This window comes from Bufo bufo, chromosome 9 (genome assembly GCF_905171765.1).
Source record: "Bufo bufo chromosome 9, aBufBuf1.1, whole genome shotgun sequence".
Lineage (NCBI taxonomy): Eukaryota > Metazoa > Chordata > Amphibia > Anura > Bufonidae > Bufo > Bufo bufo.
The window spans coordinates 54,177,015-54,308,275 of record NC_053397.1 but is presented as its reverse complement, the minus strand read 5'-3'; the positions used below and the strand labels follow the sequence as shown (position 1 = coordinate 54,308,275).

Here is a 131,261-nt window from a genome sequence, read left to right as displayed (position 1 = left end):
CTTCTACCTCACAGTTTTTTTTTGCCTTCCTCTGGATCAACTTGCAGGATAACAGGCCGAACTGGATGGACAGATGTCTTTTTTCGGCCTTATGTACTATGTTACATCTGCTTAAGAAACGCTTCTGTGAGCGGTTTATCTGATCTGGGCAAACTGACAAGCGAGTCTGTGAGGACTTGTAGGTTCCCGTGCCCTGAAGTGACACTGACCTGCATGGCGTCCAAGCTGCTTCCAGAGGGAGATAATGCTGACTGCATGTGTGGAGCCTTATTCTGGAGGTCTGCCTCTAGTAATGGCGGCGGTCTGGTGTCCTCTGGCATCGGAGGGAAGGAAGGAATGGAGGGCTCTTGCAAAATGGGGGAGTCCAGTCCTGCCAGTGGAGACGGTGAGTGCGGGAGACATGCTTCTAATAGAGACGGGGGACTCTACCTTACCGCGGGAGTCGCAGCCATCTTTACACTTCACTCTCTCAAAGAAGGACTCCAGACTTGTGCTGCTAGCCCGTGGGTTAGGCTGTTTGTTTTTGCCCATGCTGATCGGGGACTGTATCTGCTGTATGCACGCTGAGTGGAGGTATCGTTTAGGCTGAATACATAAAGGTTCTGCTGTTTAGAAGTCGCAGTGGTGCCGGAGCTCAGCTCTCATGCGGCCATCATCCTCGGCAGCCAAGCCACGCCCTCTTATAATGAATTTTTTTTTAGAGTAGCGACTTTCGGATGTAACATCCAAAGTCGCTTCTCTCATCTGTAGTTCTCATGATAGCCAGGTCAAGCTCTAAATGATTGCACTGGGAAATGGATAATATACCTTGTAAAGAAGACTGCACACATAGACATGCCTCACCTTGGATGTTGTATATCCACCTATTAAAGAAATGTTTGCTGATAGATGGAATGAACATAAAATCATAAAAAACTGAAGTCTTAGTAAGGACATTGCAATGATCGATTGTCTTGCAGAGCTGCAACTTTTGTTATAGTCCATCTTTGTGCTGACAGTCCTGCGGCTGTGGGAGCTGGAATCCCCCATCATTCTTTGGTGGCTCAAGGTTTGCACAGATATTTCATTTGGTGATTTGGATTCTATGTAGTATACACCAGGCTGATGTAGGAACGATGGCCTACTCCAATATAGAAGCAAAGGAGTTTTCTGGTTCTATATGGAGTATGTACCTGTCACCCTGATAGCAGCATGCAGTAGTGACGGGCATGTGTATTTAAGCAGTGTGTCTCTTATATATCATTATGTTGTAGTCTGGCCAAACTTATACTTTATTTGTTCCAATCCACTGTGAGACAGGCGTCTTTGGGGGGAATTTATCATTCCCCAAACATGCCAGTTTTTTTGGTGTTAAAAAGTTTCAAACCTTGTGTTTACGATTATTTAAACGTAATAATAGGAAAATGAGCGGGCACTCGTACACTTGGCAACCAAATTGACATATGCAGAAAATATTTATTAAATCCCCATAAAATACAAGTTATAAAATTTATAAGAACAATGTAGCAATAATATACAACATTACAATCACATATATAATGGTAGATATAATCGATACTAGTATTCGATAAATTGAATGGTAGAAAATTCAATGTTAAAATATTCGATACCACTCAATAGTGTCGAAAAATTCAATAATCTATATCACACCAAAAACTTCAAGTATATGCTGTTGTTTGGGAAAGAGGGGGTATTATCTTCTAGAGCTCTATCCCAATTTGAGAAACTGAATGTCACTGAAAATGTTGTAGGTGTATTCACTGGGAGCGCAATATGTTCATAAAGTGTCCACAGGAATCCTGATAATGTGAAAAGTCTCTTATAGCTGATCCTTTTAAGGTCGATATAAGCTTTGAATTGAAGAAAACTTTAAATCGATATTTGGCTTACCGTCTAGCGTCTGCTGTCTCCCTATTGCTTCAATGGAGCTTTAAATGTTTGCCGGCTTATTCAGTCGCTCCATACAGCAAGCTGGTTTGAATTTCGCGGGAGTTCCAAAGATCGCGGGAGTTGCCACTCTGTTCCGCAATTTCCTTCGGTGCAGCTTTCAACGATAAGAATAGTTGATCCTTTACTGTAGAAATTTTCTTCTGTATGGCCATGCAGTATTATCGGAGGCTTTTCAATGCAGGTACATCACTTGTTTCACCATACGCGTTTCGGGTAGATTCACTCTCCCTTCCTCAGGACCACTGAGGAAGGGAGAGTAAATCTACCCGAAACGCGTATGGTGAAACAAGTGATTTACCTGGATTGAAAAGCCTCCGATAATACTGCATGGCCATACAGAAGAAAATTTCTACAGTAAAGGATCAACTATTCTTATCGTTGAAAGCTGCACCAAAGGAAATTGCGGAACAGAGTGGCAACTCCCGCGATCTTTGGAACTCCCGCGAAAAAAAAGTAGTATAGACAAACCGCTCATTCCCCTTACAATTCTGGATTGGGTGCTCTAGTCTCAAATTGATTCACTCAAATCAACAAAGGCGTAATAAAAAGTATATATTATGTAGTATGAGACTGGCACTCCCTCGCATGGAAATAGAGCAATAGTAATAGTGTTGTTACACAATATTTAATTGGCAAAATAGATTAAAATACAACATCACAATACAATATTAAAATAACAATCGCTGCAGCAGAGACAATATCAGTCCCTAAAAATACCTAAAATCTAAAACTTCAATAAAAACTCAAAAAAGTCCAAAAAGAAGGGGACCATAAGTCCTGAATATGCAATATAACATGCAAAATCCAAGGCACCTTTTCAAATATTCGGAATTGTCCGATATAAATATTCAATAAAGTATCCAATCGGACACCAAGTTTTTACTCACAGGTGAATGTCGATTATCCTGCAGTCCCAATATTCAATCCTTTTGATTTTTACTCACGGTATTTATTCAAGTGGTTCTCAGTGTTTAGCGTCCCACCTGGTTCGTTCGTCTCTGGTCTCTCTCGATCGTTATCCACAAATCTCAGATCCGGTTATACGATCAGGGTGTAATATCGCGAGAGGTGAACTTATACTTGTACTGACCAGTTTGAATGGCTGAAATTCCGGGTCTTTATCTTTGGAGCGCTCCAATTTCTTTGTGTATCTCCGGATATTAGTAGACGAACTTCCAGTGGGGGTCACTTGTTGGGGATGTCTTTGAAAAGCACCAAACGTGTTTCGGGGATCTCCTTTCCCCTTCCTCAGTGGTGACATCCCAACTTACTGTGATTCCTTTTATATACCTTTTAAGATGCATGTAAGATCAGATCTGGAGTAAGGGATCTGCTCTAGAAAACCAAAATCTGGTCTGGAACCAAAAAACGCATATGCTGTTTCCATGCGTTTTTTGGGGGGGACGATGCGTTTTTTTGCAGTATATTGTGCCCCATGGTCTAATTAGTCTAGTCTATAAAGGAAATAGTCCAGAAAGGTTGCTAAATGGTCAATTCATAAAAAAATATATCAATATGCGGATATCCTGTAACGACAATCAATTCTAAGTGCTATACTGTGGATATTAATTTCCTAAATAACATTACATAAGTGTAAAACATACAAGTGAAATAAATATAATATTACATATAGTATACTAATAAGGTGGGGCAGGGGAGGGAGAGGCGTGTCCTTTACTGGCACATTATTGCGGGCACTTATTACTGGCACATTATTGGTGGGCACTATAGGGGCATCTACTGAGGACACAAAGAAGGGGTATTTTATATGGGGGGCTCTGTACAGTATCATTTTATACTGGGACACATTATGGTGGGTACTATGGGGAAGGGGGAAGGAGTACTATGGGGTCATCTACAGGGGGGCACTAAGAAGGGGTATTTTATACTTGCAAATTATGGGGGACACTGAGGGCATCTACTGGGGCACTATATATGGGTCATTTTATACTGGTACATTATGGGGGGCACTAGGAGGAAGGGGGAAGAGGAGCACTATGGGGCATTTACTGGGGGCTCTATATAGGGGTATTTTATACTGGCACATTATGGGGGCACTATGGGGACATTAGCTCAACTGGGGGCATTACAAGGGGGATTTTTTGCACTGTCACATTATAAGGAGAATTATTTTTACTGGGGGGGGAGATTATGGTGGGCTTTATTGCTCCCTAGTAGCAGCACAGCCTCTCCCTGCTCTGCTATCCCTCTGCCCCTTCTCCAAATCCATATTATGAAATCTTTCTCATTAGGATAAAACACATCAGCTCCGCCGAGCCCCCAGCCAAAGTGTTGGTGGTGTCCAAGATCCCCAAGGGCCAAGCAATTGTAAGTTTTCATGTGAAATGTTTTTTATACACATATAGCATACACTGTTCCCCACAATATACAGTATACCTCTACATTGTGTAGTCTGTTCTATAAGCACCATTGTTTTGTGGTTGCGGACAGAAAATAATCTGGAACTGTCCGGTAAGCAATCTGACTGCTAGCACCCCCAGCCCCCCCCCCCCCCCCCCCCCCGTCAGCGATCTGGGGGGTTCTGCTGAGCTAACGGATGCCCCCCTATGGCAGTAGCACCCCCATAGCCCCCATATATGGCTAAAAAATTATTGCCCTAGCAACGCCACTGTCTTGTGGAATGTGCCGTAAAGTATTTTGGTGGAGAATTTCCTAAGGATTTGTATGATTCTGAGATGGCCATTGTTATCCATCTTGTGACTTTATGTCCCTTATGTGCTCCGCTGAACTGGACGAATAAGTAGTCTGTCTTTCTGAACGTTTTTGTGAAACAGCCCTACGCACAACTAACCTGTGGAACTTCTCTTCCCCTTCAGTTTTTGGGTTTGAACAAAATGATGGGACAATAATTTCTTCTTGTCTGTGGAAATTTGATACAACTTTGGGAAGAAAATAATTATCCAATCTGAAAACAATTCTGTCTGAAAACACGATGCAGAAGGGTTCCACTATTTTTAGTACTGTTTATTAAATTAAAACTTCACTTTTATTTCCTATTTTTAATATATCTGATATTTTTACACATTTACATGTTTACACGTATTTTAACAATACTACTAAACTATAGACGTTAAAACTCTCAGTGATGCGGTCTTACTCAATTTTTTTCTACCTATATACTCAGTGATTCACTGTTATAGCTGGCTTGTATCAATGGACTGATCAGCAGAGGGGAAGGTTGATGGAGAGAGGGGGGAAGGGAAAGGGAGAGGGGGGGGAATGTGAAGGGTAGTGAAGATTGGTGAGGTACTTTATGAATAGGTTAGAGGTGGTGTTGCTATATAGTGGCTTTATTAGGCGCTCCTATAAACTGGAGCGTTAATCTATTGTGTGATAGATTAGCTTCACTTCTGTTTGTAGCCTCTGCTGCTCTTATTTAGCCTTCTCCTGCTCAGCTGCTACTCATCATTCTCCTCTTCCCTCTCAACTGATATATCTCTTGTCCTACTATTGCTATTGCCTGCTAAATAGCTCTGTAGATGTGCCCATATGTTTGAGCATGCTGCCGCTATTTCACTGCCTAAAACCTGAACACTCCTACACTCTGCATACCGACATGTTTCGCTGTGTAACCAGCGTCTTCAGGGGATAATGCATGTGCACTATACACATGAAGTCACTTCTTTTCTGCTGGCCATCATAGTGTCGATAATGGCATCTGATAGACCCCTGTGACAATAGATCTCGTTTCCTAGGAAGAATCCATGGGCTCTGAACTGACAAGGAACCAAAAAAGAAAGCCTCACTATAATGCCGTATGGTAGGGCAAACGGAAAAACAACCGTATAAACCTAAAAAGTGTTGTTGAACAAACAACCATAGAATGCCCAATATATTCAAAAATATATACTTTATTTAATCATTAATAGATCATAATTACATAGATATAAAAGATAGCACAAAAAGTTTGAAAAAGTCAGCAAAAAACAGGATGCCGTAGTCCCCCGGCCGGTGTCTCTGTGACCCGCCAAAAAGGTGGAACACATGTCAAGTGTATGTATAATATGCAATGGGGTGATTTACAGAGAAGTGGTATATGGTACTAACCACTAAAATAATACCTGTAATCATCACTCCATTGCATGACCACTAGGCGAGTGTATAGGTGTTGGGCCCTTAATGATACACAAATGGCAGCAAAAAGTGAAATAGTATCTATCTGAAGTACTCAAATAAATAAGTCCTCATACACCAAACCGTCTAATAAAGGTTATAAGCAAAACTCGCCCATAGGCACCTGGTGGAAAATCATAACATACCAAGAGACATGATGGAGGGCAGAGACAACAGGCACAGGACAGGCTGGAAACCCCGACGCGCGTTTCGCCTCAGCTTCGTCAGGAGGTTAATGAAGTGTGGCCGTGGTCCCCTCTTTATACCCCCCATGTAGCGTCAAGGCATAGACTTATTACATGTAGCAGCTGATACGCACTATCGAGCGCTTGTGTCTGATGATGTGCGCCGAGTGCATCATGGAGACGCCGCATTCATCAGGAGGAGGGGTGGAACGCAAACCATGTGTTCCAGCCCGCCTCCCAAGGAAACGTAGCGGCATCCCCACGTGACCCGGCACACAGCGCATCACAGCACAGCGCTGCATCAGCCTATCGAGCGTGAGTAGTATCCGGCTATGACAACATTAGAACCTGATTATGCATATCGGACAACATAATTCACATAGAAATAGCCCTAAACGAAGTCTACATAGGGTTGTTGGCAATATAGGGCACCAATAGAAGGCTGAATACATCTGACTACATACTAATATCAAGGGGGGAGGGAGATGAGAACATAACATCATGATTTTTGAATTGAATGTGTTTACACACCTTTGAATACAGAATTCCAAAGAAATAAATAATCATAAATACAGCATTAAATATATCTTAATCCATCCACAATATGCGAAGTCCAGTACTCCAATCCCAATATACACTATGGATGGATTCCATATAATCCACAAATCACAATATACAATATCAATGAATACCATGCATGATTATGTGAACATAAATAACAAAAGATTAATAATACATAAACAATACAAAAGCCTAACCACATACTGGTATACTCAAGGTGTACACTGTAGATGAGTACTATTGCAAAAGATAATAATACATGTGGACGTCTATTAACAATCTGGTCCCAATGCTTATTATAAATAAGTGCCGTACCTAATTATGGAAACATCCATGCTTATAAATGCATATATAGAGAATAGATACCCCACAGAATTCCAAAACCATAAATATTATGAAAGGTATGTGGTGTATACCCTATATCACATCTATCACCCAATGAAAAGTGTATCAGGTATGGGCAATCATTTATAGTAATGCCACACTGGGATTGCCATAATCCATAGTAAATGGTGATAAATATACCCGAGTTTGCAGGGACAGCATAACATATTACTGACCCAGCATAGTCAAGTATATTGCCACCCATCTAAAGTGCTAAGTGCTTAGAAAGTGATAGAAAACAATTACCATATATTATTCACCACCATCATATACAGTGATATAAATATATTGTTTGGCCAAAATGACTAAAACAGTCGGGCCTGCATTTTATATCATAACCTCAACGACGCGTGCTGTACCACGTCACTAAGCCAACAATACATAAGTGACAATAAGTGTATTAAGTGCAAGTCCTATATATCAATCTATTCCAATGTATACATGATGATCCATCTTCATATTTGATTTCCATCGCCATATTCACGGCGTGCAAGAAGATCATCCCTCTCCTCGCAGTTCTCCAGTCATCATGACGTATGGCCACACGAAAACTAGGTAAATAAAAAGCAGTTTAAATCACTGAAGAATTCAGTAAGTACGCTAACCTAAATAAAGGATTTGAAACTCAATGCCTCATTCAATCCATGAGGAGTCACAGTATTGAGCAGAACCATCCACTTTGTTTCCTTTTGGAGGAGACAACGTTTAATGTTGCCCCCCCCCCCCCCCTAATTCCCTTGTGGCCTAATTTATATTGGGATGACCACAAGGGCACTCAAGACGAGAGTTTTGGAGCATATTCATGACATTAAGGCGGCTGCCGAGATCACTGAGTGTGACAAACTCCGGAAATTAAAACCAGTGGCAAAACATTTTAGGGAGGTCCAGAACTGCAATCCTAGAGGCATTTCATTCAAAGGGATAGATCGTGTACGTTTGGGAATTAGGGGGGGGGGGGCAACATTAAACGTTGTCTCCTCCAAAAGGAAACAAAGTGGATGGTTCTGCTCAATACTGTGACTCCTCATGGATTGAATGAGGCATTGAGTTTCAAATCCTTTATTTAGGTTAGCGTACTTACTGAATTCTTCAGTGATTTAAACTGCTTTTTATTTACCTAGTTTCGTGTGGCCATACGTCATGATGACTGGAGAACTGCGAGGAGAGGATGATCTCTTGCACGCCGTGAATATGGCGATGGAAATCAAATATGAAGATGGATCATCATGTATACATTGGAATAGATTGATATATAGGACTTGCACTTAATACACTTATTGTCACTTATGTATTGTTGGCTTAGTGACGTGGTACAGCACGCGTTGTTGAGGTTATGATATAAAATACAGGCCCGACTGTCATTTTGGCCAAACATTATATTTATATCACTGTATATGATGGTGGTGAATAATATATGGTAATTGTTTTCTATCACTTTCTAAGCACTTAGCACTTAGTTGGGTGGCAATATACTTGACTATGCTGGGTCAGCAATACGTTATGCTGTCCCTGCAAACTCGGGTATATTATCACCATTTACTATGGATTATGGCAATCCCAGTGTGGCATTACTATAAATGATTGCCCAAACCTGATACACTTTTCATTGGGTGATAGATGTGATATAGGGTATACACCACATACCTTTCATATTATTTATGGTTTTGGAATTCTGTGGGGTATCTATTCTCTATATTGCATTTATAAGCATGGATGTTTCCATAATCAGGTACGGCACTTATTTATAATAAGCATTGGACCAGATTGTTAATAGACGTCCACATGTATTATTATTATCTTTTGCAATAGTACTCATCTACAGTGGTACACCTTGAGTATACCAGTATGTGGTTTAGGCTTTTGTATTGTTTATTTATTATTAATCTTTGTTATTTATGTTCACATAATCATGCATGGCATTCATTGATATTGTATATTGTGATTTGTGATTATATGGAATCCATCCATAGTGTATATTGGGATTGGAGTACTGGACTTCGCATATTGTGGATGGATTAAGATATATTTAATGCTGTATTTATGATTATTTATTTATTTGGAATTCTGTATTCATAGGTGTGTAAACACATTCAATTCCTCAAAAATCATGATGTTATGTTCTCATCTCCCTCCCCCCTTGATATTAGTATGTAGTCAGATGTATTCAGCCTTCTATTGGTGCCCTATATTGCCAACAACCCTATGTAGACTTCGTTTAGGGCTATTTCTATGTGAATTATGTTGTCCATATGCATAATCAGGTTCTAATGTTGTCATAGCCGGATACTACTCACGCTCGATAGGCTGATGCATGATGCGCTGTGCGCCGGGTCACGTGGGACGCCGCTACGTTTCCTTGGGAGGCGGGCTGGAACGCATGGTTTGCGTTCCACCCCTCCTCCTGATGAATTCGGCGTCTCCATGATGCACTCGCGCACATCATCAGACACAAGCGCTCGATAGTGCGTATCAGCTGCTACATGTAATGATCTATGCCTTGACGCTAACATGGGGGTTAAAGAGGGGACCACGGCCACACTTCATTAACCTCCTGACGAAGCTGAGCCGAAACGCGCGTCGGGGTTTCCAGCCTGTCCTGTGCCTGTTGCTCTGCCCTCCATCATGTCTCTTGTATGTTATGATTTTCCACCAGGTGCCTATGGGCGAGTTTTGCTTATAGCCTTTATTAGACGGTTTGGTGTATGGGGACTTATTTATTTGAGTACTTCAGATAGATACTAATTTCACTTTTTGCTGCCATTTGTGTATCATTAAGGGCCCAACACCTATACACTCGCCTAGTGGCCATGCAATGGAGTGATGATTACAGGTATTATTTTAGTGGTTAGTACCATATACCACTTCTCTGTAAATCACCCCATTGCATATTATACATACACTGACATGTTTTCCACTTTTGCGGGTCACAGAGACACCGGCCGGGGGACTACGGCATTCCTGTTTTTTGCTGACTTTTTCAAACTTTTTGTGCTATCTTTTATATCTAGTAATTATGATCTATTAATGATTAAATAAAGTATATATTTTTGAATATATTGGGCATTCTATGGTTGTTTGTTCAACAACACTTTTAGGTTTATACGGTTCTTTTTCCGTTTGCCCTACCATACGGCATTATAGTTAGGCTTCTTTTTGGTTTCCTTGTCAGTTCAGAGCCCATGGATTCTTCCTGGAAACGAGATTCTATTGTCACAGGGGGTCTATCAGATGCCATTATCGACACCATGATGGCCAGCAGAAAAGAAGTGACTTCTAAAAATTACTCTAAGTTTGGAGAAGTTTCTGCATTGTTTGTTTCAAGCAAACATTTCTTCCCAGAAGTTTTCGGTCCAAGCAGTTTTAGGTTTCCTGTAGTGAAGGTTTGAGAAGGGATTACATCCTAATACATTGAGGGTACACATATCAGCGTTAAGTGCTGTATTTGAAGAAAAAAAAGCTGATCACCCATGGTTTAAGACCATTCCTAAGACCTACAGTTTCCCTTGGGACCTCAATTTAGTGCTACAGGTCTGACAAATGCTCCCCTTCAAACCCCTGTCAGAAGCCTCTCTGAGGTGTTTGTCACTAAAGACCTTATTTTGGTGGCAATTACCTCAGCACGTAGAGTAAGTGAAATTCAAGCTCTAAAAATAGTGGAACCCTTCTGCATCGTGTTTTTCAGACAGAATTGTTTTCAGATTGGATAATTATTTTCTCCCAAAGTTATATCAAATTCCACAGACAAGAAGAATTATTGTCCCATCATTTGTTCAAACCCAAAAACTGAAGGGGAAGAGAAGTTTCCACAGTTAGTTGTGCGTAGGGCTGTTTTACTTGTATCTAGAAAACCACAAAAACGTTCAGAAAGACAGACTACTTATTCGTCCAGTTCAGTGGAGCACATAAGGGACATAAAGTCACAAGAATTGGATAACAATGACCATCTCAGAATCATACAAATCCTTAGGAAATTCTCCACCAAAATACTTTACGGCACATTTCACAAGACAGTGGCGTTGCTAGGGCAATAATTTTTTAGCCATATATGGATGCTACTGCCGTAGGGGGGGCATCCGTTAGCTCAGCAGAACCCCCCAGATCACTGACGGGGGGGCTGGGGGTGCTAGCAGTCAGATTGCTTACCGGACAGTTCCAGATTATTTTCTGTCCGCAACCACAAAACAATGGTGCTTATAGAACAGACTACACAGTGTAGAGGTATACTGTATATTGTGGGCACAGTGTATGCTATATGTGTATAACATAAGCATATTTTACATGAAAACGTACAATTTCTTGCCCTTGGGGATCTCGGACACCACTTCAACACTTTGGCTGGGGGCTCGCGGAGCTGATGTGTTTTATCCTAATGAGAGAGATTTTCATAATAAGGATTTGGAGAAGGGGCAGAGGGATAGCAGAGCAGGGAGAGTGGTGCTGCTACTAGGGGGTCATACCATGGGGGGAGTAATAAAGCCCACCATAATGGCCCCCCCCCCCCCCCCCGCCAGTAGAAATAATTCTCTTTATAATGTGACAGTGGCAAAAAATCCCCCTTGTAATGCCCCAGTTGAGCTAATGTCCCATAGTGGCCCCATAATGTGCCAGTATAAAATACCCCTATATAGTGCACCCAGTAAATGCCCCTTAGTGCTCCTCTTCCCTTCCATCCTAGTGCCCCCCATAATGTAACAGTATAAAATTGCCCCATATATAGTGCCCCAGTAGATGCCCTCAGTGGTCCCCATATGTTGCAAGTATAAAAATTCCCCTTCTTAAGTTGGGGGCCCCCCCTGTAGATGACCCATAGGTACTCCCCCCCCCTTCCCATAGTACCCACCATAATGTGTCCTGTAATAAAATGATACTGTACAGAGCCCCCATATAATATACCCCTTCTTTTGGTGCCCTCAGTAGATGCCCCTATAGTGCCCACCAATAATGTGCCAGTAATAAGTGTGCTGCAATATGTGCCATTAAGGGACACGCCTCTCCCTCCCCTGCCCCGCCGCAGCACAGCCATCTGTATCGCTGTCCTGAGGACGGCGATACAGATAACTATGGAGATGAGCGCTTCCATTGTGGAAGCGCACATCTCCCTGTGCCCTGCTGCCGCCGCCATCAGAGTCACTGGTGTCACCCCATCACTGGTGGCACATGGTGCGTCCCGCACCCGCCGCACCTCCCTCGCAACGCCAATGCCACAAGATCTGTTTCAGCATCCTGGGCTGAGAGGGCGAGCGCTTCATTAGAACAAATATGCAGGGCAGCAACGTGGTCAAGCCCTCATACATTTATTAAACATTATAGAGTGGATACTAGGGCTAGTCAGGAGCTCACCTTTGGTAGAAAAGTGCTTGAGGCCATAGTCCCTCCCTAAACAGGAAAAAACAAATTATTTACCTGTAATTCCCTTTTCATGAATCCTCCGTGACGGCATGGATTCCTCCCCCCCCCCCCCCACAAAAAAAATAAAAACATAAAAAAATAAAATTATATATATATATATATATATATATATATATATATACAGCATAAATAAAGGATACCCCGTCACCTCCAATAAAGTGACATATGCTCTATTCACCAATTAGCCGCAACGTTTCAGTTCACTCCATGGAACCTTTTTTAAGTAGTGAAAAAAGTTCCATGGAGTGAACCGAAACGTTGCGCCTAATTAGTGAATAAAGCACATGTCACTTTATTGGAGATGCCGCGGTATCCTTTATTTTTGCTGTATATACGGGCGGTAGGACCGCCGCCTTAACCGCTGGCACTCCAACTTTACCTTGGTTTGGTGGTGCTGCCCAGGAGCTTTAATTTTAAATATATACAGTACAGACCAAAAGTTTGGACACACCTTCTCATTCAAAGAGTTTTCTTTATTTTCATGACTATGAAGGCATCAAAACTATGAATTAACACATGTGGAATTATATACATAACAAACAAGTGTGAAACAACTGAAAATATGTAATATTCTAGGTTCTTCAAAGTAGCCACCTTTTGCTTTGATTACTGCTTTGCACACTCTTGGCATTCTCTTGATGAGCTTCAAGAAGTAGGTCCCCTGAAATGGTCTTCAACAGTCTTGAAGGAGTTTCCCAGAGATGCTTAGCACTTTTGTCCCTTGGGGGGGGGCCTTCAGCTCCTGCAGTCCAGCTCACCCCAAACCTATCTTGATTGGGTTCAGGTCCGGTGACTGTGGAGGCCAGGTCATCTGGCGCAGCACCCCATCACTCTCCTTCATGGTCAAATAGCCTTTACTTTCAAAGTTTTCCCAATTTTTCGGCTGACGGACGTGACGCTTCATTTCTTAAAGTAATGATGGCCACTCGTTTTTCTTAACTTAGCTGCTTTTTTCTGCCATAATCAAAATTCTAACAGTCTATTCAGTAGTGACTATCAGCTGTGTATCCACCTGACGTCTCCTCAAACGCCACTGATGGTCCCAACCCCATTTATAAGGCAAGAAATCTTACTTATTAAACCTACAGGGCACACCTGTGAAGTGAAAACCATTTCAAGGGACTACCTCTTGAAGCTCATCAAGAGAATGCCAAGAGTGTGCAAAGCAGTAATCAAAGCAAAAGGTGGCTACTTTGAAGAACCTAGAATATGACATATTTTCAGTTTCACACTTGTTTGTTATGTATTAATTCCACATGTGTTAATTCATAGTTTTGATGCCTTCATAGTCATGAAAATAAAGAAAACTCTTTGAATGAGAAGGTGTGTCCAAACTTTTGGTCTGTACTGTATGTATATATATATATATATATATATATACACACACACTCACACACACACACACTCTGTATATAGATATACACATATAGGTCTGTAGATGGGTGAAGGGGTGTGTTGGTGTGAATGCAAAAAAATATATAATCCTTTATATATGAGAAAAAGACTCTTTAGGCTGTCGGTCCAGAAAGATACTGAGGAAGAGCCGGAGGAGGGTCAAATTTATACTTCCTGTCCCCACCTGGTTGGAGGCAGGTCATCTCTCATGGTATGCCGTCATGGAAGATTCATGAAAAGGGAATTACCAGTAAGTAATTTGGTTTTCAGCTCCTAGCTGGCATAGATTTCAGTTTAGGTGCATGGACTGCCGGAGCACACACCTCGTCATAAATAAGGCGCATCCTTCAGGCAGTACGGGGAATAACATAGACCGGCAGAAAACTCCCACTTGTGTTCTTGAGCTGTGGTTTCACGTCTCATCTGCTGCTGATTGACAGTTTTCTCCTTATTACTGTACATTCTAAATTCGGGAGGTACTATCTCTGCTTACCGAGAGCCACTTAATCGGCGTGAGGAGGCTTATAGGCCATACATGCTCCTCTGGAATTCTGGGAAGAAGGGATGTATGCTAAATGACAGGGCTGTACTGTACAGAGCAATGTACACAATAAAGGGGGCATTTAATAAAGCACCATGGCTCCTGATTGGCTGGGGTACTGAGAGTACTAAAGATAGGTCATCAGTTTGGAAGAACCAGGAGACTTATTGAACACTTACTGAACATATGGTAAGTTAGCTAGACATGAGTGCAGGCAGTACGTGCATCATTAACAACATATTCATCGACACTGTCGACGTTGAGCAATCAAAAACGCGTGCAAGCGCTGTAATGGCCCTGCTGAGAATACCAGAGATAACAGAGCGTGTGATCTCTGACGGTTTTTCAATGGTAATCATAGGCAGGTAGCACGGGCAAAGATTCAAGGCAGGATTCTCCATGTTACATGGATTCCTTTGCCTTTATACCTTTTTTGTTGTACGGTAGTATGTCAGTATGTAAGGTATATAGATTTATATGCGAGTACAGTCGTGGCCAAAAGTTTGAGAATTACATAAATATTGAAATTGGAAAAGTTGCTGCTTAAAGTTTTTATAATAGCAATTTGCATATACTCCAGAATGTTATGAAGAGTGATCAGATGAATTGCATAGTCCTTCTTTGCCATGAAAAATTAACTTAATCCCCAAAAAAAGCGTTCCACTGCATTTCATTGCTGTCATTAAAGGACCTGCTGAGATCATTTCAGTAATCAGTCTTGTTAACTCAGGTGAGAAATGTTGACGAGCACAAGGCTGGAGATCATTATGTCAGGCTGATTGGGTTTAAAATGGCAGACTTGACAGTTTAAAAGGAAGGTGATGCTTGAAATCATTGTTTTCCATTGTTAACCATGGTGACCTGCAAAGAAACGCGTGCAGACATCATTGCGTTGCATAAAAATGGCTCACAGGCAAGGATATAGTGGCTACTAAGAATTGCACCTCAATCAACAATTATAGGATCATCAAGAACTTCAAGGAAAGAGGTTAATTCTTGTTAAGAAGCTTCAGGGCGTCAAGAAAGTCCAGCAAGCGCCAGGATGCATCTCCCTAAAAGTGGATTCAGCTGCGGGATCGAGTGCCACCAGTGCAGACTCTTGCTCAGGAATGGCAGCAGGCAGGTGTGAGCGCATCTGCACGCACAGTGAGGCAAGACTTTTGGAAGATGGTCTGGTGTCAGAAGGGCAGCAAAGAAGCCACTTCTCTCCAAAAAAAACATCAGGGTCAGATTGATCTTCTGCAGAAAGTATGGTGAATGGACTGCTGAGGACTGGGGCAAAGTCATATTCTCTGATGAAGCCTCTTTCCGATTGTTTGGGGCATCTGGAAAAAGGCTTGTCCGGAGAAGAAAAGGTGAGCGCTACCATCAGTCCTGTGTCATGCCAACAGTAAAGCATCCTGAGACCATTCATGTGTGGGGTTGCTTCTCATCCAAGGGAGTGGGCTCACTCACAATTTTGCCCAAAAACACAGCCATGAATAAAGAATGGTACCAAAACACCCTCCAACAGCAACTTCTTCCAACAATCCAACAACAGTTTGGTGAAGAACAATGCATTTTCCAGCACGATGGAGCACCGTGCCATAAGGCAAAAGTGATAACTAAGTGGCTCGGGGACCAAAACGTTGACATTTTGGGTCCATGGCCTGGAAACTCCCCAGATCTTAATCCCATTGAGAACTTGTGGTCAATCCTCAAAAAGGGCGGGTGGACAAACAAAAACCCACTAATTCTGACAAACTCCAAGAAGTGATATTGAAAGAATGGGTTGCTATCAGTCAGGAATTGCCCAGAAGTTGATTGAGAGCATGCCAGTCGAATTGCAGCGGGTCCTGAAGAAAGAAGGGCCAACCACTGCAAATACTGACTCTTTGCATAAATGTCATGTAATTGTCGATAAAAGCCTTTGAAACGTATGAAGTGTGTGTAATTATATTTCACTACATCACAGAAACAACTGAAACAAAGACCTAAAAGCAGTTTAGCAGCAAACTTTGTGAAAACTAATATTTGTGTCATTCTCAAAACTTTTGGCCACGACTGTACATTATAGTAAACAGAAAATGAAAAACGTAAAAGTATTATTTAAGAAAGCATAAAAAACAGACAAATGTTCTTAAAAGGCATCTGTCAGCAGATTTGTACCTATGACACTGGCTGACCTGTTACATGTGCACTTGGCAGCTGAAGACATCTGTGTTGGTTCCATGTTCATATGTGCCCGCATTGCTGAGAAACATGATGTTTTAAAATATGTAAATGAGCCTCTAGGATCCATTACACCTGGAGGCTCTGCTCTCTCTGCAACTGTAATGCCCTATCCACTTTAATTGACAGGGCCGGGCAGTGTAAATGTCATCACACATGGCCCTGTCAAGTGGTTAAGATGTGTTGGACAAAGTTGTCCATTGTTTCAGTGACAACCAGCAATTGTGTGAGTGCAGATCAAGGTTTAATTCAGAATCAGTTGAAAATTAATTGTAATTCTTAAGGCTGATTCACATGGCTGTGCTCGGTCCGGGAAACACGGTCTGTTTGTCGGCCGCATCTCCCGGACTGACTGCAACTCCCCTGATCTAAACTGAACGGACTGCACATATGTGTTTTATGATACAGTCAATTCAGATCAGGGTAGCCGCAGTCAGCCCGGGAGATGCAGCCGACACACAGACCATGTTTCCTGGAGCGAGCACAGTTGTGTTAATGAGCCCTTCTACAAAGCTACTCAACCTATATATTGATTACCGTCATTTTTTTAAATAGGACCTGCCGGTTATCCTAACGTGTGTTTCAAAATAATTTTGAAACATATTGCTTATAGCCCTACGTTATGTCGTTCCAATTATTCTACATCGAAATTTATGAAAAAATTGACCAGTAGTTTTCATTTCCCTTGTCAAAAGGATGTGTACAGTCTGACACTGACAGCTGATTGGATGATATCAGTGTGCAGGGACACATCCCAATTGCTAACACATCGGTTACAAATTTATTGATACATTTCTAGTAGGAATAACAGTGGATCGGGACAATGCAGAACTGTGAGTAAATATGCTGCATAATTTATATTTTTAGAAATTTATAATAGGAATAACAGCATAATGGGACCATACAGAGCTATAAAGATGCTGCAGAATTGCTATTTCTACTATAAATTTATAAAAATATAACAGCGGAATGGGATAATGCAGAGCTATAAGATGCTACAGAATTGTTAAATTATGGAGAATATATTACAGTATTTACAATTTTTTTTTTTTAAAAACTGTCCGGAAAGCTGACAGGTTCTCTTTAAATAGTCTACACCAGGTTGACCTGCGAAGGAGGAGAATGCGTGCGGACGCACGCAGGTGACGGGCGCACCCCCCCTCCGGCGCTCGAGCTCCTAGCCCGATGTGAGCCTGCTCAGACCCGGCGTTAGGTCTCCGCTATGACGCCGCTTCAACCATTGCTCTGACGCCGCTCCGGCCAACTGCCTTAAGGCCGCTCTGGCTGATCTAATTGCCGCAGTACGGTCGTCCTGACCACGGTGTGGGAGCTGCTACTGATCTTACCTTGGTCACAAGTTCCTTGGATGCCGCCGGTCTACTTCCCCGCTGCTTGGGCTGCTACCTGTTGCTGCCTCGCCGCCAGCTGGTTCCTTCCGAGGATTAAGGCACAGATACTGAGTATCCAGGAGAAGGAGGGTGGATTATCCGTACCAGACGTGGAACTCTATTTTAGGGCAGGGATTATAAAAAACATGATAACATGGAGTAACACGCAAAGTTACAAAAAATTAATAGCAGGGATAAATAAAAAAAACTGGAGAAATGCAATTCACGGGGTTCCGAAGGTGCACTCGGTCCCCCATCACCCGCAGACCTGTTCTTAGCTTTGGGAATGAGGATCTGTGTTTGACCTCATTCCCAGGGCGGCTTTACTAGCTGGGTGTGCCTCCCTGCTCCTAATCTGCCTTGAGCGCCGAGCTGATGACTCGGTGCTCGACTGGTTGGTCTGTCGGTCATGTGACGCTGGCCACAGTCACATGACCCTCACTCCCCCACTATAAATACAGGCAGCCTGCTGGCTACAGGTTACCTGTTAATTTTCTAGGTTCCTGGCTATTTGTTGGACTGCTGAATACTTACCTGATCCTGTTCCTTGACCATCCTTTTTGCCTGATCCTCCTGTACTGCTCTCCGTCTGGTATTGTGGACCTCGGCTCCCTACCTGACTACTTTTAGGACTCCTCTTGTACTTCTCTGCTCTCCTGGTATTTGACCCCGGCTTCTCCTGACCATTCTTTGCTTAATCCTTTGTACTTTGTAGCTTTCCTGGTATTGACTCGGGTCAGTTCACGTCCTGGTTGTTTGTCTGTCTGTCATCCCTGCACTTATTCAAGTTAGGGATTGCCGTCCAGTTGTCCCCTGTCATTAGGACTCGCGAGCAAGTAGGCAGGGCCAGGGGTAAGGGTGAGCGCCAGTGGTCACTTCCCTCCCCCCTGTGTGTGTGTGTACGAGACCGTTACAGATTAACAGGCCCAATAACCACTGTATTATGGATCCTCTGGTGACCCTGACTGACTATGTCCTCTAATCTGACGCAGATGGTGCAGGAGTTAGGGGAAAAACTCAGCTCTTTTTGAGTTAGGGCAAGCTCTTCCACTCCTCAGGCCCTCCAGTCCGCATTTTGAGCCCCAGATTAAGATCCCAGAAACCTTTTCTGGAGACCGGAAGAAGTTTCTCTCTTTTAGGAGAGTTGCAAACTTTACTTCCTGTTTGCGCCCCGTGTCCTCTGGGCCGAGAGTCAACGCGTGGGCATTATCATTTCCTCCCCGATTACAGGGTGGATCCCCAGGACTGGGCGTTCTCTTACCTGCTGGCGCCAGTTTGTTTATATTCTGTGGAGGGTTCTTTCAGGCCCTAGGGTACCCTCTATGATGAACCAGACAGGGCTCATAGTAGCCGAGACGGCTCTAAAGGCACTGGTTCATGGGCAATTTACCATCGAGGATTATGCACCCAATTCAAAGGTGGTGTGTCCCTCAGGATGGAACATCCAGCCCTGAAGAGTCAGTTCAGGTCAGGTCTGGTCTGATAAATTAAAGGATCTTCTGGTCAGTTATCAACTTCCAGAGACCTTAGAGGAGATGATGACCCTTGTTGTCCGACTTGACCGACGGGTTAGAGGAGAGGCGACAGGAACAACAGTTCTCTTCCCAGATGGTGGTCCAGCCAGAGGCCTATCCCAGAGACAATGCTGAGGTCTCCACCGAGGAAACCCATGCAGGTTGGCATGACCCGAGGGAATCTTCGCCGCAGACGTGGAGAATTGCTTTTTACTGTGGAATTCTGACCATTGGATCAACCAGGTGTCCTAAGAAGGTCCTCTCTGTCAAGTCCTCCTAAGGCAAGGCAACCTAAAGACCAGGTACACCTGAATTTTCTAAATGTAGCTTTCGGTACCCATACGATTCTCTGGGAGTAGATAAATGGCCGGGTAATGGCCTTTATTGATTCTGGCTCAGCGCTAGCTTTATTGACTCTGAGTATGCTGTAAGAGTGGGTATTCCATTGTTTGCCTTACCACTCCTATCCATTCATGGCTATTGATGCTACTCCTCTTATTGGTGGTACGGTGAGCTTTATGTACCTCAGAGATTTCTCTAACCGGTGGGTTTGTGCCACTCAGAGAGATGTTCGCTTCTAGTCCTGGAGAACCTACCTGCTGAGGTGGTACTAGGGTTGCCTTGGCTCCGACTACATAACCCCACTATAGATTGGTCCAATGGGGAGTTGGTGAGATGGGGGCCTAAGTGTGACTCGTGCCTGTCCGTGGTACAGGCTGGGGTCTCAGTAAAGTCTGATACTTTACCCTCTGTTGTTAGAGAATATTCTGATGTATTCTCATCACCAACCCCGGAGGTTCTACCCCCCCCCATAGACCTTATGATTGTACCATAGAGCTAGTAGAGGGGGCCAAGTTTCCTAAAGGACGAATTTATAATCTTTCTATGCCCGAACGCAAGGCCATGGAAGATTATATTAAGGAGAGCCTTGGTAAAGGGCATATTAGACCTTCTGTCTCTCCTATGGGGGCGGGGTTTTTCTTCGTTAAGAAAAAAGATGGTGGTCTTAGGCCATGTATCGATTACTGAAGATTAAATAAAATCACTGTCCAGAATAGATACTCCCTCCCATTGATTCCGGATTTATTTAACCAGGTCCTGGGGGCAACCTGGTTTTCCAAGATTGACCTGAAAGGGGCATACAATCTAATCCGAATCAAGGAGGGAGACGAATGGAAGACGGCGTTCAATACTCCGGTAGGACACTTAGAATATCAGGTGATGCCTTTTGGACTCAGCAATGCCCCAGCTGTGTTCCAAAACTTCATGAATGACATTCTTATGGAGTTCTTAGGTAAATTTGTTATTGTCTATCTTGACGACATTTTGATATTCTCTCCTGACTTCGAATCCCATGTGTCTCATGTTAGACAAGTATTAGAGGGGTTGAGTGAGAATCAGCTATCCGCTAAACAAGAGAAATGTGTCTTTGGTGTGCAGGAGATTCTGTTTCTAGGGCATGTTCTGACTCCTCACGCCTTCAAGATGGATCCTGGTAAGGTAGTAGCAATTAAGGAATGGGTAAGACCTTCATCCTTAAAGGCCTTACAACGGTTCTTAGGTTTCGCCAATTACTATCGTAAATTTATTATGAATTTTTCCGTGATTGCTAAACCGTTGACCGACCTTACTAAGAAAGGGGCGGATTTGGAGAATTGGTCTACTGAGGCCATTTCTTCATTTGAAAAATTAAAAAAGGCATTCAGTAGCGCTCCCATTCTGATCCAGCCTTATCAGGAGAAACCTTTTATTGTGGAGGTGGATGCGTCCGAGGACGGCGCAGGAGCAGTCCTTTCACAAGGTCCTGCTAGCCTCACTAATCTGAGACCATGTGCCTTCTTCTCCAGGAAATTCTCTCCCACGGAGAGAAACTACGACATAGGGAATAGGGAGCTGCTGGCCATTAAATGGGCATTTGAGGAGTGGAGGCATTTTCTGGAGGGGGCAAGGCATTGTGTAACTGTTGTCACTGACCATAAAAACCTTATGTTTCTCGAGTCTGCTAAGAGGTTGAATCCCCGTCAAGCCAGATGGGCTCTGTTTTTTACTCGTTTTGATTTTTCCATCACGTTCAGGCCGGGAAGTAAAAATGTGAAGGCGGACGCTTCCAGGCTTTTCAACCTACTGAGGTACCACCTGAATCCATCCTACCAGCAAAAATCTTCTTAGCAGCTCTTACCCAGGATATCTCGGCTCGCATTAGGTCGGAACAACATCTGGCACCGGTATCCACCCCAACAGATAAGTTGTTTGTTCCCGTACAATTTCGTCTCCAGCTGTTGGGTGAGTTTCACGATTCTGCCTTTTGTGGACATCCGGGTGTTGAGGGCACTAAGGATCTGGTTTCTAGATCTTATTGGTGGCCCACTCTAACTAGGGATGTCAAGTCCTATGTGTCAGCCTGTGAGGTTTGTGCCAGGTCCAAGACACCTAGGACTCGCCCTGCTGGTAACCTACGACCCCTACCCATTCCCAGTAGACCCTGGTCCCATATCTCGATGGACTTTATAACTGACCTACCGCCGGTGGAGGGTAAGACTGTAGTGTGGGTAGTGGTGGATAGGTTTAGCAAGATGGTCCATTTCATTCCCCTGTCTAAACTCCCGAATGCCAAAACCCTGGCGTCTATTTTTGTGAAAGAAATTGTTCGATTGCATGGTATCCCGGAAAATATTGTTTCTGACAGGGGTGTGCAGTTTGTGTCCAAATTCTGGAGGGCCTTCTGTCAAAAATGTAAAATTTCATTGTCTTTTTCCTCTGCCTACCACCCTGAGAGTAATGGGCAGACTGAACGCCTTAATCAGTCTGTCGAACAATTCTTGAGGTCGTATGCTGCTGATGACCAGCAATTATGGGTGAAATTTCTTCCATTGGCTGAATTTGCTTTGAATAACCGTGTCAATTCTTCCGCTGGGGTCTCCCCTTTCTTTTGTAACCATGGTTTTCATCCCCGTTTTCATTCTGGGTCGTCCGTCTCCTCCTCTAACCCTGAAGCGGATAAACTCTCCTCCGAACTGTGCACAGTTTGGGCCCGGGTTCAATCGAACCTAGAAAAGGCTCAATGTTCTCAGAAACTCAAGGCCGATAGGAGACGTTCAAGGGGGGTAAACTTTCAGGTTGGGGATAAAGTATGGTTGTCCTCCAAGAATCTATCTCTCAAGGTAACTTCTAAAAAATTTGCTCCTCGTTTTATCGGACCATATAAGATCACGGAAGTGATTAACCCGGTATGTTTTAGGTTGGAACTGCCCGAGTCATTCCACATTCATAATGTGTTCCATAAATCTCTGCTTAAAAAATATTTTGAACCGGTAGTACCATCAAAAGCCTCGCCTCCGCCGGTTCTTGTTAATGATGCTGTCGAGTATGTGGTGTCTAAAATAGTGGATGTCCGGAAGCTGCGTAATTCCTTGCAGTACCTGATTCACTGGAAGGGGTATGGACCTGAAGAGAGATCTTGGGTACCTGCCAGGGAGGTTCATGCTCCTAGACTTGTTCGTAAATTTCATTTAGAACACCCTGAAAAGCCATCGCCTGAAGTCTTGGGTCCGGTGGCCCCTCGTAAAAGGGGGGGTACTGTCACGGGGTTCCGAAGGTGCACTCGGTCCCCCATCGCCCGCAGACCTGTTGCTTAGCTTTGGGAATGAGGATCTGTGTTTGACCTCATTCCCAGGGCGGCTTTACTAGCTGGGTGGCTCCCTGCCCCTAAGTCTGCCTTGAGCGCCGAGCTGATGACTCGGTGCTCGACTGGTTGGTCTGTCGGTCATATGACGCTGGCCACGTCACATGACCCTCACTCCCCACTATAAATACAGGCAGCCTGCTGGCTACAGGTTACCTGTTAATTTCTAGGTTCCTGGCTATTTGTTGGACTGCTGAATACTTACCTGATCCTGTTCCTTGACCATCCTTTTGCCTGATCCTCCTGTACTGCGCATCCGTCCTGGTATTGTGACCTCGGCTCCCACCTGACTACTCTCTTAGGACTCCTCTTGTACTTCTCTGCTCTCCTGGTATTTGACCCCGGCTTCTCCTGACCATTCTTTGCTTAATCCTTTGTACTTTGTAGCTTTCCTGGTATTGACTGGTCCGTTCACGTCCTGTTGTTTGTCTGTCTGTCATCCCTGCACTTATTCCAAGTTAGGGATTGCCGTCCAGTTGTCCCCTGTCATTAGGACTCGCGAGGCAAGTAGGCAGGGCCAGGGGTAAGGGTGGAGCGCAGTGGTCACTTCCCTCCCCCCCTGTGTGTGTGTGTACGCGATCGTTACATGCAATATCTTTCAAGTTATGGAAACAGGTATTCTGGCCCAACAGGGAGGTAAATATAGACCTTTGATTCTGTTGGCCAAGAGTTGGGTAATGGTAAAAGAATTATGGTCCCAAACTGGGCTTTATGCAGATACTATATTATGAGATAATACTGGCCTCACAGAATTAAAGCTAATTGATCAGAACATCTGGTGGAAACACGGAATATACAAACTAGGACAGATATGGGAGGGGGGGGGATATAATACCCTATGAAGAGCTAAAAACGAAATACCAACTGAAAAACATAGGGATGAGGTTCTATTACTTACAACTAAAACATGCACTGTATAAGATGATATGGAAGGGCACACAAATAATCACTTTGCCACAGACCTTGGAGAATATTGTTAAGTTAACTTCTGGCAAGAAACTGATCTCAAGAATATACCAATGGCTGTTGCATCAAAAGAATAACAGAGGAGCAGTGGATAACCTGATTCATAAATGGCAGGGCATTTTGGAACCTGTGCGGGAAGGTTTTTGGGACTCAGCTATACAGGCAAAGACCAGGGTTTCAAGGAATTTCTCTTATAGAATAATCCAATTTAATATACTGTATCGTCTTTACTACTCTCCAAAAAAGTTAATGAAGTATTATACAACTAAAGTCTTTGCTTGCCAGAAGTGCAGAGAGATAGGAGTGGACGATATACATATATTATGGACATGCACAAAAATCCAAGATTACTGGGCTAAAATAACTGAAAAAATAGAGGAATATCATCAGTTTATAGTACCCAGACATTTTGAGGAATGCATCTTAGGGGTGATGGATGGTGTGGAAGTGCCCCAACATAGGGAAATTGCAACTAAGCTACTGTTTCAAGCTAGAAAATGTATAGTTGGGCATTAGGGGGGGAGTGAGACCCCTACAGTTAAAGAATGGGAAAATCGCACAAGGATGATGTTAGCTTGTGAGGAGCTCCATCTGACTGGGTTCAAGAAAAAACACAGATTCGCCAGGATTTGGCAGAAATGGCTCAATAAAAATTGAGGGCTGGTGGGGGGGAGGGGCAGTGGAGTGAAGATGAAATTTTTTTTAATTTTTTTTTTCTTCTCCTTTTTAGCAACCGACACACTAAGGGTGGGGGAATAAATTATATGTATTTAATTAATATAATCATGTAAGAATAAGATGAATTGTGAAAAATTATTATGCAAGAATTTGGAAAAATTGTAATAAAGATTTATTTATAAAAAGATAAATAGTCTACACCAAAATGTGCTGGAGAACATTCAATAAATGTTGTAAAAATATCAACAGTCGCCTCTGAGCTTAAATTGCATTTTTATTTTCTCCATATGATTGAGCTTCACAAACCTTTTAGTTCTTCCAAACATTCCCATGTGTGCATTACTGAATATGGATGAACAGTGGCATACAACGTTCAAATAATGCTGCTAAATGGTGAGCAACCAAATATGGCAAGCATTGTACACTACCATAAAATGCCTAACTAAAATATTATACATATTACAAATAACCTTGTACTAATAACAATGCCTTAAAGTGGTTTTCTGGGAATTAATAAAATTACTGAAAATACTTAAATATTACATTATAAATATATCCCCAAATAACTTTTGTTAGTTATAATGGCTTTTTTGTTTGGGGAGCAATGAGGAGAAATAAAATGGCCGCCATCCTATTAATACACACAAAACCTGTCCTAATCACACAGCAGGACAAGTTACTTCCGAACGCTGTGCTAAAGAGCTGCCTCGTCCTCCTCTCTGCTCTGCTTGTCAGGGATTATGATCCTGAATACAGCTGATAAGATCTTCAGCTGAATCTCTGGAGTTACGTCACAACACTGAGGTAAAGAGCTGCCTTATCCTCCTCTCTGCTCGTCAGGGATTATGATCCTGAATACAGCTGATAAGATCTTCACCTAAATCTCTGTAGGAATGGAGTTCCATGAGGAGACATCGAGTGTAGAGAGGAGGGGGGGGGGTGGTGGTAATGAGCAGCAGGACTTGTATGCAGTCTCCATTACCACAGAGCAACATTACCTCAGTCTGTCCTGTCCATCCTCTCTGTACTTCATGTCTCCTCATGAACTCCATTCCTACAGAGATTTAGGTGAAGATCTTATCAGCTGTATTCAGGATCATAATCCCTGACAAGCAGAGAGGAAGATAAGGCAGCTCTTTACCTCAGTGTTGTGACGTAACTTGTCCTGCTGTGTGATTAGGACAGGTTTTGTGTGTACTAATAGGACGGCATCCATGTTATTTCCCCTGATGAATTCTCCCTACACAAAATGAGCCATTATAACTAATTAAAGATATTTTGGAATGTATTTATACTGCAGTAATATTTAACTCCTTCTACCCTGGGCAAGTTTTCGCCCTTCTACCCAGGCCATTTTTTGCTACTCTGACATGTCATTTTATGTGGTAATAGCTTTGGAACACTTTCATTTATCCAAGCCATTCTGAGATTTTGTTTTCTCATGACACCTTGTACTTCCTGATAGTGATAAATTTGAGTCAATATATTTCACCTTTATTTGTTAAAAAATCAAAAATTTACCAAACATTGTAAAAAATTCTCAAAATTTCAATTTCTCTGCTTTCAAAACAGAAAGTGATACCTCATAAAATATTTATTACTTAACATTCCCCATATGTCTACTTTATGTTGTCATTATTTTGTAAATGTCATTTTATTTTTTTAGGACGTTAGAAGGCTTAGAATTTTAGAAGCAATTCTTAAAATTGTTAAGAAATTTCCAAAACCCACTTTTTAAGGTCCAGTTCAGGTCTGAAGTCACCTTTGTGGGGCTTACATAGTGGAAACCCCCATAAATGACCCCATTAGTCAAAACTGATTTTACAAACTTTGTAACCCTTTTAGGTGTTCCACAAGAATTAAAGGAAATGGAGATGACATTTCTAAATTTCACTTTTTTGGCAGATTTTCCATTTTAATCAATTTTTTTCTTTAACACATCGAGGGTTAACAGCCAAAAGAAACTCAATATTTATTACCCTAACTCTGCGGTTTACAGAAACACCCCACATGTGGTGGTAAACTGATGTAAGGGCGCATGGCAGGGCACAGAAGAAAAGAAGCGCCATATGGTTTTTGGAAGGCAGATTTTGCTGGACTGGTTTTTAGATGCCATGTCCCATTTGAAGCCCCCCTGATGCACCCTTACAGTAGAAACTCTCAAAAAGTGACCCCATTTTGGAAACTAGGGGATAAGGTGCCAGTTTTATTGGTACTATTTTGGTGTACATAGGATTTTTAATTGCTCTATATTACATTTTTTGTGAAGCAAGGTAACCAAAAAATGTTTTGGCACCGTTTTTTTTATTTTTATAACATTCATCTGACAGGGTAGATCATGTGATATTTTTATAGAGCAGGTTGTTACGGACGCAATGATATCAAATATGTCTACTTTCTTTGTTCGTTTCAGTTCTGCATAATAAATTTTTTTTGAAAAAAAACATTGTTTTTGTGTCTCCGTTTTCTGAACACCTTATTTTTTTATTTTTCTGCCGATCGTCTTGTGCAGGGGCTCGTTTTTTGCAGGAAGAGTTGATGTTTTTATTGGTACCATTTTTGGGTACATATAATTTTTTTATTATTCATTATTACACTTTATGGGGCAAGGTGACAAAAATTGGTTGTTTTGGCACAGTTTTTATTTATTTATTTTTACAGCATTCACTTGAGGGGTTAAGTCATGTGACATTTTTATAGAGCAGATTGTTATGGACGTGGCAATACCTAATATGTATACTTTTTCTTATTTATAAAAATTTTACACAAAAACAGTATTTTTTAAACCAAAAAAATGATGTTTTAGTGTTTACATAATCTGAGAGCCATAGCTTTTTTACTTTTTGACCGATTGTCTTAGGTAGGGTCTCAATTTTTGTGGAATGAAGTGATGGTTTTATTGGTACCATTTTGTAGGACATACGCCATTTTGATCGCTTGGTGTTGCACTTATTGTGATGTTAGGTGACAAAAAATGGCTCTGTTTTTTTTTTTTTTTTTTATGGTGTTTATTGTACAGGGTGGATCATGTGATATATTTATAGAGCTGGTCGTTACGGTCGCGGTGATACCTAATATGTGTGTTTTTTCCATTTTTTTTCTATTTTTTATTATGAAATCAGGGGAAAGGGCGTTTTTTTTTTTTTTTTTTACTTTAAACGTAATTTTTTTTTATTAAAAACACTTTTTTTTGCTTTTTTTTTAAACTTTATTTCTGTCCCACTCTGGGACTTCAACTTTTGAGGGTCTGATCTCCTCTGCAATGCATTACAGTACATCTGTATTGTAATGCATTGCCTGTTAGTGGATTACACTGAGGCTGGATCTCTTGGGCACCCGTAGAAGGCAGTTCCCGATGCCGTGCAAGGCATTGGGCAGCCTGTGCATGGCATCGGGCTGCCTTTTCACCCATCGGGTCCCCGCCACAGCAGCGCGGGGATCCAATGGGCTCGGTCAGCGCTGACCACGGCATAGAAGGGGTTAATCCGCTGCCATCGGTTTTTACAGTGATGCCGGCGGATACAGCAGGGGCCCGGCTATTAGGGACTGCCGTGCCTCTGCAGTGATCGGGCGCGCACCGCCCCAGTGCCCGCCTGATCACCATGACGTAATAGTACGTCAAAATGCGGCAAGTCACTTGCTGCCATGACGTACTATTATGTCATATGTCGGGAAGGGTTAACGGAGAGCTGTTACCCCAATTTTGGTCTATTTGCAAAAGTAATACATGCATTATACTGCAGAAAAGGAGTCCAAATCACCATTTTTTTTCCTACTGCCCCCATTCCTCAACTGTCAGTACTCGAAGCTGCACTGAAATACATAATCCAGACTGTGCTGTTCTGACATAATGGAGAGGAATCATGTACGCGCAGCAGTCCTGTCAATATATTTCAATGCAGCTCTGAGTGCTAACAGTGGAGGATGGGGGGAGGGGCAGCGAGTTTTTCACCCGCACTGAATCCTGACCCATTCATTTCTATGGGTCTGTGTACATGAGCGTTGTTTTTCACGCATCTCTGCGTTTTGTGAAAATCACAGCATGTTCTATATTCTGCATTTTTCACGCAGCTCAGCTCCCTTAGAAGTCATTGGACATCCATGAAAAACATATTGCATCCGGATGCAAAGCGGTTTTCATCGATGGTTGCTAGGAGATGTTTGTAATTCTTCAGTTTTTTTCATGCGCGTGAAAAACGCATCAAAACTGATAGCATCCGTGTGAAAAAGTACTGAACCACAGACAAAACTGACTGCACTTTTGTGCAAAACTATCAAATGTGTAAAAGGGGTTTTCCAGGTTTTTAACAGATATGCTCATGTAGCTGCTTACCTCATGTACATCTTCCCCTCAGTTTGGACTCTCCTGACCCATTTTCACAATGTACCCAAATCACTCTGGTTTGTTTCCACCCTGTATGTAGCACTTAAGTTCCTGTATCCAACCGAACCCATAATGCACTTCTCGTCACAGCTCCAACACCGCCCCTAACAACGTCCAGCTAGTTTATAGTTCCTCCCACACAGCTAGTTACATAGATAATCCCCCATCACTGCATGGACATGGACTAGGACTTTTTCTCCTGGGTAAAATCCTAGGGTCTGACGTTGGGACATCCAGGATCCAGATTAAGCTATTGTCTTATGGCCAAGTACGTACACACTCATCTGTCTAGACATGGCTAGGATTGGCCATAACTTGCTAATTGAGTGGGCTTGGTAGATTGGATTCTTTAAAAAAAAGGTGTCTAGCAATCATGGGCTGACCGGGAACTTAAAGTGGCCCTATGTTGCTATGTTGTAGGCGGGCCGAAATTGACAGAAGGTGGGGCAACACAGGTAGGCAGAGACAACAGAAGTAGAAAGGACCTGCAACACCGTAGTGCAGAACAAAATATTGCCCCAGCAGACACAAATAGCAATGCAATATGACTGGACCTGATGAAGGGATCATTCCTCGCCCGTAAGGCGTGGTGCAATTGAAGACCATCTTTGAAGCAAACTCTCTGCTGATGAGTATTTCCTGGCAGCGCAGTCACGACACCGGATCATCCTATTGCTGCACCAAATTGACAGAAGGCAGGGCCAGCAATACCTTAGTGCAGCACAAAATACCAGCCCGGTAGAACCAAATACCACAGACCAGACCAAAACACTGCTGCCCCCACTGCAGTCCTGAAAATGGCAATACAGTTGAATTCAGGGGGGCAGCTGCGGCCACCAGCCAAGTGCATAAGTACCTAATGCTCCTCACATTAATTAAAGGGGTTTTCCGAGAGTTTTTGTTTTACTGATGACCTATCCTCTGAATAGGTCACCAGTATCTGATCAGTACACCACTGATCAGCTGTTTGAGAAGATAGTATCACTCGCAGTATCGCTGCGGCCTTCTGCAGCTTTTTTTTGCCCCCAGAGGATAGGTCATCAGTAAAAATAGTCCCAGAAAACCCCTTTAATGCTGAGAGCATCAAATCATTATATACCAGCCAGTGTCCATGAGGGGGGCTTGGGCATCGGCCCACCAGGAAATTTCCCTGTAGGGTTTATGGCCAGTCATGCCCCTCATGGGGCACCAGAGTTACACGTACTTTTACTGCATAGGAGCTGCTGTCCTCCATGTTTGCTTCTGCAGAAAGGGACACGCACCTAGTGGTGAATGCTCATTGTCCTATTCTGTAGAGTAATCTCTAATGGAAAAAGAAAAATCACAGAAAATAATGCACTAGCACAATACATGCAAACATTATATATGGACTAAGCCCTCACTCTGATATGATAAAATCTGAGACTCTCAGACAATATATCAAAACACATCTGTGCCCACCTACCCTCGCCAAGGTGATCTCAGTCAGCCAGGTCCTACTCTAAACCTATCTATGCCATTGGGCATCTACATTCAGGAGAGCAGACATTGCACATAGCCCTTCATCCCTCTCATAGGGTGGCATGTAACCATCCTGTAAGAGGGTTTTATCCCTAAACCCCTTAGTGGGTTGCCCCAGTAGACATGACATCTAATCTGTATTGCCAGTATAGGTGGCCATACACACTGTTGTTACTTTGTGACCCCCAATTACTATTGGTACACAGCCTACTGGATGGTGAAAAAAATAAATCTGCTCTAGTCTAAGGAGGTCCTTCCATTGACTACATTAGTATTTTTCTGCCTTTGCTTGTTGTCAGCAAACTGTAACATCTGAATGGGAATTTATTATGTTTTGTCATTTAAATCTATGGTTTAGGCCTCATGCACGTGACCGTAAGCATTTTGCGGTCCGCAAAAAACACGGATCCGCAAAAAAATAAAAAATACAAATGATGACGTCCATGTGCATTCCATATTTTGTGGAACGGAACAGCTTGGCCATAATAGAACAGTCCTATCCTTGTCCGTAATGCGGACAATAATAGGACATGTTCAAAATGTTTGCTGAATAGACATACCAACATAAGGAAATGGAATGCACACGGAGTAACTTCCGTTTTTTTGTTGTTTTTTTTGCAGACCCATTGAAATGAATGGTTCTGTGTACGGTCTGCAAAAACAAAAAACGGAACGGACACTGAAAGAAAATACGTTTGTGTGCATTAGCCCTTAATGCTTATCTCCCTCAGCTTTTAATTCTTAAAAATCACATACATTTAGAAAGGAATAATGCCCTCCAGGTCCCCACTATATAAGGGGGTTTCAGGCCAATTATGTGTTTCTAGAAGGAATAAGAGACAGGTCTGCCCCCCATGATCACTACTTTATGCTACATCTCCAGGCATGGTTGGTACAGATCTGGAGGTGACTCCAGCAGCTCTTTGACTTGCTTCACCCCTCCACTTCAGAATGAGTGCTCCTTTAATCAGAGGCAGTCAAGGTTGTCCCGTTCTCATCGTCCCCTTTAAGAGGCAGCCTCAGCATCAGTGCACTGAGCTCCAGTCACTCCCTCCTCCTCCTCCTCCTCCTCCTCTTGCTTTCTTCCCCCTGTTTCCATGACTTCTCGCACAGCTCTCCTTGCCACTTGAGGGTGTCCTCTCTCTCTCCCCAGCTGGATGCCTGGGCACAGCATGGCGCTGTTGGTGGACAGCCTGCTGGCTCTGCCAGGCTGTCTGCGGGCTGCAGCTTTCTGGAGCCTGGTCTACTCCTACTGTCTGCTCTGCGCCTGCACTGCGCTCCTCAAACTTTTCTGCAGCATCCTCATCAGGCCAAGGAGCACCTTCAGGAGGATCCCTAGGGAGGTCACCCCAAGCTGCCTCAATGACCCCTTCCTGGGCACACACTGCTATGTCCGGATCAAGGTAAATAAAATAAAAAATCTGCACCCATCCCCCCTCCCCCATTATTGTCCTGCACTCCTGCTTCATTTCACACCTGGAGGAACTTGAAACTTGTCTTCAGGACGCCTCCAGTCCCTTCTCCAGCTGCTGCAGCACTCTGTACTCTGCATCAGTCATGGTGGAGTGGTGTCTGCAGAGCTGTCAATAATGGGACATGTGTAATGTTCCTAGAAAGCCACGTAGCCACATAGTGGATGCTCTGGTCTTCTTATTGTATGTTTACAGTATGTGCATGTATGTTATGTAAACATAGATACTATATTGACACAATGTATCTACACTATGTAAACAATGGGCTGCAGACACAATGCATTGCACGGTCACCAATCGTTGACTGTTGCATGAAATTCCTTAGGCTAATTCCACTCATTGTTGTAATGAATAGTACAAATTGCAGTAATACTATCTAATAACAGTAGCATTGGCTTCAGTAAGGATTGTGCCCATATATCATTCATAAATTCTGAGCTGGGTGACACATTTGCCATTCCCTTGCAGTTCACTGGTGTCAGTACATAGGCAGTCCGGGCTTACTTTGTGTTCTCCAGTCATCCCTGTCTATAACAAAGGCTCCTCAGTCATCCTGTAGGGAATCTCTGCCTCTCGCTGTCCTGCATCATGTGCACATTTCCATACTGTCTATGGCTGTATAATAGGGGATGGTCATCAATTCTCTATAGAACATCATTTATTTGGATTGAGACTTTCTACCATAATGCTAGACGACACCGCAGGCAGGTAGCGATGGCTTAACCCTTTAGTGCTGAGCACAGTCTGCGAAATGCTATAGACTAGGAATATCAGTGTTTCCCTGTCTCCCTCATCCTTTCTAGGATGTGCTTCCCCCCCTTCCCCGAGCACGTAGCCGTTTTGCAGGTCACCTTCTTTCAGCGTGTGTTCAGTGCCACATTAGTAGAATACCAAATTCACGCTGCCAAGTTGAGTGTAAACACGCAGCTAGCCTTTTCATTCAGGCAATTACCGCACCTTAATAGTCATTATCCATTCAATAGGCACGACAAGTGGAATCTAGCATCCATGGAATCATTAAGCACTTGACCGGTATTATTAGGAGGGATGATAAGGCTTTTATATGGTGGCGTTTTGGTAAATTCATCTCATTTTTCAAGGTTACTGACGAGTTATGAAACCAGCCTATTGTTCAGATAGAAATCATTCGGTTAAATAAGCCTGTTTGTTATCTCCGTCCTCAGGAGATCAGGATGAGGATAGTGTCTAATAGTAGTTCTCCTGCCAATAGAGATGGGAAGTCACAGCTGTCGTTCAGATTTGGCCCCAAGTATTGAGCATACGTTGGGCATTAGACCAAATTATTGGAAGTCGTAATATACTCTTTCAAGTGGTGTTCCCTAGGAGAGATCAGTGACCTGTTTCTTTGTGTTTTATAGGATGATGGGTGCTGTGTGGTGTAAAAGAGATCCCAGCGTTATGGCGTGATACACAGTATTCATTAATAATACCCAGTATGGACACTGATGCATGGGCGTTATGAATTAATGTGGGCATGGAAGCCTCTATTTAACAGTTGTGAACAGTGGCTAAGGGCTGATTCACACAACCGTGCTCAGTTTGGGAAACAGCCCGTGTGCTGGCCGAATCTCCCGGACCGACTACGGCTCTCCTGACCCAAACTGACTGCATTATAGTGATTGATGATAGCGTCCCGATCCTATCTGATTGTGGGTCTAATTTACTGCAATCAGATGATCATGTAAGTACAATACAATAGATCAGATAGGAACCGCAGGATATAGTCAGTTCAGGTCAGGGGAGTCATAGTCGGTCCGGGAGATGCGGCCGACACACAGGTCATGTTTCCTGGACCGAGCACATTCATGTGAATCAGTCCTAAGAGGGTTCAAAAGAGGGAAGTGGCATGCATGGGTAGAGGGTAGCTTAGCAAGTGCGTTTGGATCTATCAGTTCATCATGTAAAATTGCCCATTGTAGTGGTCGTAGACCCTCATAACCAGTTATTTGGGATGTAAATCGATGCACCACCTACAAATTTAAGATGAAAAATGAAGTAACTTTGCAATAGGTCCTAATTAATTAAAAATTCTGTTTGGTTTCTACAGCACTTATGCCCACTCAGACATTGCATGGTAGCAGACAGAAAACAAATTCTGTGTAGTGTAATCCTGCATTCTTGCAGTCTCATACTTTCTTCCATATGTCCCATGCTTTGTACTAATGTACTGTACATTTGGTAGCTTAGCCAGAAGTAGAGGACAGGTCGAAGGAAATATTACTGCAGGATCAGACTACGCAGTTTGTTGTCTGTTACCATGGAGATGCATAGTCCGTATAGGAGCTGTAGAAACAAGATGGTAGGAAATTGAGCATATACTGTATTGCAAAATTGCTTAATTTTTCATTGTATATGCATTGGAACAATAAAGTAAAAACGTTCATGAAGGTGGACATAGCCTTAAACGACCAAGAACTTTTTAGCAATTTTATGTATCTGTGTACTTTTTATGACAGGGCTGTATTTTTTTCGCATTTTCTTTATTTTACTTAGTGTTTACTTTTTAGAATTATTTTTTAAACCACAAATATATGGGGTCATTTATCAAACTGGTGTAAAGTAGAAATGGCTAAGTTGCCCATAGCAACTAATCAGATTCCACCTTTCGTTTTCCAAAGGAGCTGATAAATAACCCAAATAAACTTTAAAACATAAGTTATATTAGCGTCCATACTCTGCCATCTGTAGTGCTCTAGCACGAAAGATACAATAGTTGAGTGTTTATTGTGATTACTTTCTGGATTATTAGCATTATTTTATTTAGTTTTTAATTCAAAGTGCACCCAAATGGTCAGAAATTAATATTTTTTGTAAAAAGAAAATAATAATAATACTTCAGACCAGAGGAAAAAGTAATGGTCCTTTTAGACCAGGGGTGCATAACGTTTTCTGGTTGGGGGCCGGCCATGTTGTCAGACTGAAGGAATCCCAAGGGCCGAAAATAAAAGCTAAAGGGGTATTTTTAACTGAAATACTGTATTTATGGCATATTGTACATATAGTATATACTATACATGTCTGGTTACACCTCCAGGATTCCCAGGTAATGGGAGAATACAAGAAAAATGCATTTGAGCAGCCAAAAGATATAGACATATATATCTTGTGGTAATGTGAACAGTGCTGGAAGGTGTGTTGTCCCACTTCAGGTACCTCAGATGGGTAAGACAGATAAAATCCAGAGAATGGCAGTGGTCTCAGTAAAGCATAGTTTGCTGAGACATTTTTGTATACATTTTCTGGGCTGGATTTTACTTGGACTGGTGGCTAGGCTTGGTAGAGGGAGTTCCCAGTCCACACCCTTCCAGTACGGGTTTTCCTTTCTACCTGAGGTGATCGCAGGTGAGGCCTGCTGTAATCAGGCTGGCATAAAGTGCCTTAGAGTAGGTCAGTCTGAGGAGGGAGAGCGAGACTGTTTTGTGAAGCAGAGGCTCTGTGTGTGGTCTCAGTCAGGAGGACTGAGGGGCCACAAGACTTTGAATAGCCTGAGGTTTGGAGGACCTAGCGACACCTAGAGAACGAGGGTTGTACGCCCAGCGTCTGGAGGACTACTGGGCCACACTACCCCAAAAGGTACTGGAGTTGCCACAGCCTGGAGGCTGCAGTATTGATGTTGGCTGAGGAAAGCCGCATATAATGTCCATGTGTGAACTGTGCTCTATGAGTGAGGTAGGGACATATTTTGTTTAGGTAGCGCCTAGACGCAGGACCGGACTGGCCTGCCGGGATACCGGGAAATTTCAGATGCCTGTGCTGCGGCAGGGGAGGGAGAGGTGTGTCCCCTCCTGTTCCTCTGATAGGATAGCGAGGGACACAGGCCGGAAGAGGCCTGCATCGCATCGCATCACTGGAGGTAAGTATAAGTGTTTTCTTTTTTTTTTTATATAGGTACAATACTGGGCTGGCACATGATAAGGGTAGACTACTGGGCTGGCACATGATAAGGGTGGACTACTGGGCTGGCACATGATAAGGGGGGACTACTGGGCTGGCACATGATAAGGGGGACTACTGGGCTGGCACATGATAAGGGGGGACTACTGGGCTGGCACATGATATGGGGGGACTACTGGGCTGGCACATGATAAGGGGGGACTACTGGGCTGGCACATGATAAGGGGGACTACTGGGCTGGCACATGATAAGGGGGGACTACTGGGCTGGCACATGATAAAGGGGGACTACTGGGCTGGCACATGATAAGGGGGGACTACTGGGCTGGCACATGATAAGGGGGGACTACTGGGCTGGCACATGATAAGGGGGGACTACTGGGCTGGCACATGATAAGGGGGGACTACTGGGCTGGCACATGATAAGGGGGACTACTGGGATGGCATATGATAAGGGGGGACTACTGGTCTGGCACATAAGGGGGGACTACTGGGCTGGCACATAATGGGGGCTACTGGCACATAAGGGGGGCTACTGGCACATAAGGGGGGCTACTGGCACATAAGGGGCGGCTACTGGCACATTAGGGGCGGCTACTGGCACATAAGGGGCGGCTACTGGCACATAAGGGGGGCTACTGGCACATAATTATGGGGGCTACTGGCACATAATAAGGGGGGCTACTGGCACATAATAAGGGGGGGCTACTGGCACATGATAGGGGGGCACTCTGGCTACTGGCACATGATATGGGGGGGCTCTGGCTACTGGCACATGATATGGGGGGGCTCTGGCTTCTGGCACATGATTGGGGGCATCTATGGGGGCATATCTTACTGGCAGATTATTGGGGGGCACTATAGGGGCATCTACTGAGGCTAAAAAGGGGTATTTTATATGGGGGCTCTGTATAGGGGCATTTTATACTGGGACACATTATGGTGGGTACTATGGGGAAGGGGGGGAGGAGCACTATGGGGGTCATCTACGGGGGCACTGAGAAGGGGTATTTTATATTGGCACATTATGGGAACATTAGCTCAACTGGGGGCATTACAAAGGGGGTATGTTTTGCACATTATAAGGAGAATTATTACTACTGGGGGGGCACTATGGTGGGCTTTATTACTCCCCCATGGTATGACCCCCTAGTAGCAGCACCAGCCTCTCCGTGCTCTGCTATCCCTCTGCCCCTTCTCCAAATCCTTATTATGAAATTTTTCTCATTAGGATAAAACACAACATCAGCTCCGCCGAGCCCCCGGCCAAGTGTTGAAGTGGTGTCCGAGATCCCCAAGGGTCAAGCCAAATAATTTTAAGTTTTTATGGGGGTTCTACAAAAGAGCTATCGTGGGGCAAAGTTCATATTCGTGTTTACACACGTTTTAAAATGAATGTTTTCTCCTATTATAAACAAGTAAATAATGACGCAATGCTGTGGGGCTGGTATGCAACTTTTTCCAGGGCTGGTTTTTATCCCCAGTCCGGCCCTGCCTAGACGGGCAGGTGTTTATTTGTGTTTTAAGTTTTGGCAGTGTGGGAACCTCACCCCACCCAGTGATGTATAACTGGACTATCCTTTATAAGAAGACTGTCAAAATAAATGCACAGTTTGGACATGAAAATCCGTTGTCTGGTGAGATATCTGTGAGTGTGACCCCCTGAAAAGAGACGATCCCTTACAATCTGTTAACAGATGGTTGGGGGCTGCACAGAATGATGTCAAGGGCCGCATTTTGTGCACCCCTGTTTTAGACAAAACGATCATTAGGCAAATTATCAGGGATGAGCAATTGTACAAACACTTGTTACCAATATTTCAGTGAAGTCTATATGAAAATAGCTCACTTCCTTACAATCACGGTCAGGTGCTCAGATCTAAATTGATTCCCCCTTCAAAAAATATATAACTAAAATAGAAGACTGGCACACTTTACATATGGACCAACCTGGACAAAGTCTGAACTACAATATATTTATTACAGACATAATATGTTAAAATATAAAAATAAAATATCGAATATTAAATATTACACACAATTTATATAAAATATAGTGTCTCAAGATAAATAACTAGCGATTTACTGAGTCGATTAATTATGCATTCTGAGGCATGGCAACATCAAATCGGCTACTTAAATTAAATTGTGAATCTGAAATCGCTGTTCAGTATCTTTTGTTGCAACAATGTATTCACAATGTCTCACTGCAGTGTTGGAAAAAATAGACGATGTGTGTGGCCAATATAGCAATTCATTGGTATCAGACTGAATGTGGATTTTGTCCTTTTGTGAGGATTCTAATAACCGGTCAACAAGATCCTTTTAAACGGTACTGATAACCCACCCAGTGGGCTTACCTTTGTTTGTCCCGACAGTTCGCCAATTTCATAATTTTACCAGACGCGTTTCGGGGATGACTGTCCCCTTCCTCAGTGGTAGGCTACCACTGAGGAAGGGGAGAGTCATCCCTGAAACGCGTCTGGTAAAATTATGATTGAAACATAAACTTCACCCCGAAAAAAGAATGGACTTTACTTGGATGGAAAACAGTGCACTGTTTATCGTATAAACAAACTACTATCGCTTAATATAATCGAAGATTCGATTAAAGTCTTCTGATCGGAACTTACCGGAAGATCCAGTCCTGCTCGTTTACAACGTCAGTTCCGTGAGTACAACCCACGTGGTGAATCAACCTTCAAGCAAACGCGAGATACCGAGGGTTACACAGCCAGGACGCCGGTCTGCAGTTGGCCTTAGAAGGCACCACGGAAATTGGCGAACTGTCGGGACAAACAAAGGTAAGCCCACTAGGTGGGTTATCAGTACAGTTTAAAAGGATCTTGTTGACCGGTTATTAGAATCCTCACAAAAGGACAAAATCCACATTCAATCTGATACCAACGAATTGCTATATTGGCCACACACATCGTCTATTTTTTCCAAGACTGCAGTGAGACATTGTGAATACATTGTTGCAACAAAGGATACTGAACAGCGATTTCAGATTCACAATTTAATTTAAGTAGCCGATTTGATGTTGCCATGCCTCAGAATGCATGATTAATCGACTCAGTAAATCGCTAGTTATTTATCTTGAGCCACTATATTTTATATAAATTGTGTGTAATATTTTATATTCCATATTTTATTTTCATATTTTAACATATTATGTCTGTAATAAATATTTTGTAGTTCAGACTTTGTCCAGGTTGGTCCATATGTAAAGTGTGCCAGTCTTCTATTTTACTTGTTATCAATAGTTGGCCTAAAATTGTGTGTAAACAGGGATGTTCTACTCAGAAACAATGAAACTGTAAGGCGGCAAGTGTAGCGATTGCTTGTCTTCATAAAGAGGAGATGATTGCTGCATGTAAATGCAGCTCTCATCTCCCTTACAGGCAATTATTGCAAACCTTTTGTTCCTTCCCGAAAGTTGTCTGCTAAGTTGGTTCGTGTAAAAGGACCTTAAAAAATCACTGTACTTTCCCACAATTTAATTTAATTTAATATAGAATGGTGTAACTAACACATTTCTATATCACTTTTTTTTAAATTTTATTATGCCTGCATCCACCTAACAAAAAGCTGTAAAGTTACTGTAAAGTTATGGCCACCAGGGGGGGGTCTCACTTCCCCCGAACTTGCAGTTTACTGCCTGCTGTGAGGCAAGTTCCATCCCTGGTAACAGAGACTCAGAGGACGTCTGAGCCTGATAAATCTACTGCTTCTACAGATTCTGGATCCTCCTGTGATTTATCCTTCCTTAACAGCTTTCTGAGCTCCCTAGAAGAAAACAGACATAGAGGGAAGTAAGGGACGTGAGGTAACTGCATACAGTACTAGCAGAAGGGAGACACTTACTGCTTGTGAAAGAAATGCATCTAGCTGTGCTGCTGAAGCAGGGAATAATATTGCTGCAAGAGACTTTAGGGAAGCCAAAGATAACTGTTCCTTTACAGTTATGATTGTACAAAGAAGCACAGGCTTTATGCAAACTTTAAAATGAAAAAAAACTCATTAATGTGTTAAGCTTCTGGGCTCTGATACAAAGTCTCTAACCGGGCCACCCAACTATTACAGTACGTGCACTGTTTCTCTGTTACATGGTGGAGGGACCACTGGTGTGACTGCAATGCTCCACCATATACTGTCGTTATGCCCATCTACAGTTGTTTTTTTTTTTTTTTTTTATAAGGGTTGCACACATCATTATTTTGACCAATAAAGCTAGCCTAAGATGTTAAGATTTTTTATACAATACAATAATAGTCATGAAAACAGTGTTACACAATAGGATCAAATGAAATTGTTCCAGGAACATTTGATTGATCAGTAATCATAACTGTGACATGTATTTGGCAATCCGATGCCTCGTGAGTAATGATTTGGTGTGAGGCACATTGAAGATACTCATTGTGGATTTTCACTGCACCATTAGGCATATGCAGAATCACTTGCATTGTTATAATTAATCATTACATTTGTCGGCAGGTGGTGACAGTGCTGCCTCAAGTTACAATATCAATTTGTTCCTCTCCCAAAAAAACTAAAACAAGTACCTACATATAAATTAAAGACCTGCTGGAATTTGTAAAGCACTTTCTATGAAGAGAACAGGAGCATTTTCAGGGTCCCGTACAGAACGCACAGTGTACTACACTCACCTGGAGTACAAAGGAGCAGCTCATCTTGGAACAGGTAGAGAGCAGTATAGTACATGTAGTGCAAACTGGTAGCAGTACTGAACACCCCAGGATCACCGTTTCATCCAGTCCAGATTTCCTGTGCCTTTTTTTCAGTTTCGTCCCATGTTGCACATAATCGCCATCTTCTTTGAAAGGACTAGTCCCCAGAAAAACATTTTCAAGAAATTTAGGATGGAGAGAATGGTGGTGCTGTAATGTTTTTCAGGACCATAAATACAGTAGTTGTTCTCAGTTGTCGAAAGAAGCAATTTTCATTCTTTCACCTAAACAACAGTAACAGTTTCGATAGAAACAATCAGATATTTTTTACATAATTATTGGTCTTAAATTACATTCTCATGGCCTCCACTATGGATCTTGATCTGCAGATTATTAGTTTGGGCTTGCATGGCATCTGACTAGTCTACCCCAGCAAATGCCCACTGTGTTTCCAACCTAAAGCCTTAGAGTATGTTTCTTAATATGGAATTTAATGTACACTGCTCAAAAAAATAAAGGGAACACTTAAACAACACAATGTAACTCCAACTCAATCACACTTCTGTGAAATCAAACTGTCCACTTAGGAAGCAACACTGAGTGACAATCAATTTCACATGCTGTTGTGCAAATGGGATAGACAACAGGTGGAAATTATAGGCAATTAGCAAGACACCCCCAATAAAGGAGTGGTTCTGCAGGTGGTGACCACAGATCACTTCTCAGTTCCTAAGCTTCCTGGCTGATGTTTTGGTCACTTTTGAATGCTGGCGGTGCTTTCACTCTAGTGGTAGCATGAGACGGAGTCTACAACCCACACAAGTGGCTCAGGTAGTGCAGCTTATCCAGGATGGCACATCAATGCGAGCTGTGGCAAGAAGGTTTGCTGTGTCTGTCAGCGTAGTGTCCAGAGCATGGAGGCGCTACCAGGAGACAGGCCAGTACATCAGGAGACGTAGAGGAGGCCGTAGGAGGGCAACAACCCAGCAGCAGGACCGCTACCTCCGCCTTTGTGCAAGGAGGAACAGGAGGAGCACTGCCAGAGCCCTGCAAAATGACCACCAGCAGGCCACAAATGTGCATGTGTCTGCTCAAACGGTCAGAAACAGACTCCATGAGGGTGATATGAGGGCCCGACATCCACAGGTGGGGGTTGTGCTTACAGTCCAACACCGTGCAGGATGTTTGGCATTTGCCAGAGAACACCAAGATTGGCAAATTCGCCACTGGCGCCCTGTGCTCTTCACAGATGAAAGCAGGTTCACACTGAGCACATGTGACAGACGTGACAGAGTCTTGAGACGCCGTGGAGAACGTTCTGCTGCCTGCAACATCCTCCAGCATGACCGGTTTTGCATTGGGTCAGTAATGGTGTGGGGTGGCATTTCTTTGGAGGGCCGCACAGCCCTCCATGTGCTCGCCAGAGGTAGCCTGACTGCCATTAGGTACCGAGATGAGATCCTCAGACCCCTTGTGAGACCATATGCTGGTGCGGTTGGCCCTGGGTTCCTCCTAATGCAAGACAATGCTAGACCTCATGTGGCTGTAGTGTGTCAGCAGTTCCTGCAAGACGAAGGCATTGATGCTATGGACTGGCCCGCCCGTTCCCCAGACCTGAATCCAATTGAGCACATCTGGGACATCATGTCTCGATCTATCCACCAACGTCACGTTGCACCACAGACTGTCCAGGAGTTGGCAGATGCTTTAGTCCAGGTCTGGGAGGAGGTCCCTCAGGAGACTGTCCGCCACCTCATCAGGAGCATGCACAGGCGTTGTAGGGAGGTCATACAGGCACGTGGAGGCCACACACACTACTGAGCCTCATTTTGACTTGTTTTAAGGACATTACATCAAAGTTGGATCAGCCTGTAATGTGTTTTTCCACTTTAATTTTGAGTGTGACTCCAAATCCAGACCTCCATGGGTTGAAAAATTTGATTTCCATTTTTTAATTTTTGTGTGATTTTGTTGTCAGCACATTTAACTATGTAAAGAACAAAGTATTTCAGAAGAATATTTAATTCATTCAGATCTTGGATGTGTTATTTTTGTGTTCCCTTTATATTTTTGAGCAGTGTATATTATCAATAGTGCAGGCACTCCCCATGCTTCCCCGGTAGAGCTTGTCTGATTGCCGTTACTATGCAGGTCACATGCGCTCTTCTCCCTCACGTACTTCCTACTTCAAAGCACAGCACAGCACTTTAGCCTGGAGGCTTCTAACTCTTCCTACTCTTAGAGAATCACAATTGGGATCTGACCTACATTTTAATATTATAAAATGAATGAATTAATCTATTTATCATTCTCCTATAAATTATATAGGATCATGTCCAAGAGAAGAGATAAATTAATCCATTCCATTTGGGGGCAGGATTATATTAAAAGGAGATAACTAGTAGTTTACTGATGAAAAATATGCAAGCATTAGATATAAAGCACGACTCATTAATATAGTAATAAATTTAATTGTCTTCAGGAAAAGAGATATAATATGAAGACTTTTATAGTGCTTTAAGTAAATGCCCGAAGACAATGGAGGCTCATTGGTTAGCTCTACTGCCCTGCAGCCTTGGGATAATTTAAATCCAACTAGGGTGGATTTTTCGTATGTCCTCCATAAACGTGTAATAATGTAGGTACTTTGATTTCCTTGCACATGCCAAAAACATGCTAAGATATTTGGCTTCCTATGACTGTGTGCCCAAGTAGGCAGGTGAGATATTCAGTCCTGGTAGGAACAGGAACCGATGCATGTGTGAATATATTCTGTATACAGTGCTGTGGTATATGTTGGCACTATATAAATTATATAATAAGGTAAATATAAAAGCTACCCTAGCCTTTTTAAAGGAAATAGTCTCAGAAAAGGGCCGACAGCAAGTAAATCTCTGCATACAGAGGGTGGTTGGAAATGGCAATGGGCAGGAAAAGAAGTGAAGCCTGATCTTTAAACAGGCATTAAAGGAAATGTTTGGTCCAAGCTAGGATGCTTTTTTCACCTGATTGAGTCCTAAAAATTGCCCAAAGAAAGAGGTACAGCAACGAGGGCCATACTAAGAATCTGCACTTAAAGGGGTTCTGCAGTTTGTTTAAACTGATGATCTATCCTCTGGATAGATCATCAGCTTCTGATCGGCGGGGGTCCGACACCCGGGACCCCCGCCGATCAGCTGTTTGAGAAGGCAGCGGCGCTCCAGCAGCGCCGCGCCTTCTCGCTGTTTACCGCTGGCCCAGTGACGCCACGACTAGTATCAATAGCCTGGGCGCGGCTAAGCTCCATTCAAGTGAACGGAGCTTAGCCCCGACCAGGCCAGTTGATACTAGTCGTGATGTCACTTGGCCAGCGGTAAACAGTGAGAAGGCCATGGCGCTGCTATAGCGCCGCTGCCTTCTCAAACAGCTGATCGGCGGGGTTCCCGGGTGTCGGACCCCTGCCGATCATGATGATCTATCCATGATAATTGTAGTAATTGAAAGGCAACATATACCTTTGATAATTTTTTGCATTTTACTCATTTGGGGCTAAAAATCTTTTTTTTTCAATTGGTACTTATTAAAAATATTGAGCCATTCTGTCACAAAGGGTTAAATGTGACACGAGCTGTGTCCATCTCACTTTCAATTTCAAAATTACTGAGAGGTCATAAACACTTATTTAAGCCACATACTTATGAGTAAGATAAGAACTAAGCTATAATGAGTGTTTATAATGTCAGAGAGCAGAGATAAGGAGTCCGTCAGCTCCCTGACTTAAGGAGTATAGCATCTCAGCCCTGTACAGAGAAAAGGATTCCATATTTTTAATAAAGACCAATAAAAAAATGTTTTTAGCTCATAGTCATATTGAGTACAATGCACTAATAAAAAAAATTGCCACCAAAGGTGTACATAGCCTTTAAACTTATTTTCTCCAATGCCTCTCATTCTGTAATCTTGAGATTTATTTGTATCACTTGTGTTGGCTTCTTTATGATGTCTTCTCACCCTGTAGTAGTGATGGACACGCAGATTTCCTTTTCCTTTTATATATGTGTGAATAGACTGTCGTTTTCTAGAACTTACAGGTTGTTCTTTGCAGCGCGATGTCAGTAATGTCAGTAAGGACTCCGATGAGTTTATGATACGTCGACTCTGTAGGATACGTCTGTAGGGAGAAAGCTGTCAATAAGTGGCAGTGGGGGAGTCTGCTCATCATGAATATATTGGACTCCTGGCATCGCATTGCAAGGAAACTACAGCATATTCACATGTAAGTGCGGTGAAATCAGAGGGGGCCGCATATACGGGCTGACAGGTTCCCCTTCATTGCAATCTGCTTGAGGGCTCATGCACATGACCATAGGGTAACCCTGTACATCATTGATATATTTAATGCCTAGGAGTATGATAATGATGACATTCTCAGGATATGTGATCAAAATCTGATCAGTGGGGTTCGACTTCTGGCACCACTGGAAATCAGCTGTTGGAATAGGCTGTGGTGCCCTGATGAGCAATGGGGCCACTTCATAGGAAAATGACATCACCTACATCAGTCACATGGCCTGTGTGCGGCTCAGTCCCTTGCAAGTCAATGGGTCTGGGTTGCAATACCAAGCAGAGCCGCTATACAATGTACGGTGCAGGGCGGATTGGCCATAGACTCTACAGGGAATTTTCCCAGTCGGCCGATGCCTAGAAGGGCCACCCAAGCCCTCCTCATGGCCACCAGCTGGGTACATAATGATCTGATTGTCTCCTATGCATCTGGCCAGCAGCCACAGGTGTCCTCCTGAATTCAGCTGTATCTACAGTGTTGCCCATAATTATTCATACCCCTGGCAAATTTTGACTTAAAGTTACTTTTATTCAACCAGCAAGTAATTTTTTGACGGGAAATGACATAGGTGTCTCCCAAAAGATAATAAGACGATGTACAAGAGGCATTATTGTGGGGGGAAAAAACATTTCTCAACTTTTATTTAAATTTGACCAAAAAATACAAAATGTTCCGCACTGTGGAAAATCTCAGAGGACGTGGTCGGAAGCCAAAAGTGACACCTGTGCTGGCCAGGAGGATAGTTAGAGAGGTTAAAAAGAATCCAAGGATCACCACCAAGGCCATCCTGGTGAATCTGGGCTCTGCTGGTGGCAATGTCTCAAGGCAGACAATCCAACAGACACTGCACACTGCTGGGTTCCACGGATGCAGACCAAGGAGGACGCCACTTCTCCAGATAAGGCACACAAAAGCTCGCTTGGCGTTTGCAAAGGCTCATCTGGACAAAGAAGAAGACTTATGGTCTTCTGTGTTATGGTCAGATGAAACAAAAATGTAATTGTTTGGTCACAATGATGTTTTCTTAATTTGGTGTAAAAAAGGAGAACCCTTCAACCCAAAGAACACCATCCCCACTGTCAAACATGGTGGTGGGAACCTAATGCTTTGGGGGTGTTTTTCGGCCAATGGACCAGGGAACCTAATCACAGTAAACGGCACCAAGAAAAAAGAGCAATACATGAGGATTCTCAACGACAACATCAGGGAGTCTGCAGAGAAACTTGGCCTTGGGCACCAGTGGATATTTCCGCATGACAATGACCCAAAACACACAGCAAAAGTTGTGAAGAAATGGTTAGCAGACAACAACATTAACGTTTTGGAGTGGCCCAGCCAGAGTCCAGACTTGAATCTAATTGAGAATCTGTGGAGGGAGCTAAAGATCAGGGTAATGGCAAGAAGACCCTCCAACCTGAAAGATTTGGAGCTCATTGCTAAAGATGAATGGGCAAAAATACCTGTGGAGATATGCAAAAAGCTGGTCTACAATTATAGGAAGCGTTTGATTGCTGTAATAGCCAATAAAGGCTTTTCTATTGATTATTGAAAAGGGTATGAATAATTTTGGACTGGACACTTTTTGCTCAAATGTAAATAAAAGCTGAGAAATGTTTTTTTTTCCCCACAATAATGCCTTTTGTACATCGTTTTATTATCTTTTGGAAGACACCAATGTCATTTCCCGTCAAAAAATTACTTGCTGGTTGAATGAAAGTAACTTTAAGTCAAAATTTGCCAGGGGTATGAATAATTATGGGCAGCACTGTATGTCCTCAGGACAGCAATACAATTGAATACTGTGCAGCGGGTGGCAGTATTTTGTGCTGCACTGTGGTATTTGGTTCAGCTGGGGCAGTATATTGCTCTGCACTATGGTATTGCTGGCCTTGCCTAATTATGTTGCCCCCCTTCCTGTCAGTTTAGACCTACCTACAACATGGGGCCAATTTAAAGTTTTTTTCCAGGGCCACTTTTAGTTCCCAATCCGCTCCTTTTTTGGTGCTGTGCTTGGTAAGCTGTAGCTCAGCAGTCGTGGCCTCTTTAGACAGCCAGGAGTTGGAACGTCACCGATTTCAATCTTAACCCCTTCCCGACCAGCACCGTAATAGTACGGTGCTAGCCGGGTCTTTAAAGATGGCGGGTGAGGGTGACATAGTAATATATTCCCCATATGGCAAACAGCAAAACAGAAAAAAGCATCCAAATAGCCGATTCAGCGTTTTTGGTTGCTTCATTTTCTACAAAAAATTTAATAAATAGTGATCAAAAAGTGATGCACACCCCAGAATGGTATCAATGAAAAGTTCAGATCGCCCCGCAAAAAATGATCCCCCATACAGCTCCGTACACATAATTACAAATAAGTTATAGGGGTCAAAATATGGCGACAAAAAAATAAAACGCAAGACAAACTATACATATAAGGTATCGCCGGATTCGTACTGACCTGTAGAATAAAAGTAACTGGTCAGTTTTATCATACATCGAACGTCGTAAATAAAAAACCCGTAAAACTGTAGTGGAATTTTTTATTTTTTTTGCAATTTCACCGCGTTTGAAATTTTTTTCCCCCGCTTCCCACTACATCATATGCAATATTAAATGGTGGCGTTGGAAAGTATAACTTTTCCCGCATAAATCAAGCCCTCATATGGCTATGTGAACAGACAATAAAAAAAAGTTATGGCTCTAGGAAGGCAGGGAGCGCAAAACGAAAACCTCCGGGGGTAAAAGGGTTAAACTCTTGAAAAACCCCTTTAGATATGTGTCTCCTGCATGGAGCCTTAAAGGGATTATCCAAGACTAATATAGACCTCCCAAAGTGGCTAATTCCCGGTGGTGATCGTACTTACCTGGTCCCTGCAGCTGGTTTCGGTCTCTGTCAGGCCAGCTCTTCCTGTTCATGCAGCGCTGAAATCAACATCCGTCAAACTGGGGAAGGGTCACATGTCCCCCTGTAGACAAATGTTGATTTTAGCGCTACAGGGAGAAGAAGAGTGATGGAGACTGAACCAAGCATGGGGTGGGAACAAGTATGACCACCACCACGGTTTGACCACTCTAGGAGGTCTTTATTAGTCTTGGATAACCCCATTAATACAGCCATGTGCCTGGAGCTTTAGCCTAGCCCTATACTATAATGTTTGCTGCCCTTCTTTTATGGATGTATAATGCAGCGGACAGATGTAATTCATGTTATCTCTGTCTTCCTGTCTGCAGGATTCCGGATTACGATTTCACTATGTTGCTGCAGGAGAACGAGGAAAACCTCTTATGCTGCTTCTACACGGGTTTCCAGAGTTCTGGTAATTAATTCTTCGTTTTGATACATAAAATATTTCAAATCATTCACTTTAGCTTAAAATAAAATCTTGTTGCACAAATGTGCATAGCATTAAGTGCAAGTGCATAATGCCCCCCAGGACACTATCAATCTTCTGAAAAAGATATTGGGGCTCATTTTCTAAAGACCAGCGTTTCCCACATCAGTAAGGGTGCTTTCACATTAGCGTTATTCTTTTCCGGTATTGAAATCCGGTAAAGGGTCTTAATACCTGAAAAAAAAACGCATAGGTTTTGTCCCAATGCATTCTGAATGGAAAGCAATCCGTTCAGTATGCATCAGGATGTCTTCCGTTCCGTCCCTTGTACGGTATTTGACCGGACAAAATACCGCAGCATGCTGTGGTATTTTTTCTGACCAAAATCCCGGAACACTACTGCACTTGCCGGATCTGGCATTAATTTCCATTGAAATGTATTAATGCTGGATCCGGTACCTAGTGTTCCGGAAATTACCGCATCGCCGTATCCGGTTTTCCAGTCTGCGCAATGCTTTCTAGCTGTAAAAAAATAAATACCGGATCCGTTATTCCGGATGATACCGGAAAGACAGATCTGGTATTTCAATACAAAAGTCTAACGATACGGATAAAAAAAGATATCCGTTTGCATACGGATTTCCGGAACTGCCTGACGGATTCTAATAACGCTACTGTGAAAGTACCCTTAGGGCTCATGCATGCGAACGTATTTTCTTTCAGTGCCCATTCAGTTTTTTTTGCAGACCGTATGCGGAATCATTCACTTCAATGGGTCCGCAAAAAAAAAACGGAAGTCACTCCGTGTGCATTCCGTTTCCGGATGTCTGCATTACGGACAAGGATAGTACTGTTCTTTTAGGGGCCAACTGTTCAGTTCTGCAAGAACGGAATGCACACGGATGTCATAATTTTTGGCAGATCCGTTTTTTGCGGACCGCAAAATACATACGGTCGTGTGCATGAACCCTTAGGGGCCAGCTGTTCCGTTACGCAAAATACGGAATGCATACGAAAGTCATCCATAATTTTGGCGGATCCGTTTTTGGTGGACCGCAAAATACATACAGTTGTGTGCATGAGCCCTTAGTAAAAGGCAGCTGGAGGGAGTTCCAGCCGATTTATTAAGAGACGCGGGTCTTATAATAAATTTGTTGCTTCTTGTGATGTCAGTGTGCCAGAATCTGAAATGTTCCCCATGTAGGAGGTTGATGACTTCAGTTCCAATTTTTGCCGTTTAATGTTTCGGGCCGATGTGCCCCCTTTTCACCAAGCGCCGCCTAATTGTAAAAGTGTGTCAAGAAAAGGGGAAAACACAAAAAGGCACCATTTTTGTGCAAAATGCTATTTTCTGCCAAATTTTCCAACATTTTTAACGCCAAAAACCTGGCATAAAGCTTTTGTAAATTAGCCTCATAGGATACTGGCCATATGGACTAGAGATTACTTAAGAACATTCAGCTAAAGTGCCATTTCAGCAGTTTTACCACGGACTACAGCTGCTGGACAGACGATTACAGTTTGATTGATGTTATCAAATAACGCACGATGCATAGTAAACATTTTCCATCTTTAAAGGGGTTATCCCATGATTAATGAAAAAAATGAATCAGAAAGTACTCTTTCTAACAAAGCAAAAAGCAGCCCTGTACCACACATGAGTCCAGAGATCTCCACAAAAAACTACTTAGCTAATCTACTTTTAAGAGAGGGAATACTTGCTTCACTCTGAAGGCAGCAGGACCTGACGCTCCCAGCGCTGTGACGTCACAATGCTGGGAGAGTCAGGTCCTGTTGCCTCAAGTGCAGAGCAAGTGTTCCCTCGCGTGCAAGTGGATTAGCTGAGTAATTTTTTGTTTGTTTTTCAAAAGAATCTGTTAGCACTGCCGGGGTAGGGGTACTATGGGAGACAATTGTATATACTGGGGTACTATGTGGGGGTCATTATAAATACTGGGGAACTATGGGGGGACCATTATAAATCCTGTGAAACTATAAGGGCCATTATAAGTACTGGGGCACTACGGCGGGGGCATTATAAATACTGGGGCACTATGGGGGCTATTATAAATACTGGGGCACTATGGGGGCTATTATAACTACTGGGGCACTATGGAGGGATCATTATAAATACTGCGGCTCTATATGGGGGCCATTATTAATACTGGGGAACTACAGTACAGACCAAAAGTTTGGACACACTCCCATTCAAAGAGTTTTCTTTATTTTCATGACTATGAAGGCATCAAAACTATGAATTAACACATGTGGAATTATATACATAACAAACAAGTGTGAAACAACTGAAAATATGTCATATTCTAGGTTCTTTAAAGTAGCCACCTTTTGCTTTGATTACTGCTTTGCACACTCTTGGCATTCTCTTGATGAGCTTCAAGAGGTAGTCCCCTGAAATGGTCTTCCAACAGTCTTGAAGGAGTTCCCAGAGATGCTTAGCACTTGTTGGCCCTTTTGCCTTCACTCTGCGGTCCAGCTTACCCCAAACCATCTCGATTGGGTTCAGGTCCGGTGACTGTGGAAGCCAGGTCATCTGGCGCAGAACCCCATCACTCTCTTTCATGTTCAAATAGCCCTTACTTTCAAAGTTTTCCCAATTTTTCGGCTGACTGACTGACCTTCATTTCTTAAAGTAATGATGGCCACTCGTTTTTCTTTACTTAGCTGCTTTTTTCTTGCCATAATACAAATTCTAACAGTCTATTCAGTAGGACTATCAGCTGTGTATCCACCTGACTTCTCCTCAACGCAACTGATGGTCCCAACCCCATTTATAAGGCAAGAAATCCCACTTATTAAACCTGACAGGGCACACCTGTGAAGTGAAAACCATTTCAGGGGACTACCTCTTGAAGCTCATCAAGAGAATGCCAAGAGTGTGCAAAGCAGTAATCAAAGCAAAAGGTGGCTACTTTGAAGAACCTAGAATATGACATATTTTCAGTTGTTTCACACTTGTTTGTTATGTATATAATTCCACATGTGTTAATTCATAGTTTTGATGCCTTCAGTGTGAATCTACAATTTTCATAGTCATGAAAATAAAGAAAACTCTTTGAATGAGAAGGTGTGTTCAAACTTTTGGTCTGTACTGTATATGAGGGCCATTATATATACTGAAGCACCATGTGTGGGGGCCATTATACAGTATATACTGGGGCTCTATGTGGGGGCATTATATATATTGGAGCACCATGGAGGACCATTGAATGTCCAGGGGGCACTCAGGGGGGCATTATGTATACTGTAAGCACTGTAGGGGTTTAGTTAAAATAAAACAGCCATTGAACTACATCCGTTTTTTAACAGCCATTTTTAATGGCTATTAAAAACCGATGCGGATGCAAAATGGATGCAAAACAACCATTAAAAACTGACGGCAAGAAAATGGATGCACACACTCATAGAACTGACAGTGTATCCGTTTTTAACAGTTTTTTTTTCCATGTGAATGTTTTAGACATTTTTTGTTGACTCCTCCAATAATGGGGAATGACTTACCAGAAAATGGGTGCGGCCTACCAAAAGGGGTCATGGGTTAGGATGCAGCTAATTGTGCCAAAAATGCATCAAAATCTTGACACAAAATTATTTTTGTCAAATAAGCGAAATACAGTGCCTTGAAAAAGTATTCAGACCCTTTGAACTTGTCCACATTTTTTTTACGTTACACCCACAAACTTAAAGGGGTTCTGCGCTTTGTTTAAACTGATGATCTATCCTCTGGATAGATCATCAACTTCTGATCAGCGGGGGTCCGACACCCGGGACCCCTGCCGATCAGCTGTTTGAGAAGGCAGCGGCGCTCCGGCAGCTCCGCGGCCTACTCACTGTTTACCGCTGGCCCAGTGATGTCACGACTAGTATCACTGGCCTGGGCGGGGCTAAGCTCTGTTGAATGGAGCTTAGCCCCGCCCAGGCCAGTTGATACTAGTCGTGACATCACTGGGTCAGCGGTAAACAGTGAGTAGGCCGCGGAGCTGCTGGAGCGCCGCTGCCTTCTCAAACAGCTGATCGGCGGGGGTCCCGGGTGTCGGAACCCCGCCGGTCATAAGCTGATGATCTATCCAGAGGATAGATCATCAGTTTAAACAAAGTGCAGAACCCCTTTAAATATATTTTATTGGGATTTTATGTGATAGAATAACACATAGTAGCAAGGATGTGTGAAGTTAAAAGAAAATTATACATGGTTTTCAAAAATTTTATTAAATAAAAATCAGAAAAGTGTGGCGTGCATTTTTATTCCGCCTCCTGTACTCTGATATCCATAAATAAAATCCAATTGTGACCAATTGCCTTCAGAAGTCACCTAATTAGTAAATAGCGTCCACCTGTGTGTAATTTATTCTCAGTATAACTATGGATGTTCTGTGAAGGCCTCAGAGGTTTGTTAGTGAATATTGGTGATCAAACAGCATGATGAAAACCAAGGAACACGCCAGACAGGTCAGGGATAAAGTTGTGGAGAAGTGTAAAGCAGGGTAAGGTTATAAAAAAAATCCCAAGCTCTGAACATCTCAGGGAGCAATGTTCAATCCATCATCCAAAAATCAAAGGAGTATGGCACAACTGCAAACCTACCAAGACATAGCCATCCACCTAAACTGACAGCCCAGGCAGGGAGAGCACAAATTAGAGAAGCAGCCAAGAGGCCCATGGTCACTCTGGAGGAGCTGCAGAGATCCACAGCTCAGGTGGGAAAATCTGTCCACAGGACAACAATAAGTAGTGTACTCCACAAAGCTGGCCTTTATGGAAGAGTGACAAGAAGAAAGCCATTTTTGAAAGCAAGCCATAATACAAAATGCTATGTGTGGCAGAAAACTAACACTGAACATCATCCTGAACACACCATCCTCACAGTAAAGCATGGTGGTGGCTGCATAATGCTGTAGGGATGGTTTTCTTCAGCAGGGACAGGGAAGCTGGTCAGAGTTGATGGGAAGATGGAGCTAAAAACAGGGAAATCCTGGAGGCAAACCTAGTAGAAGCTGCAAATGACTTGAGACTATGGCGGAGGCTCACCTTCCAGCAGGACAACAACCCTAAACATCCAGCCAGAGATACAATGGAATGGTTTAGATCAAAGCCTATTCATGTGTTAGAAAAGGCCAGACCTAAATCCCATTGAGAATCTCTGGCAAGACTTGAAAATTGCTGTTCACAGACGCTCTCCATCAAATTTGACTGCGCTTCAACTATTTTGTAAAGAAGAATGGGCAAAAAAGCCACACTTTCCAGATTTTTATTCATTACAAATTTTGAAAAACCATGTATCATTTCCTTTTCACTTCACACATACTTGCTACTCTGTGTTGCTCTATCGCAAAAAATCCCAATAAAATACATTTAAGGGCTCATGCACACCACCGTATGTATTTTGCGGCCCGCAAAAAATAAGGATGATGTCCCAGTGCAATCCCCTAATGGCCCCTAATAAAACAGTACTATCCTTGTCGTGATGCGGACAATAATAGGACATGTTCTATTTTTTTACAGAACGGAAATACGGAAATGTAATGCACACGGAGTGGCTTCCTTTTTTTTTGCTGACCCGTTGAAATGAATGGTTCCGCATACGGTCCACCAAAAAATGGAACGGACACAGAAAAAAAAATAAGTTTGTGTGCATGAGCCCTAAGTTTGTGGGTGTAACGTGAAGAAATGTGGAAAAGTTCAAGGGGTATGAATACTTTTTCATGGCACTGTATAAACTGGTCTAAACTACACTAGACAGTGCTGCCCAGAAACAATGCAGCTGTATGTAGCTGCAATAGCGACCGCTCGTCCTCATACTGTGCAGCCTTCACATCCACTGAGCGAGTAGCCAACTGTTAGGAAGGAAAGCATTCTTCCTGACAATCTGCTGCTCTTCTGGGCCTGTAAATGAGCCTTAACAATTAGACAAGATTAGCAAATCTGCCCCAATGTGCATTGATTTAATTTTCCAGCAGTATCAGACAATACCCTTCACATCCACTCCATCCATCTACTACTTGCAAAAATAAAGCATGAGTTTGCATTGTGTGATGTCCTTGTATAATGTGTTAAAAATAATTGCGTTCTGCGGGAGACAGAAAGTAAGATTTCAACAATTTATTGCAGAAAATTGGGTTCTAATTGATGTGACATTCTGTGTGAAGCAGTCCAATTCTCTCTGCTACACATCACTGGATGCATAATAGCGAGTAGATTGATCAGCAATCATTAAACTAAATTCTATATGTTTTCTGCAGTTTTAAATTTTTATTTTTTTACACAAAAGAATAATATTTCTTAAGACAGGCAACATCCGGACACATACTGTATATTCATTATGTATTCTAGCATTTTCTGCAGTGCTGTACAGAGGTGTTACCAGTCACTGTCCCCAATCTAATTTCACTTTCTTGGGCGCACACATTTGGAACTATTTTATAGCTAGCCAATTAACCTAAATGTTGAGGTGATGGACACATGGATTCAAAGAACACCATAATGAGAATTACAGGGTTTCTCCAGGAATTGAATAATATCCTTCAACAACCTGTCCTAGAATGTGACTAGAAGGGGTTCCCTCCAATACTACAGCTGGTGGGGGATACTGAGGGGATGAAGCCTTGCTACATTTGAGCAGCGGCACTGCATGGAGCAGATAAAAATATCTGCTCCATGTGGACTGAATCTTCATAGCCCTTAATAAATCCTCATTATTTAAAGAAAAGGACTGTAAGTTCAGCTGTTGAGGTGTGCTGTTAGGCTGCTCAGCCTGACTACGTATCTCATGTATTCTCACTCCATTACTAACTATTCTAGAGCAGCAACCCTGGTCTACAATAGATAGTAATGATATGATCCTCCGCAGGCTTGGACTGGCCCACAGGGGAACAGGTGAATCCCCTGCTGAGCCCCTGAACAAGGTGGGCCCCTAGTCCTCCACCTACTGCACAAGAGGCACAGTATACAGACTGCACTACATATCAATAGGCAGTCTATTATTATAGATGCTTTAGGTCGCTGAGATGACTTATAGGCACAGAAGGAGGCCAGCCAGTTTCCTTTTTCTCCATGACCCGCCTTCTCAAAATCTCTGCAGGGACCCCCATAATCAATCATCTTGTCGCATCTTGCTGCTGTCTGCCACTGTGTGAACAGGTGGCAGTTGCATGTAGCTGTACAGTGGGCCCCCAGAATGAATTTTACTGATGGGCCCTAGGCACCCCAGTCGAACACTGATACTCCGTCATGATCGTACATGAGATATGCTGACAGGCTGCTCAGCCCAAAAATGTGAATAGCAGACAGATGAAAAATATAGTTACGTGCATGAGGCCTAAAATGTAGACAATGTAAATGTAGACCAGACAGTCTAGATTTATCAGAGTGGCTGATGCTGAATGATAAATTTGGCGACTGTCTATTCTATTTTCTATCACCTATTTTAGTTAGTTTACTTAACCCTGGTGTACTTCCTCGCATCTTAAACCACACCATTTTTATGATAAACCAAACCCCTTTGTTGGACGAGTCAGAAAAAGTATCTAATATAGTTAATAAATGTGGAGCAAGCTATGTGCTCTAGAGTTTTGGCCCAGATCGTGCCAGAATTTTGGAGCCTTTTGATTAGTAAATTAGTAAAAGTCCCAGCAATGCAGATAAAAAAGAATGATTTTATTTCTCACATCCTTCCTGCTATTGTTGTCTTAGGGCATTGTAGTGGAAGGTATACTGTATTTAATTTGCAATGTGTACAATCTAGCACCAGTTTTTATTATATTCACTATTATTGATGGCAAATGAGCAAGGCCATAGTCACCTCGGGCTACAAGGCGACTTATATTACTAGGGAAAAATTGCCCTTCAAATAATTAATTACCATTGCTAGGTAATGTTTTGTAAAGGTAATATAAAAGTAATCAAATCTGTGTCCGCAGGAACAGGAGAAAGCCCAGCACACATCTCTTGTTCCTCTTGCGGATTCTGCTCACCACTCCATTCTCAGCAGAAGTTACCTGGGAGAATCCCACCGTAATTGCTGCATGTAAATCCTGTGGATAGATCTACAATGGTAGTGCACTGTGACTGTGTAAGTGTGTATACAGAGATGGCTGTCAGTCACTGATAGTTGTACATGAGAAGGTGTTATCAGTGATTGATAGTATTCTCTGTGTAAGTGTGTATACAGAGATAGCTGTCAGTCACTGATAGCTGTACATGGGGAAGGTGTTATCAGTGATTGATAGTATTCTCTGTGTAAGTGTGTATCTGGAGATAGCTGTCAGTCACTGATAGCTGTACATGGGGAAGGTGTTATCAGTGATTGATAGCATTCCCTGTGTAAGTGTGTATATAGAGATAGCTGTCAGTCACTGATAGCTAGCTGTACATGGGCAGGTGTTATCAGTGATTGATAGCATTCTCTGTGTAAGTGTGTATACAAAGGTAGCTGTCAGTCACTGATAGCTGTACACGGGAAGCTGTTATCTGTGATTGATAGTATTCTCTGTGTAAGTGTGTATACAGAGATAGCTGTCAGTGACTGATAGTTGTACACGGGGAGGAGTTATCAGTGATTGATAGCATTCTCTGTGTAAGTGTGTATACAGAGATAGCTGTCAGTGACTGATAGCTGTACATGGAGGTGTTATCCATGATTGATAGCATTCTCTGTGTGTGTATACATAGATAGCTGTCATTCACTGACAGCTGTACATGGGGTTGTGTTATCAGTGATTGATAATATTCTCTGTGTAAGTGTGTATACAGAGATAGCTGTCAGTGACTGATAGCTGTACATGGGGGAGGTGTTATCAGTGATTGATAACATTCTCTGTGTAAGTGTGTATACATAGATAGCTGTCAGTCACTGATAGCTGTACAGCAGCGGTGGTCACATAGAAATAAATGGGATCGCTGCGTCAATTGCAAGAAATCCAGCCGTGTTGAATTTGACGCGCGACCAGTGTTGCCGTGTAGCCCTTGCCTTATGGTTTTAGATAATGTAGAACTGCACTGATGTGTGTAAAGAAAAAACCTAATGGGTATAAAATTGCTGCATTGTAGCTTCTCTTGTGTCTGATTGTTCTTGTCTCTGTATATGCTTTGTGTTATCATATAAAATTGCTATAGCTCGATACGTGTCATCCTGTCTGTTTTTGTACCGTCCTGGCACGTCCTCCTAGATGGACTTAAAGGGATTCTGTCACCAGGATTATCCCCAGGGATGGGATTCAAGTTTTTAACCACAGGTTCCATACTTACCCCGCGGAAACGCAGCATCATGACACATGTTTACATATACATACACCATATACACTGCTCAAAAAAATAAAGGGAACACAAAAATAACACATCCTAGATCTGAATGAATTAAATATTCTTCTGAAATACTTTGTTCTTTACATAGTTGAATGTGCTGACAACAAAATCACACAAAAATTTAAAAATGGAAATCAAATTTTTTAACCCATGGAGGTCTGGATTTGGAGTCACACTCAAAATTAAAGTGGAAAAACACACTACAGGCTGATCCAACTTTAAATGTAATGTCCTTAAAACAAGTCAAAATGAGGCTCAGTAGTGTGTGTGGCCTCCACGTGCCTGTATGACCTCCCTACAACGCCTGTGCATGCTCCTGATGAGGTGGCGGACGGTCTCCTGAGGGATCTCCTCCCAGACCTGGACTAAAGCATCTGCCAACTCCTGGGCAGTCTGTGGTGCAACGTGACGTTGGTGGATAGAGCGAGACATGATGTCCCAGATGTGCTCAATTGGATTCAGGTCTGGGGAACGGGCGGGCCAGTCCATAGCATCAATGCCTTCGTCTTGCAGGAACTGCTGACACACTCAAGCCACATGAGGTCTAGCATTGTCTTGCATTAGGAGGAACCCAGGGCCAACCGCACCAGCATATGGTCTCACAAGGGGTCTGAGGATCTCATCTCGGTACCTAATGGCAGTCAGGCTGCCTCTGGCAAGCACATGGAGGGCTGTGCGGCCCTCCAAAGAAATACCACCCCACACCATTACTGACCCAATGCCAAACCGGTCATGCTGGAGGATGTTGCAGGCAGCAGAACGTTCTCCACGGCGTCTCGAGACTCTGTCATGTCTGTCACATGTGCTCAGTGTGAACCTGCTTTCATCTGTGAAAAGCACAGGGCGCCAGTGGCGAATTTGCCAATCTTGGTGTTCTCTGGCAAATGCCAAACGTCCTGCACGGTGTCGGGCTGTAAGCACAACCCCCACCTGTGGACGTCGGGCCCTCATATCACCCTCATTGAGTCTGTTTCTGACCGTTTGAGCAGACACATGCACATTTGTGGCCTGCTGGAGGTCATTTTGCAGGGCTCTGGCAGTGCTCCTCCTGTTCCTCCTTGCACAAAGGCGGAGGTAGCGGTCCTGCTGCTGGGTTGTTGCCCTCCTACGGCCTCCTCCACGTCTCCTGATGTACTGGCCTGTCTCCTGGTAGCGCCTCCATGCTCTGGACTCTACGCTGACAGACACAGCAAACCTTCTTGCCACAGCTCGCATTGATGTGCCATCCTGGATAAGCTGCACTACCTGAGCCACTTGTGTGGGTTGTAGACTCCGTCTCATGCTACCACTAGAGTGAAAGCACCGCCAGCATTCAAAAGTGACCAAAACATCAGCCAGGAAGCATAGGAACTGAGAAGTGGTCTGTGGCCACAACCTGCAGAACCACTCCTTTATTGGGGGTGTCTTGCTAATTGCCTATAATTTCCACCTGTTGTCTATCCCATTTGCACAACAGCATGTGAAATTGATTGTCACTCAGTGTTGCTTCCTAAGTGGACAGTTTGATTTCACAGAAGTGTGATTGACTTGGAGTTACATTGTGTTGTTTAAGTGTTCCCTTTATTTTTTTGAGCAGTGTATATATGCAACTCTACTTATGCGTCTCTGCTCAGTGCTCTTTAGGATTTTGTGATGCTGCTAACAATCACAAAGCACAGAAGCATTTTATTGCCTGCAGTGTGAATCCTGCTGGGCTCAACACAAATTTCATACTGGCTCCGTATTGATGCCCCAGTTATAAGATCTGACTTAAAGGAAATGCGCCACCAAAAATGCTATCTGCCAGTTAAAACCAGATAGCGACACATTTTCTCCTTATTTTCTAATCTGTTTTTATTTTCTGATTTCAGATTTTTTAATTCTATTTTCTGAACAATTTTCTCAGTATAAAACTGAGTCTGCTTATATAGCACCTACCATTTGGCTCCAGGAGAAGTATATGGTGGGCTCAGCATGCATGTTGGTACTTGCATCCCTGGATCCGATGAAAGCTGTAATGGCACCGGACGGGGTTAAAAGCAGAGTGTGCTTGGCGTGCATGCTGCACCTGCATTCCCTGGACTTTGTGTGGCTGTCATGGCCCACAAACAGGTAGGAACTAGTGTTAGGGACCACTCCATAGAGGCGACCTTGACGTGGTGAGTGGCTTATTACACTTTGGCCAAAATGTACACCAATGCCTCATCCAGCATAGAGGCAGGGCAGAATGCTGGTTGCAGAGTGCTATTGCATTTGTATTTTGTATTTTCTGAACATGATTATGGGGGCGGCCATTTTGCCTGAGTTGCTGTTAACAGCATTTAGAGATATGCTTTACAGCAGACACATGGGCCACAGACAAAATAGACAGGAGAGAGTTTTCTAGGCATGCTCTGTGACCGGTGCAGAGGTCAGGAGGGAGTACTGTAGATAAGCTGTGATATCACCTATTGTGAATGGTAGATCCAGCATTATCTATTTATAGGTGATTTCTGTCATTCTAATGCTGCATGTGATGATAAGCAGATAACTGCAGTAAAGTTTTCTGTACAGACCAAGAAGTGGCACCAATTATTAGCCTAGTGGTCTGTGGGAAAACTGCAGGATTTTATGTTTTGTTTTTTTGTTTGTTTTTAATGTAGATAGTGACATGGAAAATTAAAAATGACCACCAAAAATACTTAAAACATATGTTTAACATCAAAACATGCTTTAAACGATACATGTGGGTTGTTTTCTGATGACACGTTCCTTTACAGCACACCATTGTCAGATAGTTATTCATTTCTTAGTCTCAAACTACAAACTGCCAGTTTTTCAGATTCTGGCTGTTGGTGCATTGCTACAGCTGTCAATCACAGCCACAGAATTGTGATGGACAGCCACAGCTGACAAGGTGACAGTCTGTAGTCTGTTGCTAAGGCGCAAGTGCAGAACAAATGATTTTAAGTGACATCTCAGGGACACTAATACTGCGTTTGGACAATATCCAAATCTACAAAACAAACATAGTCCTTTTTACAGGGCTTGAGATGGTCAGATACAGACGTGTTTTATCCATACAGCAGACTCTGCAGCAAATCCCCCTCTGATCCTAAAAGCCACTAAATCTACCAAGCACCGGTATCTTGTAGATGTAATTGGCATCCTATTTTATGAATATATTGGCATTCCCAAGACAGGAAATAGTTGCTAGTCAACGAGTATCTGCTGCATAGTCTCCACAGCAATACTGATTCAGACATAGATGGTCTAGTCACATTGCAGCATGCTTTTCAGATATGTTCAGTAGTCTACATTTTCTCTTGTCTCACAAGGAGGTGCGGCTTATCAGGAAAGGGATGTGGCCTGCCCGAAACGGCCATGGCTTATGTGTGCCAAAATTGCAACAAAATTCTGGTGCAAAGTAAACCAACTAATGAGTGGTACAGACTTAGACTAGACAGTGTAAAGATGCAAAACATGGGTGTAATTATCCTGGTCACGGGGGATGCGACCACGATACAGCCCAGATGGCGCCTGCCACACAGCCTGCCTGTTTCCTCGTATGAACAGGAACTCGACACTAGACGTGCAACAGAAGCAGGGTGCTAAAAATGGCCACCGGAGAGCCGTACTGAAGAAGAATATGATATACAGCACGCACAGTCTCTCACTTGCATTCGCTCCTCACTTGCAAAACTCTTGAAGGCTCTGCACTCTCTGCAACTGCCGCCCCCTCTCCACTTTGATTGACAGGGCCAGGTGAGATGACGTTTCCCCTGTCTAGCCCTGTCAATCAAAGTGTAGAGCAGGCATCCTCAAACTGCGGCTCTCCAGCTGTTGCAAAACTACAACTCCCAGCATGCCCGAACAGCCTACAGGTATCAGCCTACAGAAGGGCATTGTGGGAGTTGTAGTTCTACAGCAGCTGGAGGGCCGCAATTGGAGGATGCCTGGTGTAGAAGGTGCGACTGTTACAGAGAGAGCAGAGCCTCTAGGTTGGGGTGCACAACCTGCGGCCCGGGGGCCACATGCGGCCCTTGATACCATTCTGTGTGGCCCCCAACCATCTGGTAACAGACATGTATGTCTATGTTTTGTGACTGCTTATAAATGTATTTTTCATGAATTCTTCCATTAGATGGGAGTCCTGGAACTGTAACTAGATATTTTTTTTTTGATCAAATAATTTTTATTTTGTTTTTACAAGTAAGTGCATTAAACAAATACACCTCCCCTCCAAATCAAATCTCTGAAGATTGCATTTACAGTGTAAAAGAACCTTAGTGGGATCCAAACCGGCGCATTATGGAGGAGATATAGAAGTTTTGGCATTAGTATCATTTTCAAAAGATTAGCTCGACCAATGACTGACAAAGGCAATTTTCTCCAGGCCCGTATCTTCATTCTGAACTCACCTAGCATGGGTATTAAGTTCAAACGTTCATAGTCACTTAGATTCGTAGTAACCCACACTCCTAAATACTTTAGGGATGACACTACTTGCAACCCTCCTGTATCAGGTAAGGGCCTAATACTTTCGCTATCTAAAGGTAATAGGGCGGATTTTGACCAATTGATGACTAATCCTGACATAATCCCAAATCGATTAATGATTTCCATTGCGGCAGGAAGGGAACTTTCCCAATCATCCATGAATAGAAGCAAATCATCAGCGTATAACGCCACATTTTCTGTTCTATGTCCGTATTGAAGACCCTTGACCATAGCTGACATTCTCAATGCCTCTGCCAAGGGCTCCACCGCCACAGCAAAAAGTAACGGTGACAGTGGACACCCCTGTCTCGTACCTCTAAAAAGCATAAATGGGTCAGACAAATCACCGTTAACCCTCACAGCCGCTCTAGGACACGCATATAACAGTTGGACCCAGGAAATAAATTCGGCTCCAAAACCCATTTTCTTAAGCACTAACCATAAATAGCGCCATTCCACACTGTCGAACGCTTTGGCCGCATCAAGAGATGCGACCGCCGCGGTCGAGGTGTGGACATGTGCCGCTTGAATATTCAGAAATAGACGCCTGATATTAACTGCTGTCGACATATTTGGCATAAAGCCTGCTTGGTCCTGACATATTAAAGTAGTTATCACTGAATTCAGACGGTTCGCTAACACCTTTGCTAAAAGTTTAACATCAACTGGAAGTAAAGAAATGGGCCTGTAGGATTCAGCTTCAAGTATATCTTTACCTGGTTTAGGCAAGAGGGCAATGACCGCTTCATTCATGGACTCAGGGAGCCGTCCCTGTTGCTTAGCCTCATTACAGACCTCAAGTAACTGGGGAAGCAAAATGTCAGAGTATCTCTTGTATACCTCAGCTAGCAAGCCATCCCTACCCGGGGCTTTATTGCTGGACATTGTTCTTAATGCAATTTCCAACTCCTGAATGGTGATTGGGCCATCTAACCGCGCCTTATGTTCGTTTGATAAAGTGCCCAACTTTAGGGGTTGCAGAAAAAGATCAATTTCTGTGTCTAAAACACGCAGCCGGGATTTATAAAGTGTGGAGTAAAATGAGTACATGACCTGGAGCAAATTGGCCGGTTTCTTTTGGATAACCCCATGTACATCCCTCAGGGCCGCGATGTACGTAGATTGCATCTGAGCCTTAGACACCAATGCCAAAAGTCTACCTGCCCTCTCCCCTTCCTCATATAAGGTCTGTTTCTGGAAAAAACGTTTATTTTTTGCTTGTTCTAACAATCGGTCATTAAATTTTTGCTGGGCCTCCTTCCATTTGTCCCTAGTCTCCTCCTGCGGTCTTAAAATATATTCTGCCTCCTTCCCCTCCATTTCCGCAATTAACTTCTGCGTGCGCGCCCTAGACTCATTTTTCTTTTTATTAACTTCTGCAATAAGCAGACCCCTCAAAAACGCCTTCATAGTCTCCCATACCACCAATCTAGACGCAGACGGGAGATTAATCTGGAAGAATTCCGCTAGTTTTACACCGATTCCCCCAGCATCCGGCAGGAGAGGCAGCCAATAAGGATTAAACTTCCAACCCCCACCACCACGTTTACGCAATGCACTAAAGTCCAGCACCGCCACCACGGGGAGTGATCTGAAATCCTGCGCGGCAAATATTGTATGTCTCCTATATACTGTCCCATAAGAGCATTTCCAACCATGAGGTCAATCCTGGATAAGGAATTATAAGTGCTTGAACAGCAAGAGAATTGCTTCACAGACGGATTTTTCAGCCTCCAAAAATCTAACATCATAGCCTCCTGCATCAAGACTCCAAAAGGCGACATTCCACTTGCATGTGAAATTTGACCCACCCCCATCCTATCTAAATTGTAATCAAGGACATTATTAAAGTCCCCCATTAATAAAACAGGAGCATCAGGTACATCCGCAATAAACTGCAGTATCTCTCTAAGCACCCCAGGTGAATACGGTGGCGGGATGTATACACCCACCAGAACACAGGTAGTTGCATATATCACACAGTGTAAACACACGTACCTTCCTTCTTTGTCCACCTTTTTAGTGATGCAGGAGAATGCAATTGATCTGTGTATCAGGAGACTCACCCCCCTTGCATAGGACGAGAAAGTAGAATGATAGCAGTGTCCTGCCTACTTAGGAGTAAGCAGATGAATCTGGTCAGAGGTGAGATGAGTCTCCTGCATGCAGCAAACCAACGGCTGATGTTGATTCAAACAATCCATAACCGCTCGTTTTTTTGTGACATCCTTAACCCCGCGCACATTCCAACTGAGCACATTAACCCTTCCTGCCATACTTAGAAATCGGGAAGTACATAAATACAGCTATTAGATTTCTAGCACCTGGTGGACCGATACAGCAGTAGTTCACTATGAATATAGACAGTAGACCAATACCTTCACGTTCATATATAGTGTGTGCATTCAAGTAAAACATAACCCCCCCCTACCCCCCTCCCTGAAAAATACCCCCCCAACAGTGTAAACGTTAGTACTCAACACTGCGGCCACATCTACAACGGGTCCCACTATATCACCTACAGAAGGCCTGTGGGAAGAAAACACCGTACCCGTTATTAAAGGCAGATGAGTGTCAAAAATCTCTTCTCTTGTCTCAGATAGAAGAGAGTAATTCATACCCAATAGAACAGAACGTGGGTATACAATTACTATACAGTGATCACCTTAAACGGGTGTACAGAACCTCCCCTCTCCTTGCTCCTCGGACAAACATACGTGAGAATAGAGTAAGTGATGGTTATACCCCTAACACAATGCTTTCCAATGATATTACAACAGGATCTCCATTCACATAACCACATCCCGCATAACAGCAATCCTGGGCATTCACACCCAGACATAACCAGGCCACATCAATCATACGACCTGATTCAGTAAACACTACGGCACCCCTCAGTACGTGGGTCATTCATGATCTGCCGCCAGCTGCCTCTCATGTCGGTCTATCCACCTTGCCGCCTCTTTAGGATCCTCGAAGAAATGCGTGTTCCCCATTGCAGCTACTCGTAACTTGGCCGGGTACATCATAGAGTATGACACCCCTTGTGCCCTTAGACGCCTTTTCACATCCGCGAATTTAGCCCTCCGTTTCTGAACATCTTGGGAATAATCCGGGAAGAGTGCTACTTTATGCCCATCAACCGACAGATCAGGCTTATCCCGCGCTTTCCTCAGAATAATGTCCCGGTCTCTAAAATGCAGGATTTTGATCAGGACTGTCCTAGGTGGGGCACCTGGTGGCAACGGACGCATGGGGACTCTATGGGCCCTCTCCACAGCAAATAAGGGAGTTAGAACGTCTGCGCCAAAGTTGTCCCTCAGCCAGGATTCAAAAAATTCAGATGGGTTTCCCCCTTCCGCTTTCTCCGGTGCCCCCACCACACGCACATTGTTCCGTCGGGATCTGTTTTCAAGATCATCTTGTTTCGCAGCAATGGTATCCAGTCTCATGGAATAATTCCTCATGCTTGCAGTCAGAGGTGTCACAGCGTCCTCCATTTCACCCATCCGGCCCTCCAGGGCAGTCGTGCGGTCTGCCAACTTTCGCATATCATGCCGCACTATGGAGACATCCTCCTTAATGGCCCCCACCTGCATGGTAAGGGTGTTGAGCGACTTGCCACACCTGGATATAGCCTGCATGACATCCCTCAAAGTAGGTTCCTCTGTATCAGAGTCAGGCGCCGCTGAGGTTAGGGAATCACTCACAGTAGCCAGAGCGCCAAATCGACCAGACTGTGCCATCAGAATATCCTCTGGATCAGGTCCCTCAATATCAGAGTCCTCATCAGACAGCCCACCTTTAGTTGCAGGCTTTCTCGGGGTGCCTTTCACAGGGGTCACGGATGACAGCCGGGCATATTTCTCTAGTTTGGCTGCCGCGCCTTTCTGGAGTTCTGTGACTCGGCCAGAGCGTCCCGGAGTGGCGCCGGCGCCATCTTGGCTCTCCTTCTCCAAACTTTTCTGCTCTTTTCTGCGGGTCATAGCGCTCGGTTTTCACCTCCCCACCAACGCATATGAATCCTCTACAGTTCTACCAACAGGGTATAACCGAAATCAGCCGAATTCAGGAGTTTATCAGGATAAATGGCCGAGGTAGCAGAGGAGCTCTGTGCCGCACGTCCGCTCACATACTCCGCTAGGCCACGCCCCCCGTCGTAACTAGATATTTTAGTTGTTAATACCTCTTTAAATTTTATTTTTGGCCCTTGAAGTTGGTTCAGTCTGACAATGTGGCCCCCAACCAGAAAACGTTGTGCACACCTGCTCTAGGTGTAAAGGTAACGCCCCCGTTGCTCCTAGAGGCTCATTTGCATATAATAAAACAATCATTTTTCTCAGCAATGCGGACACATAGGAACATGGGACCAACACAGATGTCTTCAGCTGCCAAGTGCACATGTAACAGGTCAGCCAGTGTCATAGGGACAAATCTGCTGACAGATGCCCGTTTGTAGAGTTGGTGAGAAGGGTTTGAAAGAGAAACCAAATACTATAATGCTAAATACTCAGTAATATTGCTGTACCGTCCTGGCACGTCCGCCTAGATGGACTTAAAGGGATTCTGTCACCAGGATTATCCCCAGGGATGGGATTCAAGTTTTTAACAACAGGTTCCATACTTCGCCCGCGGACACGCAGCTTCATGACACATGTTTACATATACATACACCATATATATATGCAACACACATAAATACACCATATATACACTATACACACACCACTCAACTTTTAAAAAGCCTAAGGAGTTAAACTATGGAATGGAAGCGCTCATCTCCAGCTGCTGCTGTAATTTTAACAACTGGATCTGGAGAACCTGAGGGAACTGGCTGAATCCCATGCCTGATTATCCCTATAGAGCCACTTACATGTTATTGGAGGTCTCCTACACCTACAGCATGCCAGAAACTGCTGTAGTTTGGTAGAAAAAAAAACCTATTTTATATGTATGCAAATGAACTTTAAAGTCCCCTCATCCTCAAGTCCCCTCCTAGCTCCTCTGACATCATTCCATGTGCTGGCATCAACCTCATGGAAAGAACTGCACATGCGCCGGTTAATTTTTTTTTAAAGCTGGTGCATGAGCATTTCTTTCCAGGAGCCTGATGCCAGCACATGGATGGGAGACTGCAGGAGCGCTCAGGTGACAAGTAAAGCCAGTATACCATTTAATGATAATGTTTGGTGGCAGATACACCAATTAGCCATGACATTGAACCCCCCCCCATTAATCAGGGGCAGACTGGGAACCTAAAGTGACCCTGAATTTTTTTTTTTTAAAGTGGCCCCATGTAGGTGGGTCCAGATTGACAGAACATGGGGAAACACAAGAGGGCAGGGCAAACACATGTAGACAGGAACAACAGAAGTACGCAGGGCCAACAGTACTGTAGTGCAACACAAGTGCAGCACAAAATAGTGCTCCTCCAGCCTCAGTATTCAACTGTATCTCTCTCCTGAGGATACCGATACAGTCCAATACAGAAGGACACTTAGTGTTCACAGCATCAGATTAATATGAACCCAGCCACGAGAAGGGGCGCCGGCAGCCCCCTGGGCATCGGCCCACCGAGGAATTTCCCCGAAGAATCTATTGCCAGTCTGTGCCGGCCCTTAATATTGTGTGGATCCTTATTGTGTGACCAAAACAGCTATGACTAATGAAGGCATGGACTCAACAAGACCTATTAAGTTGTACTGTGGTATCAGCAACAGATCCTTTGTGTCCTGTAAGTTGCAAGGAGGGGCCTCCATGGATCGGACTTACATCCTATACATGCTCAATGGGACTGAGAGTTGGGGAAATTTGGTGGCCAAGCCAATATCGTGAACTCTTTGTCATGTTCCTCACACCATCCCTGAACAATTTTTGCAATGTGGCTGGATACATTATTCTATTGAAAGAATCCACTGTCATTAAGAAATACCATTGTCATGAAGGGGTGTATTTGGTGTGTGCAATTTTTAAGTAGGTGGTACATGTCAAAGTAACATTCACCTGAATGCCAGGACTTAAGATGCCCAAGCAGAACTTTGTCAGTATACTGTATCACATGGCCTCTGCTGGCCTGCATTCTTACCATGGTGCATCCTGGAGCCATCTCTGTCCACATGATGTAGACATGATTCGTTAGACCAGGCCATTTTCTTACATTACTCCATGTTACAGTTCTGATGAATAGGTGCCCACTGTAAGCCCTTTCAGCAGTGATCAGCATGAATATGCAGTGACCTAGTGTTGATACCATAGTGGACCACTGCCAAAGTGTTTAACGTAGTTAAAGTAATCTTTTTTGTTGTACACTGTAAATCCAAAATGGTTGTCTATAGGTAGAATATTAACTGGCAGTCTTAGTGTAGTTCCCTGGGTGATGGGCTGGCCCTGCCCCCTAGTTAGAGAGTTCCTAGGAAGCAGAGCTAGAGTGAGGACATGCCTAGTCACAGCTTCTGATAACTAGACCTAATCCAGGGAACCATCATCCCTGAGACTAAAAAAATGCCAGAGAAGAAACTGAACTGAGAGACTACACCTGAGTGAAAGAAGAAGGACGTTTATAGATGTTGGAGAACCACTTTCAAGGCCATACTGGAAAGACAGTAGGGTAAACACTTGTTTATGGCAACACACTTTACTGAATGTGGAAAGGGTTAATTGCCTCTGGCACCCACCACACATCTGAGATGGACAGGTAATCCGGATCTATGAGAAACACAGAAATGTTATATACAATATTGTATACTGTAGTTATAGAGTATTATTAGATGGCATAAATTTTTGTTTTCTCTTTACACTTCTTTCTATTTTCTCTTCTAATTGTAGGTATTCCTGGCGTCACCAGTTACGAGAATTTAAGCGTGAATATCGGGTGGTGGCTCTTGATTTACGAGGATACGGCGAAACAGATGCACCTTCTAGTAAAGATAATTATAAATTAGACTATATAATTGTGGATGTAAAAGAAATTTTGGACTCTTTAGGTAAGTAAAATACTGTATGACCAAAATAGTATAAGGATACATGTATATTGTTATGATAAACTATGGTCACCTTCCAGACCACAGCCAATGAACCCCAAAACTGCTACCAGGCTTCCAAAACCACTCTAGGTGGTAGGAAACTAAGGCTAGTAAGGCAGAGTAAAGAACAGAAAACTGGTCCGGGAACACTAGTGGCAGACCTACTAGAATGACCAGGGAGGTACAAAGAGAAGTTGGCAAGCAGCGTCAACACCAGGAAAGAAAGACACGGCCCATGCTGTAAACTAGGGGTTAATCCAGAGACAATCCATGTTCAGTTTACCATGAAAAGCAGATGGTGAGTTCACCAGGAGGGTCAATATAAGCAGGAACAGCAGATACAAGGTTAATCCAGAGACAATCTAATAGTCACGTCACCAGGATACAAAATCATAGGCAAGTCAATTAGAAAAGTCTTAAAGGGAACCTGTCACCTGGATTTTGGGTATAGAGCTGAGGCCATGGGTTGCTAGATGGCCGCTAGCACATCCGCAATACCCAGTCCACATAGCTCTGTGTGCTTTTATTGTGTAAAAAAACATTTGATACATATGCAAATTAACCTGAGATGAGTCCTGTCCCTGACTCATCTCACCTACAGGACTCATCTCAGGGTAATTTGCATATGTATGAAATCGTTTTTTTCCCCACAATAAAAGCACACAGAGCTATGGGGACTGGATATTGCGGATGTGCTAGCAGCCATCTAGCAACCCATGTCCTCAGCTCTATACCCCAAATCCAGGTGACAGGTTCCCTTTAGTGTTGAATCTATTTTTATTGAATAGAAAAAGAACACAACAATCATACATAGCAACCAAGACATTGTATGAAAAATATATCTCCAGTTCCATTTCCAAGACCATGTAAAACATAAAATAAAGTGCACAGATGGATTCAGAGACCACCATATTTCTCTGGGACGCAACCATGAAGACCAGAGAGGACAAATGCCATCAAATAAATGCTAAAGGAGAGATTCAGCAATATTAGGTACATACAGTGCGATATGAAGAACCTTGACTACTAAAAGGGAAGGCAAAAGGAACTTAGGACACAATCCTGAGATACTCAGTGATGGCGTTTTGAACAAAGGGCTACTAATATGTAACTCTTAAGTGAAACAGATTAAATCGTTAACCTAGGAGAGACAGGGGGACAGACAAGAACAAAACACGACGAAACAAAAGACAGGGGAGGGAGGGGGGGGTGGAAAGTAGGGGGGGCGGGGGGAAGGGGAAAGGACAAGACATCATATCACGTATCCCAGGTACAGTCACCTGAGACCAACCAGGTTTGAAAACGAGAGGAGCTCCTAAATTGATTCCAAGGTTCCCAGGTTAGTGCAAATGTTTGGACTTGGTTACAGGCCTCAGCTTCCATTTCTTCCATCCTGAATAAGGCATCCAGGGCACGTATCCACGTAATTCTCTGCAAACTGTCTGAGGATCTCCACTGGCGTGGTATGATCTGTCTCATAGAAAGGACAAATGTTTTAAGTACTCCCTTTTTGACATGTTTGATCCTACCCGGGAATATAGAGAGCAGGGCAATCAAAGGGGAAGGAGATATAGTAGACCGGTAAAGTGCATTATACAGAGCAAAAACATCTTGCCACAAAGGGGCGACCCCAGGGCAGTCCCACCAGATGTGTAGCATGGAACCAACCTCTGAATGGCAACGCCAACAGGTGTTGGGGACCGATGGATAAAAATGATGCAACTTAACCGGCGTCCTATACCAACGAGTAAGGATCTTATAGTTCAACTCCTGTAAACGACAGGACCTGGATGATTTATGCGTAAATAAGAGGGAACGATTCCATTGCTCAGAGGACAGGGAGAACGTCAGTTCACTCTCCCAACCAGAGGCAAACCCAACACCTCTCATCTGTTCAACGAATGATAGGTCCCCATCCCCACCGGCACCCAGCAAGCCATATATCAAAGAAATACCATGATCTGGGCCTGTGTTGGCAACACAGAGCTTTTCAAAATTTGTCAGAGGGGCAGACAACTGCGATCCGGGAGCCAGAGAGCCCAAGAAGCTACGAAGTTGAAAGTAGTGGAACCAGCGGCTCGGGGAGTTTTGGAATATGTGTGATAGATCCACGAGAGGTAGGAGCCCTGAGCTGTTAAAGATGTCCCTAATTAGGATCCGGGGCGGGGGAATTGTGCGAAAGAAGGGGAGATTCTTGATCTGTGAGGGGAGGCCAGGATGAGCCACAATATGCGTCAAAGGACCCGGTGCGGAGATTAACTTGATTTTGGAGGCAAATCTACTCCATAGTTTGATCAGGATCTGAAGTAGGGGAGAACAAAGAGTATGTAGAAGGCTATTTAGTGTTGCTATAGGGAGCCAAAATATCCCAGGTACCATATGGGGCTCGAGGGTGTGTTCTATGTCTACCCAAAGTTTCAGAGATCGTTTGTGTATAAGGTCTAGAACACAATTAGAGATGGAAGCTCTAAAATATGCCTGGAAGTCAGGAAGGCCAGCTCCCCCCACACTCTTCGCTCTGGATAAAACTCTGTAACTCACCCTGGCCTTAGTGCCATTCCAGATAAACCTAGAAGCTAATGACCGCAATTGGGCAAAAAAACTATTTGGTATAATACACGGGGCAGTCTGGAACAGGTAGAGGAATTTGGGTAAGATATCCATCTTTAGGGCATTTATTCTACCAAACCAAGAAATCTGCAGGGGGGACCACTTCTGGAGAGAAGCCTCTACCTTCCTAAATAAGGGTTTGTAGTTCAGTTGAAAGAGGAGATTGGGGTTTGCTGGGAGGTTAATGCCTAAGTGGCGCAGGTGACAGGTTCCCTTTAAATTCCCGCCTAGATTGTCTTGGCTTCCAGTCAAACTGACAGGTCAACCACCCGGGACTTGGCTGGTCAGCACAGCAACATTTCCAGCATATACCTGCATAGTTATTTGGCTGGGTGAATTTCTGTCATATATCTTACCTTTTACAATGTCTGGACAGTTTAAAACATGGCCTGAGTCTGACTGACTGCTCACTCCTCATGTCCTGAACGGCCTGGATCGTGATGTGTGTAGAGCACATCACCAGCACCGAACAATAGTGATGCCCATACCGGGGCTCTGTAATAAACCTCTGTGAACCTTCTAGCTATACTGTAGTTGCAAATGTAGCAGCACTGAGTTTGATAGTGTACTGTAGCTGTGCATCTCCTGGTATTATCACTATTCAAATGAGTGCAGGTAAACCTGCTGACGTATTTTATCCTAATCACAAATCCAGCTCTGCTACATCCATAGCTCATAATTTTTGTATATTCCCCTGAAACATGACAAAAGTGGAACTTTCACTTTAAAGGGGTTGCCCCATTTTTTAAACCAGCACCTGGATCTGAATACTTTTGTAACATAGGTTATAAGGCTAAAAAAAGACATACATCCATTCATCCTGAATAATTGTAATTGCATGTAATTAAGAAATTTGAACAGTACATGAGTTATTAAAGGGGTTGTGCAGCCTGTTTTTATTGATGACCTCAGGATAGGTCATCAATATCTGATTGACGGGGGTCTGACACCCCTGCCCACCAGATGCTTGAAGAGGAGGCGTTGCTCCATGCGAGTGCTTTCTCCTCATTAGGCCCTCACAGGGCTTTTTTTCTCAGAGAAAAGGTGGTGGAACTCACCCCCCCTCCCCTGGCCACGCCCCTACCCAACCCTAGGACCTCCCCCTACCCACCCCCTAGGACCGCCCCCTACCCACCCCTAGGACCGCCCCCTAAAACCGCCCCTTTAGAGAACAGGGATGCAAGTACAATTTGGGGGGGGGCTATAAAAGTCCAGCCCAGCAAAGAAACCCCCCAGATGGGGATGGCACTGTTAATGGGGGATCTGGGGATGGCACTGTTAATGGGGGATCTGGGGATGGCACTGTTAATGGGGGATCTGGGGATGGCACTGTTAATGGGGGATCTGGGGATGGCACTGTTATGGGGTGGGGGATCTGGGGATGGCATCCACAGATCCCCCATCCTATAACAGTGCCATCCACAGACTCCCCCATCCTATAACAGTGCCATCCACAGACCCCCCCACCCCATAACAGTGCCATCCACAGACCCCCCCCCCCACAACAGTGCCATCCACAGACCCCCCCCCAAGCCATAACAGTGCCATCCACAGACCCCCCTCCACCCCATAACAGTGCCATCCACAGACACCCCCATCCTATAACAGTGCTATCCACAGACACCCCCCCACAACAGTGCCATCCACAGACCCCCCCCCACCCCATAACAGTGCCATCCACAAAGCCCCCCAACCCATAACAGTGCCATCCTCAGACCCCCCTCCACCCCATAACAGTGCCATCCAAAGACACCCCCAGGGCCGTCTTTAATATTGATTGGACCCTGGGCAAGAATTTACCCCCCCCCCCCCCAACACTTGCTATACAGCAGCACTTACCTGTCTCCTCTGTCATCATCCTCTCTGTAGATCTTCTCTCTCATCATCTTCTCCACTCGGTCTGGACAACTTCTCTCAGCCGCCTCGTCTGCAGAGTGTGACACACAGACATCTTAGCTTCCTCACATTTCTATCATTATCCCCCAAATGGAGTCCCCACAGTGTTATCCTGCTGCTTGATGTGCCCCCCCCCCCCCCCCCCAGGGGTGTATCTATAGGGGGAGCAGAGGTAGCAGTCGCTACCGGGCCCAGGAGCCTGAAGGGGCCCAAAGACACTTGTGCCGCATAAGAAGACACACAAAGAACTGAGGGAAGGGGGGCCCAAGCTGAACTCTTGCACCGGAGCCCATGAGCCTTTAGTTACGCCCATGCCCCCCCCCCCAATACTATCCTGAAGAAACATTACTGCCCCCATAGTAATAGTGCCCCTCATAGTCCCACCAATAGTAATTCCCTTCTAGAATGCCCTCATTAGTAACACTGCCCCAACTGTGATAATGCTCCTCAACAATGCCCCCATTATTAGAAGAGCCCTCCTATATTAATAATACCCTCACAGAGTCCCCAGTATAAATAAGGCCCCCTATTGTTCCCCCAGTGGTAATAAAGCTCACTACAGACCCCTCAGTAGTAATAAGGCCCCCATAGTGCGCTTAGTAGAAATAAGGCGGATTTATAAGACCTCCTATAGAGCCCCCAGTAGTAATAAGACCACCTATAATGTCCCCTGGATCTGCAGTGCCCCCTGCAGTTATAATCCTCCCTCCACCATACAGTCCCATGTAAATAACATCACCGCCTCCAACGCACAATCCCATGTAAACATCACCCCCTAAGGCTACTTTCACATTTCACTACTTGTACAGGACGGATCCGCACAATAATACAAACGAATGCATCCGTCCAGGACCGATTCATTTGTATTAGATTTGAATTTCTAAGTCCCAATACGGATCCGTCCTGACTTACATTGAAAGTCAATGGGGGACGGATCCGTTTACAATTGCACCATTTTGTGTCAATGCAAAGGGATCCGTCCCCATTTACTTACATTGTAAGTCAGGACGGATCCGTTTGGCTCCGCAAGGCCATGCGGACACAAAAACGCTGCTTGCAGCATTTTGCGGTCCGCCTCCAAAACGGAACGGGAGGCCGTACGGAGTGGAACAAATGCATTCAGAATGGATCCGCATCCATTCAGAATGCATTGGGGTTAAACTGATGCATTTGGGGCTGCTTGTGAGAGCCTTGAAACGGATCTCACAAGCGGATCCCTAAACGCAAGTGTGAACGTAGCCTAAACATTAAGTCCCATGTACATAAACATCATTCCCCCCCACCATCCACTTTCAACATACAGTCCCATGTAAATAACATCACTCCCTCCCCCAGCCACCTCAAGCACACAGTTCCATGTCAATAACATCCCTCCCTTCAGCCCTAACATACATCCCAGTTAAATAACTACAACCCCCAGCATTGCTCTGCCTCTCCCTTAACTTACCTCTCCTCATGTACAGACATCAGCATTAGGCTCCTTCTCCTTTTCACTCCGGTCCAATCCTGCACTGGTCACATGATGGTGACATCATCCAGGTCATCCTATCACAGCCTGTTTTGCTGATCACATGACCTGTGATGTCACCACAGGTCCTTCACCTCTTCCCAGACAGTGTATATTAGATTCAATTGTATTGCCGTTCTGTGTACGGCAATACAGTTGTATCTAGCAGACAGGCAGGACATTCGGGGCCTGTTACAAAACATCAGGGGCCCAGGCCCCGAATGTTTTAACCTAGCGATGAATGTTTTAATCTAGTGACTAGTGAATCGGAGTCGGGAAACTGAGCTCCCTTGGGCCCACAGGAGCAACTGGGCCCGGGGCAGCTGCCCCTTTTGCCCTGCGGCAAAGACGGCCCTGGACACCCCCATCCTATAACAGTGCCATCCACAGACCCCCCCCCCCCCCCCCATAACAGTGCCATCCACAGACCCCCCCCCACCTCATAACAGTGCCATCCACAGACCCCCCCACCCCATAACAGTGCCATCCAGACCCCCCCCACCCCATAACAGTGCCATCCACAGACCCCCCCCCACCCCATAACAGTGCCATCCACAGACCCCCCCACCCCATAACAGTGCCATCCACAGACCCCCCCACCCCATAACAGTGTCATCCTCAGACCGCCACCCCATAACAGTGTCATCCACAGACCCCCCCATTGCCGCTCCAGTACAGTTATAAAATGTGTAATTAAATGAATAATGATTCATGCTGCCCCCTCAGTAGTATAACTTTCAATATATTGTACTCACAGGGCTACTGTTATCGTAATGCAGGCCGGCCGGGCAGACGAGCGGCAGCGTCACTGACTGACGTCACGTGCCTGCGCCGCCTACTTTATGAATGAAGTAGGCGGCGCAGGCATGTGACGTCAGTCAGTGACGCTGCCGCTCGTCTGCCCGGCCGGCCTGCATTACGATAACAGTGGCCGGCTGTGAGTACAATATATTGAAAGTTATACTACTGAGGGGCAGCATGAATCATTATTCATTTAATTACACATTTTATAAGACTCTACTGGAGCTGCGGGGCCGGAGCACAGTGAACGTACCGGCCCCCAGCTCCTCCTCCCAGTCCCTCCCCGCTGATACATCACAGGCTGTGATGTCAAAAGGTGGCGGAACGCCGTTCCGGTGCGTTCCGCCAGAAAAAAAGCCCTGGGCCCTCATGCACACGGCCGTTGTGCGGCCGTTCCGTGCATTGGGGACCGCAATTGCGGTCCCTAATGCACAGGCAACATCCGTGCAGCGGGCCGTCTGTGGTCTGTCCGCACCGCAAAATAAAATGACATGTCATATTTATTTGCAGTGCGGAACAACAGAAAGAAACACCACGGAAGCACTCCATAGTGCTCCCTTCCGTTTGCGGGCCGCAATATGGCCACGGCCGCCCAATGGCCGTGTGCATGAGGCCTTACACTACGCGTCATCTCTCCTGTAGCGGTGGCGTAGTGTAATTACAAGTACTTGCTCCAGGTTGTGTGTCTGTGGCAGGTAAGTGTGGTACTAGTCTCACTTACCTGTCATTGCCATATGTCTGTTTATGTTCCCCTGTCTTTGTAGCTTGGCCAGTGAGACTCCTGTTCCTCCGCATCTAGCAGGAACAGGTCGTCTTACCCTGCTCCTAGTCTAGGGCCACCCTGAGGGCTAGAAGGGACTCCAAGGTTCCGAAGTATGAGCCCTCCCACCATCAGGGTCGGCTCATACGGCTAGGAGACAGGGTCAGAATTAGGGATTGATAAGAGGTGACCTGCTCCCTGATTCCTGTCCTGGCCTTGCACTGACCATCCATCTGCTGATTCCGCACGGCTGAGGGTTTTCCCCATCCCCAGCCGTGACATAAAGTCAGTGACATTTCACGGGGACCAGTCTCTTAGAATGGTACATACATCAATAAGCTGAATTTTAACAGCTGGCAAACTCTTGTTTCCTATAATATCCTCAGTGGATCACCGGGCCGTAATCCTGTGAATAGAAGTCATGATGGTTGATGTTCACATCACAACTGACCTGGAACTTTCCCCGGAGATTGCTTTCAGAGGTTACATATTGTAATGGATGGCGCACTTAGCTTAATAGGAAAGTAAATGGCATAAATGACCTATCCTCTCTACAGCAGTGGTAACCTATGTGCCGGCTCTCTTTATTGGTGAAGGCACAGTTTACAATTTATTTTTCTGCATTGCAGTAGAAGTTACATTGTTGCAAACTTGCTCAGTAAAGTTTCAGGAGCTTCAAGATAACACATGTCCTATCCTTTGCCATATCTTGCGGAACGTGGTCCATTTAAGTCAATGGGTCCAAACAGCAATACGGAGTTTACACGGCTGGTGACCCGTTTTGCTGAACGCTATTTGCTGTCTGCAACACATCTAAGGCTGTGTTCACATCAGCATCAGAGGCTCTATGGCACATCCCATTACATTTAAAAAAATAATAATAATTCTTTCCGGAGTAGTGACAGACTCCTCAGCAGGTCCATTGCAAGTCAATAAGAATCCATTGCTATCTGATGGTGTCCGTCATGTTCCTGCACTGCATAGGTTATCAACATATAATTTAGCAATCAGGAGTCAGGTGCAGCAAGTATACTGCTGGCAGGAGGTCATAGACTCCCTTTAAAGAGCATCTGTGACCATGATCGACCCTATTAAACCAGGCATACTACCAAGTAGGGTTGATCATGGTGAGAGTAGTGGCCAATCTCTTGCTGCAATCTGACGTTCTGTTGCGATAAATTCATACTCTTATTATTAAGCTTATTATTAAGCTAATGAGGTGCTCGGAGCACCGAGGGGCTGGCCTACCACTTCACCTCCTCATCTCCCTCGTTGCCACTCCCTCTGATTGACAGGGTCAGGCATCCTTACTGCTGTGATTCCTGGCCCTGAAATCTCGCTGATTGTACTTTCGCCGGCGCATGCGCATTTGATGTCATAAGACATCTCTGAGTTCTGCACTGCACATGCACCAATTATACTATCATTGATTTCAGTGCCAGGCATCAGAGCTGTGGGTGATGATGCATGGCCCTGTCAATCAGTGAGGGAGAGGGTGTGGCATAAGATGAAAGGTAGAGGTGAAGCAGTGCTCCAAGGGGCTAAGCCCACCACTCGGTGCTCCAAGCACCTACTTAGGAAATTTTAAAAAGAGAGAACAGAAACTGTGGCGCCAGGGGCGTAACTAGAAATTACTGATCCCCACAGCAAATTTTCGAATGCATCCCCCAATCAACTTCTTTGCAACCCCCTCCTCCTGTGCAACCCCCACACCTGTGGCTAGTCAAAATTTCTCTCTTAGACCAGACCCAGCAGCTGCTCCATCTGTTTCCTACACTGTCTCTGTATATGATGTCATTTTATAATACTGTTGAGGGAGCCCTGACAATAAAATCTTTCCCTGGGTTGGTCCCTTCTGACTTCAGGCCCCACAGCAGCCGCTTCCCCTGCTTCCCCTATAGGTACACCCCTGTGTGGCGCTATACAGATAGACTTCATTGGATAGCTCAGTGGATTTAATTACATGCAATTACAGCTGCTGGTTCGAAAACTGTAGAATATTTTTGATTGGACAGCCCCTTTAATATAAGATAACACACGGCTGAAGGTATGCGTCATTTGCCGGTGACTAGTTTCAGCGAGATTTGATAATGAAAATAATTATTTCACTATTTTTCTACAGGTTACACCAAATGTGTCCTTATTGGCCATGACTGGGGTGGGATGATTGCTTGGTTGATTGCTATATGCTATCCAGAGATGGTCACCAAACTTATTGTTTTGAGTTTTCCCCATCCAACTGTATTTACAGGTGAGTTGGACCAAATACAGTAAAATGAATTGCATTGCTGTGTCATGATATTGTCTAAGGGTGACTCAGTCACGACTGTTGTGATGCACTTATAAACCTAGTTGTACCATTTTTTTTTTTAAATAAGGGCGAGTTCACTCATCAGTTATTTGATCAGTTATTTCCATCAGTTATTGTGAGCCAAAACCAGCAGTGAAGCCTACACAGAGATTAGGTATCATAAAGATTTGCTCCTGTTCTATGTTTTTGACCTGCACCTGGTTTTGGCTCACAAGATGGAAATAACTGATCAAATAACTGATGTGTGAACTAGGCCTCACAGAGTTTATTCATTTTTATGAGTTTATGGCAGTATATGGTTAAAATCCTGACCCCAAGAAAAAGTTAAAGCTTGGGTTTGGGGAAAGATTATGAAGAGGGGAGTTTAAAGGGATCGTCGCAGTATAAGGTCATCAATATCAGATCAATGTATAGCAAGTTGGTCGCCATTCCTGGTTGATAAGGTGGTGCTCAGTGGTACAAAAGGTAATTGGGTCAAGTGTATCAATACCACGGCACTCAAAATAGTTAAATTCAATTTAGTAGTGATTTATTAATTCCATCCAATATAATAGTATGAAAATGGCCAACGTTTTAGTCCAATCCTAGACCTTGTTCACGGCCTTATTTTCATGGTAAGAGGCTTGAAGGGAGGATCCTTCAAGCCTCTTACCAAGAAAGTAAGGCCGTGAACAAGGTCTAGGATTGACTTTCAGCACCTCCATCGATCTGCTGTATGCAGAGACCCTGGCGCACTGGTGAGTGCTGCAGCATCTTTCTAGGCCAGTGATGTCACGTTCAACGGTAACATGGCTTAGCTGCAATACCGAGCACAGCCGCTATCCAGCCGGTATCAGTATCTGATTAGTGGGGGTCCGACAGCCGGGATCCCCGTCGATCAGCTGTTTCAGAAGGCACTGGTGCTCGCTGTACCGCCACGGCCTTCTCTCAGCTTTCTCTAGGCCAGTGATGTCACGTTCATTGGTCACATAGCCTAGGCGCAGCTCAGCCCCATAGAACTGAACGGACCTAAGCTGTTATACCGAGCACAACCACTGTATAATGTACGACACTGTGCTTAGTGAGCTGAGAGAAGGCCGCGGCACTACTGCAAGTGCCTTCTCAAACAGCTGATCAGTGGCAGTCCCGGGTGTTGGGCCCCCACTGATCAGATACTGATGACCTATCTGGAGGATGGAAGAAACACAGTGGGCATAAAATGATAAACCATATGTCAAGGGTACATTGCTTACATTATACCTGCCTACACACAGGGGTGCACCACCAATGAGGCCAGGTGAGGCTATCGCCTCAGGCAACACCAGGAAGGGGCAAGAGGGGGGCAACGGAAGGGCCATGGGCAATGAGCGCTTTTATTGTGGCAAACGAGTTAGGTTAAGAAATTGGCATTGGGGGGAGGGGGGTGGGGCGCCATTTCAGTTTTTGCCTCAGGCAGCAGAAAGACTAGGTGCACCCCTGCCTACACAGCTAACATCATGCAGGGTTTAATGGGGTTTTACAGTACATAGTGTGGGGTTTCGCTCTGGTAGACAGGATTAGCAAACGCAGTATAGAGGCAACAACAAGTTCTTTGGATCAAACGGTTCAGTGTTTTATTCACACTTTAGGCAAGTGACAAAACAAGCAGTCATAATCAAACAAAAAGTCACCTTGCGGTGTTGGTGGTAATTTACACCATGCAGCAATTCTGCCTCAAAGAGTCCTTGACCATAGCAGCACCAACCTGTTTTTTCACGCCAAACAGGTAGCAAGCCTTCATCCAGACACAAGGCTCCCAGATCCCAACACAGAGACCTGGCTTCTGAGCCCAGCTGCCTATTTAAGGACAGCCAGGTGCTGCCAAAACCCAGACTGGCACTTAAAATCCAGTCTGGCTGTAAATCATCTGGCTGTAAATCAGCCCAGCAGCACATGCTGGGAGGAAAATACCTGATTTCCCAGACAAAACCCCCCACTGTGTCACAATAGATATTACAATCTATCTGTAAGGCTCCATCCACTGTGTAGTTTCCAGCGCAAACGTACTTCAGCTTAGCTCCTATTCATTTGAATTGGAGCTGAGCTGCAGTACCCGGCACAGCCACTTCATAGTGAACGGGACCTTGCGCTTCCGGCTCCAGCCACTGATGGATGCGGAAGAGCTGAACGGTTGGGGTACCAGTCTGATATTGATGACCTATTCTTTGTACCTGTCTCTTCAAAATTTCCTGTGCGCCATCTCTCTTGCAGCAGCAGTGTAATGACAATACATTCACTTGAATGGGATGGACCAGTTGTAATTACACTGCGCTGCTCCTGCAAAGGAGACGACGCCAAGGTGAACTTTGAAAGGGAAGCAGCACTCACAGGAGCACCATGACCCATTCAAACAGCTGATCAGAGGTGGTGCCGGGAGTCAGACCCCTGCCCATCTGATATTGATGACCTATATTGAGAATAGGTCGTCAATATTAGGACACTGCACAACCCCTTTAGGCACGCAGCATAAGAGAGACACAATAGATGTCAGTAGATGAGTTTCCAACTGACTCGCGTCCCTGTGGATATGAATGCTCGAGCCGTGCTGATCTCAGAGCTCTTCTCGTGTTGTGGATATATGGAAGAACTGCTGGTGCTCTTGTGTTGCGGGAAATAAACAGATAAATATTAAATGCATCTTCCGTGTCTCTGGGAACATGGCTGAGAATAAATTATCTTTTCCTTAGGCACTAGTAGCTGTCTAAGACTTTTATGGCTTACAATGTATTATTTATCAGACTGTCAGCAACACAGCATGACCGGCATCACTTATAATGTGATGTGCATCACTGTGATTATTACAAACACACTGCACACTGGCGTCTCCACATGCCGGGGTGTAACAAAGGCCACAGCTTTCCATCTAGCCTGTGTTATACAATAGATGACAAGATACGTCATCTCTCCCGACTGCTAGTAAGACAGTGGACCAAATACTCAAAGCACACATGCGCCTCTTGCGTTTAAAGGGGTATTACAGCTTCCTGGCTACATGCACACGAACATTGTTTGTTTCCGTGTCTGTTCCGTTTTTTTTTTGCGGATAGGATGCGGACCCATTCATTTCAACACCATGTGCTGTCCGCATCAGTATGTCCATTCTGTAGCCCCGCAAAAAAAATAGAACATGTCCTCTTCTTGTCCGTTTTAGGCATTGCTACAACGGAACCGCAAAAAAAATGGATGGTATACGGACTCCAAAACACATACGGTCGTGTGCATGTAGCCTAAAGGGGTATTTCCATCTGAGACAATGGGGGCATATCATTGGGATATGTCCCCATTGCCTAAAAGGTGCAGGTCCCAGCAGAACGGAGAACGGAGCGGGAAAGGTGGTGGCTGGAGGACCCCGGGTCCGGCCACCACCAAGCGCTCTTTACATAGAAGTGAATGGGAGCGCACTGGGCTTGCGCGGCCACCTATCCCATATCATATCTATTTGGATGACTGAAATTGCCGAGCCAGGGCTCAGCTATTTTTGGCGGCCCCATAGAAATGAATGGAAGGGGCTGCGCAAGGGATTGCTTACTGAATTGATTTTCAAGGGATTCCTTACTGAAATACTGTCTCTTTGGCACCATGTTTCTTTGAGGGAGGATTCTAGATTTCTGGGTTACCGGTATATTAAAAATATGCTAAAACAAAAGAACTGGCTTTATGTTTTTCATGTTCTCCAGTGATATTATGTGAACATAGTATATACTTGCTGGATTCTAGTTACCCCATTGTTCATCCCCAAGTCTGTATATTGCCAATCTAAAATCTGCTGTTTCTGTTGCTCTGCCCTGTACCACGTAGTCACGCTGGTAAAATTGCAGTGACCCTGAGGTGAAATGCTTCTGCTTTCTAGTGTTGATTATGTGGAGACTACAGAGCATGGAAGATTACTGCTCAGATCAACTGACATGTTGCATTTGCCGAAAGAAATAAACTGTGCAGAGGAATGGCTGGTAATAGAACACCTTAAAGGGACACTGACAGGCCAAAACAGCATATATAGTTAGATATATCACATTACAGGTCTTATACAGTCTTTTAAAAGCATATAAGTATTCCCCCTGTCCACCTTATAAAGAGCGAAATATAAAGTTTTATAACCTGCTTCTCCTGTCAGCAATCTGCCCAAGGGGCGGCGTTTCATGTGAAAATGCGCCCAGCCAGCCTTCCCAACTGCCGTCTGAAGCCTGTATAAGACTGCTTTTAAAAGACTGTATAAGACCTGTAATGTGATATATCTAACTATATATGCTGTTTTGGCCTGTCAGTGTCCCTTTAAATGTAATGGATTTAAGTGGTTATATTATTACTATGCGGTACTATATTATTGCTATGTGGTATTTACCATGCATTAGGGGGGAAGATAATACAGGTCTGCATAAATACACTCAGCACATTTCACTAGATTGATAAGACTAATTGCCCTTTTACACTGGTCGAAGATCGAGCCAATTATCGGGAATGAACATTCTTGCAAAACTTCATTCCCGATAATAGGCCTGTGTAAAGGATTACCCCCAAAAAAGAGCGAATAACGATCGTTCCTTCTCCTTCCGTTTTGCATCAGGCCATGGGACAGGCACTTAAAATGAGCTCTGATGGACTTGTATATCGTCGACAGGGGTTCACCCCCAATGAGGCCAGGTGAGGTGCCGTTTCAGTTTTCGCCTCAGGCAGCAGAAAGGCTAGGTGCACCCCTGATCATCGATCAGCGCTCGTTTATTGCTCAGCATCGGCCTGTGTAAGAGGACCATCATTTTCCAAATTTACGAAAATAAAGCTTATTCATTATGTAAGAAAATGTATGCTTTTAAAGTTGCAAAAATCAGTCCTGCCACATTCACAGAAACTGGTGTAAATAATGACTGAAATCTGCCGTAGATATCATTTTGGCGTATGGACTGCTAGAGGAGGCATGTCATATCGACAAGGCTTGAGCATAGTCATAAATTACGTGCATCCTCTGGCAGCGCAGGCCTGTGCTTCGTCATAAATGAAGCACATCCTCCAGGGGATGTCAAAGACTGGTATAAAACTTCGGTCTTTGATAAATGACCCCCATTGGGTTGAATCTATTAAGACTGCTATTTCATATGGCGGCCTAAATCAGAAGCGCGCTGGAGGAAGAGGCGCATTTTTCTGTCAGCCTGTGTGCTAGAAAATCATATCTAAGCTATCTATTAGCTGGTGCTGATTAGCGCTGTAATTTATACCACTTTCTGGTATAAATTATAGTAAATTTGTCCGATTGCAAAGGTCCTGCTTCCTCCAATTATGTCCCAACCACTTAGTTCTTAGAGTGGTGTAAATTTTTAGCGAAAAAAAATTGGCGTGGTCAAAACTTTCTAATATTACGACAGACAACTTTTGCAAGTCGAATAATACATTTCTCCTGTTAAGTATATTAGAAACTTGCATTTTTTTTAATATTCATTTAGATTTTTATTCTTTGTACAGAGATTGATATTTATTAAAATTTCACTGGACAACCCCGGCCTCATGCACACGACCGTTTTTTTTTTACGGTCCGCAAAAACGGGGTCCGTAGGTCCGTGATCCGTGACCGTTTTTTCGTCCGTGGGTCTTCCTTGATTTTTGGAGGATCCACGGACATGAAAAAAAAGTCGTTTTGGTGTCAGCCTGGCCGTGCGGAGCCAAACGGATCCGTCCTGAATTACAATGCAAGTCAATGGGGACGGATCCGTTTGACGTTGACACAATATGGTGCAATTGCAAACGGATCCGTCCCCCATTGACTTTCAATGTAAAGTCAGGAGTCCCTTTTATACCATCGGATCGGAGTTTTCTCCAATCCGATGGTATATTTTAACTTGAAGCGTCCCCATCACCATGGGAACGCCTCTATGTTAGAATATACTGTCGGATATGAGTTAGATTGTGAAACTCAAATCCGACAGTATATTCTAACACAGAGGTGTTCCCATGGTGATGGGGACGCTTCAGGTTAGAATATACTAAAAGAACTGTGTACATGACTGCCCCCTGCTGCCTGGCAGGTGCTGCCAGGCAGCAGGGGGCAGACCCCCCCCCCCTGTTTTTAACTCATTGGTGGCCAGTGCGGCCGGCCCCCCTCCCCCCCTGTAGTTAACTCTTTGTTGTCCAGTGCGGCCGGCCCCCCTCCCTCCCCTGTAGTTAACTCATTGGTGGCCAGTTGGCCCCCCTCCCTCCCCTGTAGTTAACTCATTGGTGGCCAGTTGACCCCCCCTCCCTCCCCTGTAGTAAACTCTTTGTTGTCCAGTGCGGCCGCCCCCCCCCCTCCCCTGTAGTTAACTCGTTGGTGGCCAGTGGGCCCCCCCTCCCTCCCCTGTAGTTAACTCTTTGTTGTCCAGTGCGGCCGGCCCCCCCTCCCCTGTAGTTAACTCGTTGGTGGCCAGTGGGCCCTCCCTCCCCCTCCTAATTAAAATCTTCCCCCTATCATTGGTGGCAGCGGAGAGTACCGATCGGAGTCCCAGTTTAATTGCTGGGGCTCCGATCGGTAACCATGGCAACCAGGACGCTACTGCAGTCCCGGTTGCCATGGTTACTTAGCAATTTGTAGAAGCATCATACTTACCTACGAGCTGCGATGTCTGTGTCCGGCCGGGAGCTCCTCCTACTGGTAAGTGACAGGTCTGTGCGGCGCAGCCTCGCAGGTAAGTATAATGCTTCTACAAATTGCTAAGTAACCATGGCAACCGGGACTGCAGTAGCATCCTGGTTGCCATGGTTACCGATCGGAGCCCCAGCGATTAAACTGGGACTCCGATCGGTACTCTCCGCTGCCACCAATGATAGGGGGGGAGATTTTAATTAGGAGGGGGAGGGAGGGGGGAGGGCCCACTGGCCACCAACGAGTTAACTACAGGGGAGGGAGGGGGGCCGGCCGCACTGGACAACAAAGAGTTAACTACAGGGGAGGGAGGGGGGGCCCACTGGCCACCAACGAGTTAACTACAGGGGAGGGAGAGGGGGCCGGCCGCACTGGCCACCAATGTGTTAACTACAGGGGGGGGGGGGCCTGCCCCCTGCTGCCTGGCAGCACCTGCCAGGCAGCAGGGGCAGTCATGTACACAGTTATTTTAGTATATTCTAACCTGAAGCGTCCCCATCACCATGGGAACGCCTCTGTGTTAGAATATACTGTCGGATCTGAGTTTTCACGAAGTAACCTACGGCCACGGATCACGGACACGGATGCCAATCTTGTGTGCATCCGTGTTCTTTCACGGACCCATTGACTTGAATGGGTCCGTGAACCGTTGTCCGTCAAAAAAATAGGACAGGTCATATTTTTTTGATGAACAGGATACACGGATCACGGTCTCGGCTGCAAAACAGTGCATTTTCCGATTTTTCCACGAACCCATTGAAAGTCAATGGGTCCACGAAAAAAAACGGAAAACGGCACAACGGCCACGGATGCACACAACGGTCGTGTGCATGAGGCCTTAAAGGGAATGTGTCACCACCATTATACTGGCCTCTGAGGCCAGCATAAGGTACTGACAGGCACAGTGATTTCAGCACTGCCTCTCTTGTACATGTACATTAAAGGGGTTGTCTCACCTGAGACATTGGGGGAATATCGCTTTAGAACGGAGCCCACAAAGTGCCGGAGGGCACACCACACATGCGCGGCTGTCCTCCATTCATTCCTAGGGGAGTGCCATATCTCTGTCAGCCCCATAGAACCGAATAGAGCAGTGGCCGTGCTTCCCATTCATTTCAATGGGACTGCCGAAAATAGCCGGCTATTTTCGGCGCTCCCATAGAATGAATGGATGGCGGCCGCACATGCACGGTGCCCAAAAAGTGCCCACTGGCACTTTTTGGGCTTTGTTCTAAAGATAGGTGTGGGTCCCAGAGGTGGGAACTGCACCTATCAAACATTGGGGGCATATCCTAGCAATATGCTGCCAATGTCTGAGATGAGACAACCCCTTTAAGAAGTTTTTATGTCCTGATATCCATAGCTATGCCCAGCCCCACCCTCCTGCCAGTGATTGACACTGGTCCCTGTATTCACAGTAATAGAGAGTGGTGTCAATCATTTGGAAGGAGGGCGGGGCTGGGTGGATCTATCCCGCTGGACTGGGCGGAGCTATCCCCACAGCTCATGAACATTAGGACTGCTTCCTCAAAGCAGGATTACAGCGCTGCTGCTCTTTAAGAGTAAATTTCTTAAAAAATATTTTATGTACACATACAAAAAAGGCAGCGCTGGAATCAGCATGTTTGTTAGTACCTTATACTGCCCTCAGAGAGAGCACTACAGAGATGGTGACAGACCCCCTTTAAAGGGAACCTGTCACCAGGATTTTGTGCATAGAGCTGGGGACATGGGCTGCTAGATGGCCACTAGCTCATCTGCAATACCCAGTCCCCACAGCTCTGTGCGCTTTTATTGTGTTAAAAAACAGTTTTGATCCATATGCAAATGACCTGATATGAGTCCTGTATCCGGAGATGAGTCAAGCGGAAAGGAGCCCAGCAACGCCCCACGTCCTCCGAATCTCCTCCTTGCTGGCTGACGTCACAGAGCGTCAAAACTGTTTTTTAACACAATAAAAGCGCAGAGAGCTGTGGGGACTGGGTATTGCAGATGAGCTAGTGGCCATCTAGCAGCCCATGGTCCCAGCTCTATGCACAAAAACCTGGTGACAGGTTCTCTCATTTACATTTGAACATATGAGAATGCAGCGAATATAACACAACATTGCACATTGTGATATTACATTGTGATTGATCCCTTTGCCTAATGTAAAGTGCAAGTTTCCACGCATTTTTCTGTACTGTATAAAAACTACTTAGCAGAGGTGTAAGAAATAATTCATGGGCATTTTTGTTTCAGAATATATTCTACAACACCCTTCACAATTGATTAAATCCGGTTACTACTTCTTTTTCCAAATGCCTTGGTTCCCTGAACTCATGTATACTGTAAATGACTACAAGGTGAGCTGACCCGGACTCTTACATTACAGATGTCATTAGAGATACCACTGAAAATGCTATTAATCCAAATATCTACAGAGGCGTTTACAGCAGCCAGCCTTTCCATATCCATTTTACAGCTCATATATCCGATACATAATGTGCTCTGGGCATAACATTGCCTCGTTACATTCCCTTTTCATGGTTAAATGTTTATCATATTGGAAATGGAAAACCGCTGCATGACTCATAGCTTTGTAGTTGTATTGATTTACTGGAAACGTGTAAGAGTTATTAGATATGTGAGTATAATGTGTATTGTCCACCCTCTTACTGGCTCTGTTCCAAAGATTAGGTGCAACAAATGAGATGGAACCAGAAAGGATGAAATGCATGTAGAGAGACAATTCTGTATTTATAAACAACAATTTCAATTATTCAACTTGATAAAAAATTACAATATAATCCTTAATATAAATAGTAACAATTATTTAAAGTCATGGACACTTCGGACACTTCAGGTCTCTCCATCTCTTCTTTTGACCTGTCTTCTCCTTGTTCTTCTAAGTCCCCCTTATGACCAATGCTTGGGTCCTTTACACCCCTTGCATTTTATGATATCCTACAGTTTACCTTATTTTCACATTGCATTTTGTTGCCTTTGTCCACTGCCCTATTTAAGGCATGTACGGTGAGTTGAGATGGGCCGATGGAGCGGACGATTGTTGGGAAGGATGCATTCCTTCTCGAAAGTCCGCTGCTCACTCAGTGAAGGAGACCTCTGCATTTACATGCACCGATTGGCTATTGCGATCTCTCGTCCCCATACAGAATCATTGTTTCTGGGCAGCAGATTTCTGTTTAGACCGCATGATCGGCTGTCCAGAAGCCATGACCGGTGGTGCCTGCATGAATGTCAGGATCACCCAATGAACGAGCATTTCACTCATTCATCGGGTGATCAGCGGCACATTTAGATAGCCAGATTATCAGTAACTAGCGCTCGCAGCAACGGTCGTTCCCGATGATCTGGATGAACATTGGTTCATCTAATTACACCTTTAGCATCTGTAAGCAACAGGGCTTTTTTTCTCAGAGAAAAGGTGGTGGAACTCACCCCCCCTCCCCTGGCCATGCCCCTACCCACCCCTAGTGCCCCTAGGACCGCCCCTTTAGAGAACAGGGATGCAAGTAAAATTGCCAGTGACGGTCGTGACAGCCAGGCTGCCAGTGCACGCGGACGCTGCCGCTCTAGTCCACACATGGGCAGCGCAGCCTGGCCTGGCCCCTTCCTTCCCTCCCAGTATAAAATGCCCCTATACAGAGCCCCCATATAAAATACCCCTTCTTTTTAGCCTCTGTAGATGTCCCTATAGTGCCACCCAATAATGTGCCAGTAATAAGTGCCAGTAGCCCCCCTATCAAGTGCCAGTAGCCCCCCTATCAAGTGCCAGTAGCCCCCCTATCATGTGCCAGTAGCCCCACTTATGTGCCAGTAGCCCCCTTATGTGCCAGTAGCCCCCCTTATCCCTTATATGCCAGTAGCCCCCCTTATGAGCCAGTAGCCCCCCTTATGTGCCAGCAGCCCCCATTATGTCTGTTCCAGGCCAGCAGCCCCCCTTATGTGCCAGCAGCCCCCCTTATGTGCCAGTAGCCCCCCTTATGTGCCAGCAGCCCTCCTTATGTCTGTTCCAGCCCAGCAGCCCCCCTTATGTCTGTGCCAGCAGCCCCCCTTATGTGCCAGTAGCCAGTAGCCCTCCTTATGTGCCAGCAGCCCCCCTTATGTCTGTGCCAGCAGCCCCCCTTATGTCTGTGCCAGCAGCCCCCCTTATGTCTGTGCCAGAAGCCCCCCTTATGTGCCAGCAGCCCCCCTTATGTGCCAGTAGCCAGTATCCCCCCTTATGTGCCAGCAGCCCCCCTTATGTCTGTGCCAGCCCAGCAGCCCCCCTTATGTCTGTGCCAGCCCAGCAGCCCCCCTTATGTGCCAGAATTGTCATTTTTACATATAAAAAAATAAAAAATAAACTTATACTTACTTACCTCCTCCAGGATGCGATGCAGGCATCTTCCGGCCTGTGTCCCTCGCTGGCTCAGGCGGCGCGATGACGTCATCGCGCCACCTGCACCGGCCTCTGATAGGCTGCCAGCCTAGTGCTGGCAGCCTATCAGAGGAACAGGGAGGGGACACACCTCTCCCTGCCCTGCCGCATTACAGACATTTGTATTGCCGTCCTGAGGACGGCGATACAGATGAGGTGACTTTGGAGATGTGCCCTGCCGGCGCCCCCCTTCTGACAGTGCCCCGGGCAGCTGCCCGGCCCGCCCGCCCGCCCCAAGAAACTGCCCTGCAGTAACTAAAGGGGGGCGGGGCGAGTCGGCAGAAAATGGGTGGCGGAACGCCGTTCCGGGGCGTTCCGCCAGAAAAAAAGGCCTGGTAAGCAATACCTGATACTCCAAGATCTTTTGATGTGAAAGTCATGGTGATGGCCCCTCTACATGGGCTGACTGGGCAGGTAGGCATAGAGGACAAACTTACTTTTGTTTATAGTGGCTCACCCCTCCTATCACTGTGGTAATGGTGCTCTGCTTAAAAAGTGATTCACCTGGTCACTTCCTTAAGACAAATCCTTATATAACTGAATAGCAGGCACTCACCATCTGTGTTTCATACGTTAGGCTAATAGCATTTATTTTCAAAAAATAGTAAATATCAAATATCATTAAAAAAAATCATAAAATGTAGGTATAAAACATAAGACATAAAACATCAAACATGAAGCGTATGACATAAAACGTAAAAGGTAAAATGTAGAAGCAGTAGCACTGGGTCTGTGGATGTCGTAATCCTGGTTGTTTCAGTACTGATATTGCATCGGTTAATGATATTAGACAGGCTAATGGCTTAGGGATGTATTAAAAGACGATTCATTGATAATAACACATGTAGTTGTTAATATGGTTATTCAAAAGTTGTTCAAAATTGCGTCAATATCCGTCAAGGTATACTGTAGGGCTTGTACTCCTATTGATGACATATGGTATATAGTTTTACTGGCAATGATTCAGGTTGCCAAGTATTTGTCAGTCAATTCAATATTGTGACCATAGCTTTATATACCGTTGAGTTATAAGCCGTTAAAGTAGTGTCGAGTCTGACACTTGGAAAGAGTTCGTATCCAAATCTGTGTTGGTTATTAGTAAAGTATTTCCAATGGGTATGTCTCTCTATAAACTAGAAAAGACGGCTGGCACTCGCTACGTGGTTGCACATCAAACAACAGTTTATTGATAATTACCCGCTAGTTCAATCATATACATTAGCAGAAATATATACACTTTAACGTTAAAATACCTATATTAAAAGAACCCCTAAAAAATAAATAATAAAAATTCAATGGCACTGGACTGATAGTGTCATGAACCGCACCAAAATGAAGTTGTTTGAGACAGTATAATGTTTCTTTGCCAATTGGCAATAAGTGTCCAATCCGGTGTACTGTCTCTTTAATTGAGGAAATATAGCCAAGTCCGCAAGTTGTTTTAGTTGTTGGGGGATATCAACTCCCTCTATAGCTTTATCATCAATAATTCTTGTATTGCTGGATATTGCAGCCTTCAGTAGTTGGATATATGGTAAATTCACATAGAAATAATATCTTACCAACATACACGCCACTCTGGCCGTCTGATTCAGCCGCGTTGTTCCACTGCTGGCTCTCGGCGTCTCCGCTCTCTGGCGTCTGTCACGTGGTACCCCAGAGATATCGCGGGACTTGGGAGTTTGAGTATGGTAGTCTTAGTCCGATACTCCTGTGAGAGCTGTAGGTCGGATGAAGAAATGGAGCGCTCCACTTTGTAAAAAATACTTCAACTTTCATCCATCGTCTCCAGAAACTTGATTTTGACAGGGATATAACGCTAAACGCGTTTCGAGGACTTCAGTCCTCTTCCTCAGTAGCTATATCCCTGTTCTTGAGTCCCCTCCTTTTATACCCTCATGGGTAATCTATAAAAACTGGGCTGGAATCACTTCTTCTTAGCATGCGATTTTTGGTGCGTTTTTGGTGCGGTGTAAAAAACGCATCTGCGTTTATTATGGCATAGAGACCGCCACCTCTCAATTAGTATTAGTATGTCCAGACCATGATCCAAATCATATGTGTCATGTCATAAAATCAATAAACAACAATATATAAAATTTAATATAAAATACCATAAGATAAGCCAGGAGATCAGAAATATTAATAAATAGATAAGAATCAAATAATGCTATAATTAATAAAAACTACTATATATCCAAGGGCCTCATCCTCTACATATTATATTGATGTCTGTCCTCCAATCGTGGTGTTTGTACTGGAGGAAGTTGTAGGTAGCGGCGTGCCTGTCGGCAAGAGGGGACCCCAGCACCGATAAACGGCCAAGCATGGGATCCCCAGTTGACAGAGAGGCACACCGCCTAATCTATAGGAAGCCAAAGATTTCCAGTTCGGCATTTAAGCCAACTGGCATCAGGCTCCCAAAGTTGTAGATTTGCTTGGTTTCTGCCCTAGACATCCGCTCGATATGGTTTCCACCTCTCCAGTGTCTATCGATTTTTTCTAAAGCTACAAAGGACAGACCTGTAGGGTCTTGTCCATGAGCCTCTTTAAAGTGCCTTGAGAGTGAGTGTTTCTCATAACCTTTTTTGATATTGGAAATATGTTCCGATATCCTCACTCTCAAGGTCCTTTTAGTCCGTCCAATGTATTGTCTTGAGCACGGGCATTGTACTAAATAAATAACACTCACAGAATTGCATGTGAGAAATTGCTCAATCTCCCACACAAAAGCATTTTGTGTGGAAGACACCCTCTTAGTATTCCTTGGAATTTTTGTGATTTTGCAGCAAATACACTGTCCACATTTAAAAAAGCCTTTCAAATTAGTGAGTCTACCAGTATTTGATGTCACTATCTTTTTAGTTTTAATCGATGGGGCTACTTTTATCCCTAAATTGGCCGCCCTTGTATATATGATTTGTGGTCTGGCTGGTATTAGCCTGCCCATTATTTTATCCTGTAGCAAATGGTGCCAATGCCGTTTAATTATTTCTTCCACCTTCCTTCTCTGTGTCGTATAAGGAAGGATAATCCTGAACTGGGAGTCTGTGTCACTTTGTTCAGCTGTTTTTACAGTTAATAAGGAGTTCCTCGGTAATTTTCTCACTTTTTCCAGTGATCCTTCTAATATATTAGAAGGATCACTGGAAAAAGTGAGAAAATTACCGAGGAACTCCTTATTGACTGTAAAAACAGCTGAACAAAGTGACACAGACTCCCAGTTCAGGATTATCCTTCCTTATACGACACAGAGAAGGAAGGTGGAAGAAATAATTAAACGGCATTGGCACCATTTGCTACAGGATAAAATAATGGGCAGGCTAATACCAGCCAGACCACAAATCATATATACAAGGGCGGCCAATTTAGGGATAAAAGTAGCCCCATCGATTAAAACTAAAAAGATAGTGACATCAAATACTGGTAGACTCACTAATTTGAAAGGCTTTTTTAAATGTGGACAGTGTATTTGCTGCAAAATCACAAAAATTCCAAGGAATACTAAGAGGGTGTCTTCCACACAAAATGCTTTTGTGTGGGAGATTGAGCAATTTCTCACATGCAATTCTGTGAGTGTTATTTATTTAGTACAATGCCCGTGCTCAAGACAATACATTGGACGGACTAAAAGGACCTTGAGAGTGAGGATATCGGAACATATTTCCAATATCAAAAAAGGTTATGAGAAACACTCACTCTCAAGGCACTTTAAAGAGGCTCATGGACAAGACCCTACAGGTCTGTCCTTTGTAGCTTTAGAAAAAATCGATAGACACTGGAGAGGTGGAAACCATATCGAGCGGATGTCTAGGGCAGAAACCAAGCAAATCTACAACTTTGGGAGCCTGATGCCAGTTGGCTTAAATGCCGAACTGGAAATCTTTGGCTTCCTATAGATTAGGCGGTGTGCCTCTCTGTCAACTGGGGATCCCATGCTTGGCCGTTTATCGGTGCTGGGGTCCCCTCTTGCCGACAGGCACGCCGCTACCTACAACTTCCTCCAGTACAAACACCACGATTGGAGGACAGACATCAATATAATATGTAGAGGATGAGGCCCTTGGATATATAGTAGTTTTTATTAATTATAGCATTATTTGATTCTTATCTATTTATTAATATTTCTGATCTCCTGGCTTATCTTATGGTATTTTATATTAAATTTTATATATTGTTGTTTATTGATTTTATGACATGACACATATGATTTGGATCATGGTCTGGACATACTAATACTAATTGAGAGGTGGCGGTCTCTATGCCATAATAAACGCAGATGCGTTTTTTAAACCGCACCAAAAACGCACCAAAAATCGCATGCTAAGAAGAAGTGATTCCAGCCCAGTTTTTATAGATTACCCATGAGGGTATAAAAGGAGGGGACTCAAGAACAGGGATATAGCTACTGAGGAAGAGGACTGAAGTCCTCGAAACGCGTTTAGCGTTATATCCCTGTCAAAATCAAGTTTCTGGAGACGATGGATGAAAGTTGAAGTATTTTTTACAAAGTGGAGCGCTCCATTTCTTCATCCGACCTACAGCTCTCACAGGAGTATCGGACTAAGACTACCATACTCAAACTCCCAAGTCCCGCGATATCTCTGGGGTACCACGTGACAGACGCCAGAGAGCGGAGACGCCGAGAGCGAGCAGTGGAACAACGCGGCTGAATCAGACGGCCAGAGTGGCGTGTATGTTGGTAAGATATTATTTCTATGTGAATTTACCATATATCCAACTACTGAAGGCTGCAATATCCAGCAATACAAGAATTATTGATGATAAAGCTATAGAGGGAGTTGATATCCCCCAACAACTAAAACAACTTGCGGACTTGGCTATATTTCCTCAATTAAAGAGACAGTACACCGGATTGGACACTTATTGCCAATTGGCAAAGAAACATTATACTGTCTCAAACAACTTCATTTTGGTGCGGTTCATGACACTATCAGTCCAGTGCCATTGAATTTTTATTATTTATTTTTTAGGGGTTCTTTTAATATAGGTATTTTAACGTTAAAGTGTATATATTTCTGCTAATGTATATGATTGAACTAGCGGGTAATTATCAATAAACTGTTGTTTGATGTGCAACCACGTAGCGAGTGCCAGCCGTCTTTTCTAGTTTATGCATATTTCTTGTACTGACTGAGTGAGCAGTCCATCGGCTAGAGCACCCCTACCATACTGAGGAGGGTGGTGAGCTATCCACATATTTTCTATATTTCTATGTCTCTCTATAGATCGTTAGTGTCACTTATTTTGACATAATGTTATTGGTTTGTTAGTTATTTAGCTGTCTCGTCCCACCTGTAGTACAGCTACTCACCTGACCCCGAAGATTGTCCTCTGTTATGCGGTGTATTCCACGCTCAGGATCGGCGTCCCACATGACACAGTAGGTGAGGGTGAAGTTGGTCATGGTGGTATAGAGGCGGCAGGGTCACTGGATGTAGGCCTGTCTGAAGAGGAGGGTTTTCAGGTTTCTTTTGAAGGATTCCACTGTAGGTGAGAGTCTGATATGTTGGGGTAGCGAGTTCCAGAGTGTGGGGGATGCACGGGAGAAATCTTGGAGGCGATTGTGGGAAGAGGTGAGGAGAGAAGGAGGTCTTGTGAGGAGATTGCATGTGGGGATGTATTGGGAAAGTAGCTCAGAGATGTACGGAGGGGACAGGTTGTGGACTATTTGTTAGTATTTTGAACTGAATTCGCTGGGCAATGGCGAGCCAGTGAAGGGATTGGCAGAGGGGAGAGGCAGAGGAGTAACAGGGTGAGAGGTGGATTAGTCGGGCAGCAGGGTTGAGGATAGATTGGAGGGGTGCAAGAGTGCTAGATGGAAGGCCACGGAGGAGAATGTTGCAGTAGTCTAGGCGGGAGATGATGAGGGCATGTGCAAGCATTTTCGCTGATTCAAAGTTAAGGAAAGCGCAGATGCGGGAGATTTTTTTGAGTTGGAGGCGACAGGTGGTGAAAAGGGCTTGGATGTGCGGTCGGAAGGAGAGGGCAGATTCCAAGGTCACTCCAAGGCAGCAGACTTGGTTGACCGGGGAGAGTGTGCAGCCATTGATCGTGATAGATAGGTCTGTTAGGGGAGTTGAGCAAGATGGGGGAAAGATGATGAATTCTGTTTTATCCATGTTAAGTTTTAGAAAGCGAGAGGAGAAGAAGGATGATATAGAAGATAGACATTGTGGGATTCTGGATAATAAGGTGGTGATGTCTGGACCAGAGAGGTAGATTTGTGTGTCGTCAGCACAAGAGTAATACCGAAAGCCATGGGACTCTATGAGATGTCCCAGGCCAAAAGTGTAGATAGAGAAGAGCAGGGGTCCTAGGACAGAGCCTTGCGGGACACCAACAGAGAGGGAATGAGACGAGGAGGTGGTGCGGGAGTGGGAGATGCTAAACGTCCGGTCTGTGAGATATAATGTGATCCAGGAGAGGGCCAGGTCAGTGATGCCGAGAGATAAGAGAGTTTGCAACAGAAGGGAGTGGTCGACAGTGTCAAAGGCAGAGGACAGGTCAAGGAGAAGGAGGACACCTATCTGACATTTGTGATATATCCTACCGATATGCTATAAATGTTCTGATCGGAAACCACTTTAATTCACACAAATGAAACACCTTATGTAAAATATAGTGGTAGGTTGTGGTGGCTCACTAGCAAGTAGTTAAGGTATGGTGCTGCAAGCTCATATAGAGGGAATCACCCCACCCTCTCTTAAAGGCAAATGTAGTAATAGAGTAATGAGCGAGCACTCATACACTTGGCAACCAAATTGACATGTGCAGAAAATATTTATTATATCCCCATAAAATACAAGTAATAAAATTTATAAGAACAATGTAGCAATAATATACAACATTACAGTCACATATATTGTGGTAGATATGATCAACACTATATTCATATGACTCAATAGTGTCGATAAATTCAATAATATATATCACACCAAGAAACTTCAAGTATATGCTGTTATTTGGGAAAGAGGGGGTATTATCTTCTAGCGCTCTATCCCAATTTGGGAAACTGAATGTCACTGAAAATGCTGTAGGTGTATTCACTGGGAGCGCAATATGTTCATAAAGTGTCCACAGGAATCCTGATAATGTGAAAAGTCTCTTATAGCATATCCTTTTAAGCTCGATATGAGCTTTGGATTGGAGAAAACTTTAAATTGATGTTTGGCTTACCGTCTAGCGTCTGCTGTCTCCCTATTGCTTCAATGGAGCTTTAAATATTTGCCAGCTTATTCAGTCGCTCTATACAGCAAGCTGGTTTAATTTCGCAGGAGTTCCAAAGATCGCGGGAGTTGCCACTCTGTTCCGCAATTTCCTTTGGTGCAGCTTTCGACGATAAGAATAGTTAATCCTTTACTGTAGAGATTTTCTTCTGTATGGCCATACAATATTATCGGAGGCTTTTCAATGCAGGTACATCACTTGTTTCACCATACGCGTTACGGGTAGATTCACTCTCCCTTCCTCAGTGGTCAAGTGTCTGCCTGCTCTGCCTCCATTTTTATCCATTTCTTTGATTGCTTCCCAAATCTCGGACACCTGTTGTTCATGCTACTCCCAGTTTGCAAGGGAATCCTCCCACATAATCAAGGGATAATTCTATACAGCCTTGATTTAAAAAAAAAAAAAAAAAATTATTTGGTCATTCAACACATGGTGCCAATGGGTTTTAATAATTTTCTGAATCTTCCTATAATTCTCATTAAATGGAAGAACAACTCTCATGGCTTCTTTATTTTGTGTTTTATCTTCCTCATTATCCATCTCATTTTTATCTTTATTGTCCTCCTTATTAAAGAACTCTCTTCTATCTAATTTCCTAATTTGGTTGAGTGACTCCTCCACTAAGTTTTCAGGATATTCCTTCTCAATAAATTGTCTTTTCATCTCAATGGCTTCCATCTCAAAAGTATGTCCCTCTGTGCAGTTCCGCTTAATCCTACGGAACTGACCAGAGGGAACATTTGTCAGACATTTCGGCAGATGACAGCTAGAAAAATCGATATAACTATTTCTAGCTGTGGATTTACAAAATGTCTCACATATATATTTATTATCAGATTGTGTGATTAATAAATCCAAGAATTCGGTGCTCTCCTGTATGTTTGAGGTAAAGACCAGATTTAAATTATTAATATTGATTGTTTCTAGGAATTTTTCCAATTCTTCTTTACTCTTTTTCCAGATGAAGATCACATCATCTATATAACGGCGCCACAGGGCCAGATCCGTCCCCAGCCTTGGCTTGATGAGGTTGTACTCCCACTCAGCCAAGAACAAATTAGCATAGCTGGGGGCGAATCTGGTCCCCATGGCGGTACCCCACTTCTGCAGGAAGAATTCCCCCTCAAAAAAGAAGTAGTTGTGGCTCAGGATATACTCTATTCCTTTCGTTATAAACTCTTTTTTTATTGCTCCATACGAGCCATCTCTTATTAATTGCATTTTTACAGCATCAATTCCTTGCTGATGTTCAATCACAGTATAAAGTGACTGAACATCAAGTGTACCCATAATCCATCCAGACTGGACATCTAAGTTTTCCAGAATCTGTATGATTTGGGTCGTATCTTTAATATAGGAATTGGTTTTCTTGACTATTGGCTGTAACTGTACGTCTATATATTTGGACAGGTTGGATGTGATAGATCCAATCCCTGAGACGATAGGGCGTCCTGGGGGATCATTCGGATTTTTGTGCACTTTGGGCAGACAGTAGAAGCATGGTAGCCTCCTCTGTGTGCCCAAAATGAAATCCAGTTCCTGCTGTGATATCGTACCATTATCCAATCCGTCCATACTGTATCTCCTGAGCTCCAACTCAAATCTCTCAAGGGGGTCTCCCTTGATATTTTAATCTTGAAAATTTGTTTAATAATATTTTATTATAAAAAGTCATTTTATAAGTGTTGGCAATCAGATATCAAGTTTATATTTCACATAATGATATATCACACCAATTGGGACATCTGGGCCAAAAAACGCATGTGTCCCCAAAAAAACGCATAAAAAACGTATGGAAACTGCAAGAGGGAAAAAAAATAAATAAAAATTATTTATTTTTTTAAAAAATCAAGGCTGTATAGAATTATCCCTTGATTATGTGGGAGGATTCCCTTGCAAACTGGGAGTAGCATGAACAACAGGTGTCCGAGATTTGGGAAGCAATCAAAGGAATGGATAAAAATGGAGGCAGAGCAGGCAGACACTTGACCACTGAGGAAGGGAGAGTGAATCTACCCGTAACGCGTATGGTGAAACAAGTGATGTACCTGCATTGAAAAGCCTCCGATAATACTGTATGGCCATACAGAAGAAAATCTCTACAGTAAAGGATTAACTATTCTTATCGTCGAAAGCTGCACCAAAGAAAATTGCGGAACAGAGTGGCAACTCCTGCGATCTTTGGAACTCCTGCGAAATTAAACCAGCTTGCTGTAAAGAGCGACTGAATAAGCTGGCAAATATTTAAAGCTCCATTGAAGCAATAGGGAGACAGCAGACGCTAGACGGTAAGCCAAACATCGATTTAAAGTTTTCTCCAATCCAAAGTTCATATCGAGCTTAAAAGGATATGCTATAAGAGACTTTTCACATTATCAGGATTCCTGTGGACACTTTATGAACATATTGCGCTCCCAGTGAATACACCTACAACATTTTCAGTGACATTCAGTTTCCCAAATTGGGATAGAGCGCTAGAAGATAATACCCCCTCTTCCCAAATAACAGCATATACTTGAAGTTTCTTGGTGTGATATATATTATTGAATTTATCGACACTATTGAGTCATATGAATATAGTGTTGATCATATCTACCACAATATATGTGACTGTAATGTTGTATATTATTGCTACATTGTTCTTATAAATTTTATTACTTGTATTTTATGGGGATATAATAAATATTTTCTGCACATGTCAATTTGGTTGCCAAGTGTATGAGTGCTCGCTCATTACTCTATTACTACTTATGTAAAATATAGTTTAATATAAGGCTTTTGTAATTCCAAAAACCTAGCAAGAACAAAGAATGCTTTTTTTTTCCAATCAGTTTTATCTATGTGTCCTAATTATTTTACATAGCACAGGATGAGCAAGTGCCAGATGGCTGGTGCACGTTAAGTTTATTTCTTCCTAAAATAAAAAAAATACTACCGTAAATGTAGTCAGGTTGTTAAGAAAACTATCAGTTCATTTCTTAGCAGTATCTGATCTTACAGCTCTCATATGGCTTGCACCCAACTTTTCTAGGGTAGTGAATGTAAACTTATATAATGATACTTCCCTTGCACCATTATTACACATCTCAGCACTGGACAACAGTCCCAAAATCCTCTTAAAGAGGACCTGTCACCTCTCCTGACATGTGTTAGTAACTACTTGCATAACTATTCTGGAGCATCTATTTTTATGACTCTGTGCTGGGCCATTCCCGTATTATTCCTGCTAGAAGTTTACCAAAAAATTGGCAGCAGTCTGCAGTAAAAGTACTGTTGGGTGTGTCTGACTCTGTCCAATCAGTGCTGCTGGTGTCAGACTGTGCAGGGACACATCAGCGACTGGTAACACCCATCTGTACCTTTACTGCAAGCTTCTGCCAATTCATTCATAAACTTCGATTAGAAATAACAGAGGAATGGCACAACATAGTCATAAGAATAGATGCTCCAGAATTTTTAGTACATGGGGAATTCTTCTGTGCTAAAACCTGCTGCACACAGATTGGACTGAATTTTGCATGGTGCTGGATTTGCTTTGAAGTGGACCTGTCACCTCTCCTGACGTGTCTGTGCTAGTGACTACTTGCATCTCCCATGTAAAAACAATTCTGGAGCATCTAGTATGTTGTGCCATTCCTTTATTATTCCATCCCGAAGTTCCGAATGAATCTCTAGCGTTTTGCAGTGAAGGTACAGATGGGTGTTACCTGCACAATCTGACACTATCCAATCACTGTTGCCAGTGTCAGATAGTGTGCAGTTAATGGCTCTCTGCTATGGGTCATGGCAGGAGGTCCTGAGCTGGGGTCCCCCTTTTATGATGTCCCTATCTCCACCTAGCAAAAAAGTTGTTAAAGAGGACCTTTAACCACTCCAGACATGCCTGTTTTAATAACTACTTGCATCCCCCATGTAATAACAATTCTGGAGCATCTATTCTTATGACTCTATTTTGTGCTATTCCTTTATTATTTCTACTAGCAGTCTGCAGTAAGGATACAGAGGGGTGGTAACAATTTGGGGGTGTAACTGCACAGTCTGAAAATTACAGCACTGATTGGATAGAGTGAGTCTGTGCAGGTACACACCCCCAACCACCCCTCTGTACCCTTACTGCAGACTGCTCGAAATTAATTCCTAAATTCTAGCAGAAATAATAAAGGAATGGCACAAGAATAGAGGCTCCAGAATTGTTATTACATGGGGGATGCATGAAGCTATTAAACAGGCATGTCAGGAGAGGTGACAGGTCCTCTTTAAAATGAAAAAGCACAATGAACCACTTAATAGTGATATGTTTTATTTTAATTTGAGGAAATGATCTTCCAAATTTACTGACCGTAGTAAAATTTTAGGGGTTATTTCTTTTGCTGTCGTTCAAGCCCACAATGCTTGCAATGCCCTCATGTTGGTGAAAAGGCAGGTTAAACCACAATTTTCTCTTACTAAACATTCTTTTTTTTGTTCAATCCACTTATTTTCATACATTCACAAATGACATCAGTCGGTATATACATTGAGTTACCTCATAGCTGGTTACCTCCACCACACTAAGTTTCGGCCCAAAGAAATGCTACAAGTATTGTGCGTAGCTCTTTAACCACTTCAGGACCCTGCCATTTTTCACCTTAAAGGGAGTCTGTTACCACATTTGGGCATATTAGACTGATCAAATAGTGTTATATGTGCCACCCAGAACTTAAAAACGGTACCTTTGTTGTGGAAAACGGACTTTTCTTTTAGCCAAAAATGAACTTTGAACATTATGTTAATGAGCCCTCTCAAGTGCCCAGGGCGGCGTCTCAATCCTCCGAGCCCCAGGCAGCACCTCCTCAACGGCTCATAACCCCGCCCACTGTGTGCCTCTGCCCGCCCGTTTACTCCCCTCCTCTGTCCTTTTCCACTGCAGCTGCGCGGTCAAATTCATAGCGGGCGCATGCGCAGTAGGTATTGCGATGCCCTGCCAGGAGCGGGCATCGCATTGCGCATGCGCCCGCTACGAATTTGACCGCGCAGCTGCAGTGGAAAAGGACAGAGGAGGGGAGTAAACGGGCGGGCAGAGGCACACGGAGGGCGGGGTTATGAGCCGTTGAGGAGGTGCTGCCTGGGGCTCGGAGGATTGAGACGCCGCCCTGGGCACTTGAGAGGGCTCATTAACATAATGTTCAAAGTTCATTTTTGGCTAAAAGAAAAGTCCGTTTTCCACAACAAAGGTACCGTTTTTAAGTTCTGGGTGGCACATATAACACTATTTGATCAGTCTAATATGCCCAAATGTGGTGACAGACTCCCTTTAAGGACCAGGCCATTTTTTGCAAATCTGACATGTGTCACTTCATGTGGTGATAACTTTAAAATGCTTTTAATTATCCAGGCCATTCTGAGAATGTTTTCTCGTCACATAATGTACTTCATGACAGTGGTAAAATTGAGTAAAAAAAAATATTTTTATTATTAAAAAAATGCCAAATTTACAAAAAAAATTGATAATTTGCAAATTTCCAGATTTCAATTTCTCTACTTTTATAATAGATAGTAATACCGACCAAAATAGTTATTACTGTACATTTCCCATATGTCTACTACATGTTTAAATCATTTTGTGAATGCCATTAAATTTTTTGGGGACGTTAGAAGGCTTAGAAGTTTCCAAAACCCACTTTTTAAGGACCAGTTCAGGTCTGGAGTCACTTTGTGAGGCTTACATAATAGAAACCACCCAAAAATGACCCCATTTTAGAAACTACACCCCTCAAGGTATTCAAAACTGATTTTAAAAACTTTGTTAACCCTTTAGGTGTTCCACAAGAATTGATGGAAAATGGAGATGAAATTTTAGAATTTCACTTTTTTGCCAGATTTTCCATTTTAATAATTTTTTTCAAGTTACAAAGCAAGGGTTAAAAGCCAAACAAAACTCAATATTTATGGCCCTGATTCTTTAGTTTACAGAAACACCCCATATGTGGTCGTAAACTGCTGTACGGGCACACGGCATTGCACAGAAGGAAAGGAACGCCATGTGGTTTTTGGAAAGCAGATTTCACTATGATAATTTTAAGCTATGTCACATTTGAAGACCCCCTGATGCACCCCTAGAATAGAAACTCCAAAAAAGTGACCCCATTTTAGAAATTACACCCCTCAAGGTATACAAAACTGATTTTACAAACTTTGTTAACCCTTTAGGTGTTCCACAAGAATTAATGGAAAATGGAGATGTAATTTCAGAATTTCACTTTTTTGGCAGATTTTCCATTTTAATCAATTTTTTCCAGTTACAAAGCAAGGGTTAACAGCCAAACAAAACTCAATATTTATGGCCCTGATTCTGTAGTTTACAGAAACACCCTATATATGGTCGTAAACTGCTGTACGGGCACACGTCAGGGCGCAGAAGGAAAGGAATGCCATACGGTTTTTGGAAGGCAGATTTTGCTGGACTGTTTTTTTGACACCATGTTCCATTTGAAGCCCCCCTGATGCACCCCTAGAGTAGAAACTCCAAAAAAGTGACCCCCATTTTGGAAACTACAGGATAAGGTGGCAGTTTTGTTGGTACTATTTTAGGGTACATATGATTTTTGGTTGCTCTATATTACACTTTTTGTGAGGCAAGGTAACAAGAAATAGCTGTTTTGGCACCGTTTTTATTTTTTGTTATTTACAACATTCATCTGACAGGTTAGATCATGTGGTATTTTTATAGAGCAGGTTGTTACGGACGCGACAATACCAAATATAACTAAGCCAAAATACCAAAAATTATTGTCTCCACATCCTGAAAGCCGTAGTTTTATTTATTTTTTGGGTGACTGTCTTGTCTAGGGGTTCATTTTTTTTCAGGATGAGATGACGGTTTGATGGGCACTATTTTGGGGTGCATATGACTTTTTGATCGCTTGCTATTACACTTTTTGTGGTGTAAGGTGGCAAAAAATGGCTTTTTTGACACCGTTTTTATTTGACTTTTTTACGGTATTCACCTGAGGGGTTGGGTCATGTTAGATTTTTTTTACAGCCGGTTATTATGTACGCGGCGATACCTAATATGTCTACTTTTTTTTATTTATGTAAGTTTTACACAATGATTTCATTTTTGAAACAAAAAATAAATCATGTTTTAGTGTCTCCATAGTCTGAGAGCCATAGTTTTTTCAATATTTGGGCGATTGTCTTAGGTAGGGTATGATTTTTGCGGGATGAGATCACGGTTTGATTGGCACTATTTTGGGGTGCGTATGACTTTTTGATCGCTTGCTATTACACTTTTTGTGACGTAAGGTGACAAAAAATAACTTTTTTTTAAATTGCTTTTTTTTTTACACAGTTTTTATTTTATTTTGTTTACGGTGGTCACCTGAGGGGTTAATTCATGTGGTATTTTTATAGAGCAGGTTGTTATGGACGCAGGCATACCTAATACGTATACTTTTTTTATTTACTTAAGTTTTACACAATAACAGCATTTTTGAAACAAAAAAAACTATGTTTTAGTGTCTCCATATTCTGAGCCATAGTTTTTTTATTTTTTGGGAGATTGTCTTAGGTAGGGGCTCATTTTTTGCGGGATGAGGTGACGGTTAGATTGGTACTATTTTGGGGGTATACGCCTTTTTGATCGCTTGGTGTTGCACTTTTAGTGATGTGAGGTGACCAAAAAATGGTTTATTTAGCACAGTTTTTATTTTATTTTTTTGACGATGTTCACCTGAGGGGTTAGGTCATGTGATAGTTTTATAGAGCCAGTCGATATGGATGCGGCGATACCCAATATGTGTACTTTTATTTTTCCCCCTATTTTTTCCATTTTTTTTCCATTTATTTTGGCAAAAGATATAATTTTTTTTTTTACTTGAAACTTTGAATTTTTCGGGGGGGAAACTTTATTTTTTGAATGTTTTTTTTTCACTTTATTTTTTGTCCCACTCTGGGACTTCAACTCTTGGGGGTCTGATCCCCTTTACAATGCATGACAATACTTCTGTATTGTCAAGCATCTGCTGTAAGCCTGGATCTCACAGGCTCTCCCGGAAGGCAGCCACGATGCCTAAGGAAGGCATCGTGCTGCCTTCCATGCCATTGGGTCCCCGTCATAGCAGCACGGGGACCTGATGGCAGCACCGATTCCCAGAAGGACATCGCATGTGCCGCGGTCAGCGCTGACCGTGGCTCATCAAGGGTTAATGCGCCGGCATCAGTGATTTCACCGATGCCGACGCATGCAGCAGATCAGGCGGGCACATCTCCTGCACCCGCCCGATCACAGCGCCGCACATGTACGGCGCGGGTCCTCTACAGGTTAAAGGGTATCTGTACCTATTATATTGGCTGACCTGTTACATGTGCGCTTGGCAGCTGAAGACATCTGTGATGGTCCCATGTTCATATGTGCCCGCATTGTTGAGAAAAATGAAGTTTTAGAATATGCAAATGAGCCTCTAGGAGCAACAGGGGTGTCGCCATTACACCTAGAGGCTCTGCTCTCTATGCAGCTGCCGCACCCTCTGCACTTTGATAGACAGGGCCAGGCAGTGAAAACTTCATCACACCTGGCCCTGTCCATCAAAGTGTAGAGGGTGCGGCTGTTACAGAGAGAGCTGAGCCTGTAGGTGTAATGGCGACGCCCCTGTTGCTCCTAGAGGCTCATTTGCATATATTAAAACATAATTTTAACAAGTAACAGGTCAGCCAGTGTCATAGGTACAAATCTGCTGACAGATCCCCTTCAAGAGAAAATTGTGGTTTAACCTGCCCTTTCGTTAACATGTGGTCATTTCTTCTGCGCTACATTTCTCCGGCACCATTCCCAGTCAGTCTTGGTTTTGGCAACGGAATGCTATTAAGGCTACTTTCACACTAGCGTTTTGGCTTTCCGTTTGTGAGATCCATTCAGGGCTCTTACAAGCGGTCCAAAACGGATCAGTTTTGCCCTAATGCATTCTGAATGGAAAAGGATCCGCTCAGAATGCATCAGTTTGCCTCCGTTCAGTCACCATTCTGCTCTGGAGGCGGACACCAAAACACTGCGTGCAGCGTTTTTCTGTCCGCCATGTGGTGCGGAGCAAGACGGATCCGTCCTGGCACACAATGTAAGTCAATGGGGACGGATCCGTTTTCTCTGACACAATAGAAAACAGATCCGTCCCCCATTGACTTTCAATGGTGTTCAAGACTGATCCGTCATGGCTATAGAAGACATAATACAACAGGATCCGTTCATGACGGATGCATGCAGTTGTATTATTGTAACAGAAGCGTTTTTGCAGATCCATGACGAATCCGCAAAAAACGCTAATGTGAAAGTGGCCTCAAATATAATTTATGATAATGTAACCCCTCATTAGCTACACAGCACACATGATAAATAGCATTGCAGATATGAAAAGAAAAATCATTCTGTTAAAGGAATAGGCCTAATGCTGTTTTAGTGTCACTTACCTAGACTGATGATGGATCCTAAATATGATGAACTGCTCAGTGAGGTCACTGATTCCTAGTGACTTGATAGGCTGCATTCTCATGAATACTGGTTGCCTCCACTGTATGTAGGTGAGAGATGCACTTTAAAAGTTAGCTGAAATATGCCTAGAACACATATGTGATTGTGTCTGCACGTGCGATTGGATATTGTGTTTGTACTCTCTTTGGTTTTGTAGATCCTTAAAGATCTGTTCACTAGTGAATCCACTGGAATCTGGAGGCACAAATCCAGATTCACGGAGGAGGACATGGAGGCATACCTTTATGTGTTTTCCCAACCAGGAGCCCTCACTGGTCCTCTGAACCATTATCGGAATATCTTCAGGTGAGTGCATACTTTTATCAGCCTATGACGTGGGTCATGTTACTAAAACCGTAGTTAGGTTGATTTAACATGATCGTAATGCATCCACACCACTACTGAGCTAAACTTGTAGACAAGGTTTCCGTATTCCGGGACCCAGCTGGCAACATCATTGGAGGTGCCCTATAATAAAGGAATTGTGTTTTTTGTTCAACCTCCCATTGCAGAGCTGCAAACAGTCCCAAATTTGCTGGGATATTACCATATTTTTCACTTTATTAGATGCACTTGACCATAAGACGCACCTAGGTTTTAGAGGCAGAAAATAAGAAAAAAAAAATGTTTTTCATGAGACCTCAAATTAGACCCCCAGTCTTCATCAGACCTCAGATCAGACACCTCAATCTTTATCAGCCCTCAAATCAGACCCGAAATCTATATCAGCCCTCAGATCCGATTCCCCAATCAGACCCCAAATCTTTATCAGACCTCAGATCAGACAGTAAAATAAATAAAACAAGTTACCTCTCCTCCTCCGGACTGTGTTCTCTTCCTGCACTCATTGCTCCCTCATCTCATGCTGGTGCAGCGATGTGACCTGACTTCGCACAGCGTCGGGTCATAGTACTTGCCTATGTGCATGTCCAGACACTATATGTAAGGACACAGCACAACGCCCAGAAGAAGACCGAGGAGCAGTGAGCACAGCCAGCGCTAACAGTACTACACTCACCGTTCCCCGTGCCTCCTGGATACAAATGAGCGCTTCCATAAAGTGCCATTTAGTATTTGCTTTAAAAGATACATCTTATGCCTCTGTGCTGTGCCATTTCTTTACTATTACCGCTAGAAGTTATGAATTAATTACTAGGAGTTTGCAATGAAGGTCCAGCTGGGTGTTACTAGTCGGGGGGGGGGGGGGGGGGTGTTCGTGCACAGTCTGACACTGGAAGCACTGATTGGATAGTGTCAGGCAATGCTCCTCTGTAATTCTGGGAAGGTGGTATGCAAATGAGTCTTGACACATGACTTGATAAAAATTAAACCAGCACTTCATCTGCAGACAGACCCCTAAACAGCTGTCTGCAGATGAGATGCTGGCTAAATTATTATCCAAGTCATGTCTCAAGACCTCTTAAAAGGTTTAACATTGACTTATAGGATAGCTGCCTTATATCTGATAGTATTAGAGGCAGAGCTTGCTAAGAGCTCATTTGTGTATCCACTTCCCAGAGTTTCAGAAGAATTTTGCCTTGCCCATAAGACTCCCCATGCCGCTTAGGACCTCTCTATATGGAGATATTGTATTCCTCAAATCCTGACCTCTCACCCAGCTAAGCCAGTACTCTCTGCTGTCTGCAGATGAGATGCTGGCTTAATTATTATCCCAGTCATGTCTAAGGCTGGGTTCAGACCTGAGCGTCTTTGATATGCGCGTTTAACGCGCGTTTTTGACGCGCGTTTTTGACGAGCGTTTTTTGCAATAGTAAACGCGCGTTTGACGCGCGTTTGTGTGATTGACTGCAATGTCCTATGGCCACAAACGCGCGTCAAAACGCCCCAAAGAAGCTCAAGTACTTGTTTGAGCGTAGGGCGTTTTACAGCGCGTTTTTCAGCGCTGAAAAACGCTCAAGTGAGAACCAGGGCCATAGGGAAGCATTGGTTTTCATGTGTTGAGCGTTTTACAGCGCGTTTGAACGCGCTGTAAAATGCTCAAGTGTGAACCCAGCCTAAAAGGTCGAAAATTTACTCATAGACTAGCTAACTTACCTCTGGCAGAGCTTGTACTGTATAGTAAGAATACTTGAATTTCCCAAAGAAAAGTAACTTCTGTTCTGTTTTTTTGTTTTTTTTTGCTCCATGTAGCTGCCTACCATTAAAGCATCACCAGGTGACCATGCCAACTCTGCTACTATGGGGAGAACACGATGCGTTTGTTGAAGTGGAGATGGCCGAACTAACCAGAGTTTATGTGAAGAATTACTTTCAGCTATCAGTCTTGTCACAAGGCAGCCATTGGCTTCAGCAAGATCAGGCAGAATTGGTCAACACCTTGATATGGACTTTTCTACATGAAGACAGATTTCGAATAAAAGACTGATTTTGGCACTATTATTTAGACACACAAAAAAGGTCTATTCTTGCTTTTTTCAAGTCTTTACTGCTAGGAAAAATCACCTAGCAGGAAGATGATCTATTTATTAAATTAAAAAAACGACAGAAGTTATCTAACAAAGGGCCATATTTAGCTTGTCTCAGTGAACATGGTCACTGTACTGTGTCTACTATAACGTCACTGTGTATTTTTACCGGAGCGGATTGTCCTGTAAACCGTGTCAGTTGTCAATGCCAGTCTGATTTGTAGTGTTATATTTGCACATATACATGCCTTAACATCTCTGAGTTTACACAGTACAAAAAAAAAAAGTCATGGAAGTGTCAGAAATATTGCATTATTTAAAATTGTTGTGTGGTGCCTTGTAATTTTTTTTCTTCAAATTTTAAATACAGGGGTGCCAATGGCCTACCGGTCATATGGATATAATTTAGTTTTTATTTTTTTACTACATTTTGTAACATCACAAAAATGTTGTCGTGGCACAGAAAGGCCTGTCCTGATCCTGTGACTCTTTGTATTGGAATCTGTTATGGTGGCTCTGTGTGTTTCTGCTGTTTCTTGTCGTTGAGTTTATTAAGGATGTGAAAAATGAAATGTTTTACCTCATCTGAATAATCAGCACAATGTAAAATATACAGTAATACTGTGCTTTCCGTCTTATGCTTCATTACTTCCAATGGGCACAATATACTGTATTTATACTGCAACATGCCGTAAAACACAATAGGGAGCCAGTGCAAGACTTTAGGACATGTATTCAGAATCTGTGTTATGGTTACTGAACAGATCTGACTTGGGGCTACTCCTAAGGATGTTATCTAAGTGGCCCTCTTGGCTTCATCGCTGCAGGGGAACCACCAGGCTGCCACCTCTTGGAGTAGTCTCTGTTTGGGAGACTGCTGAGCCACGGGGGTCAAGAGACACTGGTATGGAGCACAAAGGGATCAGGCAAACACAAAACCATAGTCAGAGACAAGTTGAGGTCTGGGCAGGCAGAGTTTGTGCAATCCAAAATCAATCTGAAGATCAGGGCAGGCAGCAGAGGGTCAGAATGAGGAACAGGCAGATGTCAGGTCATGCAGTAAAGGACAAATCCAGGTCAGGCAGTGGTGGATACATGGGCAGTCAAACTGGAACAATGGTGTACCTTTGCAGGCCACTAGCATACTAGAACCTACAGGGGAAGGTGCCTAAAATACACATGGCCAGCCATTGGATGCAAATGACTAAGGTGTGCGCACTGGTCCTTTAAGAGATGGAGGGAGTGGCGCACACCCTACAGGGAGCAGAATAGAGGCAGCAAGATGCCGGCATGGAGGGAACCAGAGCAGCGCTAATCCGGCCGCTGTACCTGCCTGGAAGAAGGAGGACACCGACTGGTACAAATTGCTGGAAAAACGACAGAAGGGATCTGAAGGGGCTGTGCCCCCCTGGGTGAGGTAAGACGGTGGTGGGCAGTGGAATGCCAGTATAACAGTTATCTGTGTAATAATACAAATTTCCAGCAATACTATAATAGTATAACCGATTAAAGCTACTTTCACACTTGCGTTGTTTTCCGGTATTGGGATCCGGCAGAGGATCTCAATACCGGAAAAAAAAAACTTTTCTGTTTAGTCCTCATGCATTCTGAATAGAAAGAGATCCGTTCAGGATGCATCAGGATGTCTTCCGTTCTAGAAGCATTCAGTTTTGTGACTGGACGCAAAACCGCTGCAGTTTTGTGTCCAGTCATAAAAACGGATCCGGCACTGAAAACAATGTAAGTCAATGGCAATGGCTCCATTTTTTAGGCACCAAAAAAAACGTATTCGTCACCCATTGTCTTTGAATGTATTTAGTGACTGATTCGTTTTTTTTCGTTTCCTAACGGATCGGATGCATCCTGATGTGTAAAATCACAATGGATCTGTTTAATTCCGGTATAGAGATCCTCTGCCGGAATTAACAACGCAAGTGTGAAAGTAGCCTCAGGCCTTTGTACATGTGAGTATTTGGAATCTGTATCAAATGGGTCCTAAATACAGTGTGATTGTATTTCAATAGGGCCACACTTACAATCCTGTTATAAGGCCTCTTTCACACGGGCGTTGTGGGAAAAGGTGTGCGGGTGCGTTGCGGTAACATGCAGGATTTTTCCGCGCGAGTGCAAAACATTGTAATGCGCTGTAATCGCGCATGTTTGGTACCCAAACCCAAACTTCTTCACAGAAGTTCGGGCTTGGGATCGGTGTTCTGTAGATTGTATTATTTTCCCTTATAACATGGTTATAAGGGAAAATAATAGCATTCTGAATACAGAATGCATAGTACAATAGCGCTGGAGGGGTTAAAAAAAATATATATATTATTAAACTCACCTTAGTCCACTTGATCGCGCAGCCGGCTTCTCTTCTGTCTCCTTCTTTGCTGATTGCAGGAAAAGGACCTGTGGTGACGTCACTCCGGTCATCACATGGTCCATCACATGATCCATCACCATGGTAAAAGATCATGTGATGGATCATGTGATGACCGGAGTGACGTCACCACAAGTCCTGTTCCTCCACACAGCTAAGATGAAGACAGAAGGAGATGCCGGCTGCGCGATCAAGTGGACTAAGCTAAGTTTAATTTTTATTTATTTTTTTAACCCCTCCAGACCTATTTTACTTAGCATTCTGTATTCAGAATGCTATTATTTTCCCTTATAACCATGTTATAAGGGAAAATAATAATGATCGGGTCTCCATCCCGATCGTCTCCTAACAACCGTGCGTGAAAATCGCACCGCATCCGCACTTGCTTGCGGATGCTTGCGATTTTCACGCAGCCCTATTCACTTCTACGGGGCCTGCGTTGCATGGAAAACGCACAATATAGAGCATGCTGCGATTTTCACGCAACGCACCAGTGATGCGTGAAAATCACCGCTCGTGTGAACAGCCCCATAGAAATGAATGGGTCAGGATTCAGTGCGGGTGCAATGAGTTCACATCTCGCATCGCATCCGCGCGGAATACTCGCCCGTGTGAAAGGGGCCTTTTTTCACGCATCAGTTCTGTGTTGCGTGAAAAACACAGCATGTTCTATATTCTGCGTTTTTCACGCAACCATGGCCCCATAGAAGTGAATGGGGCTTCAGTGAAAAACGTATTGTATCCGGAAGCAGGTGCGTTTTTTACTGATGGTTGCTAAGAGATGTTGTTTGTAAACCGTCAGTTTTTTATCACGTGCATGAAAAACGCATCAAAACGCATTGCACCCGCGCGGGAACAACTGAACGCAATCGCAGACAAAACTGACTGAACTTGCTTGCAAAATGGTGCGAGTTTCACTGAACGCACCCTGAACGCACCCTGAACGCATCCGGAGCCAATCCGTCACATTCGTGTGAAAGAGGCCTAAGGCCTCGTTCACACTTCTGTGTTTGGTCAGTGATTTCCATCAGTGATTTGTGAGCCAAAACCAGGTGCTGCTCTAAACACAGAACAGGAGCAGATCTTTCCCTTCTACCTCATGTCTGTGGAGGCTCCACTTCTGGTTTTGGCTCACAAATCACTGATGGAAATCACTGACAAAACACCGAAGTGTGAACAAGGCCTTAGGCCTCTTTCACACGGGCATCATGTTTTTGGGCCGGATGCGTTCAGGGTGCGTTCAGGGAAACTTGCACCATTTTGCAAGCAAGTTCGGTCAGTTTTGTCTGTAATTGCGCTTAGTTGTTCAGTTTTTTCCGCGCGGGTACAATGCGTTTTGATGCGTTTTTCACGCGCGTGATAAAAAACTGAGGGTTTACAAACAACATCTCTTAGCAACCATCAGTGAAAAACGCATCGCACCCGCACTCGCTTGCGGATGTAATGCGTTTTTCACGCAGCCCCATTCACTTCTATGAAGCCAGGGCTGCGTGAAAAACGCAGAATATAGAACATGCTGCGATTTTCACGCAACGCAGAACTGATGCGTGAAAAACAACGCTCATGTACACTGACCCATTGAAATTAATGGGTCAGGATTCAGTGCGGGTGCTATGTGTTCATGTCACGCATTGCACCCGCGCGGAAAACTCGCTCGTGTGAAAGGGGCCTAAGAGTGCAATAAACGCATGCAGCATCCACATATAAAAGTCCTGCATGTTCCATCTCGTGCAATATTTCTCAGTAGAAGCGCCAACTTAATAATTCAAATAACTTTTATATAGCGCCAACATATTCTGCTGCATTTTACAAGTGTTTGAGGGGCACCAACAGGTCATTCTTACTGTGAAAGGGGCATTAAGGGGACATTCTACTGTGTGAAGGCTGTAAAGGTGCATAACTACTGTTTGGGGGCACAAAGGGGACTGGGTGGGTTTGAGTGTAGGTAGGCACTGGGAGAATTGTAGCCTAGTGTAAAAAAAATTGCCAGGGCGTTCTACGTGTGCCGCTGCTATTGTCCTTTCTTGGTCTTTTTAAACGTTTTTAGACATACATACTTTATATGGATCTTGTGGGTCTATCTCACAGATGAGTCTGCTTCAGTTATCTCATGATCAGTCAGAAGTTTTATTAGACTTTTCTTTACTCACATATGCTAAAACCCCCTATGAAACAGTCCTGAGGACTGCAGAAGAAAGGAAGCTCCTATGAGCCAGCACCATTTAACATATGAGAACAAGAACATCAGATCTTCCTGCATACATGAATACAAAAGAAATGTGTCATTAGTAAATGTATTATCCTCCTCCCACAAGAACAGAATACAGGGTATTACCGTATGTCTGGGAGTACTGCCATCTACCTTTCTTTGTATTTTCAGCAATGATGTGCTGAATTTAAGTGTTTCTGTTGTTGATCTCGACAACTTAACCACCTCAGCCCCCAGTGCTTAAACACCCTGAAAGACCAGGCCACTTTTTACACTTCTGACCTACACTACTTTCACCGTTTATTGCTCGGTCATGCAACTTACCACCCAAATGAATTTTACCTCCTTTTCTTCTCACTAATAGAGCTTTCATTTGGTGGTATTTCATTGCTGCTGACATTTTTACTTTTTTTGTTATTAATCGAAATTTAACGATTTTTTTGCAAAAAAATGACATTTTTCACTTTCAGTAGTAAAATTTTGCAAAAAAAACGACATCCATATAGAAATTTTGCTCTAAATTTATAGTTCTACATGTCTTTGATAAAAAAAAAATGTTTGGGTAAAAAAAAAATGGTTTGGGTAAAAGTTATAGCATTTACAAACTATGGTACAAAAATGTGAATTTCCGCTTTTTGAAGCAGCTCTGACTTTCTGAGCACCTGTCATGTTTCCTGAGGTTCTACAATGCCCAGACAGTACAAACACCCCACAAATGACCCCATTTCTGAAAGTACACACCCTAAGGTATTCGCTGATGGGCATAGTGAGTTCATAGAACTTTTTATTTTTTGTCACAAGTTAGCGGAAAATTATGATTTTTTATTTTTTTTTTTTCTTACAAAGTCTCATATTCCACTAACTTGTGACAAAAAATAAAAAGTTCTATGAACTCACTATGCCCATCAGCGAATACCTTGGGGTCTCTTCTTTCCAAAATGGGGTCACTTGTGGGGTAGTTATACTGCCCTGGCATTCTAGGGGCCCAAATGTGTGGTAAGGAGTTTGAAATCAAATTCTGTAAAAAATGACCTGTGAAATCCGAAAGGTGCTCTTTGGAATATGGGCCCCTTTGCCCACCTAGGCTGCAAAAAAGTGTCACACATCTGGTATCTCCGTACTCAGGAGAAGGTGGGGAATGTGTTTTGGGGTGTCATTTTATATATACCCATGCTGGGTGAGAGAAATATCTTGGCAAAAGACAACTTTTCCCATTTTTTTATACAAAGTTGTCATTTGACCAAGATATTTATCTCACCCAGCATGGGTATATGTAAAAAGACACCCCAAAACACATTCCTCAACTTCTCCTGAGTACGGGGATACCAGATGTGTGACACTTTTTTGCAGCCTAGGTGGGCAAAGGGGCCCATATTCCAAAGAGCACCTTTCGGATTTCACTCCTCATTTTTTCCTGAATTTGATTTCAAACTCCTTACCACACATTTGGGCCCCTAGAATACCAGGGCAGTATAACTACCCCACAAGTGACCCCATTTTGGAAAGAAGACACCCCAAGGTATTCCGTGAGGGGCATGGCGAGTTCCTAGAATTTTTTATTTTTTGTCACAAGTTAGTGGAAAATGATGATTTTTTTTTTTTATTTTTTTTTTCATACAAAGTCTCATATTCCACAAACTTGTGACAAAAAATAAAAACTTCCATGAACTCACTATGCCCATCAGCGAATACCTTGGGGTCTCTTCTTTCCAAAATGGGGTCACTTGTGGGGTAGTTATACTGCCCTGGCATTCTAGGGGCCCAAATGTGTGGTAAGTAGGTAAATGACCTGTGAAATCCGAAAGGTGCTCTTTGGAATGTGGGCCCCTTTGCCCACCTAGGCTGCAAAAAAGTGTCACACATCTGGTATCTCTGTATTCAGGAGAAGTTGAGGAATGTGTTTTGGGGTGTCTTTTTACATATACCCATGCTGGGTGAGATAAATATCTTGGTCAAATGCCAACTTTGTATAAAAAAATGGGAAAAGTTGTCTTTTGCCAAGATATTTCTCTCACCCAGCATGGGTATATGTAAAATGACACCCCAAAACACATTCCCCAACTTCTCCCGATTACGGAGATACCAGATGTGTGACACTTTTTTGCAGCCTAGGTGGGCAAAGGGGCCCATATTCAAAAGAGCACCTTTCGGATTTCACAGGTCATTTTTTACAGAATTTGATTTCAAACTCCTTACCACACATTTGGGCCCCTAAATGCCAGGGCAGTATAACTACCCCACAAGTGACCCCATTTTGGAAAGAAGAGACCCCAAGGTATTCGCTGATGGGCATAGTGAGTTCATGGAACTTTTTATTTTTTGTCACAAGTTAGTGGAATATGAGACTTTGTATGAAAAAAAAAATAAAAAAAAAAATAAGCATTTTCCACTAACTTGTGACAAAAAATAAAAAATTCTAGGAACTCGCCATGCCCCTCACGGAATACCTTGGGGTGTCTTCTTTCCAAAATGGGGTCACTTGTGGGGTAGTTATACTGCCCTGGCATTTTCCAGGGGCCCTAATGTGTGGTAAGTAGGTAAATGACCTGTGAAATCCTAAAGGTGCTCTTTGGAATATGGGCCCCTTTGCCCACCTAGGCTGCAAAAAAGTGTCACACATGTGGTATCGCCGTATTCAGGAGAAGTTGGGGAATGTGTTTTGGGGTGTCATTTTACATATACCCATGCTGGGTGAGAGAAATATCTTGGCAAAAGACAACTTTTCCCATTTTTTTATACAAAGTTGGCATTTGACCAAGATATTTCTCTCACCCAGCATGGGTATATGTAAAATGACACCCCAAAACACATTCCCCAACTTCTCCTGAGTACGGCGATACCAGATGTGTGACACTTTTTTGCAGCCTAGATGCGCAAAGGTGCCCAAATTCCTTTTAGGAGGGCATTTTTAGACATTTGGATACCAGACTTCTTCTCACGCTTTGGGGCCCCTAGAATGCCAGAGCAGTATAAATACCCCACATGTGACCCCATTTTGGAAAGAAGACACCCCAAGGTATTCAATGAGGGGCATGGCGAGTTCATAGAAATTTTTTTTTTTTGGCACAAGTTAGCGGAAATTGATATTTTTAATTTTTTTTCTCACAAAGTCTCCCGTTCCGCTAACTTGGGACAAAAAATTCAATCTTTCATGGACTCAATATGCCCCTCACGGAATACCTGGGGGTGTCTTCTTTCCGAAATGGGGTCACATGTGGGGTATTTATACTGCCCTGGCATTCTAGGGGCCCTAAAGCGTGAGAAGAAGTCTGGAATATAAATGTCTAAAAAATTTTACGCATTTGGATTCCGTGAGGGGTATGGTGAGTTCATGTGAGATTTTATTTTTTGACACAAGTTAGTGGAATATGTGACTTTGTAAGAAAAAAAAAAAAAAATTCTGCTAACTTGGGCCAAAAAAATATCTGAATGGAGCCTTACAGAGGGGGGGGGGGGGGGGGGGATCAATGACAGGGGGGTGATCAATGACAGGGGGGGTGATCAATGACAGGGGGGTTGATCAATGACAGGGGGGTTGATCAATGACAGGGGGGTGATCAGGGAGTCTATATGGGGTGATAACCACAGTCATTGATCACGCCCCTGTAAGGCTTCATTCAGACGTCCGGATGCGTTTTGCGGATCCGATCCATCTATCAGTGCATCCGTAAAAATCATGCGGACATCTGAATGGAGCTTTACAGGGGGGTAATCAATGACAGGGGGGTGATCAGGGAGTCTATATGGGGTGATCACCACAGTCATTGATCATGCCCCTGTAAGGCTTCATTCAGACGTCCGGATGCGTTTTGCGGATCGGATCCATCTATCAGTGCATCCGTAAAAATCATGCGGACATCTGAATGGAGCTTTACAGGGGGGTGATCAATGACAGGGGGGTGATCAGGGAGTCTATATGGGGTGATCACCACAGTCATTGATCATGCCCCTGTAAGGCTTCATTCAGACGTCCGGATGCGTTTTGCGGATCGGATCCATCTATCAGTGCATCCGTAAAAATCATGCGGACATCTGAATGGAGCTTTACAGGGGGGTGATCAGGGAGTCTATATGGGGTGATCACCACAGTCATTGATCATGCCCCTGTAAGGCTTCATTCAGACGTCCGGATGCGTTTTGAGGATCGGATCCATCTATCAGTGCATCCGTAAAAATCATGCGGACATCTGAATGGAGCTTTACAGGGGGGTGATCAGGGAGTCTATATGGGGTGATCACCACAGTCATTGATCATGCCCCTGTAAGGCTTCATTCAGACGTCCGGATGCGTTTTGCGGATCGGATCCATCTATCAGTGCATCCGTAAAAATCATGCGGACATCTGAATGGAGCTTTACAGGGGGGTGATCAGGGAGTCTATATGGGGTGATCACCACAGTCATTGATCATGCCCCTGTAAGGCTTCATTCAGACGTCCGGATGCGTTTTGAGGATCGGATCCATCTATCAGTGCATCCGTAAAAATCATGCGGACATCTGAATGGAGCTTTACAGGGGGGTGATCAGGGAGTCTATATGGGGTGATCACCACAGTCATTGATCATGCCCCTGTAAGGCTTCATTCAGACGTCCGGATGCGTTTTGCGGATCGGATCCATCTATCAGTGCATCCGTAAAAATCATGCGGACATCTGAATGGAGCTTTACAGGGGGGTGATCAGGGAGTCTATATGGGGTGATCACCACAGTCATTGATCATGCCCCTGTAAGGCTTCATTCAGACGTCCGGATGCGTTTTGAGGATCGGATCCATCTATCAGTGCATCCGTAAAAATCATGCGGACGTCTGAATGGAGCTTTACAGGGGGTTGATCAATGACAGGGGTGTAATCAATGACAGGGGGGGTGATCAGGGAGTCTATATGGGGTGATAACCACAGTCATTGATCACGCCCCTGTAAGGCTTCATTCAGACGTCCGGATGCGTTTTGCGGATCTGATCCATCTATCAGTGGATCCGTAAAAATCATGCGGACATCTGAATGGAGCTTTACAGGGGGGTAATCAAAGACAGGGGGGTGATCAATGACAGGGGGGTGATCAGGGAGTCTATATGGGGTGATCAGGGGTGATCAGGGGCTAATAAGGGGTTAATAAGTGACGGGGGGGGGGTGTAGTGTAGTGTAGTGGTGCTTGGTGGGACTTTACTGAGCTACCTGTGTCCTCTGGTGGTCGATCCAAACAAATGGGACCACCAGAGGACCAGGTAGCAGGTATATTAGACGCTGTTATCAAAACAGCGTCTAATATACCTGTTAGGGGTTAAAAAAAACACATCTCCAGCCTGCCAGCGAACGATCGCCGCTGGCAGGCTGGAGATCAACTCTCCTACCTTCCGTTCCTGTGAGCGCGCGCGCCTGTGTGCGCGCGTTCACAGGAAATCTCGCCCATCGCGAGATGACGCATATATGCGTGACTCTGCGCAGGGCTGCCACCTCCGGAACGCGATCCTGCGTTAGGCGGTCCGGAGGTGGTTAAAGGGAACCTGTCATCAGGATTTTGTGTATAGAGCTGAGGACATGGGTTGCTAGATGGCTGCTAGCACATCCTCAATACCGTCCCCATAGCTCTGTGTGCTTTTATTGTGTAAAAAAACCCGATTTGATACATATACAAATTAACTTGAGATGTGTCCTGTCCCTGACTCGTCTCAGGGATAGGACTCATCTCAGGTTGATTTGCATATGTAACAAATCATTTTTTTTACACAATAAAAGCACACAGAGCTATGGGGACTGGGTATTGCGGATGTTCTAGCGGCCATCTAGCAACCCATGTCCTCAGCTCTATACACAAAATCCCGGTGACCTTTCACATTTATTCACAGGATCAGGAAATCAGCAATCAGCGCGAATAAGAAAAATCTCTTACTTCATATAGCCCCACTTTACAAATCAGAAAAAAAAAAAATCACACATTATAAAGTAATAAACTAATTAAAGGATGTGGTCCATGTTACATTTACATTTTTTATGGACCTGTTGACTTCAATGGGTATGTGGTCCGGAGATTTTGTCAATACAAAACTTTCCCTACCCACAGAATATCTGGGACACCACTTATCACGAGAACTGGATCCTGTGTCCCCTTCTGAATGAAGTGGTAGGTCGAGCGTGCACATAGCTACTCTGTACATGCTCTATGGGACTGCTGGAGATAGCCAAGTACAATGCTCAGCTATTTCCAGAAGTCCCTTAGACATTGAATGAAGCAGAAGGGAACATGGTTGATCTACCATGATCATGTGGAACCCATCAGTCCCCACAAATCAGATACATATCCCCTATCCCAGGCATCCTCAAACTGCGGCCCTCCAGCTGTTGCAAAACTACAACTCCCAGCATGCCTGAACAGCCTACTGGTATCAGCCTACAGCAGGACATTGTGGGAGTTGTAGTTTTACAACAGCTGGAGGGCCGCAGTTTGAGGATACCTGCCCTATCCTGTAGGTAGTAGGTAGGGGATAAAAAATAAGCTGAGCTGTAAAACCAAGAGAGACCATCACTATCTGATCAGCAAGGTTACAAGACCCTGCACCCTCATCCAGTTGACTATGAAGATTCATAAAGAGGTTCAGACACACCGCTACTTAAAGGGACACTGACAGGCCCGATAAACATATTTAGTTATTCCTATGCAGTCATAGGTCTATTAAAGTGTATTACAATCACATAAGAGTACCCCCTGTTGGCATTTTAAACCTTTATGCCCAAGGGGCGGTTTTTCACATCTCTTTATGCCCAAGGGGCGTTTTTACTCCTACCTTTGTGCCCAGCTGCGCCTCAACTGTCGCTTCCTAGCGCCGCCCAGCTCATTATTATTCACTGGCTGGGCGGCTTTTACAGTCCCCGATCCTCCCGAGGGTCTCCTGCTGCATTGAACTCACTTGTACCTTCTGCACGTGCGCCGGATAACTTGCCCGGCACCCTCACTCGCAGTGCACCTGCGCCGGCTCGGTAATAATGAGCTGGGCGGCGCTAGGAAGCGACAGTTGAGGCGCGGCTGGGCACAAAGGTCGGAGTAAAAACGCCCCTTGGGCATAAAGAGGTGCGAAAAAACGCCCCTTGGGCATAAAGGAAGGTGATTGACAGATTATTATAAAGTTGTTTTTACATGGTTTAAAATACCGACAGGGGGTACTCTTATGTGATTGTAATACACTTTAATAGACCTATGACTGCATAGGAATAACTTAATATGTTTATCGGGCCTGTCAGTGTCCCTTTAATATACACTGACTTCTTTATTAACTGCAAGGTATCAAATATACAGTAGATGTTATTATTAGAAGTCAGGGCACTGGTCTAAATTGTGGCCCTGTTGATGATGGGCCTTTGACTTATGAAGAGTCGGGCCGTCAGCACTCAGGAAAGGAAAAACCCCCAGCAGAGGAAACCTCTAGGGAAACATGGCTGAAGGACTGCCCTTCCCCTAGGCGGTGGTGGAAACCGATGGCATGTGACAAAGACAGCAGATTTTTCCTTGAATCAATGGTGAATGTCAAGTGCATTGACTTCTGCAGAGACCAAGCCTGGAATCTTCCTTTTAAGGCAGCAGGCAACTCACTTCTTCTGTGAATACATCTGTCATGGACGTTCCTGTGACAGGTGCCAGGAGATCAGTGAGACTGGCAACACGTGGTTTGATCTGACAGGTTCCTGGTGGATCAATCCGTGTCTGTGTTGTTCTGGTGATGGCCACACCTTGCCTCAGGTGTTGCTTATGTGGTCATTTATCCTTCTGTATTTATTGTGGCTTCTCCCACCAGGCTGTGCGGTTTATAGCTTCAGTCTGGTTTTGGATTGCTGGTGTTTGGATCTCTGCAAAGTTTGTGTACTTCCATTGCCTTTTGAAGTTAAGTGTAGTTTATTGTGTGGGTTATCTTGTGTTGCTGCTTTCCCTGTTATTTGGGTTTAGGCCTGAGGGAGACTCCTGTTCGTCCTACTGTTTGGTGGACCAGGTTGTCTCTTGTCCTGACATTAATACCAGGGTCCTACAGGGTGAAATAGCACTTTAGGTTCCTGTGTATGAACTCACCTACCTCTGGGGTCAGTTCATATTGGCACTCAGTCAGGACTTTGATTAGGGTTTCTCTAGGAGATGACCAGCAAATTTTCCCTAGTGTCCAGGTCTTTTCCCCTCACCCCTTTCCCTCCTACGTTCAGTGTGGGTTTCCCTCCCACGTCGAAACGTGACATTATAAGCCGCCAAACCAACATTTTTTTTCGTGTGTCAGTGCAGCCATGGATCCTATTGCTGCACTGGCCGGACAGCTGCAGGGGCTGCCTTTGGAGGTAGCTGACCTCCGCACGACCGTCTCGCAGATCCTGAGACCACAGGCTGCTGGTCCTAGTGGTGGTTACCAGGCCTGTGGTTATTTCGTTGCTTAAAGGGGACGGTCAGTCTTGGGCTTTTTCTCTGCCGACCGGATCGCAGTCTCTCTGGTCGGTCAGTGGATGAATTTTTCAGAGTTCTGGGTCTCATATATGATGACCCGGACTGGACCTACCTGGCCGAGACCAAGTTACGTGGCCTTCGTCAGGGAAAGCGTTCTGCTAAACTCTGCTGAGTTTAGGAGGTGGGCTACGGATATTGAGTGGAACGATCTGGCTCTCCATAGTCGGTTCTGTTAGGGATTATCTGAGAGGCTGATGGACGCTTTGGCCTTTCATGAGAATCCGTGAGCTCAATCGGATTACTGTCCGTGATCCTTACTCCCTTCCTTTGATTCCTGGTTGGTTTAACCAGATTGTTGGTGCCAAGGTGTTCTCCAAGTTGGACTTAAGGGGGGCATATAATCTGGTCAGGATCAAGAAAGGGGATGAATGGAAGACAGCTTTTAATAACCCAGAGGGTCACTTTGAGAACCTGGTCATGCCTTTTGGGTTGAACAATGCTCCTGAGGTTTTCCAGCATTTTGTGAATGAAATTTTTTATCACCTGGTAGAAAGGTTTGTTGTCGTGTATTTGGATGACATACTAATTTATTTTCCAGATGTGGAGACTCATCAGGATCACGTTAGACAGTTCTTACAGATCCTAAGAGATAATAAATTGTATGCAAAATTGGAGAAGTGTGTTTTTGCTGTACAGGAGGTGCAATTCTTGGGCTATCTGTTGTCATTCTCGGGTTTTCTAATGCAGCGGTCCCCAACCGCCGGGCCGCGGCCCAGGACCGGGCCGTGGAGGATTGTTAGCCGGGCCGCGGCGTTCAGGGCAGTCTTTAACTCTGTACTAATGAAGCGCTTCCATTAGGGAAGCGCTTCATTAGTACAGAAGGACCAGGGAGCGGTGAAGGATCTGTACTCACCACTTCCTGGTCCACGGCTCGGCTATCGGCTGTGCAGGGCTGCGCACAGCGTGAGGTCGCTCTGTGACCTCACGCTGTGCGCCGCTATACACAGCCAGAGCCGACAGCAGAATGAAGAGGATCGCGATGGTGACCAGGAGCAGGAGAGGTAAGTGTTTTTTTATTTTATTTTATTTTATTTGCACTGGGGGCTGATGGCTGACATGAGGGGGGCTTATGGCTGACATGAGGGGGGCTTATGGCTGACCAGAGGGGGGCTGATGGCTGACATGGGGCTGACATGAGGGGGGCTTATGGCTGACATGAGGGGGGCTTATGGCTGACCTGAGGGGGGCTTATGGCTGACCTGAGGGGGGCTTATGGCTGACCTGAGGGGGGCTTATGGCTGGCCAGAGGGGGGCTGATGGCTGACATGGGGCTGACCTGAGGGGGGCTTATGGCTGACCTCAGGGGGGCTTATGGCTGACCTGAGGGGGGCTTATGGCTGACCAGAGGGGGGCTGATGGCTGACATGGGGCTGACATGAGGGGGGCTTATGGCTGACATGAGGGGGGCTTATGGCTGACATGAGGGGGGCTTATGGCTGACATGAGGGGGGCTTATGGCTGACCAGAGAGGGGCTGATGGCTGACATGGGGCTGACATGAGGGGGGCTTATGGCTGACATGAGGGGGGCTTATGGCTGACATGAGGGGGGCTTATGGCTGACATGAGGGGGGCTTATGGCTGACATGAGGGGGGCTTATGGCTGACCAGAGGGGGGCTTATGGCTGACCAGAGGGGGGCTTATGGCTGACCAGAGGGGGGCTATGGCTGACCAGAGGGGGGCTATGGCTGACATTGGGGGGGTGTTATGGCTGACATGGGGGGGGGGGGTGTTATGGCTGACATTGGGGGGGGGGGGTGTTATGCCCGACATTCGGGGGGTGTTATGGCTGACATTGGGGGGGGTGTTATGGCTGACATTGGGGGGGGTTATGGCTGACATTGGGGGGGTTATGGCTGACATTGGGGGGGTTATGGCTGACATTGGGGGGGTTATGGCTGATATTGGGGGGTGTTATGGCTGACATTGGGGGGGGTTATGGCTGACATTGGGGGGGTTATGGCTGACATTGGGGGGGGTTTTGGCTGACATTGGGGGGGTTATGGCTGACATTGGGGGGTTATGACTGACATTGGGGGGGTTATGGCTGACATTGGGGGCTGATAGATGGCTAAAGGTTTGGGGGTTGATCTGAGCCATTTGGGGTCTGATCTGAGGTCTGATTAACATTGGGGGTCTGATCTGAGGTCTGATTAACATTGGGGGTCTGATTGCTGGTCTGACCTGAGGTGTAATGAATTTTTTTCTTCTTATTGTTCTCCTCTAAAACCTAGGTGCATCTTATAGGGCGAAAAATACGGTACAGTGCAGCAGAGACCAGTGCAGCAGAGACCATAGTCAGTTTATATAGTCATTATATAGTGTTATATATTTTAATATGCACCTTGTGTTTTGTTATGCGCGTAAATCAGTCAGCCCCGCCCACCCCCTAAGCCCCGCCCAGAACCAGCTCCCCCCCCCCCCCCCCCCCCCCCACCCCCCACCCGGTCCCTGGGAAAATTGTCTCGCATGAAACCGGTCCTTGGTGCAAAAAAGGTTGGGGACCACTGTTCTAATGGATCCAGAGAAAGTCTGTGCTGTATTGGACTAGGACCGACCCGAAAATCTGAAGGCTCTTATGCGGTTTTTGGGGTGCACCAACTATTACTGAAAATTTATTAAGAACTATTCGACAGTGGTGAGACCTTTAACTGACATGACTAAGAAAGGGACGGATGTCTCAGTGTGGTCCAATTCGGCATTGCGATCCTTTTCTGCGGTTAATTAGCGTTTCACTTCTGCCCCTATATTGGTGCAGCCGGATGTGTCACAGCCTTTCATTGTGGAGGTTGACGCATCCGGGGTGGGGGTAGGAGCAGTCTTATCGCAGGGCCCATCACCAGGTAAATGGCGCCCATGTGCATTTTTCTCTAAAAAACTCTCTGCCGCAGAGAGAAATTATGATGTGGGTAACAGAGAGTTGCTGGCCATTAAGTTGGCTTTTGAGGAGTGGCATCATTGGTTGTTCACAGATCACGAAAACCTGGCTTACCTGGAGTCGGCTAAATGACTGAACCCGAGACAAGCCATATGGTTTTTGTTTTCCACCAGTTTAAATTTCATTGTCACTTATCGTCCTGGGGTTAAGAACATCAAGGCAGATGCCTTGTCACATAGTTTTCCTGGAGGTGGTGATCTTGAAAATCCAAGTCCGATACTGTTGGAGGGGGTGGTGATATCCGCTCTATACCCAGACCTAGAGGTGAAGGTGTTAGAGGCTCAGGGAGACACACCGGATTCTTGTTCCACCGGGAAATTGTTTGTTTCATCTGAATTGCGTCACAAGGTGTTTGACTTATTATACAAAAGGTCATCCAGACCAAAAAATCCACGCATTGCACCCGCATTGTGAACGCATTGCACCCGCACTGAATCCTGACCCATTCATTTCTATGGGGCTGTGAACACGAGCGGTGATTTTCACGCATCACTTGTGTGAATATCGCAGCATGCTCTATATTGTGCGTTTTCCACGCAACGCATGCCCCATAGAAGTGAATGGGGCTGCGTGAAAATCGCAAGCATCCGCAAGCAGGTGCAGATGCGGTGCGATTTTCACGCACGGTTGCTAGGAGACGATCGGGATGGAGACCCGATCATTATTATTTCCCCTTATAAAATTATAACAGGGGAATTACCCCTGACGAAGTCGCAACAGTGGCGAAACATGTCGGGAGGGGCAGTAATTATGTATGTGGGATTTTAGACAGGGCTGAGCAATAGAAACAATACATCAGCTGAGGATAGCTAGAGTGGATGCATATGTGGATGGGCTGGAATGCCGGCAGATAGTAATCTGAGTGTGGTGATACAAACAGCCACATTTCACAAACGCTGGCAGTGATTAATCGGTATGTGGTGATACAAAAAAGATATATTGTGTGAACGCTGGCAGTGAATCTGCATGTGGTGATATAAAAAGCCACATTGTGTGAATGCTGGCAGTGAATCTGCACATGGTGTTACAAACAGCCACAATATATGTACACTGGCAGTGATCAATCTGCATGCGGTGATAGATTTAACCACATTGTGTGAACGCTGGCAGTGAATCTGCACGTGGTGTTACAAATAGTCACATTGTATGAACACTGGCAGTGAACAATCCGCATGTGGTAATGCAAATAGCCACATTGTGTGAACACTGGCAGCGAATAATCTGCAGGTGGTGATATATAGCCACATTGTATGAACGCTGGCAGTAAGTTATTTGAATGAGGCGATACAAATGGCCACAGTGTATAAATGCCGCAAGTGAGCAATTTGAATGTGGTAATACAATTAGCCACAGTGCATGAACGCTGTCAGGGAACAATTAATATCTGGTAATACAGACAGCCACATTGTGTGTGCACCTAGTGAATTGAGCAGAAAACTGCCAAGTAGTGTTGCGCAGACTTATAATAAACAGTGTGGCTGCCTGATCGCCAATTTGTGATAAGTCCTAACCATCCCCAGTGGCTACTGTGGATGGTGACAGATGGACGTGAGTCTGTTCCATATAACACAATGTGGTAATAATATCCATAAACACACAGATAAATAAAGCACCCACTCAGTCCTCCCAGCAATTCCAAGACTACAAGTGACATATTGCCAGTCCCTGATAGTTTTAATTGTTCATGATCTGTCGTCTGTAGGTTTAATTTTAAAGGTACAATTAAAGAATTCGTTTTATATACATTAAACTTTTTTGTTGGGGCCCCTAAAGGGATTTTTTGGTCTGGATGACCTTTTGTATAATAAGTGAATTTTCATCCCGAGGTCTCCAACCTAGGGCCTATTTTGTTGTTTACAAGGTGTTTGAGGAACATCACTGTACTGTTCTTATGAGACACCCTGAGAGCAGATCCACTGCTGACCTCATTTCTCGTAGATTTTGGTGACTATGTGTCAGCCTGTAGCACTTCTGCACGAGCTAAGGTGACACATACTCGGCCTTCTGGATCTCTACTTCTGTTGCCAATTCAGTCCAGACCATGGCCTTGCGGTTCGCCCGGCGGTCGTTTCGAGGCGAACTTTGCTCGTTCGCGGTTCGCCGAACGGGCGAACATTGGCAATGTCCACCGGTGCCATATTCTTTTACATAGTGAAGAACTTTGACCCATGACACATCCATCAGGTAGTACAGGTCAGCCAATTGAGACGTTTTAGCACATGGACATACCCCCTACCTTATAAATAAACCTGATCTGGCCGCCATTTTACATTCAGTCTTTTGCCAGTGTAGGGAGAGGTTGCTGTGTGGAGCAGGGACAGGCTGTTAGGGACACCAAACGCTAGCTAATTGGGCCACAAAAGTCCTTTTAAGGACTGGTATAGGTGTGCTATTGATAGGTGTGACTTACTGAGGGGTATAATATACCTATAATATACTTTCTAACATAGAAAGTATATTATAGTGCATTTGTATTGTGCAGCAGTTGTGTGCGGTTCACAGAGTGCCAAAAGCTATTGAAACAAATAATTTCTACTAGTGTGATATACCAGTTGCCCCATTAAAGCAGGGGTGTTATATACCAATAATATACTTTATATATAGTGCATTTAGGTAGTGCATTTGTTTGCAGTTTAGCTGCGTTACCTCAGCTACAGATAGTGACAAACGCCATTGGAACCAATAATTTCTACTGGTGTGATATACCAGTTGCCCCCCTCCAAAAAAAAAAAATGATTGAAGCAGGTTATATACCAGTTATATACCAATAATATACTTTCTATATAGTGCATTTGGGTAGTGCAGCATTTGTTTGCGGTTTAGATGCGTTACCTCAGCTACAGATAGTGACAAACAACATTGGAACAGATCATTTCTACTGGTGTGATATACCAGTTGCCCCCCCCAAAAAGTGATTGAAGCAGGGGTGTTATATACCAATTATATACTTTCTATACACTCACCTAAAGAATTATTAGGAACACCTGTTCTATTTCTCATTAATTCAATTGTGCTCGGATCGGCTCATGCTGAGAGGGTACCCTGCCTAAGCCTATACTCCACCCCCCCCCAACCTAGAAGCAGCAGAGTTATGCCGGAACTGCTTATCGTAGGGTAGCCTAAAGGGGGCTACCCCAATGATGAGACCTGAAAGAAGGGAGGGCTCCTGGGTGGGTTGAAATCGTTCGAACCGACAAGTGAAGGGGGGGGCCAGGTTTAAATAGTGAACGCCCCGCCTCCCCTCACACAAATGCGGCACTCTTAATTGCCTACCACTTGTGCTCGGATCGGCTCATGCTGAGAGGGTACCCTGCCTAAGCCTATACTCCACCCCCCCAACCTAGAAGCAGCAGAGTTATGCCGGAACTGCTTATCGAAGGGTAGCCTAAAGGGGCCAAAAGAACCATGCATAGGAGTTTGAAAACTTGATAACAGAAACTACAGACCAAAACTCGAAAGCCAATGATATTTTGTATAAGGATCCGGGATATTATGCATGGAACACGCGGAACTGCGACGACCCAACCGTTTGATGACATATACTGGCACCTTATGCATGGACGCCGCCGCTGCCGCGCCCATGCGGAAGGAATGTCCTGTGATCCAGTGAGGACCGACCCCTGAACCTGTCAACTAACCTGAATGTACGTAAGAAAGGCAGCGGTGGTTAGCCGGGCATTGCCTAGTTCGAGTACGGGAGAACATGCCGCTTGGACTAAATACTACGCAGCCAAGCCTCCAAGGCCTGCACCGGACACCATCTGCTGTCCGTGGGAAAGTATCTGACCGCCACTGATTGCCCGGCCGTGACGTCTTGGACGTGGCCAAGGTGAGGACATAGATGGACCCGCGCCGGATGAGCTGTCCTTTCCGCAAGCACCCAGCCAGTGTATTGGTGCCCATGAGCTCGTCTGACCTGAGGAATCCATGGAAAGCCAGGTACAAGGCTGTTTCTACCAGAGCGCTAACCTGCGGCCCGAACGGTTTGCCCCTGCAGTTTGCCTGTCACGGCCTGAACAAGCTACCGGTAAATGGCTGACGCCCATGTCGTTTCACAACAGACATCTTGCGCAAAACCCTTCAACGCCGCTTTGATCGGGTGGGCGGAGAAGAGTGACGGTAGGTCCGGATGTAGCCTGTACCAATGGTGCTGAATACCTGCCATGTATAGTTAACAATGCTATAGGACAGGTTTAATTGAGAGTGGCAAAAACCCCGACAAAGCCCAATAGGTGAGTGATAGGCCATCAGTCTCTTAGCTACGGTGAGATGGGAGACTAGTCCCAGCGCAGCTGGGCCTGGTGAGGAATTTTTTTATTTTTTACCTCCATGCGTGAGAGACTCTAATGGCAGAGTCCTGTGTGTAAACCTAAAGCGGAGAAGCCATGCGCGAGAGACTAATGGCGGAGCCATGCGTGAGAGACTAATGGCGGAGTCATATGTGTAAAACTAAAACGGAGAAGCTCTGCGTGAGGGACTCTAATGGCGGTCATATGTGTAAAACTAAAACGGAGAAGCCATGCGTGAGAGACTCAGATGGCGGAGTCATATGTGTAACCTAAAACGGGGAAGCCATGCGTGAGACTCTAATGGCGGAGACATATGTGTGAACCTAAACGGAGAAGCCATGCGTGAGAGACTAATGGCGGAGTCATATGTGTAAACCTAAAACGGAGAAGCCATGCGTGAGACTCTAATGGCGGAGACATATGTGTAAACCTAAACGGAGAAGCCATGCGTGAGAGACCAATGGCGGAGCCACATGTGCAACCCAAAACGGAGAAGCCATGCGTGAGAGACTCCAATGGCGGAGTCACATGTGCAAACCCAAAACGGAGCAGCCATGCGTGAGAGACTCTAATGGCGGAGTCATATGTGCCAACCTAAAACGGAGAAGCCAGGCGTGAGAGACTAATGGCGGAGTCGTATGTGCAAAACTCACACCAAGAAGCCATGCGTGAGAGACTCTAATGGCGGAGTCATATGTGTAACCTAAAACGGGGAAGCCATGCGTGAGACTCTAATGGCGGAGACATATGTGTGAACCTAAACGGAGAAGCCATGCGTGAGAGACTAATGGCGGAGTCATATGTGTAACTAAAACGGAGAAGCCATGCGTGAGAGACTCTAATGGCGGAGTCATATGTGCCAACCTAAAACGGAGAAGCCATGCGTGAGAGACTCTAATGGCGGAGTCATATGTGCCAACCTAAAACGGAGAAGCCATGCGTGAGAGACTCTAATGGCGGAGTCATATGTGTAAACCTAAAACGGAGCAGTCATGCGTGAGGGACTCTAATGGCGGTCATATGTGTAAAACTAAAACGGAGAAGCCATGCGTGAGAGACTCAGATGGCGGAGTCATATGTGTAACCTAAAACGGGGAAGCCATGCGTGAGACTCTAATGGCGGAGACATATGTGTGAACCTAAACGGAGAAGCCATGCGTGAGAGACTAATGGCGGAGTCATATGTGTAAACCTAAAACGGAGAAGCCATGCGTGAGACTCTAATGGCGGAGACATATGTGTAAACCTAAACGGAGAAGCCATGCGTGAGAGACCAATGGCGGAGCCACATGTGCAACCCAAAACGGAGAAGCCATGCGTGAGAGACTCCAATGGCGGAGTCACATGTGCAAACCCAAAACGGAGCAGCCATGCGTGAGAGACTCTAATGGCGGAGTCATATGTGCCAACCTAAAACGGAGAAGCCAGGCGTGAGAGACTAATGGCGGAGTCGTA

General features: G+C 44.3%; 1 protein-coding gene across 1 annotated transcript; it reads left to right on the top strand.

Moving 5' to 3' along the window:
• The first annotated feature begins 32,054 nt into the window (after window positions 1-32,054).
• EPHX4 (epoxide hydrolase 4) lies at window positions 32,055-109,610 on the top strand. Its single transcript, XM_040408741.1, has 7 exons — window positions 32,055-32,285; window positions 48,506-48,591; window positions 69,208-69,365; window positions 79,101-79,229; window positions 88,156-88,259; window positions 107,248-107,396; window positions 109,242-109,610. The coding sequence occupies exons 1-7, from the start codon at window positions 32,055-32,057 to the stop codon at window positions 109,474-109,476; spliced, it is 1,092 nt and encodes a 363-aa protein (XP_040264675.1). The 3' UTR covers window positions 109,477-109,610.
• The last annotated feature ends 21,651 nt before the right edge of the window (window positions 109,611-131,261 follow it).

What these genes read in the sequence shown, in the direction of transcription:
- EPHX4 (XM_040408741.1), top strand. Translation starts at nt 32,055, where the DNA reads ATGGCGCTGTTGGTGGACAGCCTGCTGGCTCTGCCAGGCTGTCTGCGG. An exon ending in CACGGGTTTCCAGAGTTCTG is followed by an intron (nt 48,592 to 69,207) that starts GTAATTAATTCT and finishes TTCTAATTGTAG; the next exon opens with GTATTCCTGGCGTCACCAGT. An exon ending in CATTATCGGAATATCTTCAG is followed by an intron (nt 107,397 to 109,241) that starts GTGAGTGCATAC and finishes TGCTCCATGTAG; the next exon opens with CTGCCTACCATTAAAGCATC.